We start from the raw sequence: 108,266 nt of genomic DNA, 5'->3' as shown, positions 1-108,266 counted from the left end.
CTTTCATTATTTCTTCATCCTATGTTGCTCAACCTTCATCTGTAAAACACAAAAGGAGAAGTTTAGTGGAATGCTCATGCTGCTCCTTTCCATACAGTGATCCAAAGGGTCTGTCTGATTTGTGTGAGAAATAGCCAGAAATTGAAGTCCTTATTGACCTGATATTGAATACACTATACATGGAGAGTGGAGACGTGTGAGTTTTAAGAGCTATGGCATTGGGGGGAAATTTTCTGTGAATAACAACTTAGTTTGGCCTTATAGATTTGGAATATAGTGTGCATATGGACAAAAAAACCCCAACTTTTTTGGTTCTACAGAAAAAAAGAAAGTCATACGGGTTTGAAATTCGGGTGAATAAATGATGTCAGAATTTCATTTTTGGGTGAAGTAGCACTTCCATTCAATGCAACTCTTTCTTTGAGATTTTTTTTTTTATGCTGCTTTGTTTTCCCTAGAACATACCTGCAAACTCATCACCTTTCTTTTTTTTCATCTTACCTGTTCATGGTAATAGAGTCTATAAGCATAGCTTTACAGGGGATACCGCTGTATTTCTGCTTTTCTATTTGCATAAGATGTAGTCATTTTCAGAAGAGAACTTTTTCGCCGGTCCGGAGTTTGCAGGTATGCTAGAAACGATTGACCAATGCAGTCGTGGAGACCCATTCCAGGCCTTAAGAGATCCAAACACAGACCACTATAAAAGCTATAAGAGTGGACACCTCCACATCCAACTATCGCATAGATTGTGTATGGTTTACGTAGATTTGTTTCAATATGGAAAAAGACATTGTTTTGTTTGTTTGTTCATTGGATATTTTTTTTTACAAAATGACCCAAAATATGAAAGTGAGAATGCATGAGTCAAAGCGACGATGTTCTCATTTGATATTGGCTCAAGGCACGTCGTCCAGCACATAGTAGCTATAAGTTAGGTGCCGATATGCGTCGGACTTCCGATTCGGCCGTGCCCTCCTCCGTAACACAACACATGGACGTAGTCATTTGTTTAGTCATTAAGAAGCTAACAGTAGAGAAAATGTTTTGATCTCCTTAAAGCTATGCAAATCAAGCCTGTGCTCACACTTCATTTAAACACATAAGAAGATACTTCTGCTATAGTTCCCTCTTTTATTGACTGAAGTTGAGGTATATTTCTGAGAATAAGATATATAGTTTATGAGTTACTTTTAAAAGACCAAGACCAACTTGGATACGTTTTGCTTGTATCTGTTTTTTTTTTCCTTATTCATTTGTTGCCAAACTTGCATATATTTCACCTTGTGTGCCATGGGAGAAAAAGAGGATGTTGTTGCTTTGTCTTATTTTCTTACATAATGAAATAAATAACTTTTGAAAGGTAATTTTGTGTCGGAACCTTTTGAACTTTGTAAAATCTTGGTGACGGATCCCTTGAAATATTAAAAAAATATATATATATAACAAAGATTTCTGCTTATGCTTTAAATATTTAATTGGCTAGAAATTCATCTTTTTGTTTGCAGTGTCTATTAAAATAACTCTAAATAATCCCAATCACTGACTGGAAAACTTGTTGCTCAAAACATATGCACTACATAGTGTCCTATGTAACATTTTACCATTTAATTTATAGGCCTGGTTTCACAGACAGGGCTTAGATTAAAATAGGATTAGGCCTTAGTTTAATTAGGACATTCAAATAGCTTTTTTAAAACGCGACTTAGAAAAAAAACATTGCTGGTGTGCATCTTGAGACAAAACAATAGCACTAATATATTTTAAGATTTTTTTTTTTTTTTTCAGTTAAGACAACTGAAACATCCATTTTATTCTGGGACTAGGCTTAAGCCTTGTCTGTGGAACCAGTGATTTACAATTTGTTTTCATTAATAGACAGGAATGGAGGTTCACTCTTGCCAGAATTAGGAGACACAGGACATACCTCTGTCAGTAACATCAGTATAAATCGCCTGAACCTGTTCCTTTACTTCAGATTCCTACTTTGAAGCACTTCATCGCTATAGTCTGAAATAGCCAACTCCAGAAGCCTAACTTAGCCCTGAATAACCCAGTCAAGGCTGACAGGGGTAGAAAGCAAGTTAGGCACAAACCTGAACATTTTAAAGACCACCATTGCAACACACAATGTTCTGTCTCGGAAGCCTGGACTGCTAGCAGGGGTCATGTGTATGATGTAGTCATTTCGTTCTGTAGTAATTCATAGGTTTTGGCTTGAGTTGGTTCACCTTTATTCAAAGCAGGTTTGACACCGAGGGGTGCTGAAAGATCAAAGGCCTTGCACTGTCCATAAAAGTTCCAATTTTGAGGGAAGGCTGAGGACAAAATTCTGCTCTGCTTGTACAGATGCTGATTTCCATTTCAAAACCAGGTAAAAAATGTAATTACCTAGATATTCTATTTGCAAGAGAATTGTTATTTCTCCCATATACCTAAATAAATAAATGTTAGGATGGTATTTAGAACATGAGAATTCTAAATAACATTTGGAAATTCCAAAGAATAAATGATATTTTTTCTACATTTTCTAAAGAGTATTTATTATTATTTATAATAATATATATCAACTACTCTGCTTGTTTGTCTGCTTGTACAGTAGACTCAATTTAATATCCACATAAATATGTTTTTCTTGGTCCCCACATTCCTCTATTTTAAGTTCTGTGTGTATTAAGGTAACACCCTAGACTGTTCTGTGATACCAAATGTTTTGGGGTGTGGCCAATATGATGATATAGCTATATAATATACAGAAACATCCAAAAGACCACTAGGAAATGCTTCTCTTTTGAAAGAAATAAAAATAATAATCCATTATAAATTCCATGAAAAAATTCAAGTGAAAATGTATGGATTTCGTCCCAATCTGCTTTAAGACAGCACTCGAATGGTATGAACTACAGAAGTTCTGATGATCTCATGTTTTCCTGCATGATTTGAAAATAATCCAAAGAGCATCTTGTACTTCAGTGAAAGCAAGAACATCCGATCGTCTGTACAAACAAGTTCACATGATCAGTGCCACAAATTGCTTATTCGATTAGTGACCTAGAAACAGAAGTGTAAAATTTGAAAGCCCACTGTGAAGATATACAGTATGATAAATATAAAAATAAATTGATGATTAAATATGAAAACACTATTAAAGGGTTAGTTCACCCAAAAATTCTGTCATTAATTACTCCCCTTTATGTTGTTCCAAAACCTGTGGGACTTTCATCTTCGGAATTCAAATAAAGATCTATTTTTAATGAAATCGGAAACCTTTCTGTCCCTCGCTTTGACACTTCACATAAACATTCATCAACTCGCGTCTCGCACATCAGTTATGATAAACGGAAGCTCAAGCATGTTCTCTTGACGTGCAAGAACCAATGAGGTTCATTCTCACATTAAGCAGGTTCATGTTCGCTGATCAATGTTTATATGAATAAAAGCTTAAAATCAATCTGTTCGTCATATAAAGCGATCGAGTCTCTTCAGAAAATTTGGACTAAAACGCTCAAATCATATGAAATTTTACGATCTCTTTATTAACTTTTTGAAGCGTCAAAGTGGTATTTGCCGTGCTGTCAGTGGAGGGACAGAAAGCTCGGATTTCATCAAAAATATATTCATTTGTGTTCTGAAGATGAACAAAAGTCTTACGGGTTTGAAACGAAATGTGGGTGAGTTTTTATTTTTAGGTGAACTATCCCTTTAATCTACTTTTGCATAAAGATGTTATAATACTTTTATATTAACAATATTAATGTTAATATAAAAGTAATTAAATGTTGTTCAATTGTTCAAATGTTGTTAACTATGATTAATATTAATTATGCTCCAGAATTTTTAAATGCTCAAAGGAGGATAAACGAGCGAGCGAGGCACAGTGTGAATGAGTGACGTTGCACAGGAAACACCTCTGCTATAAAGGGGCAGAGTCGAGTCTGACTGCAAATGGAGCGACTGCGCACAGCAGACTCCTCCAAACGCTCAACTTATACAGAGAGACACAACTGTTACCCGTTTACCTTTCATGTAAAGACTCAGTTCGACAGCAGACACCACCGAGAAAGTCTTTCTTCACACTAGCCGCTCCGCGAGAGAAGAAACTCACAAGTGCGCGTGAACACTCGGCGACCAGCCTCTTCCGTCTCCCGCAGCTCTGGACTCTTTTACACGAATAAACCATGACTTACTGCACGCAATTCCCACTCAAAACACCAGAGACTTTCTCACCCGTGCTTATACGGCATGTTTGTGTTATCTGATATGAAGGAAGATGCTTAAATCCTCTCATACATGCCTGGAATTTTCTGCTGGGAACAGAAAGTGGGCGTTTTTCTACACCGAAGCACTGGAGGAGGATTTGCGCGAGTGCTGCAACTTGCAGTCTCAAGTGAGGCAACATGCAGTAAGTTCACCGTTTGAAGGATTTGCAGTTATCTAAAAATCAGTTGCTGCATTGCATTGGTGTTATGAAGATGAAGATCATGATGAAGATGCGCCTGGATTAATAAGCTCACATTGATTCTCAGGTTGTTTAGCTATATATACAGGTCGATATGGCACAGGAGGTCGTGTATGATAACCGCAGTATAGTGGCGAAGTACATCCACCATAAGCTCTGGAAGAAGGGATTCGTGTGGGAAGTGAATGGACACGATGACAGTGTCTCGAATGGACTGATGATGGGGAGGCAGGAGGAGGACAGCGGCGTCTCTCCCAGCCCGCGTCACGACCCGCTCAGCGCTCTTCACAAGGTGCTACGGGAGGCTGGGGATGAACTGGAACGGTTATATCAGTCGGACTTTGCGGAGATGTCCAAACAGCTGCATCTCACGTCCATCACGGCGCATCAGCGCTTCACCGCGGTCATAGACGAGCTGTTCAGGGACGGCGTGAACTGGGGCAGAATCATCGCTTTTTTCGAGTTTGGAGGGACTGTTTGTGTCGAATGCGTGAACAAGGAGATGACGGCGCAGGTGGATAACATTGCGGGCTGGATGACGGAATATCTGAACGGGCCGCTGCACGGCTGGATCCAGGAGAACGGTGGCTGGGTATGTAATTAACTCAATATATACCTCACGTCCGAAGGCGCAGCGTCTCGTGCTCCGCCTCTGCGCATGGCGTCATGCGTTCGAAGCGTTGCGCGTGATCTCTGAATGGCCGGTAGCGCTGTTCGTTAAAATGCGCCAGCCAATGAGCTGCGGCGATTTGTCACACCCCTCTCACGCCTCCGTGGCGAGTCTGTTACGTGAAGCCATCAATGACAGCTGCTGTCTGCAGAGCTGAAGGTGTGGTTCCCTTTGCGGAACTGCTGTTGATTCATGCAAACAGGAGGATGTTTGGCCTTACCAGTTATATGGGATATGCTATATCCGATATTTACTCACCAAATCATGTGTTTAAATTACCCTGGGCTATTATTGTGCTAAGTGCAATGGTTCAGCTTGTGATGATATTGTTTAAACATCACTGAACTTCCCAGGTGTACCTGGAATAGCAGGTTAGCACAAGAAGAATTCTAAAATGAAAATTCGAGTTTAGCACATGTAAAGTTAATGGATTTTGACAGTTGAAGGGACTGGATGTGACACTTTTCATTTTCTGTCAATCTCTGGTTGAACAGACAATAACGTAAAGGCAAATGAATGATTTAGTTATAGAGTAAAAAAACAGATCAAATCAAATCTTACAAAATATTTCCTACATTTTGTTAACTCATGACATGTGTAATCATTCCAACCAACTTCAGCACAGTTAGATGGTTGACACAAAAGATACAAGATATATTTTTATTATTAATATGATAATTTTTTTAATATTTGTATTAACTCATGAATAATTTTTGTAAGCATGTAAATAACCAGTAGAAAGACTTAAAGTTGGCATTAAATGAAAACTGAAACTCAACTATTTTCTAAATGCATGTTGTTTAAACAATTCATCCGTGCATGTTTCAGTTTTTATTTTATTTTATCTCATAATTCTTATTCAAACTGTCATAACTGATCTTCCAGTGAAGCAACAGGCTTCTCTCTGGTGAGTATGCTGGACTTCTCCAATAACCAAATTAGTCCTACTATTTCAGTATCATATAGTAGGTACCGGTATACATATGCAAATTTTCCGCATGCATAGAATACCCAGATGACTTACTATATGCATTATAGCACCAAAATCTCACTGCGCTGGGTACTGCATCCCACAATGCAATTCACATGACCTTTTATTTTCAGAGTGATGAATAAACCAATAGCAGAGTGTGGGAGTCTTCAGGAATTGTTTTAGAAAACAATTCCATTTATTGGAAATTACACACTTTTTGTTGTTGATATTTCTGCATAAAAAAAAATAAAAAAAAATGCAAAAACATGATGTAAAAGACAAAGCTACTCACCAAATTAAACATGCAACTTGACAATATGCTGTTTTTTTTTTTTTTTTAAAAGAGGACCTATTATGCCTTCTTAGATGTTTCTTACTTTTTAAACTTTCTTTATTGTGTGATGTTGCTGTTTGAGCATGAAAGATGTCTGCAAAGTTACGCCTCGATTGTAGTCTTGAGTTTTCTTCCGCAAACGTACGCGTCATAAAATTCCTCGTTCACATAATTCCCGCCCAAGGCATACGCAAGTAAAGAGGGCGAGACCTAGTTGAGTATTGTCGCAGTTATGGTAAGGGCCGTGACATTTCCCAATTACGTTCAAAGCGGTTGACCAATCACAACACACTGATCCAGCCAACCAATCAGAGCACATTGTGCTATTCAGAAGGAGGGGCTTCACAGAGACCGGAACTAAACAGGGCTACGTTTCCCAAAAGCATAGTAAGCCTATGTTGATCTTAGACACCATTGGTGGCAATTGTTCTACGATCAACTTAGGCTTACGATGCTTTTGGGAAACAGCCCAGAGTGTTACTGACAGACCGGGAAGAGAGGTGCTGCAACAATGGCAAATGTGTAAAAAATATACCGTAAGCTGTAAACTAATAATGCCATTCAGGAGGAACTCAAGAGACATGCTGCTTTTTTTTTTTTTTTGAATGGCCATTCAGAATATGACCTTTCAATAATGAACTCGCTTTGAACTGTAAGGTGACAATCATAAATGAGCGTGCATTTGTGGTCTGGTGCAAGGACTTAAACATCAGATCAGTAAGGTCTTCCAGGACGTCCTCATTCATTCACTCTGGTTGCATTCTCCACATCTCTGCTCTACTGTGGACCGCAACATTATTATATTTAATACTAGTTAGTGTGTTTGAACAAAGACTTAATGTGGATGTGCATAATTCAAAGCACTGTGTCCACAGGGCATTCATCAATAATTCAAAGCCTGCATTTCAACTTTAAGGAAGGAAAGTTTAACATTTCCCTCGAGTCCTGACCTTTTGAAAGTGGAAACTTTTGACACATATCAAAGGATTACACATTCGCTGACCAGAACATCAGAGTTCCTCTATTTACTAATTTCTTTCCAATTATGGCTTTGAAATAGACCAGAACGCCTGAGTCACAGTGACAACTGGCTGCAGTATCCAACAGTAAAAATACTTTCAGATTTAAGAAACCCTTCTAACTATTGAGATATTTTTTATTTGATTTTTATTACTATTATCATTTGTTGTTATTTATAATTATTACTAAACCAATGTATCACTACGATTCATCAGCCAATATTTGGCCTTTATAAGATCATCAGAATCAGTTGATAAATTTGCCCACTTGGCTGATCAACAGAAGTGTTAGTTCCCCAAATATATAGATTCTTCTTAGTTCATAATAAACATTTTCAATTTAATTATATATATATATATATATATGTATATATATATGTGAGAGTATTAATATGCCATCTAATGTGTTCTCATTAAATTACATGCGTATCAGAATTATGTCTCTCATCTACCACTCCGCTTTCCAGATTTCACTTTAGAAACCCCAAATTAACCCTAAATTCATAATTATTATTTATAAAAACAGAAGCTGTGTGACATCATATCCTGGCTGTTGCCCATATTAATTGCAGTTGACAAAAACGGACAAAGGTGTTACTGCTAAATTGACTAGCAAATCCATTTACTAAAGTGGCACAGTGAAAAACCACAAAAGTAGCACTGTATGACAAGGTATAGCTGCCTGTGGCGTATTAAAATCTATCATATACTGTAAACATGTTGTTCTGTAATTATTAGTAGGAATAGAGGTATTGAGATCACAGTGTCTGAGACCACTATTGTGGTTTTCTATAAAAAGAATCAAGTTTACTAAATTGCTGTGACATGGGCAACTAGATACTATAAATCCGGCCGTGCAGGGCTTATATTTTCCGCCCTGCTCTAAAAGCAGTGACGGAGGTGTCAGGCTCATTAACCTTAATGGTGCCATTTGGACAGGCGAGAGCAACGCGTGAGCTCTCAAATCAGCCTACCTTCTGTTTCCTGTTTAACTCCAGACATAAAAATAGGTGTCATTTGTGGGTTTATGTTGTTGAGTCTACTGTCCTGTCTCAAACACTTAAATTTTCCATCAAGCTGCATCACAAGACTGTGTTTGTTTACCTCACTGTCTGGATCTCAACAACACTGTATTACTTTGTCCTCTAATTCACTGTGTGCTCATGGACAGTATAAGCCTGCATTCAGAAAATAACACCTTGAGTCATATTCTATATATTTTTCAGTCTGTTTCAATTATAGATTGGCCAGTGGGTTTCAATCGTCCCACGCAGAGCGATTGTTCTAATCTGGGCCCAGAAGGAATCTGTGGACTTTTTTTTTCTCTTTAAGATCTTTAAGATTCAATGAAATGGAACTGAACACTAGAGTTAAACCTGAAAGTACAACTCTTATCGATGGCTAAAAGTAGGGTTTTTCCCAAACATTTTGATGCCAAGGACCACCAATATAATAATCCCCTTGTAAAGGGATTCCCTTGATAAAATATACAGTATGTTTTCATGTAAAGATCCATATATAATGGAAAAATCGACTTTGTAGTGTATTTTTATCTACCCACTGTTAGAGTGATGTTATATGTACGAACCCAAAGAGAAACATTTTTAGTTAAATGCATTTTATTTGAAAGAGCTTTTTTTCAAGAAATATTTGTCAAGAACACATATGCAGTTAAGTTTGACAGCCGTATATAAAAAAAAAACACACCAAAATGTATACCAAAAAATATACACCAAAATGGCACTTTTTAATATTTCATTCTTTCAAAAGAAGTCAATAGCCCCGCATGTGCCCACAGAATTTAAGTGGACATCGTAAAGTTCCTCTTTATTTTGTGTTAATTCAATATTTTTGGCTAACCCGATCTAATTGGGTGTTTCAAACAGGGATCCACAGAATGTTGTTCAAATGTTTGGGGTGAGTACGATTTTCTTTTTTTTGAAAGACACTGATACTTTTATTACACAAAAAAGCATTAAAAAATGATCAAAAGTGACAGGAAAAGACTGATCCAAAATACTTGGATTCAAAATAAATGCTGAACTTTCTTTTGAACTTTTTCTAAATGTTTGGTTAAACAGTAAGTTTAGACAGATTAAACAGTTAAAACCTCTAAAAATGAACGCTTAGCCCATTTGATCCAGGGTTTAACTACCCTGTTCTCCTCTAATTTCATGTTGGACACCATTGCACTTCTGTGAACTCTGTGCCGAATGGGCTAGACATGCCTCCTGCAGACTGACAAGGTAATGCGCCTGAATCCCACGTGGGCAGCACCTGTGTTTATTTGTGCGACGTGACCGTAAATGCTGCATGACGTGCTGTGTTGGCAGATGCTAGGCTCTTAAATTATACGCTTCAGCCTGCTGATCCAGGTTCAGCCCAAGGCTGTAGTGGAAGTTGGCGTGCCAGCGGGCCATGCACACGCCACAGATCTGCAGTCTGCTAATAACATGACTTTGCAAAAGAGCCCTGGCATTTAGTTGAGGACAGATGATTGGAATTTGCTTGTGTGTCTTTTGTGTGGGATTTCGGGACTGCTCGTACAAGTTATTCCTTCATTTACTAGCAGTTTCAATGAAGACTTTGGTTAAGCACACATGGAGAGGTGATGAGGGCAATGGAGGATTTACAGAGAGGTGTTTTGATACTCAACACACACGGCCCATTGTATGCTCTTTCCAGTTTCAAGCCTGAAATTATTTTTTGCCATTCACAAACCATTTGATGTGTCAGCATACCAATGCCTAAGACTTTCCTTTCTAAGAAGGAGATGGCAACCTCTGCATATTTGTCACTTGAATAAGTAAGCCAATCATATGATGGCCCTGATGTCACTGAAACGGGTTTAACAAAAGCATCATTGGTCGTTTTTGGCCACATTTTTAGGACAATGTGAAGTTGTTGCTAGTGAAGAGCTTGGGACTGTGTTCTTGTGGTGCCATCAGCTTGTCAGCATTATCATTTAATGCATTCAAGTCCTACTAGGAAGTTATTTATGAGTTGGGAATTTGGGACATCAGGTGCGATTTTCTTTTTCTTTTTTTTACAAAGAATTCAGCAAGATTTAACTTTACTTGTACAAAAGGATGAATAAGGAATGCACATCAGTTTTTTTTATGTTTTTAATTAAATTCAGTTCAATTTGTAATTTTATAGCGCTTTTCACAATACACCTTGTTTCAAAGCAGCTTTAAAGAAAATGATTGTTTCAATGTTACAATTTAGGAAGTATTCTATTATCAGTAAGACATGCTGCTGCTGTACAATATAGCGTACATGAATAACCTGTAGCAGATCTGTACAGGTGGAGCTGGGGAAGGTGGAGGGTTTCTGAAAGCGCTCTGCAACTGCTACAGCAAACACTGCCCAAGTATTTGAAGGATGAGCAGCAAGCTCATTGGCTACTGATACAGCAGAAACCAATCAGCTGTGCCCTATAGAGATGGTTTTATCACCAACACGCCCCCCCCCCCCCCCCCATTTCCCACTTGTAATTATGACTTTGTGGCACCGTTTATGTGCCAGTTGTCCTGAGACTCCAGAGTATTCAGGATCACATGGAATATATGACATAATATGCCAAAGTTGTCAGTATGCAGGTGCCATCCGTCAGCAACTGAGATGAATGGGAATGCTGACGGATACCTCCATCCAGGTATTACTGACTCCTATTGTTTCCGTTGTGTGGTTGTATGTTGCACTCTTTGTCATCAGTATGACTCTTTCATAGGAAAGAATGGAACAATCAGAACTATTACTGACGAGAACTTCCTGCAGTTTTTATTTCAGATGCTTCTGTGAAAGATTATCATTCTGATTTATTGGCTAAGGGGGATATGAGAGTGGAACGAAAGCCACGTTCAGGAAGTGGAGAAGCCACTAATGAAAGTCAAGAGTGGAAGAAGTCCTTGGGCTGCCTTTCACATCACATGTTTCACGTCATGTCCTTCCAGACACTGGAAGTGAACCATATATGGACTGTTCTTATAAACACTGGAAGTTTTGTGGAAAATAAGAAATTGGCATCATGTGTATAACTTTTGGTTAGCATTTTTTTGCTCAGATAGTTCACTTTTGTAACTCAGGATAATTATATTTGATTTAAAGGGATAGTTCACCCAAAAATGAAAATTTGTAGTCATTCACTCACCCTCATGTTGTTTTAAACCTGTATGTTCTTTTTTCTACTGGGGAACGGTTAACACAAGAGAAGATATTTTAAAGAATGTCCCTAAAATGAAAGTCAATGGGGTCCAAATGTCATTGGGCCCACTGACATTCAAAATATCTTCTTTTCCAAGTTGGTCTTGTAACAATTTGATGTGAAATGTTGGAGTTTGAAATCTCTTACTTTTGATTGTAAAATTTAGTTTCCTTGGAAAACTGCACTGACACTATTGAGATCTCTTCTAAAACTCTTCTAAAACTTTTTTTAGCAAGATATTTAAGCATTAAATCTTATTAAGATAAGTTTAAAGTCAGCTTGAAATGAAAAATCACTATCTATTTTGTAAATGCATGTTATTTATCGTATTGTGAACAATTCATCCATGTATGATTCTTTTTTTTATGATTCCACGTACTTTTTCATCAAAAGTCACCTTTTTTGTTTTCACCTTCCGATGAAAACAACAGACTTTCCTATGGTTAGCAAAACAAAAATGGTCCAGAAATAGTGTTTGAAGAAACCTTTTCTGTATAGCATATAGTAAATAAATGGTAGCGTACGTTCTTTCCTCATGAGTAAATGTATACTTTACTCCTGTGTGAATGTTTTCACACTCTCAGACTAGCCAGAGCTCAGTTCATTAAATCCGGCCAAGTTTCCCCCTCACAGGGTCCTCTTACCGGAGCTGCAGTCACTTACCATCTGCCCCTGTGTTTACACTCATCAGCAGACTGCTGGTAATCTCAGAAACATTTCCTACTAGCTTAGCCAAAGGGAATAAGGCAGGCGTTCAGTGTAACGTCTGTCGCAAGACACAAACAAGAATATGTCTCTCTCTTATGCACTCTGTGTCGCTCGCACAGGTAATACCGGCCCGAAATCAACAGCACTTCAGATGCTTCAGATTTACCCCTGACAATTTGCGGGAGGACTGTTGTTGTCCTTCATGAGCAAATACTCCGGCTAACTCTACAAGGACAGATATTTCTCGACAAATATTTCAAACATTCCACCTTAATCGTAAACATGTTTTCCTCTGTTGCTCTTCATGTCCCTTTTAGCAAGCCTTGTCCTAATATTGACCTATGTCTCTTAACTATCCACTGTTTCTATTGAACAGTCTTATGATGCAATATGCTATACACAGGCATGCTCTAATGGTAAAAACAATACTCTATGCAAGTACACAAATGCAGATATGAATGTGTTGCAAGCATGCAGCACCAATGTATAGCCTATATTTAGTTGTTTTTTTCCATTCTTTCAACTGATAGAGTTTGGGTTTCTTGCCACTGTCGCCTCTGGCTTGTTTAGTTGGGGGGGCACTTAATATTAAACAATATTGTTGATTTGAACGCACTGATACAATTGGATGAGAGCTGAAATGAGCTTGCTGATGACATCACTGTTGTCTGCAGAACTGCTTTATAGATGAAATGAACTAATTTAATAATTGATGATCTGGACTTCAGAACTAAATCAACACTAAAGTGACTTTAGCTGAACAATGACACTTTTTACAGCTGCTTTACAGCTCAGATTAACTGTTTGCATCATTGAATCATTTACCTATTATCACTGTAAAGCTGCTTTGAAGCCATCTGTATTGTATAAAGCTCTATATAAATAAAGGTGACATGACTTGACTTGACACTCATGTTGTTCCAAACCTGTATGACTTTATTTTTTCTGCAGCACATAAAAATAGATATTTTGAAGAATGTTTTTGTTCATGCAATGAAAGTCAATGGGGTCCAAAACAAACCTACTGACTTTCATTGAATGAACAAAACCATTCTCTAAAATGTCTGTAAACATGTCAACAACTTTCTCTGGCAAAATTCTCTTCACATTGTTACTCTGCCGTGCCATTAGTTGACCATAAAACTGACCATTGAAAAAAGGCAGATTATGTAATGCTGTTCTTGCTAGTGCACCTTGTGTGGCTACACTGAAAATGCAATTAATATCTGTAATATGTTAAATTGCATTCCGTGTGATATGCAGTCTCAACAAAAATATGACAGTTGTAGTTTTAATGATGTGAGTGTAGTTTTTGTACTTTATATTGTTAAGCGTTATCACGCATGCATTTTTCCTGAATAGTGCTGTTTTTCTAGCCTGGTTAAAACCAGACCATTCTCAGTTGTAACTGAGTTATGGCCTGGAAAAGCGTCATAGACAAATCATTTCCAGAGGGGCGTCACCAACGGACGCGGATAGACCTAAACCCAATCAGAGCGATGAAGGAGATGACGTATGCAGAGCGGCGGAGAAACATCTCCGAGTGTTGTTCTTTGCTCGGTTTTTAACAAAAAGGAAACGTTCAAATCGCTTAAAACAGACGCGATAGCTGATTCGAACGAGTGATGTTCGACGGATGCGGCATCCATCTTTGTAATGTAGGCTACAAAATCTGCTTCAAAATCCCAGCGCTGTCGTCATCGTGTAAAGCCCGCCCCAACGTTTCTGATTGGTGCCTCGATTTCGACGGATTGGAAATGGGCTTGAATGAGCTCTTTGCCAGACTAACTTTCAGAGCAAATCTAAATTTGCCGGAAGTTGTCTGGGTTTTTCCAGGCTACTGTTTTTCCCGAATATCAGCACGATTACAGACGCGATATTAAAATCATAAAACAGTAAACAAGAAGTTAATATTGTGAGTTACATTTTCAGACAATATTTTGTTTGTTTTTGCTCTTGATACTGATTTAATTTGATTGGTAACAGCCATAATCTCTTATCATTCTAATTAAATGTATTGTTTATGTAAGAAATTGTCCAACAATATGCATACACCAATAAGGTTAGAACAAATTCTCTTGGAAATCAATTTAAGTGGGCAAATATGAAGGGAGTCGGCTGTCCACGACAAGCCGAGACCAGCACAAAAACACACTCAGCAATATACTATCAAATTATCATTACCGACAGAATCCCAGAAAATATTGAAATATGATTTTTGTCAATATCACTCACCCCTAGTTATGACACATCTACTTTCATATGCAGGGCTTAAGTTGTGTCTCCTGCACCCGTCATGAAGGGTGGACAGAGAACAGAATCTATAAATAAGGTGACCTCTCACACAGTAATCTTGTGAACTTGGCTACTGTAATGTATTGTTCTCTTATACAGTGTGCTTTTCTGAAAGCATGATGGTGTGAGTGTGTGATAATAGCCTGATGTTTTGGTAGAGGTGCTGTCCTGTGTTGTCCCAGAGGTGCTCCACACCCTTCCACAGCACATTTCTGTGCCCTGTCTCGGGGGATCCTCCCGATCGGAGGAATGTAAATATATAGAGCGGATGACCTGGGTGTTGCTTTCCTGAGAGGCCTTCCATGGGTGGGGATGTGCGTGGACAATCACTCCAGCCAGGTCAACCGGCTGAACATTTAGTTTTAGCTCTGTGTGAAACTGGGTGTGCACTGTGCACATGCATGTGAATGCATTCAAAGGTATTAGCATGCGAATACGGGCAGTTAACACCCTGTTGTTATGGCTTATAAAAACATCTATATTAGCTCTTTAAATAACCCAGGATGATTCCATAATGGATGATTCCTAAAACTAACATGCTGATCTGACACATCTGGAACAAGTACTTTTCTAATGTCCAATGAATCACATAGCACAGGGGTTTTCAGATTTTTGATGGCAAGGACTCCCAAAACGGATCCTGTTCTGAGGAACTCCCTTCCTAAAATATAAAGTCAGTCACAGATTTAAATGCACAAATGCCCACGTGTATCCACCTTATTTTTCATATAACAGTGGGCGCTTCCAGTTGTTTTTAGCTGTAAAAAACAGCTTTTTATGCTGCTTGATATTGCAAACTGGAAATTCTTACCATATTATTTTAATAATTTCTTACCATAATATTTCTTACCATAATATTTTAATGATTAACGTATCATGAAAATCATAAAACCCTACAATGTATTGTGTGTGAGAAAAATATTAAATGTGATGTTATAAAGAACATGTTAAAATGAAATATTGTCACTGTACTGTAGCCAAAACAAAATACTTGATTATTTTGGATAATTAAAATGATCGTGTTAAAGATATTTAATAAATGTTTTAAGTCAACACATTAAGTAAAACTACATCATGTAAAATATTTAATATTTTCTGTGGATCCCCCAGCACATATATTGCTATGCACTTGGGGCTTCTTGGACCCCAGTTTAAAAACCAGACCTCAAAAAATATTGTAATAATCCACCAAGATTTTTGTATGAGCAAAAAGTCCTACAACAGATAGCCCACACAGAGATCAGTTTGGAAATCTAAAATTGAAAATTCCTACTGGCACACTTCAGCAAAATATATAAATAACCATCTTAAAACAAACATTTATTGCACAGTACTCTATATTTTAAACCACTCTCCATAAGCTCCTACCCTTCGCAAAACACAGAAATGCATGCAAATCAGTAATCGATATTTAAGCATTCCCAAAATTGTGATTTCTGTGTAAATACATTTAGGCCGCCTCTCTGCGTCAATAAAAAGTCTATGTTGAAGTCTGTGCAAACAGACTATTTGTAATTGCTGTTTTGATTCAACTTCTATGCTGAGAACAATCACTCTAGAAAAGCTGATTTAACCATAATAAAGTTGGATCATAGCTAGAGATACACTGAAATTTCGAGACCGAGGTACAGTAGCTGCAGGTCGGAGTAAGGGGGGTGCCGAAAGGAGGTTTGCCGAAAGATGAATTGCTACAACAGAAACTAACCCTTAACCCTACCCCACACCCTGACAGACAGCTTTCACGACCAATGATAAAGACCTTTCTCCACTCCCCAACCTTTCCGAACCCGACCCATTACTCAACCCTGCAGATACCAACAATCTGGGAATTTCAGGAGCTAAAAATATTGTGCATTTTGCCTGAGTCAGCGTTTATTTCATGCACACAACATGGATAAGCTACATCACGAAAACATGTCAGCAGTGTGGACGCACTTCAACATGAGCAAAAATGATGATATAGTAGCAATATGTAAAATTTGTTCGGCTAAAATATCGCGAGGTTGGCAAAGAACTGTACTCTGACTACGGTAGTTTATCAACCAGGAGTGCGTTTCCCGTACAATGATGTAACTTGCTGCTTAACTACCACAGTACAATGCGTCATTGAAGAAATCAACAAGCGACTGTTTCCCGCAACCGTATTGTCGCAAATTTGTCGTTCAACCACGTCACGCAGGTGTTGGATAATAACTTATTTTAATTAATTAGTTTGAGATCAAATTAATGCTAGATGTTTGTGCTATAAATTACGGACATGGCATCTGAGGACTAATTCTCTTTTTTTCTCAGTTATTTTGCGTAATTCCAGATTTAATGATATATAGGCTCATTCTTGCGTACCAGAGCACCTACGCACATGCGCACTATTCAGAAACGGCTCTTTAAATCTCTCGACAAAATAAAAGACGTAATTTTTAATTTGAATATATGCGAAATGAAAGATGTAGATTGTACTGAATGTCAGCTTGCTTATTTTGCTCCAGACAAGGATTTATTAAGTCCACATGTTGTAAAACAAGAAACTCTGCTTCTAAACACAGGTCGAGAACTGTTGTTCCAACCACAACATTTTGTGTCGCTGTTTGCGAATGTTCATTGGAACGATGGTTTCGGGAAACACCGACTCGTTGAACTACGCTGGTAACAACGGAACTTGCGACCATAATTGTCTAACGATGCTTTTGTGAAAACGCACTCAAGTTTGATTTCAATTGCTTCAACAACACAATGACCCAAATTTATTTACTGAAACTTTACTTTTGGTTTCAATTTTTGACTAAATTCTGGTTCGTGAAATCTTGCAGAAAATTCGTGAATGTGACTGCACCGGCGTCCACATGAGCATGAAGATGATGACATCCTTGTATCATCTGTCTAAAAGTAACTGCATGGTGAGGCATTTGGTCATTATGTGTCACATTTTCACTTGTTCACATCCATCTGTTCTACCCCACACTTACACGCACGTGTTCTTGCATCCAATGACGCCACTCTGACAAATAAAACTCCTTTCCCTGTGGCCACAACCAGGCCTGAACACATGTTGCTGAAAGATGCATGAGCTGGCTAATCTCTGACACTAAATGACCATCCCTCAAACAAGATGCGTCATGCTGTCTGTTTCTGTCTCCTCACCGCACACTACCTTATCCCACTGGCTCCGCGTATCAGGTGACTATACAGGCCTTGAAATATTCAGAGCTATGTGAGAGCATCTAAATATAGATGTGTTGCTGCTCCCAGGACGCTGTCTAAATGTCATAGTGCGAAAAGCGCGGATTAGTGCACCTTTTCAATCCCGTATCCTGCATGGGGTGTACGGTGAATGAGTGGCACTGTCGAAAACCCTGAGCATTAAGATTTGTATCTGTTCCTCCCTACCTTATCATGTTGTGAACTGTTTGGTCTGACACAGTAACGCCCAGCATGACCCAGAATATGTAGAGAACAATTCAGTAAGGCAAAGGTCATTTTGAGTCCAGCTACTGTTGTTGCAACTTTGTGTGGTTGATAAGGCTCACTGAACGGTTACTTGATGCGAAGATCAAAAATATCTTTGATTTAGAAATATAAGAGAATAATCAAGAGAAATACTGATGATTATTGGACTGAGAATAACCAGAGAAAGCAAGAGAAAACATAAGAAAACATAGACTTAGGGCTGCATGATTAATTGTAAAATAACCGAAAACACAATTATTTAAAATGTGTGTGTGTACAGTATATATATATCTTGATATATAGATATATGCGTGTTTCAGAGTGAAGTTTGGCAGTGTGTTTATTTACACGAAAGCAGCTTATGATCCGGTGTTTTCAGTGTCTCTGAGCGTTTCGGTTCACAGGAAATGCTGCTTCACACAGACATCTCTGCATCTGCTCTGAGTTTGGGTCGTGTTTAATGTGCATTCGGGATTGCAACATGATGTCCCAACCATCTTCCCATACTTGTAATGAGAAGCGTTGTTAAAACTTCTTCTAAAGAGAAGTTTTAACGGCTCCCTGTGGTTTTTCCGGCCAAAATAAAAGCTTGATGATCAAACATTTGAAAATGAAGAAATGAAGACAGGCATAAATATTAGTATTGTAATTTTACAATTGTATTGTAAAAGCATATTATTATACTGATTTTATTAATTTGGCAGTGAAGGATCACAAAAGCAGTATTTCTTATTTTATTTTTTTTAGTATTTTTTTATATTATCACATAATACACTCACCTAAAGGATTATTAGGAACACCTGTTCAATTTCTCATTAATGAAATTATCTAATTAACCAATCACATGGCAGTTGCTTCAATGCATTTAGGGGTGTGGTCCTGGTCAAGACAATCTCCTGAACTCCAAACTGAATGTCAGAATGGGATTGAAAGGTGATTTAAGCAATTTTGAGCGTGGCAAGGTTGTTGGTGCCAGACGGGCCGGTCTGAGTATTTCACAATCTGCTCAATTACTGGGATTTTCACGCACAACCATTTCTAGGGTTTACAAAGAATGGTGTGAAAAGGGAAAAACATCCAGTATGCGGCAGTCCTGTGGGCGAAATGCCTTGTTAATGCTAGAGGTCAGAGGAGAATGGGCCGACTGATTCAAGCTTATAGAAGAGCAACTTTGACTGAAATAACCACTCGTTACAACCGAGGTATGCAGCAAAGCATTTGTGAAGCCACAACACGGACAACCTTGAGGCGGATGGGCTACAACAGCAGAAGACCCCACCGGGTACCACTCATCTTCACTACAAATAGGAAAAAGAGGCTACAATTTGCAAGAGCTCACCAAAATTGGACAGTTGAAGACTGGAAAAATGTTGCCTGGTCTGATGAGTCTCGATTTCTGTTAAAACATTCAGATGGTAGAGTCAGAATTTGGCGTAAACAGAATGAGAACATGGATCCATCATGCCTTGTTACCACTGTGCAGGCTGGTGGTGGTGGTGTAATGGTGTGGGGGATGTTTTCTTGGCACACTTTAGGCCCCTTAGTGCCAATTGGGCATCGTTTAAATGCCACGGCCTACCTGAGCATTGTTTCTGACCATGTCCATCCCTTTATGGCCACCATGTACCCATCCTCTGATGGCTACTTCCAGCAGGATAATGCACCATGTCACAAAGCTCGGATCATTTCAAATTGGTTTCTTGAACATGACAATGAGTTCACTGTACTAAAATGGCCCCCACAGTCACCAAATCTCAACCCTATAGAGCATCTTTGGGATGTGGTGGAACGGGAGCTTCGTGCCCTGGATGTGCATCCCACAAATCTCCATCAACTGCAAGATGCTATCCTATCAATATGGGCCAACATTTCTAAAGAATGCTTTCAGCACCTTGTTGAATCAATGCCACGTAGAACTAAGGCAGTTCTGAAGGCGAAAGGGGGTCAAACACAGTATTATGGTGTTCCTAATAATCCTTTAGGTGAGTGTATATATAATTACAAAATTTTACTTAAAAAAATAGCAGGTCGATTTTTTTCCCCCTCCCAATTGTACGGACTTAACCTGTAATTTTTGTCTGACTTGCGAAGCAACTCTTTAGATTTTTTTTTTATAAAGTCTGATCCGTTTTCCAGCATAGCTATACCCATTTAAACAACAGAGCTCAACAATAACAATTGCGACAGACCACAGTTTGATTTCTTTTAAGTGGAACTGATGGCAAGATTGACTGGCTGCGTGAAATCAATGATGCTCTGTTGTCGCTGGGTAACATTCAGGACATTAGCCTCCTGTCAGACATCTGATGGCCTCGCAGGCATCACCCTAAGGATCACCTCAACACATCCACAGACTGATAGCCGCATGACAGCAAGACAATTGCAGGGTCTGTTTGGTATATGCCCAACGATGTGTCTAATCAGGTGACTCATAGATTAATATTTGGCTTTATCATCAAAACATGGCATTACATTGGAAGTGTTTGGCCTTCAGCATTAATAGTCAAAAATTATTCCAATTTAAAATAGGCCTAACTGATTTCTAATGTAATTTATTCCTGTGATGGTAAAGCTGAATTTTCAGCATCATTACTCCAGTCTTCATTGCTGATTTGGGGCTTAAGAAACATCATGTGAGACTTATAGTAAAATGGAAAAGTTAAATAGCGTTATGTAGATTTTGTTTGTATGATGTTGTGATGGTTCTTGAAGCTTGTAGACTCAGCTTGGCTTGTTTCAGTGCCACCAAACTTTTTTTTTAGCTTTTCTCAAACTTTCCTTGAGTCATTACTTGAAACCGTCAGATAGGTTTTGAAGTGGTCACAAATACTTCCTGCGTGACGCTGAGGTGATCAAAGCTTTTAAGGCAGCATTTCCATATCATGCTGCCGGCCCTCAATTCGACTTTTCCTCAAACTCCCACAAGCAGCTAGCCTGGGAAAACCCAGACAACTTCCAGCAAATTTAGATTTGCTCTGAAAGTTAGTCTGGCAAAGAGCTCATTCAAGCTCATTTACAATCCGCCGAAATCGAGGCGCCAATCAGAAACGTTGGGGCGGGCTTTACACGATGACGACAGCGCTGGGATTTTGAAGCAGATTTTGTAGCCTACATTACAAAGATGGATGCCGCATCCGTCGAACATCACTCGTTCGAATCAGCTATCGCGTCTGTTTTACGCGATTTGAACGTTTCCTTTTTGTTAAAAACCGAGCAAAGAACAACACTCGGAGATGTTTCTCCACCGCTCTGCATACGTCATCTCCTTCATCGCTCTGATTGGTTTTAGGTCTATCCGCGACGTCCGTTGGTGACGCCCCTCTGGAAATCATTTGTCTATGACGCTTTGCCATAACTCAGTTACAACCAACTGAGAATGGTCTGGTTTTAACCAGGCTAACAAGCAGCCCTTCTCCAACTCAAATGCCTCTCGCCAGCTACAGCATGAGATCGCTCTCCTGTAAAGAGTATCAGCAGTAACAAGCTCCCTTTACTTCATTGTTGAAGCTTGCTTGTTAGCAACTTGGAATTAACTTAATGAAGGAACAGTTCAGATCATAGTGCGGCATCGAGATTGAAATTGAAGTCAAAGCCTGAGATTCAGTTTTGGCAGGTTTTAATGTGAGGTTAGTTTAGTAAGTACACATGTTGAATTATTTATTCAGGCTGCAATAATTTGGGTGGTTCAGCTTGTGGTTTGCACTGGTGGAATATGTTCTTCCGCTTGAGCCTCCGTATTTTGGATTCGCTCAATGGAACGTCTAGACATGGTTTTTCTGCAAATATCAGCAATGTATGGGGATTGTCAATAAAGTTTTTTTAATTTAACAAAACACTTTTTTTTTATTTGACTTTGTCCTTTTTTAACCTTCATTTAATGGTCGCAAAATACTGCATGACACACACGTTCACCATCACAAAAAGTTTGTTGGAAGGCAGCAGCTAATAAGGTGAACCGCAGCCATAGCGGCGATTAGCCCCTTTTGATCTTGAGGTGATGTGAACAGGCGAAGGGTGGGGTGGTTTTGGAGGGGAACCTTCATCAAACTACAAACGCCCCATTTAATAAAGTCAGAGCGAGAAGTGTGCACAATACGCTTGCCAGACCACATTAGACGGACAGAAACCCAGGGAGTGGCTGCCTGTGCTGAGAGACATCTAAAGCATCATGGTTTCACTGTAACTTTAGAGTTAAAGTAAGAGACTTCTGTAAGTCCTGTGATGTTCAGTGTTTGATGCAGCAGCTAAATTAGCTGTCAAGCCATCAACTGTTGAGTTCACTTCAATTCCCAGTGCATGCTAAGCAAGCCAGTCCAGTTGCCATGCTAAATGCTTCTTTGGAAACACTTCAGCCTCAAGGTTTTGAGCTGTCTGAAATTTCAAATAACCTTGACTACATAAGTAATAACCAGACCTTCTGACATTTATCAGCAGTTTTTTTTCTTATTTGTTATTCTAATAATTAAGATTTTTCTTTATTTATATTCTCTACATAGCTCTTGGGAATACTCGATTCTGAAAATAGTGTCCATGATAAAAAGAAAATATAATAAAAGATTATATAATCAAATTATTTTAAAGCTGATGTGCCATTTTGGTTTAAAAAAAGTTTGATTTCAAGAAAAGTTTAAATATTACTACTTTAAAACGTCATGTGGTGTAAGCATTAATTAAAGGAAATAAAAATAAAAATTCTACACCTTGAATACAGATGTGTACACACCTAAATTATTCTTTTTAAGATAAAAATATATATTTTTTTATTAATATGAATTAATACTTAAAATTATTTTTTTTTCAACATGATATTTTGCATCCCGATTAGCCTTCCTTTGTCTGCAGTGGTCCTCTCCATATCATTTTCTGTTTTATTCAGTAAAAATTTGAATTGCGTTTTTTTCCCCAATAAAATTTGTTGTTGCGGTCTAAAATGTCATTTAAAAAAAATCCAGGTTTGCTCTACTTGTTTGTAGGGCTGCACAATTTGGCCAAAATGTTGTGATTTATATAACAATATGGTTATAAAAATAAATAAATAAATAAATAAATAAAAACAATTGAAAAAATAATTGTAATATTTCACTGTAAAATAAAACAAGTGTTTCAGAAAAATAATATAATAATCATAACTTTATTTCATGTTACAGATGTAAAATTACGATTACTAATATTTATGGCTGTCTTCATTTTATGGCTGACCAGACATTTTTTATTTTAGACCTTCAAAACATATCAAAATAAGTTTTAATTTAGAAACGTGTTCATCAATGAGGTGTATTTAAGTCATATGTATGCATTGCATTTCATGTATTTTTAATAAATGAATAGATCCCAGCACATATTTGCATTGTTTAATAATGCCATGCAATGCACATGAGCTCACTAGGCAGTGAGCTTCCTTTGATAGTGGCTAGAGGAATCTTTCTCTGTTGGCTGAATGGAAGCCTTTTGTACCAGCAGGGAACAAAGTGCAATTGTTTGTTTCTACACTCCAAATGCATTCCTCTCATTCTTTCTGCAGAGCTCTGGATGGGAATCAACTGGGTGCTGGTGAGGTCATTGAACTCGTTCTTGCTTCTTTTTTTATATCTGCCCATAAAGAATGCAATGGGCAGACTATAAAATGTGCCGTTGGATCGTGTGGACAATCTTATCTCCCAGAGTTGTCTACACATCTCTCAAGATACACTGTTAAAGGATTGTGTAAAAAATTTACCTTTAGCTTGTCACTGGACGAGTACCCTAAAACAAACACCTTTTTCCCTATATACCCCCAAATGATGTATATTAGCAGCTTAAAAGGATAGTTTGTTCGAAAATGAGTCGTTTCAAACCATTAACTTTCTTAATTCACAAAAGAAGATAAATAAAAATTAATTGGTGTCCAATGTTGTTTCAAAATATCTACTTTTGTGTTTTATCATTAAGGTTTTTACAGTGGCCGAGAGAGCTCAACGTGCTCCAACTGAAGAAAACACAGAAAATTAATAAAACATCTTCATTAGTTTGACAACACATGTGCTGCAAATACTCACAATTTGTATTTGCAGCGCGTTTCTGTATTTGGTTGCGTTGTGAGTATTTGCAGCGCTTTTCTGTATTTCGTTGTGTTGTGAGTATTTGCAGCGCGTTTCTGTATTTGGTTGAATTGTGAGTATTTGAAGTGTGTTTCTGTATTTGGTTGTGTTGTGAGTATTTGCACAGCGTTTCTGTATTTGGTTGTGTTGTGAGTATTTATTTGCAGAGCGTTTCTGTATTTGGTTGCGTTGTGAGTATTTATTTGCAGAGCGTTTCTGTATTTGGTTGCGTTGTGAGTATTTGCAGCGCTTTTCTGTATTTGGTTGTGTTGTGAGTATTTGCAGCGCGTTTCTGTATTTGGTTGCGTTGTGAGTATTTATTTGCAGAGCGTTTCTGTATTTGGTTGCGTTGTGAGTATTTGCAGCGCTTTTCTGTATTTGGTTGTGTTGTGAGTATTTGCAGCGCGTTTCTGTATTTGGTTGAATTGTGAGTATTTGAAGTGGGTTTCTGTATTTGATTGTGTTGTGAGTATTTATTTGCAGAGCGTTTCTGTATTTGGTTGAATTGTGAGTATTTGCAGAGCGTTTTTGTATTTGGTTGCGTTGTGAGTATTTATTTGCAGAGCGTTTCTGTATTTGGTTGCGTTGTGAGTATTTGAAGTGGGTTTCTGTATTTGGTTGAATTGTGAGTATTTGCAGAGCGTTTTTGTATTTGGTTGCGTTGTGAGTATTTATTTGCAGAGCGTTTCTGTATTTGGTTGTGTTGTGAGTATTTATTTGCAGAGCGTTTCTGTATTTGGTTGCGTTGTGAGTATTTGCAGAGCGTTTCTGTATTTGGTTGCGTTGTGAGTATTTATTTGCAGAGCGTTTCTGTATTTGGTTGCGTTGTGAGTATTTGCAGAGCGTTTCTGTATTTGGTTGCGTTGTGAGTATTTATTTGCAGAGCGTTTCTGTATTTGGTTGCGTTGTGAGTATTTATTTGCAGAGCGTTTCTGTAGTTGGTTGCGTTGTGAGTATTTGCAGAGCGATTCTGTATTTGGTTGCGTTGTGGATATTTGCAGAGTGTTTCTGTATTTGGTTGTGTTGTGAGCATTTGCAGAGCGTTTCTGTATTTGGTTGCGTTGTGAGTATTTGCAGAGCGTTTCTGTATTTGGTTGCGTTGTGAGTATTTGCAGAGCGTTTCTGTATTTGGTTGCGTTGTGAGTATTTGCAGAGCGTTTCTGTAGTTGGTTGTGTTGTGAGTATTTGCAGAGCGTTTCTGTATTTGGTTGTGTTGTGACTTGCGAGTATTTGCAGAGCGTTTCTGTATAGGTTGTGTTGTGAGTATTTGCAGAGTGTTTTTGTATTTGGTTGCATTGTGAGTATTTATTTGCAGAGCGTTTCTGTATTTGGTTGTGTTGTGAGTATTTGCAGAGCGTTTCTGTATTTGGTTGCGTTGTGAGTATTTGAAGTGTGTTTCTGTATTTGGTTGTGTTGTGAGTATTTGCAGAGCGTTTTTGTATTTGGTTGCATTGTGAGTATTTGCAGAGCGTTTCTGTATTTGGTTGTGTTGTGAGTATTTGCAGAGCGTTTCTGTATTTGGTTGCATTGTGAGTATTTATTTGCAGTGCGTTTCTGTATTTGGTTGCATTGTGAGTATTTATTTGCAGAGCGTTTTTGTATTTGGTTGCATTGTGAGTATTTATTTGCAGAGCGTTTCTGTATTTGGTTGCATTGTGAGTATTTATTTGCAGAGCGTTTCTGTATTTGGTTGCGTTGTGAGTATTTGAAGTGGGTTTCTGTATTTGGTTGAATTGTGAGTATTTGCAGAGCGTTTTTGTATTTGGTTGCGTTGTGAGTATTTATTTGCAGAGCGTTTCTGTATTTGGTTGTATTGTGAGTATTTATTTGCAGAGCGTTTCTGTATTTGGTTGCGTTGTGAGTATTTGCAGAGCGTTTCTGTATTTGGTTGCGTTGTGAGTATTTATTTGCAGAGCGTTTCTGTATTTGGTTGCGTTGTGAGTATTTGCAGAGCGTTTCTGTATTTGGTTGCGTTGTGAGTATTTATTTGCAGAGCGTTTCTGTATTTGGTTGCGTTGTGAGTATTTATTTGCAGAGCGTTTCTGTAGTTGGTTGCGTTGTGAGTATTTGCAGAGCGATTCTGTATTTGGTTGCGTTGTGGATATTTGCAGAGTGTTTCTGTATTTGGTTGTGTTGTGAGCATTTGCAGAGCGTTTCTGTATTTGGTTGCGTTGTGAGTATTTGCAGAGCGTTTCTGTATTTGGTTGCGTTGTGAGTATTTGCAGAGCGTTTCTGTATTTGGTTGCGTTGTGAGTATTTGCAGAGCGTTTCTGTAGTTGGTTGTGTTGTGAGTATTTGCAGAGCGTTTCTGTATTTGGTTGTGTTGTGACTTGCGAGTATTTGCAGAGCGTTTCTGTATAGGTTGTGTTGTGAGTATTTGCAGAGTGTTTTTGTATTTGGTTGCATTGTGAGTATTTATTTGCAGAGCGTTTCTGTATTTGGTTGTGTTGTGAGTATTTGCAGAGCGTTTCTGTATTTGGTTGCGTTGTGAGTATTTGAAGTGTGTTTCTGTATTTGGTTGTGTTGTGAGTATTTGCAGAGCGTTTTTGTATTTGGTTGCATTGTGAGTATTTGCAGAGCGTTTCTGTATTTGGTTGTGTTGTGAGTATTTGCAGAGCGTTTCTGTATTTGGTTGCATTGTGAGTATTTATTTGCAGTGCGTTTCTGTATTTGGTTGCATTGTGAGTATTTATTTGCAGAGCGTTTTTGTATTTGGTTGCATTGTGAGTATTTATTTGCAGAGCGTTTCTGTATTTGGTTGCATTGTGAGTATTTATTTGCAGAGCGTTTCTGTATTTGGTTGCATTTTGAGTATTTATTTGCAGAGCGTTTCTGTATTTGGTTGTGTTGTGAGTATTTGAAGTGTGTTTCTGTATTTGGTTGTGTTGTGAGTATTTGCAGAGCGTTTCTGTATTTGGTTGTGTTGTGAGTATTTGCAGAGCGTTTCTGTATTTGGTTGCATTGTGAGTATTTATTTGCAGAGCGTTTCTGTATTGTTGCATTGTGAGTATTTATTTGCAGAGCGTTTCTGTATTTAGTTGTGTTGTGAGTATTTGAAGTGTGTTTCTGTATTTGGTTGTGTTGTGAGTATTTGCAGAGCGTTTCTGTATTTGGTTGTGTTGTGAGTATTTGCAGAGCGTTTCTGTATTTAGTTGTGTTGTGAGTATTTGAAGTGTGTTTCTGTATTTGGTTGTGTTGTGAGTATTTGCAGAGCGTTTCTGTATTTGGTTGTGTTGTGAGTATTTGAAGTGTGTTTCTGTATTTGGTTGTGTTGTGAGCATTTGCAGCGCATTTCTCTATTTGGTTGCGTTGTAAGTATTTGCAGCGAGTTTCTCTATTTGGTTGCATTGTGAGTTGCATTTTCGTCAGTTGCAGCACGCTGAGCTCTCTCGGCCACCGTAGGTTTTAGGCTACTCGTTAAGGTTCTAAAATAAAAGTCAGAAAACAGTAATGCCTCTCTGTTTTACCATTGTGCCAAGAGTTTTTGTGCTATAGTTATCATAGATTAACAGTGACCTATGGAGTGGACACACAACTGTGCTGTACTGATAACTGGACTTTCTTGTTGGAATCATTAGCAATACTCCAGTTTCGATAGCTTGCATAGGACATTATGATGTGATATTCTACACTGGTATGTATAGGCATCCAAAAGGAATTACAAAAATAATCACTTTTCCCAACACATTTACTGTCGCTTCAGCCAACAAGCAGTCCTGTTCCAAATGGCATTGGTTGAGCCAGACGTTGACAAGCTTGACCGCAACAACATTGACACTTTCAACATTGCTGAGTTAGTTCTAGCAATGTTTATACTTTTCAGGAAGTTGGCCTAGATGAATAGATGAATGGTTTACTTATACTGTAGTTTTCTCTGCACATTAAACTGGCTTCGGTCTAAGTATTTTAACATTGGAAAAAATAACAATGTTTCCCTTTTAACGTTAATATTCTGTTTACTATGAATTTATGAAACTGTCATTATGTAAAAAAAACTTTCTCAAACTCATACCTGGTACTTGATGAAACAGAACCATATTGTAGTAGTGCTACAAAACTGCAAATATGTCAAGGGAGGTCAAGTTCCTTCAAGTAGATTACTGTTTACAACTGTTTAACTGGTGATCTAATATCTTTAGTCACCACTTTACCCAGACGCAATCTGTGGTTCATTCCATATTGTTTAATGTTTAAAAGTGGAGATTGAGATTTTTTTCATTAGCCATTAACTTTTGAACATCTGTTGCCAAAATATCAAGACTTTATTAGTGGGTTGAGCTCCAGAAGAGACTAGATTATGGGGTGTGCTCTGTGGAGCATGGGGGAGTTTCATTATTTTTTTAATTTGATGGATTCATTATGGCTTCATGCTCTGTATTGTTTGGCTTCTTTTACATTAAAAGCTCAAACCACAAATATGATGGATGAGAACATTGACTCTTTAAATAAGACTCATTTAAATGCTGTGAATCAAAGTAATTTTTCCACAAAATAATTAAATCACGCCTTTGCTTTAAACATTGACATGAAAGGAAAGTTTTGATAGTCTTTTCTTCCCTATTTTGACGTATATCTGCGTGAAACGGCTTTTCGAGCAAGAAAAAATTAAGGACGGGATTTGATTTTTTTTTCACCGGGAATTGATTGGATCATTAGATGGTTGTGGTTTGCATTTTTTTAATTGCAACAATTACGTGCACAGATAAATTATTTATAATAAATACTACAATAATCCATATTAAACAAGAACTGTCAACTTTGTTTAAACATTTTTCATAGAACTTCAGATTGTTATGTTGCACGTCAGCATAGTACTCCAGCTCTGCCTACTCCAGCATCACCTTTTCCACCGACGTGGTTCCCGGCCTGTGTCCGTTCTCTTACCATTCCATGCATTTTCACTGCAGGAAAGGGAGTTCCTGGAAAGATTGGTTCAACTCCGGCCCTAAAAACTAGCTGGTCTCGAACGGAGCCAGGGACCGGACAAATGCTGATGCTATCTTGTTGAGCAATGTAATAATGTTGCACTATATTGCTTTTTAGATGGAAATATATAAAACTCTTGGGTTAGTAAAGGGCCTAACCATCAAGCAATACCCTAGCAACCATAGAAACCCTTCTCAACCGAACAGCAACACCTTGGCAATGCGATAAGTTTTGCATGCACAAGTTCCACTCAATATTTTCCAGGAAATGTAAAAATCGTAGTTACTTAGTGCACCTTCAAAATCTAACATATTATGTGTGCTGATTATTTATTATTACCAAGTGTGCTACACAAGACCTGAGAAATGAAGCCAAAGCATTTCGATCGCCCCCTGGTGGTTGGCTGCAGTATATGTCTGTAGCCCTGTCCTCTTCACGTAATCAAATGGGACGTAATCAAACTTTACGTAATCAAACAAAAAAATCCAATTACACTTCAAAAAGTTTTTTCCAAAGATGGTTTTCTATGGTCATTTTAGCTAGTTCTCATCATGCAGACGTATGTTCAAGTGTTCGTTTTCCCAATAAGTTTGGTTTTAGTTAGTCATTTGATGCTATAAAAATGGGGTGTAACATCATGATTGACAGCTGTGCTTGTGATTGAGTCTGCGGGAGCGGTGCTGTGTGCGGGCCTTGATGCCGTGGCTCCAACTCAGGATCATTACAGCGCAGACTCGGGCTCCGAATGACGGAATCGGCAATGGCTGATGGGATTACTGGGATATTTTGGCTTCATTTTTCTAAAGTGGAAGGAAGCAGAGACCGAGACGCGCTGTCCATATGATTATAACAATAAGTAGCTTTCTCTCCAAAACCAATAAATCCTGAAGCTTTTATGTCTGTGTATTTTGATTTCCCCGACTAACCACGCCTCACTAAACCCTTGGACTTTAAACCTCAAGATGTTTCAACAAGCTGTCATCTAGCCATCGTAGTACTGGCAACCAGGCGTTTGGCTTTGCAGTAGACATCTCCCTGGTTACTGGCTTGGCATCTGTATAATGCTAGCATCACCATGGAAAAGTTAGCGGCAACACAGTGTGGTTACACACAACATAGGCCTTTTTTAATGGGAACATACTGGATCTCTGTATGTGAAAGCGTTGTCCCTGTCAATATCCTGAAAGTGATATTGGCCATGCTAAGTTTCAAAGCCAAAACATTTTTCTAAGTTTAGCCATAGAGAATATCCGAAATCCCAGACATCATCATATTCAAAACATTGTTTCGATCTGTTTGCAGTCTGTTTATAATTTCAAAGAAGTAGACAGAGATCGTAATGGGGTCACCTTGAAAACAACGGGAGACTCTTTTCTTCTTTGTCATACTGTTAGAATAGGATTAACATGTATAATTAATGTGTATAAATGTACTCATTTTTTAGGAGCACTTGTGGTTCTAATTAAAAACATTTTAGAAGCACATTCAAAAATTTAGGAACACCTTCTGATCATTATTTAAAGTCAAGAAATTAACTTTCCCTTCCCATTACTGAGCAATGTTTGCCCCTTAAAATGATTTCCAGGGGCACTTTTATCTTAGGGCATTTTTTTTCTAACCTTTAAAAATGATGTCAACTTTCATGTTAAATTCTTAAATTTAAATTGATACATTTGCTTTTTTTTAATTAAAATAATAAATTCTGTTAGAATAATAAGACACAATCAAACTATTGCCAATGAAATGAAATCAGCATCAACAAAATCAATCTTTGCACTGCAGATGTGGCACAAGCTGCATCTGAAGTGCCATTTATTATATTTACAGACAGTTTAATGCGTCTCAGAGGAGACATGAATGCATTTACATTCATATTAACAATGTAATGATATTAATGTTTGAAATATAATACATTTTGAATACAGAAATATTAAAGTATTAAAATAATTGTCACTGAATCATTCATTCAAAAGATTTGTTCAAAACAGCTGATTCATTCAGGAACAAAGCAAGTGACTAGGTGTGTTCGCACACCCACTGATGTATGACATCAAAGTATCGAATCGGCCTCACTGTACTTTGATGTCATACAGAGATCGGTCTGCACAGCGCCGCTTCAAGTCGAACACACCAACTGTCTTTACGAATCGTTCATTGAATCATTGACTCACCAGATTTATTCAAAACGCAGATTCATTCATCACAGAGGTAAAAAAAACACTGTTTGCGCAGTGGCTCAGGTGTGGCTTCGTTTGAACTAGTTTCGTTGGCGAAATAGAGCAAAAAATGAAAATATTGTGTAAGTCACTTAATATTAACTTTTTGTTTATTGAACTGTTGTATAAAATCAATATCACATTCATATTTGGGGAAACCAACACTCTTGCTCATGTGATATTGCTTAATTATATCATGTACACATGAAAAACAACTCATACAAGGCATTTCTACCAGAAAGACTCGGGAGAATAAATACTGTAACAATAAATACATTTATTGATAGCCCAGCAAGCAATAAAGTTCTTTGGCGTAGGCCCCGTCCATAGCTCGCAATCCGAGTTTCCGGACTCTGCATTTCCTGCCTGAAGACGAAGGCAGGGGCGCAGCCGACCCCCTGGGAGGTATAGGAAGGGACCATCCTGGTGGTGGTGGGGAGGATGGAGGGGAAGGGACCATCCTGGTGGTGGGGAGGATGGAGGGGAAGGAACCATCCTGGTGGTGGGGAGGATGGAGGGAAAGGGACCATCCTGGTGGTGGTGGTGGTGGGGAGGATGGAGGGGAAGGGACCATCCTGGTGGTGGTGGGGAGGATGGAGGGGAAGGGACCATCCTGGTGGTGGTGGGGAGGATGGAGGGGAAGGAACCATCCTGGTGGGGGAGGATGGAGGGGAAGGGACCATCCTGGTGGTGGTGGGGAGGATGGAGGGGAAGGAACCATCCTGGTGGTGGTGGTGGTGGTGGTGGGGAGGATGGAGGGGAAGGAACCATCCTGGTGGTGGTGGGGAGGATGGAGGGGAAGGGACCATCCTGGTGGTGGTGGGGAGGATGGAGGGGAAGGAACCATCCTGGTGGTGGGGAGGATGGAGGGAAAGGGACCATCCTGGTGGTGGTGGTGGGGAGGATGGAGGGGAAGGGACCATCCTGGTGGTGGTGGGGAGGATGGAGGGGAAGGAACCATCCTGGTGGTGGTGGGGAGGATGGAGGGGAAGGAACCATCCTGGTGGTGGTGGGGAGGATGGAGGGGAAGGAACCATCCTGGTGGTGGTGGGGAGGATGGAGGGGAAGGGACCATCCTGGTGGTGGTGGGGAGGATGGAGGTAAATGAAAGCGTCAGCATCTGCGAACTCAAACATGTGTAAGTACCCGGCTTATATACCGCAAGTATTAGACACGATTAGATAGATGAGAAGGTAATAAGTGACGTAGCAATTGAGTCTTCCTGGCAGAACTTAACGCTAAAGCTTCCATATCTTGAATTTTTGGAAGTTTTTTGAAGTTTGGTGGAATTTTTGCCCCAAACCCAGTTAATTTCCGACCCCGATAATCCAAATTTAATTTCACAAGCTACTAAGAAACAGCTGCTCATATTAACTGAGGTTTCGCCTTGTATACATAAATGCAAGGCGAAGTATTTCGTACTTGCTTTGTTGATTGAAGGCATAAAGTCACAATGCGAAACATAACTGTTGCACAGTGTACAACTATTCAAGAGCTTTGGTCGCTCGCACTAAATATTTTCCGCAGTCACTCTCAATCATTTTAAGTTGCAAATGTGCCTGAAATGGTCAATCTGTAGAGTCCTAGTACTTTGGTTTCAGTAAATAAACTCCTCCACTGAACCTGTTTGTCCTTCAGGACCTAGCAGGCCGCAGGAGTATGTTATATTTCTCATGGTTAATGTGTCGTTATCTCAGTGTCAATTCTGGAAGCATTTAAGCGTTTAAGTGAAGCATTCTTCCTCTCCCTCACTTAATGTTGCTGTTCAAAAGTAAAGGCACACTGTGAAGAGGTACATATTAGGTTATTAGTAAAGCCATGTCTATATTTATTAAAATAAACTGGTTACTGTTTGGATCTCCTTGTGAAGTATAGTTCATAGATTGATGTGTGTAGACCTGAAGACTTTCAGGTAGATGTACATCATTATATGCACCATAGCTCTACATTAGCATCTGAGGCTGCTTAAATGTCATGCAAGCTGAAATGATGCTCTTGATATATGAAACAAAAGATCCTCACACTAAAAGTCTTTGATGTTTTGGTTTGATCTTTAGTGTAACGGTTATGGTCACAGGATATGAAGCATCCACAGTTATGTCATTTTCACACATGGAAGGTTTGAACTGAATTTGAACCAATTGCGTCCACATCAATCATGACCATTGATTCAGTTTGCGTGAACCAAACCCCAGAGGATTTGAGGGTGTTCCTTGATGCACAACTCTTTTTAGAAGCAGGCTTTTATGCTAATCGAATGAACCAAACGTTTAAGGTTAGTTTAACTAAAAGTTTAACAGTTTTAACCAAACCTCAGCGACACAAAACTCAATGTTTTGACCAGTAATTAATTCTGTGGCCAGATTCACAAAACATTCTTTATAATGAAATTCATCTTAACTGCTATTTTCTTCTTATTTTCTAATTTAAGAATAGAGTTAATAATATTTTTTGTTCCAAAAAACATTTCTTAAAAATGTTCTAATCTTTTAGTCTTCTTTTTGGTAATCTTTGGGGTGTTTTTTATTGAGTGGATCAAGTCTTCTGCAATAACTGACAGGCATTGGTAATGTTGTCTGATTGTATGGCACATTCTTCTTAAAGAAAATATTTGAGAACTTTTTAAGATTTTTTCAATGTTTGCACTCATGGGCATTCTTACAAACGTGTAATTTATCTTAAAATCCCCCTGTGGTCAATAATTTTATCCCTCAAAACTAATCTTTGATCACCAAAATGACATATTTAAACGTTTTTTCCAAGAAAAAAAATCTTCATGCCTTAAAATAGATTGAATGTAACTCTACACCCTTGACTTATTTAGTATACACTATTCTATGATTATGCAAATTAGCCCCACCTCCACTCACACCAGTTCAAAGATCCACTCGTTGACGATCACATGTTGACCTGATTGGTTACAAGGTAATTTGTGACGTCAGAAACACCAGAGATTTCAAACCGTGTTTTTGGTCTTTGGTTCACTGCAGTTTTAAAGAGAAAATACTCAGCAATGGTGTTGACTTATGAATTTGGTTCATAAGTCATGGCACATGGTTTGTAGAAAAGCATATTAAAAACACCACATAGACATTAAACAACATTTAAAAGCTTTATTTTCACCACAGGGGGACTTTGGCCCCTGGTCCTGGAAGACTCTCTAATTTGAATTGATCTAGTGTTCGGCTGATAAGCAACTTACTTCATGCATCCTCTCACTAGTTAGTGAGCGCTTGGATGCAGACACTTATTTTTACCACAGTTCAATTATTCAGTTGAGCTGGTGGAGATACTCAAATTGTTTTTGGGGCAGGACTACCTGTTGGTCTGACTAAAGGTAGGTGGGTGACTGTTAGGGAAAAGGATTCATTATTTTTGCAATTCTGTTTGGTGGCAGTGGCACTGTAATTTCACTTCACTTTAAGTCTGCAGCCTTCGATCAATTGAATGGAGATGGATGCCTTTGTCATTATAAATTGTTGGCTCAACACTGATTAGCTTGATTATTGCTGAGTGCCTGTAGAAAGAGGATAGATCGGCATCCAACTCCATACGCCCTTCCACCAGGTGATGACTCAGCGATCTTTTGCCAATATCTGCGCCCTCCACATGCACCACGCCTGCCCTTTCGGACTGCCGGCTCTTGGCAGATACAATAAGGACATTTTTATTAGATTAGTTGCCAGGCCTGGCCTGTTTATTTATAGGGGTGGCTGCTTTCTTCCCTTCTCCTCAGGGAAAGGGCAGCACACCCACACACAGACCACCGCTAACAATGCATTAACCTCCGTCATCACTGTTCAAGGTGGAGCGGCTTTTTTCACACAACAATGTCTGCCTTTGTAATTGTGCATTTCCTACGTTTTTATTAAAAGTATTCAAAATGGTCATGAAGCACATGTGAGTTGTGTAAATATAAATATCAGTTACTTTTCACACAATGAACATGGTGTGGGATTGATTTGGCTTGGTGTGCAGCTCTATTGTTATCTGATTTTCTGCTGTTCAGAGATGGCCCAATGATTTTTGGCTCCAGGCTGTGTCAGCAGAAATTCTTCTCGGTTGCCCCGCCTGCAAGTTTTAGTCCCAGGTGGACACTGTTTTAAAACAGTTAAGATCGTTTAGTCAGACTTTTGACCTGCGGCACAAAGTCTGGTCCTCATCGCAGGCTATTATGGCCAAGAACCCCCACATGACAGGAAGAAACCAACTGACCGACAAGTACACCGACCAAACAACTACTTATTTTTCTGTACCATTCGGGGTGGGTTTATTTCAAATAGATTTTCTCCTGTTTGGAGAAAAATTGGGTGCAGGAGTCTCAGTGAATGCTTGAAATCAAAGCAGAATATAGATTTTAGTCCTGGTTAATTGATAAAATACCTACACGTCTTGATTTCTTAAAGTTGTGTTGCTGTCAGCGTCAGGCAATTTATGAGCTACTGAGGCTGAGACTGGCTTGTGTCTGGTTCATGCAAATTATTGCAGTTCAATTTAAATTTGAAACGTGTTAGAAGGCATTTGATAATTTGTTGCAATTTAATTTACATGGTACATAGTACATTTCAAGGCGGAGCAACAGTTTGAAGAGAATCTTGCTATATTGGTTAAATGGTAAAAAAAACAGTGTCACACAGACATTTGCCCATTAAGTGCTAAGAGTTCATGCTTTCTGTTCACGGCTTGTTCTCTTCGTGGATAAAAAGATACCGTAGCACCAATGGCTATATTCCCTTAAAAACTCCTCAACTCGCTTCAGGACTCAGGAGGTTCATCAAGTTTGATCTAAATGAATCTTTTTCAGACAATAGCCTTCTCAAGAATTAGATCATTGTTTCAGCGAAGGTCATATTGGATTGATGTTCTGAGGAAAATAAGCAGGGTATGATATTCAATTATAACGTCACTCTGGTTTCCATTGTCTATTGTCCTTTGTCTTTCTTCCTTGCTGGCTTCCCATCCAAAATTAAAAAGACCGTCACTCAATGCTCAGTCCCCAAACTTTGATTTACATTCAGCTAGTTTGGATGAGAAATGTCTATTGTGAAAATTTTTGGCATAAATGCTTTCCCACAATCTATTAAAAATCACTTTTTTTTTCTCAGTGAAGCATGAATGCCTCAATGAGATACTCTGTGTTTGTGCACACACTAGCACTGACACTTATTTGAATATTTATGTGGAGGAACAGGTCCGATTGCAGATAATTTAGGAGACTGCATGCGGCTCGATCTCTTATGCCAAGTCAGCTCGGCTCTCAGGTGCCTCAGGTGTTTTCCCATGAATACTAACAGTGTTCTTCTGGAAACCTGCCAGCCACAGGAAAACACAATGAAATGACAATGTTTGCAGGATGCACAGAGCATCATACAGATGAAATATGATAACACGGGACAATATTGTGTGCTATCCGACAGTACCTAGACTAAAACTTGATTTAAAATGGGACATGCAATCTCGTTTATTCTTTGAGACCTCCTCGTTCTGCAGAAGAATATGCAGGTGCATGTGATATGGCAGCTGTGATTACTGTGGTATGCTTGTCATGTTTAATTAACTGTAAGGCAGGAGCACTGCCGCTCATTTTTTTTTTCTCTGTAGCCATGTCGAATCAATAGACACAGCCCCCCCACCACCACCACCACCACCACCTTTTGAGTTTATCCAATGTCCTTCACTACCAGTTTGCTGACATGCCTGGCTATCTTGGTAGCGAAGGCAGAATTTAAGTCCTCTGTCATCAGTTTGCCACTCAGCCAGGTCAGTGGACAAACACCCCTGAGACCGAGGCTTGCTGACCTTATTGTGTGAAGAAAGTTGGCCGTTTCTCTTTCTCTGTGGAAACTAGTCCACAAATTGCCCAACACTGTGTCCTAACACTGTGTCTTAACCAGGCGCGATGCGACAAGCTTCAAATTAGTAAATAAATGTTTCTATCCTCACTGAAAGAGAAACACTGCCCAAAGCAATAGACATGGCCAATTAGGGCATATTTGACAATTAAAAAGCAGCAATTAAAATTTGCCATGTAGAACAACTTGACAAAAATAGGCTTCACGGTGGGAGGTTTCAAGATTTGCAGGGTACTTTCATGAAATCAGAATTGCATTTTTGGGTTTTAGTCCATGTGTGTTTGCTTTGAGATTATCCAAATGCTAGTATATTACTACAAGGTGACACAATTAACTTATCATATAAGTTAGCGTATACACATTTAAGTTTTGGAATTCTCTTTCAGGAAAATGGACCAAAAATATTGATAATTGCACAGACTTCTGTCAAGCTAAATAGTGGTTCTCAACCAGAGGGCAAACAAACTTCCAAAGGGGCCTCAAGATGACTTAAAATTATCTTAAAACAAGACAAAACGAGGCATTAAAATAAGTGAAAACAACTTACAATCAAGATATTTTTAGTATTTGGTCATGTTTATACTGAATATACATGTTTCTAGTTGTGGGCAATTTGTGGGTCTTGAAGCCCAAAAGGTTGAGATCCACTGCTTTAGATGACTTAATATGTAACTGAAATAGAAACAGATCTTTTCTTCTGTTTTGTGACGTACATCAGAGTGAAATGGATTGTCGGAAAGAAAAAAATGTAGGGCGTATTCTTGGTTCAATCAATTGGTTATTGATTGGATGGAGACAAATTTGAAAAAATAGATGGGTGAATTTCCATTTCATGATGACTTGAACATCTTTCCAGTCCGAAGGAGCCACTGTTACTGTCATACAATGGATGATGCTATACAGGGTAAAGAATATTGCGATATTACCTGTCCATTGGAGCCTACGGTTTGTTTGATGGGAACCTCTGAAGCAATCATTTCTTCTGCTTGGATTTCAACATGGCTGCCGTGTTGTTTGGTCAGGACACTTCCCTCTCATGCTTTTTTCTTTCATGTTCCATGATGCAGGACAAAACTCAGATTAGCATGAAATCACAAAATGTGTGATATATCGCTTGTCGCTTTTTTGTGCCGTGCCTGTGTAAGCTGAAAAGTACATTGCCTTAACATGTAAAGATGATTTAGGATCAGGGCACACCTTATCACCACCTGCTTTGTCAACTGTGTTATGTCTAGAGGCGTGCACTGTTGAGTCTATTTACATTATTTATTCTAAAACCATTGGTTGAGTTCAAAGATTGTTGTGTAGTCCTGCTTTAGATCTCCACCGCATCATGGCCATTTATCTGCAGGATTTGACAGATTATTTGGCAGTGGGTTCTTTATATGTACCATTTCAAACTCTCGCTAATGTCTCCGAACTCATGTAAAAACCTGCCCCGTTCTCAGAGGGTCAAACAAAGTTCAGGAGTTAATAATAATTAACTAAATAATTCTCCACTTTATTTCATATTGCTCTCTATAAGGATAAAGACATGGTGTAGACACAATGAAATTATGAAAAAGCTAGATTGTGTCAATTTTTTTGCTCTTTTACTTAGCTAATTTGGCCAGATGATGTAAATGGCAAATTATTTCAGCATATGTTATCAAGGAAAGGCTGCACTCTGTCGGTTTTAATGTGTTTTAAATCAGGATGACCTCTTACTGTTAGAATAGTGACACATTGCTGTAATTTGATAAATACCCGAATTATATTGTTTTTTGGAAAACATTTTTGACGCGATGACAGAGGTTTTGTTTCTAGGGAAACGGCCTCACATCCCTTAGTTCTCGGTTCATGAGAAAAATAAAACAGCCTAGTCTAGCAAATAATGTGTGTTTGTAGCCGCGGAACTGCGACATAAGGACAATGACTCCCCCATCACTCTCCTGTGGGAGCCTTCAGGGAGTTTTCATTAGTCTGGGTTTTCCATGGCAGGAGGCTGAAGAAGATTTCCACCAAAATGTTCCCGATTTCATATGGCACGCACTGAAAGAAGAGTGTGGAGAGGGAGTTTTAAGCCTCTGTGCAGTCCTACTGACCTTAAGAACCACTTCTGCTGATGAAAGCATTACTCCTTCACTCCAGTGAATACCAGCCATCGCATCACGAGATGGGGAAGAGCAGCTTCAAAATGGGATAACGAAGAATAATTAATTTACCCCATTAATTCTTTGACCTATAAAACATGTAGAGGACATCCCAAAATCTATTATAAAGAAAAGAAGATGAAAGTGACCCAAATTTTTTACTGCACTTTTTCTTAAACGTAAAACAAGCAAGTGCATTTTCTGTTCATAACAATTAAGATAAGGACTACAATCATCATCTTAAAATGACAGCCTTTCAGTTTAAAAAAATGGACATTGATGATATCAGATGGTAATTTGATACAATATATGACTGACTTATATGATATGATTCATTTCTGTGAGGACAAATCTTAATCTTAATGGTTCACCCAAATATCGGATATTTTTAACGAAGCCTGAGGGATTTATGTCCCTCTATACATAATAATACATTACACCAAAACTTATTACACTTCAAAAAGTTCATAAAGAGATGGTAAATGTAATCCATCCATATGAATCAAGTCGTTTAATCCAAGTTTTAGACGATCATGAATGGATTTAAATAAGCCTTTAATTACTGTATAAACATTGATCAACGTGCATACAGAGTTCTCATTGTTGACCAGCTCCATTCACATGGATTCATTTTATGATGACTTTATGGATTTTTGAAGTGTCGAAGTTTTTTTTTTTTTTTTTTTTATCATTTGTGTTTAAAAAGATGAACAAATGCCTTATGCCCGTTTACAATCCGTTTGACGTAGACTGTCTGGGATAAAATCGATCGTTTTATCTCGTATAGTGTGTCATAGTTGACGACAACCGATGCTGCAAAAAAAAAAAAAAAACTCCGGTCTTTCACGACAGGTTCCGTCAGTGGCGGCTCCTGCAAAATCTCTCAGGGGGGGCAAATGTTTGGATGATTGATAAGGATAAGGTCCACCCATGCAATGGATAATTTAACAGCTTAAGCATGTAAAGGCAACTTCACTACTTTAAGATTGTGTCGCAGACCTGACAAAATAAATACATTTATTTTAGTTATAAAATAATTTATTTATTATAATATAAATATAGAGATACAAGGTTTTCCATCCCGACAGCAACAATGTATCAGGCAGAATCCATATTGTATTATCTCCCTATTTTTTCAAAAATTAATGCTATAGGTCACCCTTTACATCTGTCAATGTGTTTTACAAATATTTTACCAATGGAAAGCATTAAAAGAGCTTGGAAATTATTTTGGGGGAAAAAAAAGTTTTCTTTCGTTTCCTGAAAAGTAACAGTTTTGGACATACAAGGCTTCCGTCCGACAGCGCTGATGGTGTGTGTGTGTGTGTGTTATTACGTTAATTACCATTTTACCAAAATTCAAGCTCAAATGAAGTTTGACAAGGGTTTTTGACCAGTAAATGTATTTTCAATCCACTCAGATAGTTTAAGTTATTGTATTAAAGATTCCACTAGGTGGCGACAAATAATATTGTTGACTGAATCGTTGACGTGTAGGATAAAGATTGTGTTGTGTGTTCAAATGGAAATGTACAAATTTCAAAGTACAATGCTAGGAGTAAAAAAAGACTGCTACCATCCTTTCCTAAACTGATTGTAAAAACAAAGTGAGATTTTCCAACACTCGAGTATTAAAATGTTCAGCAATACCTCTTTAGACAGCCTCTGCTTGTCTTCTTCTCCCAAGGCCCTCCTAGATCGTGTTGTTCCTGTTGCTACTTGCTCCTGCTCAATGTATGCTGATAACTACGACGGGCTGAATGGTATTTATTTTAATGACACGATAAATGACTGCGTTTGCCATGACGTTGTTCAAGTTCAGCTGGCCTCAACGCGCGAGTCGCGAGATGTCCCAACAGTCTCTCTCGCTCTCGTTCTTTTTTATTTTTATTTTTTTTTAATCACATTTGATAAAGATATTATAGTAGTGTTTCATTTTTTCTTGTTATTCAAATTCAAAATTGTTTTTAAATATTATTTGTCACTTAATCTTAAAGATATTTAATAGTGTATGTTTGTTCCCACCAATCGCTGCACAAGTTAAGGATACGTATGATGACGTAAGCACGTTAGTGCGAGCCCTCCCGGAACCCATAGAGAATGCATTGCAGTGCCTCCAATTCGAAAAAAAAACATCTTTGAATGGAAGTCTATGGGAACACTCGGGGCGATTCTCAGCCAGAGTGAAATCGCCCAAAAAGAGGCGGTACTCCACAGAACGTGACATGACGCTGATTGGATTATAGTGACACGGACCCGGCTAGCGTAACTCTGTGGTTGAATGAGATTGTGAATGTGATTGAAAAAGTCACTTTGGTGGTGCGTCGCCCAATCGCCCTAATGAAGAAACCGCCCCTGGGTTCCGTCACATCTCATTCCATACTGTCCTCTTCGTATTCTCTCTGAACGTGTCAACCGTCAGGTTTTCTTTCTTTTGGGGTCTTTTCTGACGACAAGACATCCAGTGCGCAAAACAACGCTTTGGTACCAAGCGGCAACATTCTAATCTGAACAATGAAGCCTACCCGGAAGTGCGAAAAACTGCAATACATCGAAAATCCGCTAGAGGGAGGTCCCAAAAGGGAGCAAATATCCATAGACCGCATGTTAAAATGTCCGTTTTCACAGCATAAATTTACATGTTTTCATGTTGGTCCCATGGACTTTTATTGTATTTTTGGATAGGTCCCGAGTGCCTGACAACTGTGAGGGGGGTGAATTTTTTTCTAACTCGGTAGTTTAGATCGTATTTAGATATAAAATGTAACAGTATGACAAATAAGCGCGTGATTGACAGCTGATAACGGGCTGCGCCGAGTGGAATTCCTGAAATTTGACGTCTCGGCCATGATCTGACACAACACATCGTACCACCTCTGTATCCTTTCTGAACATTTGTATTTGAAATATCGTAAGATTTTCCAAGATGGCACCGCCCATACCCCCCATAAACAGCCTCAACCGTTCTTCAGAAAGTCTAAGGGTGACGTCACAGACGCTTTGTCCATATTTTTTACAGTCTATGTTTGGTACCCATTGTTTGTTTACGCTCACAACACAGTCAGTCGATATAGTTCTGCCGCCTTGATGATATCACACGTCGTTAAAGATGCAAGAAATAATTTGTGGCGAAGCAATGTGTAGTCTGACATGTTTTTTTGTCGACGACACTACAAGAATTTAGAAGTCAAAATCGCATAATCTGACACAGTGACTATCATAACAGACAAAAAATATTGTGTAGTCTGAGCCTGGCATTATGAGTTTGGAATGACATGAGGGTGAGTAGGCCTAAATGATGACAATTTTCATTTTTGGACTATGTTACCACATACAGTGAACTTCAAGAGAATTTTGTGGATTGGGCTTTTCTGTTCCATCATGTTAAAGAACTTGACTGTCCTGCATGAAATGCGAAATATAAAATGTAAATGTAGCATACACAACATTGACTTTTTAAAGCCATTTTCTGTAATGCTTACCAGGTATGCTTGAACATTTTGTCCTATTTAGGGTCGCATCTTGTGACATCATGTCCTCTCTTTGGTTCATTTAGATGTCTTTGGTCCATGTTGCGTTCATATTTCAATTAAACCGCACCAGAGTTCGTTTGAAATCGGACAGAGATCGTCTTTTTAGGGGTCTTGGTCCACTTGTTTGGTGCGCACCAGGGTTCAGATGGCAGCATTCACATTTATTAAAATCGACCACACTAACATATTACTTTCTGAATAAAAATGTGCAATTCTGTACACTGCTCCTGAAAATACTAAGCAAAATAGAACATCATGTGCTTTCACATGACCTCCCTTCATTTGTACATGACCTGATCATGTTTAATTTAGCAAGAGTGTCCAGAATAGCATCTGAATGTAAATTCAGGTAAATTACCGGGATATTACTTGGGTCATACTGTAACAACCTTGAATTGATAACACTCATGAATAAAAGTATAAAGCAAGAAACATACAGGGAAGAAATTCTTGTGAAGTAGCTCACTGCACCTTTTTTTAAATGACTGGGTGAAAGTGTTGCAAAAATTCCAAAGTGTCGTTGGAATATCTTGTGACAGCCATCAGTTTCTGGAAGTGTATTTATCTATCAACATGAGGGTGATGGAAAATATACGCTACTCTCCAGTCTCCAGAAGTGAAGTCACATGTGATGTGTGTGTGTGTGAGTGTATTAAGGCCTGACTGAGTGAATGATGAAAGTGTGACGCTTGTTCCTGCACTCTTGTCCCATGATGCCCACCTGACTCTCTCCCATCATCCTCAGATCTCGTGATTTCCAACACACTCATGGAGTCAAGAAAGCTCTCAAAATCATTTAGAAATGCTCTATTCTGCAGTGACGCATAGATTGTTATATGTATATGTATACTAGCATATTACTTTCTGAAAATAAAATGCACAAAACTGTATACTCCATACTATATTTCAAAAACAGAAAGCGAAACAGAACATCATGTGCTGTCACATGACCTCCTTTCGTTTGTACTGTACATGACCTGATCATGTTTAATTTGGCAAGAGTGTCCAGTTATCATCTGTATTTTGCAGTTATAATACAATTTTGAGTAAATCTCTTTTTTGGCAGTCTGATCATATAATGAGCCAAGAAAAATATGTTAAAAATTAAGGCAGATATTGCATTTTCAATGCATTTAATAAATTGATTAGTCACATTGGACATGTTCAGTTAAATAATATATATATACAGTATATACCTTTCATTTATTTTTATTCAATTTCAGTTGCATTTCAAAAATGTCATATTTAAAGGTTTTCACCTCATATTTACATTTTATTTCTGCTTTATTTCAATTGCTGAAAATGATTTTTTTTTTTTTTTACAGGTTTTATTTAACAATAATAAATACTGATATGTAGCCATAAATTCTATCCAGGTCAAGCTCTTTCTTTAGATTAGTGATGCCTTTAGGTTTCTATGGATCAATGAAGTGTCTTCCATAACTCCTGCTTGTATTTTCACTCATGTGACCCTGAGCACTTCTAGAAATCTTTAGATCTGTTGCCATATGAAAAGAAGCCTCCAGGATTATGTGGCCTCTTAACATTGAACTGTCTCCACCATTTGGGCAACCTTTGGAAAATATCTTCTCTTTTAAGTTTTACTTCTCCAAAGTAACGTTTCCTGCTGTTCTCTCAGAGGGACTCGATTGTGGGCATACCGTACAATAGGAGGTTTTGAACTGGAATGCATGTGTGGGCGAACATATAAAAAGGTTTTTACGCAAAGGCACACTCAATGAGCTGTCGCTGCAGTGACTCCCTTCATATTGTTTTCAGTGTGAAGTTTAACAAGGACAGCTTGAAAAAAACCCTCATAAAACACTGTGTCCGCGGAGGGTGGCATGCGGTGTTTGCTAATTAATACCTGAAATGTGCCTTGGTCTCATCAGGGGAGTACACAGAGGGACGAGGGAGTACAACACAAAAACAGCCTGGCTTGCATGTCTGTTAAATAAGAACTTGATGAGATGATGATTTTCTCTTATGGTTTTGGCTCACATAGAAAACACCCAGAGGTTAAAGGGTTAGTTCACCCCAAAATGAAAATTCTGTCAGTAATTCCACCCTCATGTTGTTCCAACCCCGTAAGACTTTCGTTCATCTTCGGAACACAAATTAAGATATTTTTGATTAAGTCTGAGAGCTGGATCACTCCTCCATAGGCTTCTTAAGGGATCGAAACTGACCGGCCCAAAAGTTATTAAAGACATCGTTAAAATAGTCCGAGTGACTACAGTGGCTCAATCAAGCGACGAGAATACTTTTTGTGCGCAAAAAAACAAACAAAAATAACGACTTTATTCAACTATTCATTTCCTTCTCTGTGGGCCTCGAGATTTCACGAGATTTTATTTGTTTGTTTTTTGCGCACAAAAAGTATTCTCGTCGCTTGATACATTTAAAATTGAGCCACTGTAGTCACTCGGACTATTTTAACGATGTCTTTAATAACTTTTGGGCCGGCCAGTTTCGATCCCTTAAGAAGCCTATGGAGGAGTGATCCAGCTCTCAGATTTAATCAAAAATATCTTAATTTGTGTTCCGAAGATGAACGAAAGCCTTACGGGGTTGGAACAACATGAGGGTGAGTAATTACTGACAGAATTTTCATTTTGGGGTGAACTAACCCTTAATAGAGATACACAAATGTTATCCATCCGAGAGGCTTGATTGAGCAGTTTGAATGCAAGGAAGTCAGAGTTTTATTCTCAGCTGTGCCTGTGTCTCTCACAGACTACATGGAAGGGAGGATGAGAGGAAATAGTTTTCTGGTGTTTTGAACTGAATTAAAGGAAATACTTCCTGTATATCAATTTAAAGGGACAGTTCAACCCAAAATGAACCTCCAACCTGCACGATTTTCTTTCTTCCATGAAATACGAAAGGAGATGCTTAACAGAATGATCTGGCTCTGATTTTCATACTATGAGATTTAATAACAGCAAGGACTCTCCAGCTCCAAAAATTACCAAAAAACCCCCACTAATGAAGTATCATAAGAACTGTCCAGAACTACCTTTACACAACAAACTATGTACGAAAAGCGGAAAAGTTTTTCCTTTCCTTTATGAATCACATTTTCTAATATTCCTTTGTGCCAAAACCTGATAAATGTATATAAAACCCATAATAATGATACTTTGTCTGCTGCTTTTAGAATAATTACACTAGATATATGAGGTATCTATGTAGTAGAGCCCGGGGCCGATATTATCGGCCGATTTTAGGCATTTTCCTAACTATCGGTATCGGCATTTATAATGGCCGATAAATGAATATTTTTAAAAATGCGGGTGCGGTGATTCATGTAAGGGTGGCGCTGCCAATAAAGCACCTAAAAGCTGTCACAAGAACTGGCAAAAGTAATGATTATGAATACAACAAATATAGCAAGGAGATATTTTAATTGTTTATTAATAAACAAGTGTTTTCCGTCAGTGTCAGCCAAAGATGAAGTTGACGATGCTGACTCGCGATCTTCAGTGAACGCGCGCCAGAGAGAAATGCACATTTCATACGATTACATGAGTCTGCCTGTCTTTCGTTTTGAATTGTTCTGTTTAAAAGTAGACATTTCAATATAGATATATTTCAATTCTCAGGTCTATAGGCCTACGCTGAGTTTCGGTTCATGAGACGAGCTCCAGTTCACCCGCAGGCGCCTCCGTGTCGAGATTATCTATCGTCTGCTATATTTCTTATAAATTAAATCCAGGCAAATGGTTGATGAAACATTGATTAAAATTAAGATACAATTAATACAAAACGAAATTCACTTTGAAACGAAAGGTTTTGTGCTTTCTGTTTGATGTCTATGTGAAAGTTTCAAAGCATATTTTAGTGCCGCTTTCAGAGCGCTCACGTCCGTAGTGCTGAACTGTCGCGTCTGTAACATGGTTTTTTCCTCATAAATCCGAACACGAAAAATAAAATAAAATAAAATGAATATTTTATGTAGCCTGTGGAGACTGAGAGCCAACCCTTCTTCATCCGGTGGGTAGTAGCCTACCGGGTACTTGTGATTTGCGCTGTGTAATTCACAGAATTGATTTCTCTGCTACAAGCCTCTATCACGTATTGTGTGAGCTTATGACTATTGCAAGCGCGCAGCTGAGAAGTCCTGATTATATTGTCTGCTATATTTAGGCCTACTTCTTATTTATTAAGGCAATTGGTTGATGAAACATTGATTAAATGCGTGGCGCGAGCGATCTCCGACAGTAAACTGATTCTGCTTTGTCTCGGGTAAACAGCTGTTGCGCCGCGAGCAGTAACGGCCGCGTCCGGTGAAGACACAGTGTTAAAGCTCATTCTGCCTATAACGCTACGTTACAACATCAAGCAATATTCCAAAAATGCATATAATTATAACACTTTATATAGGGCCATTTTGCATTAAGAGTAGCCTAGTTTCACGTTTAGTACATTTTCCTTACTAATTATTTAAAATAGTATAAAAGTACTGTACATATGTAATTAAAAACGTTTTCATTATGATATTATTAATTTTACTTTAGTAAAAAGATCTGAGTTCTTCCTCCACTGGTAGAGATTAGAGGAATTAAGAGTAAAAATAGAAGATAATAAGGTTTTGTCAGTGACACTTTTTATATATTTATTGATACAAGTTATGACTAAATTAAAAGACAAAGTCATTAGTGAAGATTATGCAACAGTATTTAGAATATAATATAATATAACATGCAATGCAAACTAGTTTGGTTACAGCTCAGCTGTTTAATTCTCATTCTATCATTCCCCCTGCCTCCATTACATATCTGTGTCACACAAGTGTTTGATCACCACATTTGAGTGATCATTGCAAAACGTGTTTATAAAATATATTTATTCTGTTTATAGCTACTGTGTAAAGTACCCATCAAAAGTTTGTACACACCAATAGGAAAGTGTCCAAACTTTTGACTGGTATACTGTACTATAATACACATAAATAATATTGCTACTGTATTATAATGTACACATAAATAATATCGGCCGATATATCGGTATCGGGCTTTTTTTACTCCCTAATATCGGTATCGGCATCGGCCCCCAAAAATCCATATCGGTCGGGCTCTACTATGTAGTAATAGTCTCCAACACGCTGAGTTTTGTCCTCTGGAGAGGAACTACAGGAGGAACTCTCCCCCAGTTCAGCTGTATTGACATCCTGTTAAACACAAAGATTCTGGTTCGGGATGTCTCTTCCTCTGTCCGCCCTGGTTGCCCACAGTCGTCATATTAGCGGACATCCTCTCTGCTCTGTGTTTAAAGACACATTCTGAGACGACAGACTAACATATGTGAGGAAATCACTAATGTGTCCCAAATGTTGGACAGATTTATGAGGTGAGATTAGAGAGTATGAGATTATATTTGACATATATTGTAAGGCAGTATGGGTTGGACTGCATATGTAGACTCTGGAAGGCTCTGCTCATTCACCTAGAGCTCTTGAATTGAGTATGTTTATCTCTCCATCCCTGTGGACTGCATAGACTGCATTCTTACCACCAGGGGGCAGAAGTTGCAACACTTTAAACAGGCTTCAGCATAAACTCTATCAAGCTAGAGAATGTTGCAAATATTCAAAACATTTGAAAGGAATGCTGGCACTTCATACTTATCTCACTTTATGATCATATACAAAAGATTTGACTATTTATTGTTATTTGCTGTCTTGTAATCGTGTGAAAATGTTAGACTTAGACATCGTAGAACTAAATGTTGGCGGTTTTAGTTTGATATTTAAAGTATGAATTTTTTATTCATGCAATTACTGTGGCTAGTTGCACAAACTTAGCCCCTACTGTCGTAAGAACTAGTCTGACCAATAGCAGTTTTGATGACTAACTTTTCAGACTAGTCTAAGCTGTTAATGCAACCGGCCAATGGTTTAATTTGATTGGTAACAGCTCTACCCTATAGTGTCATATCACGATTAAATGTAGGGAACTGGCATAACAAATTGACACATACATTTAATAGTAGTTGTACTACATTTGAGTAAAAATAGAGGATTGAATTATAGCCTCAAGAATCAAATTGAATTGCGAGGTTCTAAATAATCCCACACCTAATTACATTAACAGTTATGTTTTCTGCATGTAATTTGGCTATTTTGTTTAGGCTGTGTATCAGGGGCCGTAATCACAAAGAATTTTAAGGCTAAAAGTAGCTCCTAACTGGCGAATTTAGGAGCAACTCATAAAAATAATGGGCGTGTCACTCCTAACTTTAGGACTCCTAATTTTTTTCACTAAGAGTAATTCACGAAGCATTTTAGCCCTAAAAGTAGCACCTAAGTCTGGGACAGCTTAAAAGAAGTCGAGAGGACTCCTAGCTCACTAAGACCTATTCACAAAGGATTGTAGCGCACACCACCGCCTCTCGCAGTCGTCCGGGGTCCGCGACACAAGCGGGAATGCTGCATTGATCTGCAAACAAATCCTCTCCCATTCTCACGCTTAGTTTTGCTTGATATCCCAGTGCCGAATTTCCCTTTTATTATGGTTTTTTTTTTCAGCACCAACTGGGCCAGCAGCAGTAACTGATCCTGCGTCCAGTTGGGCTTTCTTTTCCGTTTTGGCGAGTTCATCATCCACCGTCATTCAACTATTACATTACTTCAATAGGAGCAACATTTCCTTGCTTTAAGTAGGCCTAGTCTATTTAGGCTAATAGGATGTCAATTAACCAACCAAGTGTTAATGCAATGCAAGTGTCGTTTTTTCATTATTAGGCAAGTGGCGGTTTTCATTGGGGTATTACCTTGATTTAATTTAATTTAATTCACGACTTTTCTCTCTCTCTCTCTGCCTTTTTAGAATTACACTTCACTGGGGCCTGCACAAACATGTCATTATATATGCATTTCGATGATATTACTATTATTATTTTGTGTAGGACACAAACATATTTAGATGTCGTAATTCCATGATTTGTTGCGTCTGTGTTATGCTCCGCATGATGGCCCTGTCATCTAACAACCAATCACCGTGATCATTGCGATGGAAGCTCGTGCATGAGAATTGACGTCATCTATAGCAACGAAGACTCACTCTTAGTTTAGGAGTTGTCATTTTTCCTTACTAAGAATAGGTCTGAAAGGCGTTGTGAATAACTTTTAAGAGAAAACTCCTAGCTAAAATATTTTAGTGCGATTTAGGAGTACTCCTAGTGGTAAGATAAAATTCTTTGTGAATACGGCCCCAGATGTTTATGTAGAAAGTATAATTACTTTTGATCTATTCATGAGGATCCATTTAAGAACTAGGGTAAATTGTTATCAAATGTGATTTTAAATGACTGTTTCATCTTCTGAAGTAAAAGAAATGGTAATAGTGATGCATTAGCAAGCACCATGAATTATATGTTCAATGAAAATGCTATGTTTTAATGAAATATATTTGTCTCTCTGTCTCTCTCTCTCTGTCTCTCACCAGGAGGCATTTGTGGAGCTCTACAGCAGGCAGAGGGAATCAGTGTTTCGCAGCTCGTGGTCGTCAATAGTAACAGTCTTCGGTCTAGCCGCTCTCGGGGCCGTTGGCTTGACCATAGGAGCCTACCTTGCCCAGAAATGAGGAACCTTCCCCTCCTTCACTCGCTTGCCCTTTCTCCCTTCAGTCAACCCCCTCCTCTGCTTTCCCCAGAAGACATCCATGTCCCAGGACTGCTCCTCTTCAAAGCTTTTCTCCCACTCTCTACAAGTCTTTCTTCTCTGCCTTCAAACACAAAGACAGAAAAGACAGGAAATGAATGCACTGCCGACACATCATGAGAGGATGGCGGAGAAGATGAATAATGAGGTGAAACAGACATTGGCAGATGTGTCATTGGCAGAATTAGTTCAGATCTCAAAGTGAGTTTTGAGTGTAGCACATATTAGTGTATTTATACATAAAAATGATGGGAAAATGGACAAGAAACATCTGGAGGTTTTGAAGATCTTTGGTGATTGAGGTATCTTTTGATGACACCAGCACTCCAAATGTCCTTTAACAGTCAGGTTGATCTTAAGAGACAATCTGCACTAAACTACCATTGTTTATCTTAGTTGTTTTTGTAGGATTAATTGTAGCTTGTCTTTTACCAATTTCAGGCTAACGTTTCTTGTGATATTGCCGCCACCCTTGTATCATAGAGTGTGAGTAAGAACCAGAAGAACTGTGAGGAGGAAAAGAGAGAAATGGCATGAGCGTTAAGACAGTGTCCCTCTAGACACTGGATGTTGATGAAATCTCGTGCTCACTGATTTCAAGAAGGAACAGCTGAAAAATGGATAATGGGATGCCATTTTCTCTTTGTAGCAATAGCAACTTAAAGAGCTTTATTGAGGACTTAAAGGGGTCATCGAATGCCCATATTCCACTAGTTGGTATGATTCTTTAGGGTCTTCATGTAAAGTTTGTAACATACTTTGGTTAAAATTCCTCAATGGTTGTGTAAAAAAACACCCTTTTTACCTCCTCAAAAACAGCTCTGTTCACAGCGACCCGTTTCGGTGCATGTCTCTTTAAATGATAATGAGCAACTGCTCACCCCACCCCTCTCTTCCGTAGGGCGTGTGTCGACACAACATGTAAAGTGCTGCCTTGGCAACCTGCCTTGGTGGACAGTATACAAATGGCTGAGGGCAGAAATATGCTAATACGGGACAGTCCGTCAGTTTTTGTGGGCGGAGCATGAGCAATATGACATCATAATGCTCAGAAAATCCAAACTTTTCATTGTATGGTGGTTGTGTCCACACACTGCAAAGACACATTTATATGCAAACACCATATAAAAGTGAATTTTGCATCCGATGACCTCTTTAAGAAGGGTTTCCTTGAAGTGCTTGGGGTCAGAAAGTAGTTTCCAGACTTTGAGAGAGTAAGCTGCATTATTGACATGTTCGACAGATATGAGCTGGTCAAAACACCTCTAGCTGTACAGTATGTGCATTGATGCTTTATTCTTCTTTAACACTCTAACTACACTGTTGTCCACCAGTGTTCATTCACACACCACAAGAAGCAGTTGGGTGGATCTCAAAACTGTCAAGTCCAGGTCATATCTCACCCCCAAATCAAAATATATATATATTTTTTAAATGTTTGGGGTCAGTGCAAATTTCTTTTTTTTTAAAGAAATTAATACATTTATTCAGCAAGGATGCATTAAATTGATCAAGTGACAGTACAGACATTTATAACATGACAAAAGATTTTTTAGCTGTTCTTTTGAAATTTCTATTCATTAGAAAATACTGACAAAAATACACACAAACACACATATATATATGTATGTACAGGGCCTAAAATGAACTCTCGGCAAGCGCCAAATGAGAGTAAAAATCTGCGTTGGAGAGTATATGAAATGGTGTCAATCGTCAGTTGGCCGAAAACATTTTTATGGATTCTAACAATGCAATGTTGTGCGAACGCGAACAAACGTGAATGATGCTCGGGACAGTCGACAGCTAGTGCTGCATCATCACGAAAGTATAAGCCTTGCCTAGTTAAATATTCAAGCGCAAGAAGATGCGAAAGGGAACTCAATTCGATACTTGCGCGCTGTATGGGAAATTTAAACATCCGAAAAATCCATGTCTCAGACAGTGCGCGAATACTTAATTGAGCGCTCTTTCACATCATCTTGCACTTGAATGGACAAACTCACACCAAATTATGTAAAAAATGCCTGTCTCCTTAAGTATCCTAGTAAACATAGTCGGTTATGGCTTAAGTGAACTTAAACAGTTGAGAAATAAAACGCATGTGAAACAGCATATTGGATCCGTGCATTCGGTCTTAAAGTGACAGCAGCCTAATATTCCTGCTGCTGTCTGCATTTTTTATGTCCATCCAACAACAAAGGACAAGAGTAAAAGTAGAAGTCACTCACTGCTCTTGACTGAATAACTTCTGTAACTTTAATATGTATGTATAATTTATACAGTGAAGACTATGCAGACTATATTTACATGTATAGCCTATTAGTTAGGCTAGTAGTTTTAGCTGTAGTATCCAAATTGGAAAAGATAATTGTGGATTTTCACTAGTTTCTAAAAGTTGGTGTCATAACTGTTTCATGACCAGTAAAAAATATTTATGGTCGGTAAATTTTCTTAAGTCACCGGCCATTAGCAGGTGTGTCAAAAAGTTAGTTTTAGGCCCTGTAAATGTACATTGAACCATATACCAATATATAAAAGCACATTTCCAACGACATTCTTATTACTGTAATGTAATTGTTTCAATAAAGTTCATAATTTGTTATATTGCACACAAACATATATTATTTGGGGTGAAATGTGACTGGGACATGTTTTCATGAAATCCTCCCAGTGGTCCAGACTTTTCATCGCTATTATTATTATTATTATTTAATTTCCAAAGCATCAACTCCAGGGATCAGTTGGGTCCAGTATGGAAATCTGCAGTGGAAATCCATTCTTTGTTCCTTGGATTTGGTGTTTACCGTTATATGTGCAATCACCCTGATGTCTGTTCCCATAAACAGCATGCTTAAACACAATCCTGCTGCATGTTTAAAGGATTTACATGCAGGAAATGAAAAGTTTAAGTGCAAAAACTGTGGACAAGAGCAACTTTATACAGTGTGCGCTATGGAGCCAGCTTTGGTGCTTTTGCATCGGTCGCATTTGGGTTCACGTGGAACCAAAATGAAACTTTGGAACAGCAAAGGGACAAACGTACCAGGAAGGCGACAGTTATTCAATGTTTGCTTGCATTGATGTAGTATCGGAGGTCATGTGCTGCATCATTAACTATGATCTCCTCTACAGACAGTGGCACTGTATGGGGTGCTAATGTGCTTTTGAGAAATAGCAGCCCTCTCCAGTAGATCTTACATCCTGAACCAGTCAATGTTACTTGTTATCTGCCTGTATGGATGTATGTTCATTCTTCAATGTGTTACTGTCTAAAATATACAGTATTTAATCAGTGGTTTATAGATGAATTTGGAAATCAACCATGTCCAGCAAAGCAGATGAACAGGCTACGTGTGTAAGAGTAACTTCTACTGACATGTCTAATGTAGTGGCATGGTCAACAACAACAAAACCTGTCTGAAAGGATCGAAGCTTTATATATAAAACAAGTGAGCTTTCAAAAGGAACAGTTTATCTTCGTGTCATAAATAGATGCTGTTTGTCTCTAGTTTACAGTTGCGATTTTCTCTGACACTAACATTTGTTCAAATGTTTCTAACAGATAGATTTCGTTCTTATTTCACCTTTATTTATTTGTAGGTACCTGAAAACAACCGTCCAACTGTAACTTCGAAAGATCATTTAGAGTTTTTCATTTTTAGGTTTTCGATTCTCTGAGAGATTTGGAGCATACGTTTGATCCTAATTTGCTGAATTAATGCTGCTTAATGTAAAGATGATAAAGTCTATAAATTATAATGTAATTTCCTGTTCTGTGTGGCGATGTCATGAATAATACTTAATTTCATGTAGTCACTGTTTCTGTAGTGGTATGGAAACTCATATTGAAGCTTTATTTTCCCTCTTACATCCTACCTGGAGAGGCCATTCAAATGTATTCTGCTATTGTATTTTTATGAGTGAGAAGTCAATTTTAACATGTCAACATAACATCTTTGGAGAAAATTCATGAAACTTGGGTTGGAAATGTTACTAGAGAAGCAAATGTAAGATATTAAAAAGATTTTTTGTGCTTAACCATATTCAGGATATATTCTCTAAAAACAAGTCTTAAGATCTTACACAGTTTTGCTTCTCAAGTAAATGTATCTTGTTTTATGGATTTGGCAATATTTTACTGGGAAACACAACAACATAATGATTAATAAAATGATTTTTCAATCTTTTGCTACAAGTATGCTAATAGGTTTCAAACGTCTCATTTCAGATCATGGTTAAATGTTGTTCATTAATTAAATCTGTTCATGTCTCACAAATTAAATTCTGCTTTGTTTATCTTCACTAAAGTTGATTCTACTAAAACCGTCATGTTAAAATTGAGCTTTTGCTTGAGAAAATACTACATGTCTTTGGAACATGCCTTTTAGTTTGATGTTTGGAAAGCTATGTAAATTATATAAATAAATATATATAATATGTATAGTGTAAACTCACTTTTCTTTGCACTATTATATTTGAGTGCATATGAAGAAATTTATATTAGTCTATTAACGAATGCATCATTCACTTGACCAAGGGTTCTCAAGTCTGGGCCTCGAGGTCCACTTTCCTGAGAGTTTTGCTCCAACCCTAATCAAACACACACACACGAAGAAGCCAATCAATGTCTTCAGGATTACTAGACAGGAATTTGATCCAGGGTGGAGATAAAAATCTGCAGGAAAGTGGACCTCGATGATCAGACTTGAGAACCCCTGTACTAGACTGTACTGAACTTTAGGTGACATCTTTCATGAGCTCTCTCTGAGCAACACATATACTTATAAACATTCAAAAATAAAGGTGAAAAAGGTCACAATGTACAGTAGACACAAACTATATGTCTGTTTCTGAATGATCCTGTGTTGTGTTGTTAACTTACACCTGGAGCAATTTCACTTTGAAGAAAAGCTGCTATACTTTATGTGATAGCGATGCACAGGACACACAAGTGACCATGCTGTTGTGTATGATCATGTGTCATTGCTTGAATAAGCTACTAGAGTCCTTCTGTTCCTGCCAAACAAATTAAGATTCAATAAAACAAATTTAAGACGCCATTGCCTCCGTGAAATGACTGATTTATGGTGATATTTCTGTGAGGTGATTCAAACAAACATCAGAAGGCAGTGTGTTGCAGTCGGTTATTTACACGCAGATACACTACAGTAGGTACGATGGCCACGAGCACTGGGGGTGTTATTTATTCACCGTGTCCCCTAAACTTCAAAGACACATCTCCAATCCATCATCCCACTAAATGCCATGCGTATAAAAATGACTCCCGCAGGCCAGCTTTCACTTCGCACTCAATCTCTCTCCTAACAACGCTCTTTCTTTTTCTTTAGCTCATGGCGTTCTTCAAAAAGACACCACTGAATCTGTGAAAAGCATGAACGTATTGTGACTGAGAGCGCGACAGAGAGAGAGAGAGAGTTCCCCGAGGAGTGAGTGAGTTCATCCCGCTTGAACCGCCCTCCGTCCCCAGAGCGCTATCTCTCTCTTTCTCTCTGTCTTCATGCATATGGAATACACACGACATGCTTTGACTCGAAAAAGAATGGAAAATCAACGGCAGATGAGCGTGTGAGCGACATGCTAATAGTTGTGTGCTAGTTTTTGGACAAGACTGTTCTGGAAAAAATGTCAGACAGCAGGGGATATCAATGCTAAATGTAAAGAACAGAATGCGAATAAATGCTGACTGTACGCTATTACGTTTATAGATAAAACATTATCTAATATTAATTCATTCATATTAATTACTATTGAATGTTATTATTAATACAAAGCCTCCGGCTGTTTTTTCCCTTCAATCAAAGTGTTGTTTGGGACCCCAATGACTTTCATTGGGCAAAAACAGTGAATACACAATTTTTCATTTCATTTTTAAAATGCTACTTTGATATGCAAATTGTGCAAAAACTGTTATTCTTCCACAAGAAGATCTAGTGACTGCCTGACTTGGTGATAAGGTGAACAGGTCATAACTGTAACTATCATAAGAGTTGGACCCCATTTGTTCCTTCAGTTCCAAGTTTGAATACCGGCACGTGGTCTTCCTGATTTCACCCCCCTTCTCTCTCCCACCTCGCTTCATGTCCATCCTCCAAACTGAATCTGTATCTGAATAAAGACAAAAAATAAATCTTAAAAAAAAAAAAAGTCTGGAATCTGTTTTAAAATTTATAGAATAGTAAAATAATTTGACAAGAAATGGAATGGAAGAGAAATTCTGCACATACAAAATTCTGTCATGAAACTCTAGATGGCGCCGGCTAATAGGTCCTTAACTCAATCTGCTTGCAATCACATCATCTCTATTAGGTCACAGCTGATTGGTTCCTGTTGTATCAGTAGCCAATGAGCTCGCTGCTCAACCTTCAAATACTTGGGCAGCGTTTGCTGTAGCAGTTGCAGTGCGCTTTCAGAAACCCTACAACTTCCCCAGCTCCACCTGTACAGATCTGCAATGGTGTAATTCATATATTGTACAGCAGCAGCATGTCTTACTTGCTCACAGCAGTGTATCGTGTATGTATTGGGATGAGCAAGTCCCGTACTTGTTCTACAGCAGAAACATAGATCTATTCCGCCAAGACCAAACATATAACATATCCATTACCATTAGGGGTGTAACGATATTTGAACCGAACCGAAAAACCGCGATACACCACCCACGATACGTATCGCGATACTCTCATGGCGAACCGAACACGCCCCGCCCCCTGCGGCCCCGCCCAGCCCCGGCTCATTGCACCTCATGTGTTATGTACTCAACGAATACAGGGCTGTTGCCTAACCACCATTAACCACATATAATCGCAATAAGCTCAGTGTTTTGTTACTTTTGATAATAAGCAAGGTGTAATCTTTCAAATTATGTCTATTTGATCACGAAATGCAAACAATAAATGCCGTTTTGGCGCTCTTAGATGTGGCGTGACAGATATCACTGTGTGCATGCGGCAGCGCGGAGCGCGATCATCTCTTCCTCAGTTACAGAATAAACATGAATGGACACCCGAAGGTATGTTGAAAGCATGGGCGTAGGTTTGGTCTCAGCTTTGGTGGGGACACCCCCCATCCCCCGGGAATTATTTTGTTGTAAGATAAGTAACATTGCTTTAATGGCGATTTCCTTTGTCATTTCAGACTGCTGGCAATACAGAATATCACAATACAGAAGTGAATCTACTTAATCTCATTATATTGTATCCTGACCCCGATACACCATCCTGTATACTGTCAATAAAGAGCTAGTATAACTGTATAATCTCAAAAATGCACTCTCAAAAAATAAACACCTGAGACTATGTAATGCTGAACAACCAAACATTTTATTTAACATAAATTATTATTATTTGGAATTTGGATATTATCAATCAAATAATGATTCATTATATTTGAATAACCAACAGTGTTAACTTTTGCCTTTTTAACATTGCCAACATGTTTTTCCAGCACATGTGTCTAGCAAGTAGGCTACACTCACAAATACATTACATAAACAGAATGTAGAAACGAAAAATGTCTCAGATGATCCACTGTTTATGACTGCAAGATTCTAAGTTAAGGTAGGCTAATTAACATTCAGGGACTTGCTAACGTAGCATTCTATCATGATAGCGCGACTTCTGAGTCTATCCGTGCTGCACACCCCTAATTGATGCTCCTAACCTGGAAAGATTGCAGAAGCTAGGTTTAACTGTAACAATATCCTGGGTAACCAGGATCACCAGTTAATACTATTTTCCACAGTAGAATCTGCATTTGAAAGCCTGGTCAGTCACTACTACTGCTAGTTATTTGTGTGGCTAGTTATGTTTGCCTACTTACACTCTCTGCTTTATGAAAAAGCTTCGTATGTCCCCTTTCTTCTTCTTGGGTGACACAGCTGATCTACAAAGTACAAAAAGGGGGAAAAAAAACGGAATTTTAAAATGTTTTACTCTGGCCTATGTATATGGCAGGCAGAGAGACAGCCCTGGTAACTTACCGTCGGCGTCGTCACGCGCGCACACACACACACACGCACACACCACCCGCTCGCTGCCAGTGAGTGCAAGCACAAAAAGTAGTCCCGGCCCGCGCGTGTAGCCTGCCTGTCAGATACCCCGCCGCCAATCAAATTACGGCGTATCTTGTACTGTCGTCGTCCTGGCCGTTGGAATCGATCCAAATAGCAGCGCAAAGATCCAAATGCAGCGCAAATATCAAAATAGCAGTTCAAAGGAGCTTGCTAAATATTGGTGGGGACAAATTTGTCATCTCAAAATATTGATTGGGACTAGTACCTAGCGTCCCCCCCTAAACCTACGCCCTTGGTTGAAAGATACAGTATACTTACTGAAAGGCATCATAACTCGTGTAAACACTCAATCAGTGTTTCAACAGCGGAAATACGTCAATAAAACGCTTAGTTTTTCACATAGCTTTATATTTACCTCAGGCAAGTCATTCGGTGTCCACAGCTTGCTGGTTTGCTAACTCTTTCACTAAATAAATGCTATATATTAGCCTATATATTATATTTTACTTAACCTGTTTATGATATCTTGATTATTTAATGTATGTTTAAAATAGTTGTCATGAAAATAACAGCAACTGTGTAAATTATTATATAACAATAACAAATTAGAGTAAAAACATGTTAATGCAAAAATTGCCTTATGTGCAGTTTACATGTTTTCATACAATTTGTTATTTGAGTGTTGATTATTATTATATCATTTAGCCTAAAAGTCTAGGCTCTGTTGTTAAGCTTTAATGTTATAGTAATATGTGCAAGTAAGGGCTGTAGTTTACAGCATTAGCAGATAATTTTGTTATCTGTTCTGAAACGTTTACTTGTAATTGAATTAATTTAAAGACAAGGACACAATTTGTTCATTAAAGCACTGTTTAATAAAAAATAAAAGCAATTTTAGCTTTCTAAAGTAGGCTATAATTTGCACGGTTGCTGTAAATCGCGTTGATTAAATCTAACGAAGCTTATCATGTCGAATGCTTTTCCCCCCTTAGTTGGTCAGAACAAAAATGGATGTTACTTACTTGTTCAGAAGACATTTTCTAATGAAAATTCTTATGTTGGTCAAACTTTCAAAAAGTGAATCTGTGATTCTGAATGACAGTATCCACACAGCGCGGTGACTGACAGCACCACTCGCCTCAAAACACTGTGTTCATCCGCGCTGTTTCATGCCGATTTACAACCCACGTAAAGACAATAATTCCGCGAATCACTGCAGTTACAGATTTCGAACAGAGAGATGGCGACAAAGAGGAAAAGCTACGGACTGCAGCTTTAAGGTAAAAATAAAAATACAACCCAGACACATACAGGTTGACTTGCAGCAGGGATAAACATGGTTTGTGCTGAATGTAGTGTGTTTTGCAAAATCAAAACGAATTACAGGCTGCTGAAAGCATAGAACCATTGAAATTCAAGAGACACTGACATCCATATTAATAATCCTGCATATTGATGGGCATGTGCAATTTGCGGTCATATAGTCAAACATTGAAGTGTATTAATATGGACATTTTGCTTATTTTTGTGCAATTTTGGGACTGTGTTTTGATACTGTTTGATGCTCAAATATTTACATTATATGAAAATCTAAAGAAAGAAATTATATATTTATAATTCTCTAAGAAGTGAGGCACTGCACCATGAGCATGTCAAACAGCAGAGGACAGCGTCCCCTAGTGGACATCCCTAATAAAACCCATACATGGCCATTTCAACAGAACAGTGCTTCCCAAACTTTTTCTACCAGACCCCATTTTGTAGAGGAAAAGCCCCCCACACCTAAACACACAAATTTGTTTATATATATATACGTTTATATCTTATTCACATATATCTTTATTTTTTATTTCACTATCTGTACTGTTGTGGTCTCTACTGGAAGCTTCTTCTGTCACCAAAACAAATTCCTTGTGTGTGCAAACATACTTGGAAATAAAGCTCTTTCTGATTCTGATTCTAAAGATACTTGCTTATCATACGTTCCCCTTATTTATTTTATTGTTGCAAAATCATAATTTTGTTATAAAAGCCTATTCGATTACTTTTGACCTAACTCATTTGACTTCATGTGACATTGATTTGAATAGAATAATCCATAGCATATTAATATAGTTTTCCCACTCTTTGTATACATTGAGTATACTCTTTGAGTACATCCTAAAAAGTTGTTTGTATCCTGGTTGTTGTTAAGTGTTATCTTATTACAATTTTCATAATCTGTCTGTAAATGTTAGTATCTCAGGGGATACGTTGCCCTTTTAGAGATATAAAAATAGACTCTGTGGTCTATAAACTTTATACGTGGCCTGTTTTAGAAAATCATTTCAAAACTTAATACTCTTAAATGAAAAATGATATTCAATCATCTAGACATTAATCATTTTCGAATTCAGTTTAGATCAACAGCACATGGACTTAAAAAATTTTATTAGGCAATTTCTGTCAACAATTTCTATGGCAGAAGGCAGGGCCAGTGTCAGGCGGTAGTTTGTCCACCCCAGGGCTTTGGGATTTGTAAAAAACATAACATACACACAGTGGTGGCCAAAATTATTAGAACGGTAACATTTTTTAATGTTTTAAAAGAAGTCTCTTCTGCTCATCAATGCTTCATTTATTTGATCCAAAATACAGCAAAAACAGTAATATTGTGAAATATGTTTACAATTTAAAATAACTCTTTTCCACTTGAATATATTGTAAAATGTAATATATTCCTGTGTTACAAAGCTGAATTTTCATCATCATTACTCCAGTCTTCAGTGTCACATGATCCTTCAGAAATCACTCTAATATGCAGATTTTGCTCCAGAAACATTTATTATTATTATTAATGTGGAAAGCAGTTGTGTACAATTTCTTTTCAGGACTCTTTGATGAATAGAGTTCAAAAGAACAGCATTTATCTGAAATAGAAAGCTTTTGCAACATAATAAATGTCTATACTGTCACTTTTGATCAATTTAATGCATTCTTGCTGAATAAAATGATACATTTCTTTAATTTCTTTCCAAAACAAAAAACCTCTTACAGACCCCAAACTTTTGAACGGTAGTGATAATGTTACAAAAGCTTTTTATTTCAGCTTTACCATCACAGAAATAAATAGCATTTTAAAATATATATTCAAATGGAAAAGAGTTATTTTAAATTGTAAAAAAATATTTCACAATATTACTGTTTTTGGATCAAATAAATGAAGCCTTTATGAGCAGAGGAGACTTATTTTAAAACATTAAAAAATCTTACCGTTCTAATAATTTTGGCCACCACTGTGTGTGTGTGTATAATATATATATATTAGGGGTGGAACGGTACACAGATATATATATATATATATATACATACATATGTGTGTTTTGTATCATACTCGCCCCGTGATGTGTGGGTCTTGAACCCAGGTCTCCGGTGTGGAAGGTGGGCGCTCTAACAAGGAAGCTAAAGACCACAATCTCTAAACGGCCCCCAAATTAATAATGATTTTTACAACGGAAATGAATCAACATTGAACTTACTTAAACTGGACAAAGACTTTCTTCTAGAGCTGCTGTACAGCCAAAACAATCTGTGTTGCATTCATTTCCTTTTATCACGGTAAAGCTGCTTTAAAACAATGTAAAAGCGCTATATAAATGAAGGTGACTTACTTGACCTGCAGAAACTGATGTGCGCTGTTTTCCCCAAAAGCATCGTAAGCACAAGTAGAGCTATTGGCGCCAATGACCTCTACAATCAACTTCAACCAGTCACTGAAAAATACTACAAGCACAGACTGTAACGCTAAAAACAAAAGCATTGTATATAAAAAGTGCTCCAGTGACAAGAAAAACCAAGCCACAAAATGTATCTATATGGTGGCATCAAACATTAATGACATGACAAATAAATGTCAGACAAATATTAATGCATAATCAATATATTTGAGCTCAACCACATAAAAAATAAAATATAGTGTCATTTCTGTGTACAAAAATGTACATTTCTTTCTTTCTGGACAGAACAGTCTTACATTTTGACAGCAGTGATAATAATGAAAAAATGCAATCAAATAATACATGATTTATCGGTTTAGAACCCATTACATGACATGTTGTATTTACAGTAGCTCAGCGTATCACTGGGGTGCAAAGGCTTTGACATTCATGCTCTTTTAGTGCATAAGACAGGTAGTGCTCATGGTTTTCCACACAAATATGGATATATTTCACCCCAAAATTTAGAGAAATATTATAGAGGACTATTTTTGAGGACCAAAGTTGTCGTTTTTATTGCTTGTTACAAAATTCTCATGACGATTAAGTGCATTTCCCTGCTATTTTATTTATTATCTTATTCTCATAACTGTACACTTTGAATTGTATATTGTTTAAATAAACATGTATGTATTATAGTATTTGTTCTATTGCCTGTTATTTATGCAAAATTTTAAAAGACAAGAACTTACTGCTTTTCGACTAACTAATGAGAATTCTGAAAATTATTACTGAATTAATGTGGTATTACATAATTGTTATGAAAATAATGATTCACTCACTCACACACACACACACTGAGGTGAAATATAATGGCCACATGTCTAATCAGTCTACATTTGCACCATTTACTAGCAGGTTCTCTGAACCAACAGCGATGTTTGCCTATTACTCAAGAATCTTGAACCTGCTTTTACACTACATGCACATCTATGGGTCTCTGCTAACCTATACAATCAACTCTCACTGAGGTCTTCATTTAAGGCAAATCTCCACGTCAAACACTCAGCCAGGAGTGGATTTCAGTGCCTGATGATATAACGCAGACCCAGCTAGAACACAATGCCTGATATAGCACTGTCAGTGAAGGCCTCTGAAACCAGCATTTAAAGCAGTGTACAGTACAGCAGCGCATTCTCACCATGGCTCACCATAAACATGTCCAGTAACGTGTGCATTATGATCACATGTCCATTCCTTCCGCTCCAGATTCAAACGCTTTCATTCAGCCCGGCACAATTTCCAGCCCTTCAGTGAGGATGTAAAACGCCTTCAGCTGTCCTCTTCTCTGTATCCAAGAATGCAGGCTGGGACTTTTTTGGTTCTCTGAATTTCTTGAATTTCTCTTTCGCCTCCAAAAATGTTGTATGTCTTGTCATTCAGTCACACTGTCCATTCTGCATCTACCTGTGAGACAAATAATATGAAATTCAGTTATGAAATTAAACTTAAGTCTGTCAATCAGTGGTCTTTTAATAACACACACTCGTCAGAAACTCAAGTTTAAAAAAAAGAAAAAGATGAGCGTATTTTGATCTCAGCAACAAATCTGGAAGTGCAAACACAAACAACTAAGCAGAACGCAAGCTCAACTCTCAATGGGTTATATGGTTTCTGCACAAATCATTTAGGTGACAGGTCCAATAACCAATGACATTTTCATTTTTAATAATTACTGAACTAATATATATATATATATTTTAGTGAATTACTGATTTTTGATTCTAGCCAATTAAATATTTTATAAGAAAAATGTAAATTCAATAAATACATTTCCATGACTGACCTTTGACTTAAGATTTCAGTGAATTATGATTTAAAATTTTAAGAACTTTCCTACAACTTTAAGATTTTATTAATGACCTTTACTTGCCTTACTTTTAACAACTTTGTAATTTCCATACATTTTCTGTGGCATTTTATGTTAGTACTGTTTACCACAACCTTCTCTTCTCTTTTTTTTAATTTTTTTTTAATTTTTTTTAATTTTTTTTTACAATTTTTATAATTTCCTTCAATTCTCTGACTTTTTATGGTAGTATTGATTTCCATAATTTCCATTAATTTTCTTTAATCGTTTACGTTAGTATCATGACTTTTTCCATGACCTTTTACAATTGTATTTGACTTTTTATGACTTTACTGTGACTTTAAGGTTTTTTAATTTCTATGATTTTCTATGGCTTTAAGATTTTTCATTTCTACCATTTTCTATGGCTTTAAAAGTTTTTATTAGGATTTGTATTGCCATGGCTTATGATTTCCATAACCTTTCCTGGCCTGGAAATCAGATTTTTCTAATTTGCTCTCACACTTCTTATTTCTTAGCTTTCAAAAGAGTGTTGCTTCCAGCAGCTCAAGACATTAAAGACATCATGCTGAGGAGCATGTGAGTGTTTCATGCAGTTTTCCCAGCAGGCTTCACAAGGGGCGCTGAGGGTGCTGTTCCACATGCTCTATTATTCCAATCACTATTGAACCAGACAGCTATTTCTGTCTCATATTGATTTGTTTGCCATTGACAAGAGTCTGTCATGTCAACTTACAGTCATATACAAGCGGTCTGCATTATAAAAGAAAATCAGTAGCAGACAAATGCTTGTAACGATGCCATCACGATGTGTACTATATTAAAAATACACACCTACATCCAGCCTCATTCAGCACAATGAAACAAGCCAATCAGAACCCAGCCTGTGTGACTGTACCTGTGGTCAGGGGGTCAGAGAGGGACACTCGAGTGGTAGATGTCCGAGGAGAGGAGATTGTGTCCGGGGAAGAGTGGAGAGGAGAAAAGGAAAGTGAAATGTAGGGTTGGATTAGGAATTCTGTGCGTCTATACCTGCGGGGGTGAGTACCAGCGCCTGCAGGATGTCAGACAGAGAGATGATGCCCTCGATGCTGGAGTTCTCATCCACCACTACCAGCCTGTGCACCTGCAGATTACAAACACAATCAGGCGACGTTCAACTTGAGCGGCGGGATTTTACAACGCGGTCATGTGCGACAGTAACACTCAAAGATGTTCACAGAAAAACAACCGGTTGTAAAAATGTGTTCTTTGTGAACGGCACCAAAGTAGTCAAAATAACTCAGCTGAAATATCAAAATGAAATACTTTTGATCTTGGCATTTCAAGTGGAAGTTGCAATAGTCTTTTCTGCCCTGTTGTGACGTATATCTGATTGAAACACCTTCTTGGACTAGAAAAAAAATTAAAAAGTAGGGCGGGACTTGATTTTGCTCATGGGGAATTGAATGGATGGTTGTGGTTTGCTATTGCTGTGATGTCATGTGAGTGACAGGTAGTCCCGCCCTCAGGCCAGTAAACACGTCATCGGAGAAGAGAAGAGATGCTAAAAGAGGGAGGGAAAGTTATTTTGATTAAAGATTACGAGGGCACGTTAATAATAAAAAAAAAGATGATGAGCACGGATAAAACATTTATACGGCAATATTCCATAAGAAAAAAAGAATGGTCGATTTCATGGTGACTTTAATTGAGTATTTAAATGGATTATTTTCAATGTAGTGAATCTGTGGCATGCTGTCGATTACCACGTAAAATAATTTTGAATTGTGCCATACGTAGACTGCAAAAACCCCCACATTTAAAGTAATGCATAATGGAAGCAGACTTGAGGGTTTAAAAGCACAAATGTTATTTCTTTATCATTAAAAATATGTTACTTGAGGAGTAAAGCATCTAAACGGTCCATTGCAGGTGGGATTTCATTTCTAGTGGTGACGTAACTCCTGTGGGTAGCGTTTGCTCTATGTAAACAGATTTCCCTCCCATGGGTGATGTGTCCATTGAGTAAATCTCACCTCAGCTTTGACAATCCTGTCCACTATAGTGTCCAGGGTCTCGTGCCGATAACACTTCATAACACCCTCAAAATACTGTGAGCGATGCAGCAGAGCCTGAGTCACGGTGATGTCCAGATTATTGTAGGTCTTTTCAGCAGCCAGATTCTACACACACACACACACACACACAACACACCAATGAACAGAGAGCGACGCTATATGAACCTCCACGTACAGCTGAATTATACACTACACAACTACACATCACTAGTCATTACTAATCAATCCTAATGAGTAAACATGCCTATTGTATGGAAATACATATTTGACACACTTTGTTTAAACATAGCTTCAGGTGACTTTTACATTTACTTTATTGTACCCAATGGACCTTATTCATGACAAGCAGAATTAATTTCAATGTAAACTAGATTCAATGGATACAAATGGATTTGAAGGGACATATGAATAGATATATGACATATATTAAAGAAATGAATACATTTATTCTGCAAGGATGCATTAAATTCATCAAAGTGACCGACAGTAAATACATTTACTATGTTACATAAGATTTATATTACAAATAAATGCTGTTCTTTTTAACTTTCTATTCATCAAAGAATCCAAATCCAGAAAAAAATCTTGCTTTTATTGCTTTTACTTTATATAATCAAATCAAAGCAGGTTAAACCTTTGAACGGTAGTTTTGTGTAGAGATTTCTCCTATAAATATCTCAATCGAAATTTTTTAGATTTGAGAAATAGAAAAAAAAAAAATTATATATATTTATTATGACTTTCCAGACACAGAAAACACTATTTAAATTTTCTATGTGATCCTTGTATAATTACAACTAATATTTCATAATGAAAGTGTGGTAAAAAGCTGCTGTATTATTCTTTAAGTAGTTATTCTTCAACTTTAAGTAGTATATTAAAAGCACAACTTACAATGACATCAAATTTGGAGTAAATGTCCACAACCTTTCCTTTGGGAGGAAAAAGATGGAAAGCAAATATGAGACATTCAAATATGTGTACAATGAAAATGTGTTTCTAAGAAAGGCTTGACAGAAGAATGATTACAGAACATGAACTGTTAGAAAAGCAGTGTGTGTTGTTACCTGTAACATCCACCACTGGCAGGGCAGACACTCTCCTGTCCACAAACATGCCCAGCGCTTTAATAATGGGTGTATCTGGGTGAATGAAAGCAATGTTGCTGTACGTGCCAATGCCCAGCTCCTCCAGAGTCTGCCTCATGAAGGCTGCTTTGGGCATCTCACACACCTACAACAACACACACACACACACACTAGTTTGTATGATAATTGTATGCATAAAAGATCAGTAAGCCCAAAGGAAGTGGTGTACTCACAAAAAGCTGCAGAAACTTGAGGATTCTCTTGTGTGTGAGGATGTACAGGGCGTTTCCTGTGACTGGATCGATCACTGGCAAGCGATGGATCTTATTTTTGATGAGTGAGTAAACAGCATCAAATATACTGGGGGGAGGGAAACAGCAAAAAAGCGATCGTCTTTAGATGCTTTGGTCACTTGTGAGGCTGTGTGTGTATGATTAACACCTTTAAGGACTGACTACTGAATGCACATAAAATATGTACAACTGCAGCACCAAACAGCACGTTCTCAATAAAGAATCCTTCTGAAGATACACCCGAGTCTCCTGGTCTTCGCTTCAGAGTTTCCTACAGGTTCATGCATCATGCAATGAAAATGATAAAACAAGGTCTACAAAAATATGACCCAGTGTCTCACCTTGCATCTGGAGATATGTTGACTAAGGGTTTAAAAGTTTCTTGCAAGTAAAGCTCTGTTGATGCAAGCAGAAATAAAAAAGAATCAAAGCACTTTAAAGTTAACCAAAAATGAAAATAAAAAATAAAAATTGAGTGTTATTTACAAAAAAAGAAATTTCCAAACATGGGTGTGAGTAAATAACATGATTTTCATTATCGGGTGTACTATCCCTTCAGTGAATAATACAAAAATCTATATAAATGCCTATGTGTGAGAGTTAAATGAGTGTAAGCAGTGGTGAATTGAAAACATATTTACCTCTCCAAGTCTCAATTTTATGCTCCTCCAGCTCATATATTTGTACCTGAGGCACATATTACAGAATATGACTTAAAATGGACAAACATTCCTCCTTTCAGGCGAGCATTTATTAAGTGAATACATGCAGGAGAAATGGCAAGGCAAAAATGTTTTTCTTTAGATATGGCACTTAGATCTGAACAAACAGCCATTAAACCAGCACTGTTTCTGTGATGTGCGAATCCTTACCAGCGGGGATTTGTAGTATCTGTGCAGTATGATGATGAAGTCTGTGATGGTTAACATTCCTATTGAGAAAACACACCATCATTAGAGTAAAACCTTCTGTTAGCAGCATGCTGACTTATGTGCCTTTAATTTTTGGATAATTTGATGATTTCAGCTTCTAACAAGAGTACTCGAACTCATTTGACCATGTTTGAATCCACTTTCTCCTAAAATATCAGCACAGAAAATGTGAAAAACACCAGCAAATTCCATCTGGCCTGGCTTATATCTAACTGCAACTCAAAACAATCCAGACAGGAAGGAGAGAGCAATGAATTTCAACCAATTTACATATTATTGTTAGCTTGCCAATCTAAGCATGTCCAATTATGTTACACAGGTGAGCAAAAAATGTCCTGAAGCAGTTTTAATTTGATTATTAATTATTTTTGACAATAATTCCAAGACAGGAGGTGTAAGCCAGTTAAATGGACTAGCAGGTTAAACATTTTCTGTCTCTATGGCTGAAAAAAAAAAAGACATAACTCCAGTAAAAGGAACGACAGAAATGCAGGTGAGAGCATGGGCGTGTGTGAGTGTGTGTGTGTATGCGTCCTTGCTCACCCACAAAGCTTTGCTTTTTGGTTTCCCATAATGGGGCAGCTCGAACTCCATTAGCAACCAAGGCAAAAAAAGCTTTCTTTACCTAGCAGAGAACAAAGGATTCACAAAACAATGCTCTTTTAGATGCCTTTAAAAACACTTCTGGAGAAACTGGTCATGTGAGCCAAAAATCACAGGAGACACAATGAGTCAGTGCAACCCGGGCTCAAAAACATTTCCACACCTGACAATAAAATTTGGCCTTAAACAATTCTTACCGGTTGTATTCTGTGTTGATTAAAACATATATTTTTCCCTATGACAACGGGATTATTAAGATGTTTCCCTGCATAGCAACAAACAGATGAACAAGGGAGTCAATCTGTTCTAACTGCTAAAGTAGTTTTCCTACTTTAACCTACTCTAACTTTTTTTTAACTACAGTATTGCTTATTTATTGAAAAGCGACCTTGAGCTTGGGAAAGGAGCTTTATGAATAATTTCTTTGATTAATTATACTTTTATTTAATGGTTTAATGCAAAGAATATTCAATATGTTAGGCATCATAGATCAAGATGACGAAGATGTTAGAAGTCTATAAAATGCTCTTTAGTAGACTTCAGTTTCTATATTTCACTTACATCAGCAAGTGGTTCATTCTTCAGTCCACTAGTGTGTAATGTTTTATTTACTCACCAATGCCATTATTTACTCACATTTGCCACATTTTTGGGCCCTTGGCGCAACATTTCTAACACAAATAGTCTCCAGCTCAAATTTAGACCAGCTTAGCTATCCATTAAAAATTACCTTGGAATTCATTATAGAGGCTTTTTCAAAATATGGCCCATAAACACAGCATTTTTATATGTTCACAATGCAAACAGGCATAACACTTCCTCATTTCGGAAACTTTAGAAAGAAGTACAACAAGTACATCATGTCACTCCCCCAAATATAAAGTCCAGGCATTAAACTGCACTGATCTTCTCTTCTCTAAGCCTTTAATATTTCAAACGGGCCCTCGGCCAGCGGAAAAGTCAACGGGTCAATGGGTTATAAGGATGTGTTAGCCCAAAATCTAATAACAGCACATACCTGCACATGATTACTGATTAACCATAACAAACTAGCTTTATGACCGCTTCCCATACACTTCAAAGAGACCCTGTCCATTTCAGTCACCACCTCAAGATTGATTTACTTATGAAACATTAACCACAACGACTTAAACAATATGTGTTTAAACTGTGAATCAAAACTGAAAGACAATAACTATGACTCATACTAAAGCTAGTATCAGAAAAGCACAATAACAAACTGCACTATTTATTCAGTGGTTAGTATGTACAATATGCAACTTTCTGCATTTATAGAATACCAGAAGGGCAAATCAAGCAAACTGCATGGAATATTATATCCCAAAATGCAATGTGCCCAACTTTACCATTTGCAGTGTGATGAATGGACCAGGTGCAATTACAGCTGTGATTTTTAAGTTCAACATCTCTATTTTAACTTTTTTACTGTCGACTGTCAAAAGTTAGATAATCCAAGATGATGATAACTAGATGACACACACAGAATGAAGAGGACATGACGACAATATAGCATACTACTGTTTTAAATGTGTATCGTATAATTCCCAAGTTTCATGTACTATTTTTAAAATAGAAGGCAGCATAGAGTGTTAACAGAACAATATGCAGGAATTAATAAGATACTTTCCTATTCTAAACATAACCCAAAACACCATAACCAAATCTTTTCTCTTTCTGTTCTTGTACCGGACAACAGAAGACATACAAGATGTAGTAGTTACCTCTAGTGTAGTGTCAAAAACCACTAGTTTGGAACTGGTGGGGACGAGGTCATAGCACTTGTGGGATTTCATAAAGCGCATGTAAATATCACTGTCTGGCTCTTCAGCAGCTGGAAAAAAAAAAGAGAGAAGATATCATCAGAATCATCGCCTAACTCTAATACTTAAAAGGACAATTCACCCAAAAATGAAATTTGTCATAAATTACTCACCCTCAAGTTGTTGCAAACCTGTATGAATTTCTTTCTTAGAAACTCCTACAGGCAAGAAAGAAACTCCTACAGGCAAGAAAGAAACTCCTACAGGCAAGAAAGAAACTCCTACAGGCTTGGAACAACTTGAGGGTGAGTAAATTATGACAGAATTTTCATTTTTGTGTCAACTATCCCTTTAACTCTAATTCAATTATATTTTAAAATCAATATACAATGCAATTATGTTATGAATACAAAGCAAATTTTCCCCCACAAAGCCATGCAAAAACACTACATCCAACAAACATAAGAATAGCAAGAAGCCTTGCTATAGACTATAAACTTGCATTTGAAAGAGTATATTAAATAAAATAAGAAAACAATACAGAGCATAAGTGTAATCCTTTACCTTCATCGTCAAGTTCAAGTTTTTCCAGCATGCCTTCTGCAAGTACGCCGCTCTAAAACACAAACACACGGGCTGATGATTTCATCAATAATCACTTCAAGTTAGCAAGACCCTATTAGAAACTATGGAGTGGTAGCGTCCATTTTTAAATCTGCTTATCTGCAAACAAGTAGTCTGGTTAAAAATAAAATAACACACAACACAAGCAGTCTGCAGTCTATTCACCACATTGAAGGAAGAGTCAGAGTGCTCTTAAGTGTATAATGTTCTCCAGGCACAGGGTTACAGTTAGAGATTCATTACGCGCAGCGCAGTGGTGAAATGAAGGTCTTCCCCGCAGAGGTGACAGTGGAACAGTCCGACTATATTGTTTTTTTAACGTCTGTATTCTTCAGTTAGACCAAACGAGTCGGCACAGGTAGAGTAGCCTACTTCGTTGAGCGTATGTCAACTCTGCATCTGAAGCGATCATTTTGCCCTAGTTAAAGTCGCTCTTTATTGGACGACAAACGAAGCGAACGCATCCAAACAACGCAATGCGAATTCATTGATCATGCATAAATTAAAATTACCCACTGTGGCTTTGTCTCAAACCCTAGCGAGCCGCCTACATAGACAACATTTTTAACCATCCTAAGAGCGTGATCCATACATTGATTGACTCCTCTTGGAAGTCGCTGCAAAAAAGTACACGATGGATCACAGTTTAAGCTGCAGGAAATAAGGTACATACTTTAAGATATTAAGACCAGTGAATCTTCCAAAATCTTATGGAAGCCTGGCTGTTCCAGCCACAAAAACTAATAAAAAAGCGTAACGTTACTCAAAATTTCATCAACGATGTCACGATAGAAAATCTCTTACGACCGTTTTCGAAACCTTTAAGACCTTAATTTATTTTGTTTTCTTTGCCCATCACGTTTTCCATTTCATCTCGGGTTCTTCACTGACACCGTTGTCTCCTTGGTAAACAATTACACAAAATTTTGAAAAATCTTTACAAAATTGTTGGTCATTATGCAAATGACAACACCTCAACTGGGATACAATCGTATTTGATGTAGGCCTAAATCATTTAAAATAAAAATAAAATATTTTTAGTTTATTCACAATTTGTTTAGGTTATCGTAGATTTAAAAATGCAATACTAATATGATGGATTTCCATAAGATTTAAGATTACATTCGGGTCTGCAACAGGTGTAAAACAATAATATATATACATAAAGGGCACATAAAAAAGTAGCAACAATAAATTAAGGGCAGCATGGTTAAAAATAGTTTTAATATTTGTTAACTTTTCAATTTCATAAAATGTGAATGTGCCAATTTTAAAATCATGTTCGTGATTCAGGGTAAAAAAACATTAAAAGTGTAACTCATTTTTGTGTAATCATTTCATTATCTTACATAGTTAGGACTATAGTTGCATTAACTCAATAATAAATGCTTTGCAGTGAACTTCCATAACACACTGTCCAGCACATACTTTACAAGTAATTTTCAAAATATTTTCACAGATTATAGTCATTATAGATATGCAATGCAAGTGAAGCAGACTATGTGCAGTGGATGACCTTTTGTTAATGATAAATACAAATACGAAATAGTCAGTTACAGGCAAGCATCATCAAATTGTCAAGAACGCCTGTACTTGAGCTCAGCTGCACCAGATGGAGCACAAACACATTGCTGACACAATATCAATCCCTATGACATTAACTGTCCATATTTGATGCTTGAGCTACTAACATTTCTAAACAAGAAAAAGCATTTGCCCAACAATTTGTTGTTATTGAAAGATACATCAAACTTTATATGTTGGGTGTAGAAGATTAACAAACTCTTTTTTTTTCTTTTTAATAAATATGCCATTAGTTGGTTGAAGGTCCCTGCTCAAATTGATCAAGCCAATGTTGGTATGGCCCACTCGGGCCATTCAAACATACAGATTGCAATTCCACCTGGTGCCACTAGTGGTGCACAAATGACTTGCTTCACTACGGGACAAGGGTAAACTACAGTAAAGCCCAGAAAGCAGCACATGTGAAGATGTTCACTCACCTGGCGTGAGGTAGAGTTAAAGGTGTGCAAGGCGACAGGGGGTTTGGTGGTGGAGGTGCTCAGGCTGAAGCGCTGACCTGTGTCAGGGGGAGACGAGAGAGAGCGGGAGCGTCGTTCCTCCACACGCTCCGTGGGACTGGGGGTCTCCATAGGGAAGACGGGGGGAACTGGACTCTGCGTCGGGGTGGTGGGGGGAGTCGAAAGTCCAGAACCTGTGAGACGCATCAATATAGAAGAAAATGTCAATCTAAATCTAAATTTTAGCAAATCTAAATCCAGTGTTGGGGGTAACTAATTACAAGTAACTTGAGTTACGTAATCAGATTACTTTTTCAAGTAACTAGTAAAGTAACGCATTACTTTTAAAATTTACAACAAAATATCTGAGTTACTTTTTCTAATAAGTAACGCAAGTTACTTTGTTTTCCCCTTTATTGACTGACAGCTCTTCTGTCCTAATGTTGAGACAAATCGAAGTGCAGAGGCGTTGTGTGTAAACATGATGGTTATTATAGTTCTAGATTAAATGTCAGCGTGGATTTACTCATCTCACTTGCACAAAAAAAATTCAATATTCCTCAAAATGAAATCAGTGAAATGCAGAATCAGAACACTATGCAAACCTCCAATACCTAAATATGTTAAATAAAACATAAATTTTTATGCATTTAATCTTTATTGACCAAAGTACTTGCTTCTGACCTCCGATTTTTCAGTTAAACCATAAGCAAAAATGACTATAGATTTTTTTTATGTTTTTATTGGTAAAGTAAGTGTTAAATTTGTTTCTCCTGCATCCTCTTCTTCTGTTACCCAGAACAGAAGCAGCTGAAAGGTTTGTTTGAGCGGCGCCCTCTACTGTACTCTACTGTACAGGAGTAAATCTGCATTTCCTTAAGTCTGAGGCTTATTATTTCACTTTTGGTGTCAAAGGGTCTTTACATTTGCCCAAAAATATATCTTTTTTGGTATAAAAAAACAAGCCCAGCCCAGGTGGAAAAAAAGTAACGCAAAAGTAACGTAACACATTACTTTTCTAAAAAAGTAACTAAGTAACGCAATAAGTTACTTTTTAAGGGAGTAACGCAATATTGTAACGCATTACTTTTCAAAATAACTTTCCCCAACACTGTCTAAATCTGTGGCATCATAGGAAAGGTGTTCCTACAACAACATTAGGCAGTAAAAAAAAAAAAAAAAGTTTATATAAGTTTGGGTACGATTTCTTTTATGTTTTTAAAAGAAGTTTCACCAAGGCTGCATTTATTGAACCAGTAAAAAGTAAAAACAGTAATACTACAGAAAAAATAGGAATATTGGGAAATATTATTACATTTTAAAATATTATTACATTGTTTTGTTTTTCAAATGTCATTTATTCCTGTGTTGTCAAAGCTGAATTTTCAGCATCATTACTCCAGTCTTCAGTGTCACATTACCCTTCAGAAATCATTCTAATATGCTAATATGGAGCTCAAAAATAATTTATTGATGATTATTGATGCTGTTTTCCGTTTCCGCCAGAAACTTTGTGTTTGTTCGCACAATGTTTGTGTTCCCCTAAGAAACTTTGCGTTCACTCACAAAGAACACAAAAGTTCTTTACGCAAACGTTTTAGCAAGGGAACGCAAAGGTTTTGCGAGCGAATGCAAAGTTTATTTTTAAAACATTTGCGAGAGAACACATAAGCATTGATTGATTTTTTTCCACTACCATGTCCCCTTATTGGCACTTGTAAGTTTCAAAGTAGAAGTAGAAGCTTATCTTTTTATTAAAGCACAAAATTGAGTAAAATGATTCAGTACAAACTCATGCATTATTTAGGCTTTAAAGTTTGTTTAAGTATTTCATTTTGAAGGGGATTTCCATTCCATTTGAATTAAACTCTGGTTTTGCTTTACCAGTATCAAACAGTTCTTTTCTGGTAACCTTGCGTGTATCAAGCAAACGTTACAGGGCTTATTATGTATTTTTTATTTTATATGGTTCTTAGACTAAAGGTTCTTTTATATGGTTCTTGGACCTCTTTACTTGCAAGGGGTGTGTCTTAATGTAAATGCTATTCTAATAATTTTCTGTGGTAATCAAAATGATGCCACAAATGTGGTTGACAGAGCTTAACTTGTATTTAACCCAGAACATTCCTTTGATTGAATGTTACTATAGAGATAATCACTTGTGTTTAGAGCTGGATTTATCAGAGATACCAAAGCAAACAGTGTCTCATATGACAGTCCTGACATAACCCCTCCTGTACTGCATGCATTGATATATTACTGTACCAGCCTCTACTAATACTGCCATATCATGATCAAAAGGTCATCTGCTCTGAGGAAACTTTAAAGCTGTAGAATGGAGCATATCAGTACATTCATTCAGCTGAGGGTTGAAGTAACTAGATATATTCAGGACAGGTTAGGCTCTAACTCGTGTATCTCTGCTTGGCTACAGCAGGTCACTATGCTTGATCTACATGATGTTTCAAAAGGTTCTGTTTTGGACTGGGAAATGCGTATGGCATGGTTTTGGCTGCACACAGCATTGGGAAGTGATTCAGAAGATGGGTTTCCATCATTAGGATATGGTTTGATTTATGAAATGCACAATTGTAGTCAATTAGTGTAGTGTTGACACAGTAGGATTAGTTCTGGCAAGCCTCCTTGTTGTGCAGGAAGGGAAGGGTCCATGTTAGACGTGGGGTCAGGCTGATATTAATTAATGCTGGCGTTCCATTAGCCAATTTTTAGCTGTTCGTCAGTCATTAACGTCATTTAGCCTACATAGTCGCTTAAGAATCACATTGAGTCTGTGCATGGTCACACCTCTCAGCGTTTGGTTTTGATGGGACAGACTCTCATGACTTTTCACATATGAAATAGTAAACCGTGAATAAACAGAATCCTGGGTTATCTTGCTTCATGTTTCACATTGCTCATAATTAACCCAGGGTTAACAATTAATCCTGGGTATTTATAATATGATGTTTCACACTGCACATTCCTAAACACTGGGTTAACATTTTTATTGGCATATTGCGGTACCGGTGTCATTGACTGGAAACATTCTATAACTGCACCGTTTTCCACTGAGTACGTTTGGGTACCAGGTTAGGCTAACCCTAACTGCAATGTGGGGTTAACACTGCAAAGGCTGTGCTAACCCTGCTTTCATAACTGGTTTCACAGTCCCGGGTCAAAAGCAATGCTAACCCCACTTCTAAAGTGTAAAACGGGGTTTAGTACAACTATAGCCCAGAGTTTGAAAAGGACCACGTTGACTTTCAATGTTTCTAAAAAACTGTTATTGCCTACACATTTTTCAAAATATGTTCTTATGTGTTCCACAGAAGAAAGAAAGTCATTTTTGGGTAAACGATCCCTTTAAGATTGCCTGTTCCTAGACCTCCAGGGCAGCATCACTTCTGCCTCTAAACCAGAGGTGTCCAATCCTGCTCTTGGAGGGCGATCTTCTGTGGAGTTTAGCTCCAATTTTGAAGCCTGGACTTACAATTACTGCCGCATACGCATGTCTGTTAAGTCCATGAGACTGTAGGGTTTCCCATACGTCATTTTAGGTTTCAGAAGGGTGCTCGAGAGTGCCCCCTTTGTGGCCCTCGATGTGCACTTTTGCCGAGCCCGCACCGAAGCGAGCTCCGCAAACAGACTTCTTCCCGACAGTTAGGGGTTACATCACGAAAGTGCAGATTTGTAGAAAGACTGTGAGTGTTTAGGGTGCCATTTGAGACAGGGCTTTTCAGTCTTTATTTATTGTTTAATGTCCATCTGTAGTCCCATTTACCCACTTGTAAGCAATTGCCTTTTTCAAGACAAGTAAAAGCTTTTTATTAAAATCAGGAGGGGGTAGTATTACTGATGTATCTATGCCAAAATAAATCCAAAAAGCTTGTGATAACCACAGACCATATTTATGTCATTTAACCAAAACCACTTCAAAATACCCACTGACTTCAGGTTGATGGAACTGGAAGTAAAAAAAATGCTAACTTGTTTCTGGGTTTTGGCCTACGAATGTTTTTTATTTTTTATCCCTGCAGCACACATTGATAATGGACCTTTTTGCCTGACCACATCTTAAGGCTCGTACACACCGGGACGAATATCGGCGCGCGTTATTCGGCAGCGTTTTTCAACGCGTTTTTTGTGTTCACACCCAAGCGATTTTCGCTGACGATGAGCCGAGTGGACATGCAAATTCATTCCCTGACATTAGATGGCGCCCATTTGCTCTGCAATACCACTCCATAACATTCTCTTTTATTAAGATGTAGATGTAGTCGCTGTCGCGTTTGTCATATAGTTCTTTATGTTTCTACAGCAACGAGACCAGCAGCTCTACATTCATCTTGCCTTGCATCTTCCTCGTCTTATTTCTTCTGAGGAAGATGCAACTTATTTCTTCTTCACCATGTATGTGTGCTCGGCAAGACCGTTTTGTGTTTTAGCGCCCCCAAGTTGTGTTTTCCTGTAACTTCAGAAGCTCCAGACACGTGAGCAAAAGCGCCGATCTCATTGGTCGGATAGTGCACGAAAAACGCCACGCGTAAAAGCGTAATTTTTTTAAAAACGCCTCGGGTTCGTTTTTTTAGTTTGACGCGCTGCGTCAAAAACTATCCGACCAGTGAGATTGGCGCTTTTGCTCACATGTCTGGAGATTCTGAAGTTACAGTAAAACACAACTTGGGGGCGCTCAAACACAAAACGGTCTTGCCGAGCACACATACGTAACGGCGAAGAAGATATACGCCAAGTAGCGTCTACACTGCCGGGAAGAAATAAGACGAGGAAGATGCAAGGCAAGATGAATGTAGAGCTGCTGGTCTCGTTGCTGTAGGAACATAAATAACTAGTTATATGACAAACGCGACAGTGACTACAAAAATCTTGATAAAAGAGAATGTTATGGAGTGGTATTGCAGAGCAAATGGGCGCCATCTAATGTCAGGGAATGAATTTGCATCTTCACTCGGCTCATCGTCAGCGAACATCGCTTGGGTGTGAACACAAAAAACGCGTTGAAAAACGCTGCCGAATAACGCGTGCCGATATTCGTCCCGGTGTGTACGAGCCTTTAGTCTTCGTCATAACAGCCTCTCCATCCCTCCAGGCCTTTTCCTCCAGCATACTGGCTAGGTGGTTGCATGAAATACACTACAAGCTTTCTCTGTCACCCCTTGATTTATGTCGGTAAATGTGAGGAGCTTATAAGAACAGTTTTGCTGAGATCCGTACTGTATCACTGATGCTACACTAGTAGCAACGCACACTGAAGGATGCTTGTTGGATGAAGATACACTACAGTAAATCCCCAATATCAATCTCTATTGAGCTTGGACCCAAACTACACTTCTCATAAAGCATATGTGGGCAGTAAGCATTAAAAGCCATTATGTGTGTACATGAACATGAGTTTGTGTTCCTAACTATCTCCTGACATTTAGTCACATTCTCCCAGCTGGCTTAGACCTGTTTGGTGTGTTGCTGCGTTAGCTTCTTATTTTAGCCTTGCCACTGCTACACATTCCACAAGGGCAGATAACACTCACTCACAGCAAAGGGTCAGACCTCTAGTGTGTATGCTGGCATGCTGATCTCAGACCAGTTCAACTTCTTTCCATGGTAATGTTAGTGAATTGTTTAAGTAAGGGATTTTGGTTTTAGACTATTTGATGGCACCATTTACTGCGAGACCTGAAGGATGACTGCATGTCTTAATTCAGTTCAATAATAATGATGCAATGATATAGTTTGAAATATGGCCACAAAGCCTTTGACCCATTTGGAGAAATTAGTGTCATCTAATCTAATTGTGTGCATGCTGTTTTACATTATGTTTTCATCCTTGTCAGTTATTTGAGTAACTGTCATGGTACATAACTATATCGAGCAAGAAGACTATTTGTCATGCTTTCAACAGTTGGAACTTGAGAAACGGAGGTCAACGCTTTCAGACACTTCAATGGCTCTTATTCAGCAAATAATCAATGTCAGAGTCAGCCAGGAAACATACTGCCTCTGAAAATCAATCTTCATACTAATCCTAATCTAAAGTAAATCCTAAGCCTAAACATAAACCTAATTCAAACTTTGGATTCAACTGAAAGTGTGGTGAGGCAACCTGAGCCTGTTTGGTTTGCGTCAGGAACACTATTTCATGTGACACACAGTGAAGCCTCTTAGGACACCACTGCGACTCTAATACAACTCTCCAGTCAGGCTGATATAATGTGACCCATCATATGATTCAGGTCATGTGTACGCCTATCCAGACATACTGGACATGTAGTAGATCCATTCAAACTGCCTTAATACATTGGGAGAAAGTAATTAAAAGGTGTTCTTTAAACGTGTTTCATTTCTACACTACTAGCAGTGTCATACAGTATTCCAAAAATATTGGCTTTCCAAGCAGATTTACCAAACACTACGCTCGTCTTCCATTGCTCAGCCAACAGATAGTCCCGCCCCAAACTCATGCCATTGGTTAAGCTAATATCGCTATCGTTATGTTGGGCTGTTCAGGACACCCAAAACAAGCAAGATAATGTGTTTATACTTTTAGATAAAATCAACTTACAGCTTAACCTCATTGGAACAGCTTACTTAGTTGTCCCTGCATATTGAGATGGGATACGAGAAAGTATTTTAACAATCAAAAAATTACAATCACCTCAAAGTCTGTCCAAAGTCAAGTTTTACAGCTTCATGTCACATGACTGCAATACTCAAGATTCTTACATTCTTAATATAGTATGCATTTCGATATAATATAGTATGCAATAGCAAAACATGAGTTTTATTTCCCAGTTCAATTTAAGTTTAGTAATCAATTAAAAAACGCATCAAGGAATCGCATTAAAAAGGACAGGTGAATGTGGTGTCCCTTTAAAGCTTTACTCCTAATGTCCTAATGGAACACACAGCCACATTTGTGTTTGCATCACTGTGACGAAGGCATCAGCTGATGGTTTCGGGGTCAACCCTGAACCAAATTAATTCTGAAAAGAGTTTCCCTTCCAATTGATTAATAAAGATAGATACACAGGCTCAATGTGGACCATGCCGACCAACTGTACACTGGAATGTCTATTAGTAGTCAGCAGATCATGAATGATTGATCAAGTTCAAACAACAATATGTGTCATGGCACTTTATACAACATACACATGTACATATCTGACCAATTGATAGATTATTTGACGAACAACACAGCCAATGCCTGCCTCATAATAGCACAAGGCAGACTGTAACATTCCACTGCCAGACAAATATCAATACTGTTACGTCTAGCTGAAGGCTCTATACAGAGACATATCCTGATTAGTACCGTACCAGACGGACATGGCGACTCTGACTGGCGTCTCCCGGTGAGCAGCTCGTCGTCCTTGCGCCTCTTTGTCCGACGCAAACTGCCAAACCTCTTCATGGGAACCAGAAGGCCTCACGTCCGACCTGAAGATCAACCATACCCTCCTAACTGCACAACACAGAGATCCTGTTTGGATAGCAGAGAACTTAACACAAGTAAAGCCAAAGCAAATGTCCTGGATTCCAGAAGAGGTTCTCGTTCTTAATGAAACCACCAGTTCTGGATGATGGAGCCGAGCTACGGAGAACTGTGCCTTCAGAAGTGTCTCTTATAGATGTTTGTTCTAGTCTCTTTGTGTTTTCAGTCTGATCTTCACAGTTGCCACATGTCCCAGCAGTCCACTTGTATTGCTTTAGTACCCTTTGTAGAAATGAAATCCCGGCATTGGCTGTATTCCAGTGCTATTGATCCCCTGATTTTCTGTCTCCATGGAGCATGCACTGTCACTTGTGCAGTCCGTCACTTTGCTTACTCTGTGTCAGTTGAGCAGACCCTGCTGATGAAAGGCAGACTTGCTTAGGACCCCCAGTGCCGCAGATTGTCTCAGAAGTGATGCCTCTCTTCACTCATCTGTCTGCTCTCTCTCTCTCTCTCCTCTCGCCTTTTCTCTTCTCCTCCCTCTCTCTCACTCTCTGTTTGTGGAGCGTGCAGTCCTGCCCTCTCTGCAGGAAATTGTCAGGTGCAGCTGTGTGTCTTTAAAATAGCATACATGGCAGGAAGCTGTAAAAGGAGACCAGGCAACACAAGCTAGCCACACTATTGGTCCAGTCCTCCACACGATGTTGCCCTTTTTGCTTGGCCACTGAATTTGCATACAGATACAAAATTTATTTTACTCTGCAAATGTTTTTGTTTTTTTGGTCTTTGTGTCGCCCTCCCACTTTCCTTCTGATATTCCTATTTCTAAAACTTTCAGTTATGCTATGCCATTTTACTTCCCCTTAAATAAAATTCTTAAATTTAATTACTACAGTAAACATTGGAATATAATGTATATATATATATATATATATATATATATAGGCTATTATTATTATTATTAATAAAAATAATATTTTGATGCTTCAAAAAGTTAATATAGAGACTGTAAAACGAATCCATATGAATCAAGTGCTTTAGTCCAAATTTGCTGAAGAGACACGATCACTTTATATGATGAACAGAGCGTGAGAACAAACCTCATTGGTTCTTGCGGAAGCTCAAATTTGCTACGTAACATGAGAATGAACCTCATTGGTTCTTGCAGAAGCTCAAACGTGCTGCGTAACACGAGAATGAACCTCATTGGTTATTGAGGGAAGCTCAAAAGTGCTGCGTAACACGAGAATGAATCTCATTGGTTCTTGCAGAAGCTCAAAGGTGCTGCGTAACACGAGAATGAACCTCATTGGTTCTTGCAGACGCTCAAACGTGCTGCGTAACACGAGAATGAATCTCATTGGTTCTTGCAGAAGCTCAAACGTGCTGCGTAACACGAGAATGAACCTCATTGGTTCTTGCAGAAGCTCAAACGTGCTGCGTAACACGAGAATGAACCTCATTGGTTCGTGCAGAAGCTCAAACGTGCTGCGTAACATGAGAATGAATCTCATTGGTTCTTGCAGAAGCTCAAACGTGCTGCGTAACACGAGAATGAACCTCATTGGTTCTTGCAGACGCTCAAACGTGCTGCGTAACACGAGAATGAACCTCATTGGTTCTTGCAGACGCTCAAACGTGCTGCGTAACATGAGAATGAACCTCATTGGTTCTTGCAGAAGCTCAAACGTGCCGCGTAACTCGAGAATGAACCTCATTGGTTCTTGCAGAAGCTCAAACGTGCTGCGTAACACGAGAATGAACCTCATTGGTTCTTGCTGAAGCTCAAACGTGCTGCGTAACATGAGAATGAACCTCATTGGTTCTTGCAGAAGCTCAAACGTGCTGCGTAACACGAGAATGAACCTCATTGGTTCTTGCTGAAGCTCAAACGTGCTGCGTAACACGAGAATGAACCTCATTGGTTCTTGCTGAAGCTCAAACGTGCTGTATAACACGAGAATTAACCTCATTGGTTCTTGCTGAAGCTCAAACGTGCTGCGTAACACGAGAATGAACCTCATTGGTTCTTGCTGAAGCTCAAACGTGCTGCGTAACACGAGAATGAACCTCATTGGTTCTTGCAGAAACTCAAACGTGCTGCGTAACACGAGAATTAACCTCATTGGTTCTTGCAGAAGCTCAAACGTGCTGCGTAACACGAGAATGAACCTCATTGGTTCTTGCAGAAGCTCAAACGTGCTGCGTAACACGAGAATGAACCTCATTGGTTCTTGCGGAAGCTCAAATTTGCTACGTAACGAGAATGAACCTCATTGGTTCTTGCAGAAGCTCAAACGTGCTGCGTAACACGAGAATGAACCTCATTGGTTCTTGCAGAAGCTCAAACGTGCTGCGTAACACGAGAATGAACCTCATTGGTTCTTGCAGAAGCTCAAACGTGCTGCGTAACATGAGAATGAACCTCATTGGTTCTTGCAGAAGCTCAAACGTGCTGCGTAACACGAGAATGAACCTCATTGGTTCTTGCAGAAGCTCAAACGTGCTGCGTAACACGAGAATGAACCACATTGGTTCTCGCACGTCAAGCCAACATGCCTGAGTTTCCGTTTACCATAACTGATGTGCAAATTGATGAATGTTTATATGCGAAATAAAAGCCTAAATTTAATCTGTTCATTATATAAAGCAATCATGTCTCTTTCAGAAATTTTTGACTGAACCACTCAATTATGAATTAGTTTTACGATATCTTTATGCATCAAAGTGGTAGTTGTGTAAACTGTCAATGGAGGGATAGAAAGCTGTAAGATTTCATTAAAGGGGTCATGCACTTTTTCAAGTTGATTGTCCTGAAATGTCTGTTGGCAGTGCCTGTACCCAACCATCCTATTATGATAAAAATCCATCCAGTGTTTTTGTTTTAATCTCCTTATATGTTTTCCTCTGCCTCAAATCGAGCCGTTCGACCGTGTGACGTCACACGGTCGGACGCCCCTCCCACGATTGTTGATTGACAGCAGCGTTTCAACACAGACCCGCCCTGAGCGAGCTGTCATCATAGTCCGCCATTGTTGATACGCCGGAGCAGAATGGCGTCTAAGCGATTGTGGTGTTCTGTTCTTGGGTGTAATAACGAACACAGCAGTCATTTCGATGTTCCTAAATCCGAACCGCTGAAGACACAGTGGCTGAGTTTTGTTTTCGAAGGGAATATTCCCCACGATCAACGTCAATGCTTTCATGTTTGCGCGAGTCATTTCTCACCAGACTGCTTTATAAACGAGGGTCAGTATAAAGCTGGTTTTGCTAAGAAGCTGCTCATGAAAAATGAATCGGTACCACCTATTCATGTCCCTGCTGCACCTCCAGAAGAAGTGAGTGTAAAGTTTTATTAACCTTTATATTAATCTTTGCAAATCTCGCAAAAAAAGTTGTTCATGACCATTAACTGTAACATTAATCTGTCAACAAACTAACCTATACATCAGTAAACACACAGCGTTCGTATCTCTACCCTGCCAGTACATACAAAGATAGATCAAAGTGAAATTACGTTAACCAACCATTCAGAAACGTCCTGTTCGACTTCGAGCCTTAATTGTCGAACTTCTTTGCGGCCGTCATCTTGTTCCGGGTCCGACTCCGGTTCAAACTGATACGGTTGCACAGATGTGTCCTCAGAGACTCCCGCTGCCATTCTCTCTCCAAAATATACCCTCAACTGTTGTCAAGGCAACACTCCACGTGCGTTGTGTCGAAACGCCAGCAGAACAGAGGGGCGGAGTGAGCGAAGCTCATTATCATTTAAAGGCATATGCACTGAAACGGCGCGCTGAAAACAGAGCTGATTTTGACCAGGTAAAATTAGTGTTTTCTTACAATACTAATGAGAATTTTTAATAAAAGTATTCTACAAAGTTTTCATTTAGACCCTAAAGATTCATATTAACTTGTACAAAAATGGCATTATATGACCCCTTTAAAATATCTTCAATTGTGTTTCGGGTTTGGAACGACATGAGGGTGAATAAATGATGACAACATTTTTGGGTGAATTAACCCTTTAATATTAACGAGAGCAACTGAACAGCTGTTTGTGATCTCCATCCAATAGTTTTACTTCTGCAGTTTAAAATCCCATCTCTTCCTGATTGTTCAGTACTGCCTTCTCTTCCAGGGCAGACAATAATATAGAACCGTTACAGCAGTGACCTTAAAAAAGTGCTGATCCTGAGAGCTCTGTGTCTTTGTGAGCCTGCAACTCATGTGATTCCTGGTGTTTACACCCTGCCACAGAACGCTTCAGTCCAATAAAGAGAATAAAGCCTTCTAAACATGTTCAGAGTGAAACTGAAAGATTCAGTGGTCATGTGTAAAAGATCAATGTCTGACTCACTATAATTGAACACAACTGTGTTCAATCAAAGCTGCAATGCTCTCTTACTCGTAAGGAGTGATGTACGTCAGGGGAAAAAGCAACTACATAACCTAAGTACTTTGAAGTATGAATTATCATCTAACTCCTCAAACTGTGATATATGATAAATGATGAATGTTTGACTCACAGTGCCTCCTGCTGGGAAGTAAAGGAGATAGCTGACACGTTTGAGGCCTTGTTGTGAGTCTAAGGCCTAGTTTACACCTGGTATTAAAATGCGTTTTGGTCGATCGGATCATAAGTAGACGAGGGAGACACATTCCCGTTTACACCTGGTGTTTTAATCCTTCTTTTTTGTCTACTTTTAACCACTTCTGTCCTGATTTCTTCCAGGGGAGGGTCTATGGGCAGGGAAATGTGTGAGCTTTTTCAGATATTTTGATCTAATGGATGAAATAAGCTCACACAATTGACATATAAACGCGACCGGAGACGCCAGAAAAACATACGGAGAGCAGCAGCTTCAGTTTCTGCTCTGACAGCCGCAAGACCAAACGCTGTGAGTGTTAGAAATCAGGAATGGTAAGAGAACATTGTGCTTGGTCAGTTTTTCCTCTTCAAACCAAACTTAGTTCTTCAGCCAGCAGAGTTTAAAACCCATCTGGTTAGCGTGCTTCCCATAATTTTTACGCATCAGGTCAGTACGGAGAGTAGATGGTCTTTTGTGGCTGTTCAAACATCGACCACATGAGCGTTTACACTACCAAAGCAATCTGGTCGAATGCATTTTCGACTACCCCTGGAAGTGGTGGAAAGTGGACAAGCTCAAAGCTCATTTTAGACCCCGTTTACACATGTATTATTTAGCATTGTCCACTTGTGATCAGATTGATGATAAAGCTTTTTAATGCCAGGTGTAAACAGGGCCTAGGGCGAGTGCAGGTCAGAATGAATTTATTTACCATATCATATTGTAGGGTTGAAAATAATCAAAGAGATTTGGAAATGAACAAAGACATTTGCTTTAATGTTTGAACCCCCTCTTTCTTACCATAAGGGTAATTTGTAGGGGTGGAGCCGAACCCGAATACGGTATTCGGAAAGGTACAAATAACGTGTTTTTTACGAATAGTTATTTCGAACAAATACTTGAAAAAATATTTGTATTCGGGAACAAGAAAAACTTTATATCAAAAAGCTGCGTTTCCTCACGAGACCGCAGTGCATGCACAGATGAGTGAGTTAAGGCCAATTTATACTTCTGCGTCGAGTGTACGCCGTAGTGTACGGCGTAGGCTACGCACGTAGGCAACGCCGTCATGAGCATTTATACTTCTGCGTTTAGGTCTGCGTTGCTCTGCAGTACAGCGCCGAAACGCTAGTTGGCGGCGGAGGGTTTTAATGTTCCACTGTGTTTAGATTCCTCGCGGCAAGAAGAAGAAGATTCCTCGCGGCTGTTTTGAGTTTAGGTTACTACAAGCAATGCCGACTGAAAGAGAGCAGATCATGTTGGAGTTGGAGCTTATAGAGGTGGAAAAGGTAAATTTTTAGTTTTTTTAACAGTTTCGCTGTACTTAGAATTTAAAAATGGCGGGCGGTGCAGAAGAACACGCCGGAAATGCATAGAAGGAAACGCGATGCTACCAAGCCGACCAATCACAGATCTTGCGGTCCGCGTCGTCGCGACGTGTAGTTACATTTTTGAGGAGGTGCGCGTCAGGTTACGGCGAAGGGTACGGCGTATGGTACGCGTCTGTGCGTATGCTACGCCGTACCTACTGCGCGCACCCGACGCAGAAGTATAAATTGGCCTTTAAGGCCAATTTATACTTCTGCGTCGAGTGTACGCCGTAGTGTACGGCGTGGGCTACGCACGTAGGCGACGCCGTCATGAGCATTTATACTTCTGCGTTTAGGTCTGCGTTGCTCTGCAGTACAGCGCCGAAACGCTAGTTGGCGGCGGAGGGTTTTAATGTTCCACTGTGTTTAGATTCCTCGCGGCAAGAAGAAGAAGATTCCTCGCGGCTGTTTTGAGTTTAGGTTACTACAAGCAATGGCGACTGAAAGAGAGCAGATCATGTTGGAGTTGGAGCTTATCGAGGTGGAAAAGGTAAATTTTTAGTTTTTTTTAACAGTTTCGCTGTACTTAGAATTTAAAAATGGCGGGCGGTGCAGAAGAACACGCCGGAAATGCATAGGAGGAAACGCGATGCTACCAAGCCGACCAATCACAGATCTTGCGGTCCGCGTCGTCGCGACGTGTAGTTACATTTTTGAGGAGGTGCGCGTCAGGTTACGGCGAAGGGTACGGCGTATGGTACGCGTCTGTGCGTATGCTACGCCGTACCTACTGCGCGCACCCGACGCAGAAGTATAAATTGGCCTTTAGAGTGAGTGAGTGACGTTCAGGAAGAGGTGACTGACACAGGCTGCTCCACACAGCAACAGAGAGGGCTCGGCTGAGCGAAAAAACACTTAACTGCATCACTATTTTTGTTGAATAGATTTTTGTACCTTAACTGGGTTCCGGAGGCAGTTTATAACTTTCGGGAAGCGGAGTTTAAACGGGAGATTATTCCATTACGCTGCATTATTGACGTCTGCAGTCGGATGCTCTCATGATCGCTCTGTTTACGTAGCTCTGTTAGCTCGGTAATTTAGACAATAGGCTGTTGACAGAGTAATGTTAACGTTCGGTTAAAAAGGTTAAAAAATGCTTGTGTAGTTGTGTCGAATTGTATGCACTTGTGGGAGTTATATGGTACGCAGACATCCCAAGTCTCTATTGATAGCGGCTCCCTAAAATTAGTTCAAATCTCCCGGAATCTAACGCGCATGCGAGAGAGAACATACTGTGCTCCAAACCGTGTAGCACGCGCACGGAAGAGAGAGGGAGAGAGCGAGAGACCTTGCGTGTATGCGTTATGAAAGCTAGATTTTTAGGCCTATTTTGAATTTTACTCGAATACGAATACAAATACGAATACTTTTCCCCCCTCAACAAATACAAATACAGATACAAATACCGGCTGCTTTGCACACCCCTAGTAATTTGGAATTCCTAGAGACACAGATCAAGGCCTGCCACACAAATGTGTGTACATCGGGGTCTAATTGTCACACCTTTAGTACGGTGTGGGAAGCTTATCTGATTGGTCACTTTGAATGTCTCACATTTGGGTTACAGTCACATGGTCAAGGAAGGGATAAAAGAAGATTGTAACAGTTGCTCTGTCTCTAATTTTTCCCGGTCTTTTTTTCCTCTGGGTCCCTTCCTTGGGGCACTCTTTCTTTGCCTCCTCTGTACACTTTCTTTCTCTCTCACTCTCTCTTTCTATCCCTCAGGTAACATTTTACATATATGCTGGGTACGATTAGTTTTAACATCTCATACAGCTATTTTGTAACTTTTTTAAGTGTAACCATAAGTATTGTCATTAAACCCTTTTAATTACAAATAATGTGCTAACTAGTTTTGATTTGGTATTGACTTTGAAGTGCTACCTATTGCAATACAATATCGTCACACTATAGCAAAGCTCTCCCACATATTTAGCTATTGTAACTGCGCTTATTTACGTCGTTGGTATAAGTAGCAGTGGGTGGTACAATGTACAGTTTTCTACCATCTTGCTGATAACATTTCTTTAGTCATTTGGCAGTCCTGCAGCGTGAACCACTGTAGGCAAACCACCCTTACAATATATAAGTGCAGTATGTACTGTTGTATGATTTAACAGAAGAGGAGGAGGTCAAACAGATGAATTAGGATGTAAATGCTCAGGTTTCATATTATTCAAATAAAGTACACAAAGACATGTATTCATAATGTGCCACCACAACAATCAGCATGAGCCCATAAAAAAGAGCTCTTTAAACTGAACTTGCAATTTGAGAATTGCTCTAAAAGCTTTTTGTCAATGGAGACGTTCCCGTGACCCTGAGGCAAAGGAAACAGGCTTCAGAAGAGTCCTCTTATTGAAGAACAATTTGGAAACATGGCCAGCACCCAGAATTGTTTAGGTGTATTCATTTAGATTCAGTGTGGAACATAGTAACAGGCACTCAGTCTTCCCACTCCCATCTCTAACGCTGGACACGTTTATGGAATATTCTTCTCACTGAGATGCAAACAAACCTCTTCATACTATCAGGGTAGAATGACTCACTGCTCTTTTTTTTGAGTGCGTAAATTTACTCACCACCATATTTCTTAAGAAAATCTTGTTATGTCTTGAACACATTTCAACTAGAAATTATAGCTGCAGTTTAGAGATAATGGAGTATCTCTGAAGATCAGCTATGTCTGTTTTTTTCAGCTCTGATTAACAGCTTATGAGTTCACATTCTCAACTGCTCGCAGTGATTTTGTTTGTGAGAAAACATGCTTCAGACTCTTAAGAACAGGTATTTACAGTATGTGAAAATGTAATATTGGCTCTTGCCATGAGAATATCACATTTATATAAAAGTTTCAAAGTTTATTTATAAAGCACCTTAAAAAACACCGTTTGAAATTGTACAACACTTTGATGCACACAGATTAGATACTATTGTATTTACCATAACATTTCGGTTGCAACTTGCATACTTCTTCAGTGTTATCATTACTGAAAATGAGATGAGATCTGATATTGTACAGCAATATAAAAGCTTTTAAATAGTGCAACTGAAAGCAGAGCTATCATTAAAAAAACCAATCCAGTCATTCCTCTTCATTATTAGAGCTGTGGGGGGATTCTCAAACTAAAACCTTAAAAAAACAGAGAGGGAGATTTGTCAGTCCTTGGCTCATGGATATATGGCTATCTAATTTGATACAAGTATAACTAGCTCATGTTTCAAATTTAGAGAAGAGAATGCTAGAGTAGATCAATGGCATAAACCACATCACATAATACATCCCCTATTACAGACCTATAATCAGTGATTTAGTAGGGTATTTTTATTTTTATTAACAAGTAACAACACACAGATATCATGGTTAAGAAAATCATTGTGCACAGTCTGTCAGCAGATTTTTGGAACTAACACTTGAAACCAGACTGAGAAGGTGCTGTGTTTTTTCTGCCACACTATTAATGTTAAAGCATTTGATTTGTTGACTGTTTCTCAAAAATCGCTTACAGCGCATTTAAAGGTGCAGTGTGTGATTTTTAGCGACATCTAGCGGTTCGGTTGCGAGTTGCACTAATGGCTCAGCCCACTGCTCACCCCTCCCTTTCGAAGAAGCTACGGTGGCTAAAACGGGACAAACATATCGTCGTCTGAGACAGCAGAGAATAGCCAGAGTAAGCCAAGAGTGTGTAACATTGTCACTGTACCACAGTCCATTATAAACCACATCATGGATAAACTTAACAAAGCCATAGTCAGGTGAGGATCAAGGGTCTTAATATATAATATAATAATAGTAATCAGCTGATTGTCTCACGAACGTAACCAGCACATTTCTCCCCACATAGCAAACCCATAATACAGCGAGGGAGAAGAACCACATGAAACTATGCAAATATATTTTTTCTAACAGGGTAGTAAAAGTTTAGCTGGCTAATATGAGCTGTTACTGTGGCTGAGCTGGTTAAAGCGTAAAGCCTTGTTTAAACTCGACCCGTCCGCATAAGCCCAAAGGTGCGCGCGGCAAAAATGACATGATTGTAACAGTGCGTGCGCGCCTCCGCATCCCCTAGACACCATTTACTACACACAATAGGCTTTTTTTCTCTGATTTTGAAAACTCTTCGCGATCGACTTAAAATGCCTCCAAGAACGACGGGTTGGTGATTCCTGTAACATACTGTTTTACGGTCAATGACAAGAGTATCAGCTGTCTCACGAACGTAACCAGCACATTTATCCCCACATAGCAAAGCCATAACACAGCGAGGGAGAAGAACTAAGTTACATGAAACAATCCAACTACATATTTTACACCACTGACAAGGGAAAAGTCACTACTCACGGTGTTTATCGCTAGCTTCTAGCTTTCTGCTGCTTCTCTTTCAAGGTAGTGACGGAACGCGCTCTGTAGCGCTGTTTGTTCGCTGTCGACTAAGGTAGAAACATGACGTCACAATATGTCGACCTTCATAGAAGTGGGTGCCCGCGGTTATGTAGAAATAAATGTCTCATTCTAAGGTAATAAAAACATTACGGTTTATTAAGTAAGTTCTTTATACACCTCTGAAAACATAGTTATGGATGTCATATTGCATTTCTGTTAATTGATACTCCAAATTTTTACACATTGCACCTTTAAGACTAACCACTTGTGTTGTAGATGTTAGTTACATAAATTAAAGGATTAGTTCACTTCAAAATTAAAATTTCCTGATAATTTACTCACCCCAATGCCATCCAATATGTTCATGTCTTTCTTTCTTCAGTGGAAAAGAAATTAAGTTTGAGGAAAACAAGCGCTACCAACATGTTAAAGTCCCACTCCGATCATATTTTGAGCGGACATTTTTAAACATATTTTTAAACATTCCCAGTGGTCTTTAAATTATGATTATGCCATTTTTAGCCAAAATCACAAAACCTGTGCCGTTTTCTGGGACTTCGCTTCAGCAGAGCGGCAGTAGCTCATTAGCAATTCGCCTCTGCGTTGTGGGCGGAGCCGTTGGCACGGAGACGACCCTCCCCTGCCCGTTGCTGAGAGCTCTGTCTCTCCCGCTAGCTTACACCCCCAATACCGGTGGGGCAACAACAGTATTATATACACGTTAATTATTATTATCCGAAGTTAATCAAAGTTATCACCGATCACCGATCATTATTTCACTCCAAGACGTCGCGTGTGGAGACGCCCATGGAGTTACTACGTCACAACTCCAGTCTATTTTAGCCGGCATTTTAGCGTCTGCTACTGATACACAGCTATTTGAATGTAGAAATACTCAGAAATACAACTTTGAGCTTATTTTTCTCAAGGTATGTCCTCTAACATCAGAAAAATGCCACAAGAACATGTTAACACCTAGAAAAACATTATTTTCATCGGAGTGGGTCTTTTAAAGTCCAAATCAATGCAGTTTCAAAGGGCTTTGAAGTGCTTCAAACGGCTCAGCACGATCCCAGCTGAGGAATGGGGTCTTATCTAGCGAAACGATCAGTCATTTAAAAACAAAACAAAAAAAACATTCATAAATATACTTTTTAACCACAATTGTTCGTCTTGTGCTGGTCTGCGACGCGCCAGGGATTACGTCATCACGTTGGAAACGTCCCGAATTAAAAAAAAAGAAAGAATAATAATAAAATAAAACAAAGATGTCAGACGATTTTGAAGTTGGATTAGAAAACGGGAGAAAATGAGATGGAATTTTTCGCCCTTCCCTGCCTTTTTGAACCAGAGTACACAGACAAATAACTTAAATGGATGACGTGACGCGTGACGTTTCCAACGTGATGACGTAATCCCTGGCGCGTCGCAGACCAGCACAAGACGAACAATTGTGGTTAAAGAGTATATAAATGTTTTTTTATTTTTTTTAAATGAACGATCGTTTCGCTAGATAAGACCCTATTCCTCAGCTGGGATCGTGCAGAGCCGTTTGAAGCACTTCAAAGCCCTTTGAAACTGCATTGATTTGGACTTCAACATGTTGGGTGCGCTCGAAGTCCATTGTGTGGAGAAAAATCCTGAAATGTTTTCCTCAAAAAACTTAATTTCTTTTCCACTGAAGAAAGAAAGACATGAACATCTTGGATGGCATTGGGGTGAGTAAATTATCAGGAAATTTTCATTTTGAGGTGAACTAATCCTTTAAATTAGTTACGTAAAGCTGCAAGATACTAACATAAATGTTAAAAACAAGTAAGACTCTCAAAGTAATAGTTAGGGTTAGGTTTGGGTTGAAAATTCTGTCATTTACTCCCCCTTTGTGGTTTTCAGAATCTGACTTCCTTCTGCTGAACACAAAATATATTTTGAAGAATGTTGGGGTTCAAACAACTGAATTTCATTTTCCATTTCCAACAGATTTTCAACAACAACAAAAAAACTTTTTTTTTTTACAGTATCATCTTTTGTGTTCCACAGAAAGAAAGTCAAGTATAGAAAGAAATGAGGGTGGGCAAATTATGACCATTTTAATTTGGGGGTATAGTTCTATACCTATCACTTCAATTATCACTTTGTAATGTCTTTCTTTTTGCCACGACATGACTCTGACTTGAGAAACAGTAATGTGGGCCCATGTCTGTTATCTATTATCTAAGAAACTGCTTAATGGGCATATTCAATTTGCACAATTTGGCCTAATAGCATGTGCTCAAAAATCAAAAGCTAGAAAACCCAAATCATGATCTAACCACTTCCTGTTCGGATGTTTTTGAAAGCAGGTTAACAGGAAGTCAAACTCTTGTTAAAATTCCCCATTGACACGGATGCACGATCAGCTTGCCCAAAACCATTATAACAAAAGAAGAGATGCAAAACAGGTCTATGATCAGTATACAGAGAAAATCGACTACTGAGGAAGTTGCTGTTTGAATTCTTACCATGCTGATTTTGTTTTTGGGTTACACTTTATTTTGATGGTCCACTTGAGACATTCAACTAACTATAAGTAACTTGTCAACTACATGATTGTCAACTACCGTAACTCTGTTTAGAGTATTAGTAGACTGTTAGGTTAGGGTTCAGGTTAGTAGAATAAGTTGACATGCAGTTGCAAAGTTACTAGAACTTACTACTCTAAATTAGTAGAATGTCTAAAGTGGACAATCGAAATAAAGTGTAACCTGTTTTGGTCTTGATCTACAGCATGCTTTGATATGCTCATAGAGACAGCTGAGACTGCAGTGAGCATCAGATCATTTACATGAATACATTTACTCTCACTTGCGACCTAAATACTTCATACAGTGCTTCAACTCCTGATGGCCATAATTTGATATGTTTTATGAGGGTAAAAAGAATATAAATAAAATAGATAACAATTTGTATTTATAAAATGGATAGTTCTGGTCCTGGATACTGATTGGTCAATACTAGGGTTGGGAATTGAAAATCGGTCAGGAATCAGATACTTGTTATAAAAATACAATTTCGATTATCGATTCCTTGGTGTGCATTTAAATATGACTTTAAACCATCTGGGCACAAGCGACCCGCGTGCTGTTTCCTGTGCTGCACACACAAACGTGCGCACAGAAAGCCGCCTCTAATACTGAATAGTCCGCGATACTGAACTGAGTTCTCTTCCCTTTTTGCACTTGAACGGACAAACATACACAAAAATATGTCAAAATATGCTTGTAAACACAGTCGGTTATGTCTTAAGTGAACATAAACAGTTGACAAAGAAAACGCATGTGTACCAGTATATTGTATTTATTTGTGCAATAGCTTATTTGTTTATTTGTTCTCTTTTAATTACTGAGTGCTTACTTGCCTTTAATAATGCTTGAAATTGATATTAGTTAGGCTAGTTGTTTTTGCTATTTTTAAATCCTTGTGTAAGTGTTCTTTAGCCTGTTGATTTTTGTTCATGGTACAGTATTTAGCCACAAGTAAATGTTTTGCAATAAGACTTAGAATATATGTGAATGATATCTACGGGTTTTTTTTGGGAATCGAAATTAGGAATAGGAATCGATAAGCAGATTTGGAATCAGAATCTTAAAATCCATCCCTACTCAATACACAAGATACATAACAGCTAAGACACAAAACCACTGTAAGGTAGTGACTACAGAATATATGACTGTGCAATAATTTTGAATAATTTAATATAATATAATTGGCTCAGGTACAGCTAAGTTCATCAGCTAAATAATAAAACAACCTAAAAACAGGGCCTGGATATTATACTGCATTAACCGTTTCATTATTCACCAAGCCTGGAATTTGCAGTTTTTTCTAATAATGGAAAAGAATATGGGTTCAAATCAATTGAAAATATTAAATGAGTAGACTTGTGTCTCACTTTTTCTAGATCTGGAGAAGAGCTTGATGCTGGCAGGGGCTGAGCTGGACGAGGAGCGGAAGATACCACTTAAACTGAGACGGCGGGGAGATTTGGGAGGTGAGTCCAGGTGAGAAGATAGTGGACGTGGGAAGATGGTTTTAGGAGATCCTGGACTGGTCCTGGGAAAAATGGGGGCTGAAACTGGGGTACAGGGCTGACTGGCAGGAGACCTCAAACATGGGCTAGCTGAGTCACTCCTGTCACCCTGTGGGACAAAAGCAAATATTTACATTAAATTAACTTTTAGAGTTTTTGAAGTTATAAGAGAAAATAGATTGTAGTTATGTCCCAAATGACGCAATATACACTATACACACTTCATTTTGTATATAACCTATCTATCTAGCTGGTATCTCCAGCTCAATAACGGACAATCGACATGGAATCTCCTGAAACGTCAGCTGTATCTGCCCAGTAGTTTTGAAGTTTGAGACTTTTGAATCAGGCAGGAACAGAGAGCTTTGCCATGAAGTTGAAGCAAGTGCAAGTACTTCAATGCATTGATGTGATACCAGGGTGAAACAGGATGAGAATATCACTACATCAGCATACTACTTGAAAATAGCAAGACAAAGCCAAAACATTGCACAACACACGCTGAAGGAGAAATATTTTCAACAAGAATTGGAGAAGGGATAGTGTAGTTACCTCAAGGCTTCAAAACAATCTTGTAATATTAAGTGTACTGACTTATTATTACTTATAGATTAGTTTATTAACTATCCTTTGGCAACTTTGGCAAATATTTCTTAAGTTGCCAAAGTATAAATTTGTGTACTAAGATCAGCCACACAGAACAGCTAAACTTTGAAATAGTTAATATAGTTTTTTTGTTTTGTTTTTACTTTCTTAATTCTCAAAAAATGATATAAGGTATTTGCATTTCAGTATTTATACATTTACAATTTTGTGAGAATTAAGAGAGTAAAAACAAAACAAAAAACTATGCAAATATCAGTATATTAACTATTTCAAAGTTTAGCTGTTCTGTGTGGCTGATCTTAGTACACAAAGGCAACCTGAAAGCAAGCATGTTTTCTCAAACCTCATTGCACAATGAACAATCAGTTTCAAGTTAAGCCGGCAGTGCGTCTAGTGCCCTAAATAGTTAGTATTTCAAAGTACTGACCTTCAACTCTTTGGCAAACACTTTTTTGTTTATTTGCTAATGTGCCCATTCACTAGGCTGCGGTTGCTTCACAGGCTGTTTTCATTGGCCCAGCTTTGCTTGGCCTTTGATTATAAGGGGAAGGGTAGGCGTCACCTTCAAGCTTAGCTCTGAGTGGGTGAGATATAAATATTAGATGCTGTAATTCAAATAATAAAACGTGAAAACGTCCAAGGCGGGGTGAATCATTTTTTATAGACACTGTATATTTGGCACAGTTAGTTTACAATTAGACATGTATTATATCAACCAGGTAAATAAATATAAAAATATATAAAGAGTTAGCTGTAATATGGTGCTAAATAATGCAGAACTACTTGTGCATGACCATTTCACTCTGACCTATTACAAATACTGCCATTTATATACTTCACTTAGTAATTCTGGCACATTTAAGTGCTGGAATAGTTCTTTTCCCTTACTGTGCAAAATCATCATCCATAGCCGTAGACGTAGAGACAGCATTTCAATTGTTGAGTATGAAATTGAAAGAACAGCATGTGAAAAGAAAGTTTGCCTCACCTTTTATTCATGAGCAGGTTTCCCTAACGTTTCAGGCCAACCGGTCTATGTCAATCTAACAACAAAACTAGTGTGGGCAACACCGGCACAATTTTTTTTTTTTTTTTTTACCACCAAAGTACACGTTTGGACAAGTCAGTACTATTTATGTGTAATATAACTCATCATGTAACAATCCACATATAATTCCTTCAAATCGCACATGCAAAGGCTCTGTTCCAGACCTAGTTTTGCTCTCTACTCTCCACATACAGCAGCTTTATCCAGTTAGGCAGCATGCTGAAATTAATGATTTGGAACGCTCTACATGAACAAAAACTGGTAAAAGATTGCCATTTTGTGTATTTTACCTTTTGTATTTCATCTTTATCTGATCTGTCAGTCTCTCCGTCCATAAGAGAGGATGCAAATGTGCTCAAATCCTGTTAAAAGACAAAACATAAGAGTTAACGATAATGACTCAAAACATGGTCTTTTAAAGAGAAAAAAAAGTATTTTAAATCAATGACTTTAGAAAATAGTGAACGAATGAAGAAACAATCATTGAAGGTTAACAGAATCAATGTGATTTTGCAATCGTTAACCTCATTATTAAGCAGATGATGTTAAATAATGTACAAAATTAGGAATAAACAGCCATATAAGATATGATTTAACACTATGTAAGTGAGACGCTCGGCAAGCATACATTGCTCTGCCTGGCATTTCTTATACTCATAAAGAAAGACAAAATGGACTCTAATCTTTTATTCAATGAAGGCAGACTGGGAACAGGATCAAACATTGGTTGGTTTTGTGGCACCATGCCTTTTTGTTGGGCTTGGGGAAAAAAAACTCACTGTGGGGGGTCATGCCAAAGCTTAGACATGTTTTAGGCAACTGTTCAACACTTATTCAACATTCTTAAAAGAGTAGACTCTGAACAAAGCGTAGCTCAAACACAATTGGTTTTTAAATGTTTCACTTCCACAAAAGAATGACCCAATGCGTTTCAAACAATGTACACAAAGATGTATTATGGCACTAACATATGTTCTGCATTCATACCAAGAATGATTTAGTAAAAGTGAGGCAACTCGGAAAACTGAGAAAATCTAAATGCAAATAGTTTTGCATACAAAAAGCAACAATCATTCAAATTCCCAATAGTATATAAAAGTACTAACTAAGCTACGTATTTGGCTGAAATAACCAGTGTTGGGGGTAACGTATTACAAGTAACGTGAGTAACAGAAGATTACTTTTTTCAAGTAACTAAAGTAACGCATTACTTTTAAATTTACAAAAGTTATTTTTTCAAATAAGTAATACAACTTACTTTGATTTCCCATTTATTGACTGACAGCTCTCCTGTCCGCATGTTGAGAGCAGGGACGTGCACAGGAATTTTGTGGGGCAGTTGCTCTGACCTGAAAAAAGGGCACTACCCCCAAAACTCACGGGCTATATGAAGGAATATATTCAGTTGAATTTTGCCCATACAAATTGCCTTATCTGATCGTGTTTATGTCCAAACGCAATGCCTCATATTATGGTCTTATTATTATTTATAAAGATTGCAAACGTCAAAGATGACAGATTTATGATATACAACTTTGTAAACAGTATACAAAATGTAGGCTATTAACAATATGTTAAATGTCACCAAAATACACATGAGAAAAAGAGTTCCTCATATTATTGTTTTTTAATAAATTTTTTTTATATTTTTTTTAAATAAATAATCTGGATTGAATTGACAGATGGGGAAAAACTCGCTTCTAATAAAAATAAAAAAACGCTTAGATTTCGGAAAAAATACAATCCTTTTTTAACCTTTTGGCTTCCCGTACATTCAATTGTGCTTTTTGCTCATCTGGGCAACTACGCATGATTTGTAGTATGATTGCGTAAAGGGAACAGGAATTCCGGTAAGGAACAGAATCGACTGCTACACCCAGTGCCGATCCTGACCTCCCTGGGGCCCTAAGCAAAATTCTGCTAAGGAGCCCTCTACCTGACCCGTGATGTCGTGAGCTATGTAAACCATTTGCCATTGCCACAGTCACACCTGACACTTCAGCGCTCCCATACAATCCTCCCTCCTTTAAACAAAACAGTCAAAGAATAAGTACAACAATATAGAACAGAATGAGGTTCAAACACACAATATTTATTGAATAGAGTATTTTCTATAGAATGTTAAGATAATAAGTGAATATTATTAAGTAAGTGAATATTAACGTAAACATAAATAAGAAGAAATAATAAATTATAACCCTGAGCTTTGGCTTTTGGGATTAACTTTGGTTCTTTCTACAGCCTGGGCATTTTCGGCATCAGTATGATTTTTTAATTTTTTATTATGCATGTTGAAGCAATTCTTGATTTATGGTTATTATTTACTGAGGGATGTGCATCCATTTTGACCAGTATGTCCAGCTAATCAACATTTTTAATTCAATATAGCCTATAAATCAATAGTCAATCAATGTCAAATTGTCAATACATTGCTTTCTATCTTGCATAATTAGTGCAGTTGTTTAGAGTTTTTAACTACACTGAGACTAGATAATCTAGCCTTAATAATGTCTTGTTTTAAAAGTATAATGTGTACTTTGATTGGGAGTGCCATCATTCACGTGCATGTATTGTACAGTATGTCTGGTCTCCACATATTTCTGCTTGAAAAATGCGAGTTTCATTTCGGCAACGCGCATATGAACGCACGATAACACACGCGACGCGGTTATGTTTTCCGAGCTGCAGTAAACAAACACCGTTGCACTTTGTCGTTTATCAAAATCAAACGTAATAAATAATTGTATTTTACTCTCACTTTTGTCAGCCACAAAGTGATGCAAGAGATGCACTGCCTGCCCAGCTAGGTTAGCAAGACCGAAAAACATCAAACGTTGCTGACATCAAACTTAGAGAGGAGAAAACACAAGTTTACCTGATTGTTGTTCCCGCAATTCACTCTCATGGTTTTTTTCTTCTTCCACTTTTCGTGACCAGAAGGATAGTTTCGCTTCATTTTGTTGTGGATGTTGTAGCTACACATTTGACGGCGCGCTATGACTATGACACGAGATGGAGGCGCTTAAGTAATTTGCGTGGCCCTACGCCGGTCGCGTGCAGTCTATGGTCGCGTGCAGCGTTTGCCCTTCATACTGACTTTCACTTTCGGTGCCCGAATGGAAGTGAATGAGGCTTTGCGATTTTTTTTTTTTATCTAGGCCTACGTGAAATTCTGCATCCATTGTACGATTTAATTTTTTTCTCGGAAGGGCAACTTGAGTGAGAAGGGCATATGGGCAGTTGCCCGGGCAACCTGAGCAACCCCCCTGTGCACGTCCCTGGTTGAGAGAAATCAGGAGTGAGATGCAGAGGTGTTGTGTGTGCGTGTGTTATGTAAACATGTACTTTTAGACTAAATGTAAGCATGCATTTACTCATCTCACTTGCACAAATGTATTCCTCAAAATGAATAAATCAGTGAAATGCAAACTCTGAATATCACCCAAACCAGCAATGATTAAATATGCTGAATAACACAAATATACTTTATGTATTTAATCTCACTTTATTAACCAATGTCTTTGCTGCTGACCTCTATGATACAATTCAACTAGAATAATTAGCAAAAATGAACACATTTGTGTTCCATTCTTTTGTTTTTATTACTTGAGTGTTGAACTTTTTTCTCCTGCATCCTATTCTTCATGCGATCCAGAATGGCAGCACATCTGAAAGGTTTGTTTGAGCTGCGTCCTCTACTGTACAGGCGTGAATTTGAATCCTTCAGCCTGAGGCTTATTCATTTCAACTTTTGGTGTGAAAGGGCATGTCCATTTCTCAAATATGTTTTGTTATTAAAAAACCAAACAAGCAAGCCCAGCCCAGATGAGAAAAAGCGACGTAAAGCATTAATAAAAAGTAATTAAGCAATTCGTTTTTTTAGGTATTGTAATGGATTACTTTTAAGAGTAACTTTCCCCAACACTGTTAATAACCTTGACTCAGCAGTGAGTTATGCTACACCCTTTGTTTACCTCAGGTCCTCCAACTTGCCAAAAGTTGCCACGGCTACGTTGAATTGAAAGCACACGATGACGCATTTACATGCTCAATATAATATTCAATTCATTATCAGTTCACAATACTTGCTACTCCTGTCCAACTAGTTTAACCAACTCTTATAAGGTCCAGACCAAACCTCTTAATGCATACAGACATTTTTAAAATAAAAATGATAAGCTATTGTAACTATATTGTTATGCTAAAGTACCTAAATTTCACTTTCTGACATTGCATTGATAAACTACTTCCTTTACTGCAGTGCTTAACATGTCATCTATGAAAGATGTGTATTATATTTACATATACTGAAATTGCAGAACACTATTGCACCAAATGATGAACTGTTCTACTAATCCATTTTTTGACATGATGCAAAGATGGTTCCTATTGCTTGCCATCCTCACCAAGTTGTATTAACAAGTACCAGAAATAAACATAGCAACCGGGTAGGAATTTTGTCTTCACAGACAATGACCAGAACCAATCTACCAAACGCTACATACCAATCATAGTCAAAATACGCCTCTGACAATACCAAAATATTACATTCCAGACGTCTGAAGCGTTCTACCCAAGGTTATTCATTAATGCGCATAGTTACTAATATTTTTATTCGGGTGCCAGGGATTTTATGGTTTTGTCTTAAGGCCAAGATTTTAGATTTCTTACTTTCCAGCCCCCTCCCAAACTGCAGCATTTGAACAGAGAGTCCTTTATGAGCGGAGCCAGGACACACCTCTCATATGGACAGAGATGTTATGAATATAGAGGCAGATGAATAAATGGAAATCCCACATCTTAAAGCAGTGGTCATTATTGTAAAAACAAACAAACAAACAAACAAAAGAGCTACAGTTTGTTTTTCCCAAAGGGAGTTGTCATGATATACAAACATGAAGTGATCTTTAGGCTACAGTACAGGTACAGGAATATATAATAAACAAATTTGTTGTTTCTTGAAAAATAAATGATCAGCATGCTAATCTATCGGAAATCACCTCAGTCAATATTTACTCCTGCGTATGTTGTACCAAACCTGTGTACTGTAATTTATTCTGTGAAACAAAAAAGGATAAGCTTAAAGTTATCATGAAATGGAATTTCACCCTTTATATTTCTTAAATGCATACGTGCATGTTTCATTTTTAAAAATGAGGATCATCTGCCTCCACTTTTGACAACAACATCCACATCTTAAAATCCACTCAACAATTTTCTGTCTGATATACGTCACAACAAGGAAGAAAAGATCTGTCGCTACTTCAGATTCACCACAACTTTAAAGGGAGGAATTTTTACACAGCTCTTTGTCATTATCAAAAGTTCACTGCTATTAGGTCCAATAAAATGCCCATAAAAATAGTCCTTAGAACTTCTGTATTATATCCTTAAGCTTCTGTAGCTATACTACAGCTTTGTGCAAGGAACAGAAAGAAATGACATAAGACACTAACAGTATTCTCTCTGTTGAATCTTTCATTTGTGTTTGAATTCAGTTCAAAAACGGTGCGTCAGCATTACAGGTTTGACATCATTGAAGCCAAAAGGCCATTGATTCTCTCATGCGTCATGACCAAGCATAACATAGGCCTACTTATTCAAACAGTGGTTTTTTTTAGCTGGATTCCACTAATCACTAAGAAAAATCTTGGAAAAGAGCTGTGTGAATATTCTTTAAAATGTATTTTAATGTTCCACTGTGAAAAATAATCATATATGGACCATGAGGGGCAGTAAATAAAGATTGAAACAATTTCTTAGCAGCATGGTGCCTGAAAATATTCGCCTATTGTCAGCTATAAGCAATAGATGATGTTGCATACAAAGCATGCTATGGGAAATCACTTGGACAAAGAACGCAAGGTGCCATGGCTTCAGTACTGAACTTACTTAATATCTCCAAGAAAGACAGAATATCATAATTTTCCCTTATCTTCGGTTTGAGTAGATGGCATTGAATGGCATTCCATAAAGGAATAATATACAGACCTGGCCTTCGCGATGTGAATTAGAGAGAGAGAGAGAGAGAGAGAGAGAGAGAGAGAGAGAGAGAGAGAGAGAGAGAGAGAGAGAGAGAGAGATTTTCTGCATGTAACGCTATGATGAGTCACGACTCTCTTACAGCTGTTTCCCTCCTCACTTCCTCTTTCAGCTTTCTAAACAGCCAGGCTCATGGAACAGCAACCATACCATGTACAGTAATATTTCAAGCGTATTTCGGCCAATACTCTTGAAAACGTTAGCAATACACTAGCGCGTGCGCTCTGTTTTGTTGTCGTACGCAAACAAACGTAGGCCTGTTCAACACACGCTTTCATGTTTGCAACACGCGTTCGCATCGGGGCGGGGGAGGTTCCTTGCAACTCATGTTTTGACAGCTCTGAATAGCTCAAGCAGAACTGATTTCATACTAAAATATATATATCGCACGATTGTAATTAGATAAATAGCGCAGGAGTAATAAAGAAACTCAAAACACATCGACTGAAATGTTAGCTTAAAATTGCAATAACTTATTACATGACAACATGTAACATTAAGACGTTCTGAAAATAAAACATCTAGCATTCCAAAATTGCATCAGAACGTTTAAATGTGAACAATGAGATCACATAGTGTAACAGTTAGCCTACTTTAAAGACAGTTCCAGGCGCCTACGCAACACTCACGCGGAATTGTCGAAGCAAGGTACATGCGGAAAAAAAAACTCACTGGCATGTTTAGGTGCAGAGATCGCTTTTTCTTTGAGGATTTCTTAGTACAATCCTTTTTCTTGGAGTCCATCACTGTACTTCCCATTTTTCTGCAGTTATAATTCTTCTCTTAATATGAAGGGGGACACGCTCCACTCGCGAATTGATTCACTCCAGTTTACCGATTAGCCCAAGTCGTCGTCCGTAATGTGGAGATTTAGCAGAAGCTCGTCTGACTTAAAACGAGCACATCCCGACACTCCAGTTCGTTATCAGTGTCAGCGCGCCGTGGAGGACATCCGCATTCAACTCCGCTTCTGTCATGGGTTCGATTCCCGCATCGAGCAGGCGATTCGCCCGGAGCTGCGCACACCCTTCCACTGCATGGTGAAGTGCTGTAAAGTCGTAGTAGAATAATACACTGTTACAAAGAGAGTTTTATTTACCTCAGTTAGACAGAAGTTCATCTGCCTGAGCGAGTGTGAAAGTGTCAGCTGACGGAGTTCCAATGAGAGTCACTTTCATCTATTCATTCAAATAGCTACAGTCATGACACAATTATTAAATATTTACAAAGACCACCCGTATTAATTCAAGCGTATGTGCCTATTTTTATATTAGGCCGCCTAGCCTATATTATAAAGAACCAAAATAAAGGAAAGAAAAACGTTGTCTGGTCGCTGTCGCACACCCAATCGTTCTTAAAGAGTTTGTTCACCAAAAATGAAAAATCTGTCATAATTTCGGCTCACCCATGTCGCTTCGAACCTGTATGACTTTATTAGATATTTTGAAGATTGTTGGTATGGTAACAATAGCCTATAGTTTTGGTGACACTGACCATTAACTTCTATTGTATTGCCCTCAATGGTTGTGTAGACAGGATTGATAGCACACGTAACATCACGGAGACGTTTAGCCTATTTGATGTGCTTGTTTGAATCTGGAAGACGTGTTTGCTCATCTGCAATCCGTCTATAGGACGTTTTCTGTCAGATGTCAAATAGACGTTTAGAAGAGGTTTTTAAGATGTTTATGATTTAGAATGAATGTAAAACTGACATCAAGATGTCTTAGATGTTAGTAAACAGCAGATGCTTTCCAGACGAAGTGATCTTTAACAGACATCTTGCAGACGTACATGTGCTATCTGCAAGCAGGCTGTTTAGTTATGGCAAGCTGTTTTAACATTTAATCCTTAAAACGTACTTTATTTTCAAGCTACTATAGTACTTATTTTTTTTAGATAACATCTATTCCCTACTAGTAGGCTACTTATAGCTATTAGTGCTTATTCTTTAGGTGCATGTAGGCTACCTTTTTAAAAGATACTCCCTACTTATTAGTTCTTAATTATTAGATAGGCTACTGGTACTCATTGATTAGATACTAGTAGCAGGCTACCTATTAAATAGACACTAGCTAGTAGGCAGCCTACTTATTCATTAGATAGTGCCTATTAAATTGGTACTTATTTATTAGATACATTATCAGGCATGTACTGGCCATCAGGAGCACCAGAAATAATAGCTTCAAAAAAAAAAAAAAAAAAAAAAAAAAAAAAAAAAAGTAGCCTACACTAGTGTCTACAAAATAAGTAATAGCATGGAAATAGATAGTACATTTTAAGGATTAAATGTTAAATGTTGCCATAGTTTAGTAGAACTGAAGCCTGACTGAAACCAAATGATTCTCTAGCAAGACCCATATCCATAAACCAGTCTTACTTATCATGTCAAGGCAAAGATTATAGGAGAAAATTAAATAAGCGCTTGTTATTAAATGTATTTGATTTATGTTGTGCAAGTAGTTGTGACAAAGTAGTTCACATGGTCTACTTACCCTATTAGCGATGGCAACGTCAATTTTAGGCTTAATTAATAGATACCAAATCTGGTCTTCAAATATGAACAATGTCTGTAGTTCAAAGTTTTATAGAACAGTCAGTGGAGTTGCATAATACAGTCTTTAGGGGGCGCTACTGTATTGTACCCTAAATCAACAACTTTATTCAGTATTGAATGTGTGCAAACAACATATTACCCACATTCCACTTCCCTTTCTTAGCTAAAATATGAGTGGTCTTAGTACATGTAAAAGCTATTTGATGGGAGCACTTATTCTTACAGAGACCCTAAAATTGGCTTATTTTGCAATCAAATTATACATCACTCAGGATATATTTTGTTTCATGATCTACCTAACACATTTTCTTTTGTGAAACACCAAAAAATCAATCAGGGAATGAAAAAAAATCATGGATTTTAAAGACTTAAACAGCCTAATACTTTTTGGGGCCACTGTATCAAAGAGATTTCTTCATAAAACTAAACTAAAGTTTTTTTTTTGTTTGTTTACTTGAATGGTAAACATGATATTATTAGATTATGTTAACTTAATTTGTTTTGTGGTGACACTAAGTAGTAGTTTTATAGATCTATGGAGTCTACATGCATAATAACAACATTAAAAGGCAATTTTGCAGTAAAACACTCGTTGCTTTTAGTGTTTTACATAAACTTAAAAATATTGCATTTGAATAGCTACAGAGAGGCTGGACATCTGCTCAGCGCTTCCTCAGATTTATTAATGTTTAGATCTGGTGATTCGGGAGGCCTTCGGAGGTGTCTGATTTCGTCCTGGCATTTGTATTTGTGTAGCAGTGTGTGTGAAGACATTATCATCCTGGAATACGGGATCATCATCATGGAGCAGAGTTTGAATATGGGGTGCAGCTGGTACTGCAAAATGGACTCATATAGCTTGGCTGTAATAGGACTCTGTAGAGCAATCAACAGACCTAATGACTCCTGTGTCATTATGGATTCTCTGCCAGGTTTAATACTTGGAAGCAGATACAGTATTGTGAGTTGAAGGGATTGTTTAGATTTGCAACACAAAAATTGCTTTAAAACATCACTTCACACTTTCGGTGCTAAAATCAGTTTGATAATTATTACATTCCTGCATTGTTTTCATGTGTCTGAGGATATGCTAGATTGATCAGTCGATTCGATCTTCATTATGGATCCAAATGTAGAGCAAACTGAATTTAGTGCATTTGGACAATGACTCTTATGTCTATATCCCACAGAGTGATAATTTCTTCTAGTTCATCATTATGTAATATTGCCCTTCAGAGCACCGTGGCTGTGTTGATGTGTAGTTCATTTGATATTCTGCAGCCAGTCGTGTAAAATTGAGTGTCAACAGGCTCAAGTTTCCACTCTTCCCCCCTCTCTCTCTCTCAATCCTATTCATAAACGCAAGTCATGTTCTGATTCACAGGGTCCCTCCCTACGTAGTGTTCTCTTTCAGGAAAGCCATGCAACATCATCAAGTGTAGATTTGAGTTTTAAATGAATATAATTTGTCATACCTGAAACCCCTACATTGTGTTCGGGTCATTTTGACCCGGAGAGGATTTTATTTTCCCCGAAAATGCTAGTTAGGAACCCATCTGCCTAGCCGACTCGCCTCCGGCCCCAGAAGTGCTCTGGGACCGCATCAAAATTGTTTTTCTGCAAACATCTGAAGATACCCTCAAGTTCTCCACGAAGCAAAACAGGTATTGGTTCGATGAGAACAACTTAGAAGTCCAGAAGCTGCTGTCAAAGAAGAGATCAGCACACAAGGCCCAACCGTCCTGCCCGCATAAAAAAGCAGCCTTCCACCTGGAATGCAGCACCCTCCAGCTTAAGTTTCGAGAGATTCAGAACGAGTGGTGGACCAACCTCGCAGTAAGAACTCAGCTTTGCACTAATACTGGTGACTACAGGGGATTCTACGAAGCTCTATACATGGTATATGATCCCTCGTACCAAATCCTGAGCCCCCTGCGGAGTGCAGACGGAAAATAACTGCTCACTGAAAAGGATTCTATCCTTAACCGCTGGTCTGAACACTTCTACACCCTTTTCAATGCTAGCTGCTCAGTCCAAGAACCAGCGATTGACTGCATCCCACAAACAACCAGTGAAAACTGAGTGGAAAAGCTGCAGGAGTTGATGGCATCCCTTCTGAAGTATGGAAGAACGGAGGCCCAGCACTGCAGTGCACACCAAACTCCATGAATTCTTCGTCTGCTGTTGGGCCTCCGTCCTTCCACACTTCAGGAGGGATGGCATCAACTCCTGCAGCTTTTCCACTCAGTTTTCACTGGTTGTTTGTGGGATGCAGGAGTTGATGCCATCCCTCCTGAAGTATGGAAGAACGGAGGCCCAGCACTGCAGTGCACACCAAACTCCATGAATTCTTCGTCTGCTGTTGGGAGCAGGGAAAACTACCTCAAGACCTCTGTGATGCAGTCATCATCACTCTGTACAAGAACAAAGGGGAGAAGTCAGACTGTTCCAATTATCGTGGCATTACACTTCTGTCTGTCGCCGGCAAAATCCTCGCAAGGGTACTGCTGAATCAACTGGTACCCACTATAGCAGAAGATCACCTTCAGGGACACAGTGTGGCTTCAGAGCCAACCGGGGAACCACAGACATGGTGTTTGTCCTGAGGCAGATTCAGGAGAAGTGCCGGGAACAAAACAAAGCG

General features: G+C 38.4%; 2 protein-coding genes across 4 annotated transcripts; one reads left to right on the top strand and one right to left on the bottom strand.

Moving 5' to 3' along the window:
* Positions 1 to 3,911: 3,911 nt before the first annotated feature.
* Positions 3,912 to 51,458, top strand: bcl2b (BCL2 apoptosis regulator b). Its single transcript, XM_056263123.1, has 2 exons — positions 3,912 to 5,051; positions 50,294 to 51,458. Exons 1-2 carry the CDS (start codon positions 4,554 to 4,556, stop codon positions 50,429 to 50,431), a joined length of 636 nt encoding a protein of 211 aa, XP_056119098.1. The 5' UTR covers positions 3,912 to 4,553; the 3' UTR covers positions 50,432 to 51,458.
* An 11,635-nt stretch (positions 51,459 to 63,093) lies between these two features.
* Positions 63,094 to 104,089, bottom strand: prkag2b (protein kinase, AMP-activated, gamma 2 non-catalytic subunit b). Of its 3 annotated transcripts, none has more exons than XR_008808188.1 (16): positions 103,738 to 104,089; positions 97,314 to 97,385; positions 95,232 to 95,478; positions 73,490 to 73,701; positions 71,427 to 71,478; positions 70,824 to 70,933; positions 69,022 to 69,103; positions 68,419 to 68,477; positions 68,188 to 68,233; positions 67,888 to 67,942; positions 67,487 to 67,613; positions 67,233 to 67,398; positions 67,060 to 67,097; positions 66,124 to 66,270; positions 65,004 to 65,231; positions 63,094 to 63,702 (listed from the first exon to the last, which is right to left on the bottom strand). XR_008808188.1 is itself a non-coding variant. In XM_056263048.1 (16 exons), the coding sequence occupies exons 1-16, from the start codon at positions 103,822 to 103,824 to the stop codon at positions 63,671 to 63,673; spliced, it is 1,626 nt and encodes a 541-aa protein (XP_056119023.1). In that variant the 5' UTR covers positions 103,825 to 104,088; the 3' UTR covers positions 63,094 to 63,670. The 3 variants fall into 3 exon arrangements, 2 of the variants coding, with proteins under 2 accessions (XP_056119023.1, XP_056119038.1); XM_056263048.1 differs by having other exon boundaries at positions 65,138 to 65,231; positions 103,738 to 104,088; XM_056263063.1 differs by lacking the exons at positions 95,232 to 95,478; positions 97,314 to 97,385; positions 103,738 to 104,089 and adding an exon at positions 80,840 to 81,131 and having other exon boundaries at positions 65,138 to 65,231.
* Positions 104,090 to 108,266: the final 4,177 nt, after the last annotated feature.

This window comes from Rhinichthys klamathensis, unplaced genomic scaffold (assembly GCF_029890125.1).
Source record: "Rhinichthys klamathensis goyatoka isolate OS25496 unplaced genomic scaffold, OSU_Roscu_1.1 h1tg000011l_1, whole genome shotgun sequence".
Classification (NCBI taxonomy): domain Eukaryota; kingdom Metazoa; phylum Chordata; class Actinopteri; order Cypriniformes; family Leuciscidae; genus Rhinichthys; species Rhinichthys klamathensis.
The sequence above is the reverse complement of the archived record's forward strand: the minus strand, read 5'-3'. Positions and strand labels throughout refer to the sequence as shown.

Coding starts and splice junctions, on each gene's coding strand:
- bcl2b (XM_056263123.1), top strand. CDS start 4,554: ATGGCACAGGAGGTCGTGTATGATAACCGCAGTATAGTGGCGAAGTAC. Junction 5,052..50,293: donor TCCAGGAGAACGGTGGCTGG/GTATGTAATTAA, acceptor GTCTCTCACCAG/GAGGCATTTGTGGAGCTCTA.
- prkag2b (XM_056263048.1), bottom strand. CDS start 103,824: ATGGGAAGTACAGTGATGGACTCCAAGAAAAAGGATTGTACTAAGAAA. Junction 70,934..71,426: donor ACTTGAACTTGACGATGAAG/GTAAAGGATTAC, acceptor TTTTTTTTCCAG/CTGCTGAAGAGCCAGACAGT. Junction 67,098..67,232: donor GCCAGTGGTGGATGTTACAG/GTAACAACACAC, acceptor TTCCTCCCAAAG/GAAAGGTTGTGGACATTTAC.